We start from the raw sequence: 131,959 nt of genomic DNA, 5'->3' as shown, positions 1-131,959 counted from the left end.
TCCAACCATTGCTTTACAACCATTCATGTTAACTTTATAAAATATTTTAGCTAGAAGACTAGAAGCTTTGATGGAGTGATTCGTCATTAATTCAATACTATGGCTCCTGAAGGGAGCCATAGTATTGAATTAATGGCGAACTTCGGGAGCAACCAGCTTTATAGTTGTCAGATATTAGTTCTGAAAGTAAACACGAGGACCTATTTTGCCGAGGAAACCATAAACTACTATGCCCTATGATGACAACAATACCTGCAAAAAGGAGATTTAATCATCTATTCATCTTAGAAACAACACACAGACCACCCAGAGGATGTCAGAACTTATGCTCACTGGAAAACCACAAATCACTGTATCTCACCTTAATAATTGTATAAATTTATTTATATACATATTCAGATTCGACACAACACATCAAAATTGCATTAAATATTGTTTATTGCGTGATGTTTTAAATTATGCATCAAATATTGCATGATCATTGGAAGGAGAGGCGAGAATGTAGCAGCTATGCAATCCTATAAAGAGCTTATACGGAGTAGAAAAGAGCCTCTATGCGTACATTCCCGAGCTACAACAAAATGATTGAGTATGTCACATAAACAAGAATTGCATGGCTTGAGCTTACATTTTGATGTCTGTATTTTAGGCTTTTTACTTTATGTTAATTTAAAATTTTGGGTTTTATGCTAATTCTGTTTTTATTGTACAATAGCAATGTTAAAGCGGTCCTCAGACACTATCAAACTCATAAAAACAATCTTTTTAACTATGTCTCCATGGGATCCCAAAGAGCTGGTTTCTAGCAGTAAGCAGAGCCTCTGAAAATGAGCTTCAACAATGTTTCACAGCAAAAAGATTTTTTTTCTAGCTGTGAAAATAAGACATTTAGAAAAACAGAAAGAATGGAGCAAACTACATTCTCAAGAATTTTTCTAAATTTTTAAAGCTGAAAACAAAAGAAACACTTTTATAAATTCTACACTCAAAAAAATGACAAAGTTTTTCAAACATCATGGGCTTCCCCAAAAAGTGAGCTAATGTGATCAACCACAGCTGATCTGTTGTGCTATGCCTAGTCAGCATTTGCACATACATGTAGGTAGCTTGCACAATGCTGACAAGAAGCCAATTAAAAGTTGTTAATCTCAAACGGCTTGTGTAAACGGAGCTTCTGAAAGTGATTAAAGGAAAGAGAGAGAGAGAAACAGTGGACCCGAGAGGCCAAGCGGGTAAACTATTACTACCCTGTTACTGCTATTTATCAGAGCTGGCAGGCCAGATAGGTAAATTTATATAACCCTTTTACTGCTATGTACTATGAGAAGATAAGGCCATTTGGTCGAGTGAAACTACTACACTAATATGTTTTTGAGGACAATACTACAAACTATTTGGATGATTTTCTCTTTATTCATTTTATGCCCAAGTGAGGCTTATTAATGCTATTACATATACTGTACAGTAAACTGCCGGTACCCTTTATTCTCCACAAGGCAGTCAACAACACCGAGTGTTAAGTGCCAATGATATATACATGCAGAGAGCATGTGCGTAGTACAACTCTGCCTCAATGGTCGATTCTTCCTCCTTTTATATTTTTATTTAAATAAGGCTCTGCCCCTTTTTTATTGTTTTTACACTGTTCCTTCTCAGTCTGCTTCTCGAGTGCTGTATAGATATGACCAGAAGCAGAGCAGCTCCCTCTAGGTCACAGCATAACTCCTTTCTGCGGAGGTCAGTGTTTTACTGAAGAAGGCTATCACCATAGATATATATACCTAGATTGGCCAATAATAGCTAGTCCCATTGGTGGCCTTGTCAGACTTAAATGCCATGACGCAAGGTAATCATATTGTACCTTACGCTTGACTGACCGCAAGATTCATCATTAGTTTACAATGGCTGAAGCTGAGAAGAGTGTGTCAGCTGCTACTAAGGTGAGTTTTTTTACTACTTTTAATATCAAAGATAGGCTTGGAACTCCTAAATATCAGCTGAACGGCTTTATAGTAAAAACTAGAACAGTTTTCATACCAATAGTGGACATATTTTCCCCATATTTGACACTTTGAAAAAATTATTGAAGACAATCAAATCAGCAGACAACATTGTTTGTCAAGTTACTATCAACTTCAACTTGTTTGATTCATTAACTGATTGACTCTCTCTTGGAAGGTTTCCTTAACTTTGCCCAAGGAGCTGCTTGTGTAATACTGCTACTTTGTGATGCTTGAGTCATTAATTTGGATACCATCTTGCTATAAATCACTAAATCAGAATGGAATTCATATTCATTGCTATTTTGGCAGCGATCTCACCATTATTCATCAAGCTCACAGTCATCTGAGAAGACTAGTAAGAATTGCTGCGTTGATTTTGGATGTTCCAACTATCCAAGAAAATGCCCAGAGAAAAGCTTCCACAGGTAGGACAATATAACAAACATTCACCCTGCTAATCATTGGGAGAATTCATGAACATACTACATGAGCATGGCTTGGAGCATGGTGATCTTTGGCGATAATCAGGCTTAAAAGTTTCCATCATTTGACAAGGTTAATGCTACACTTCTCAAAGGCAAAAAGTCAATAATCCAATGAGCAAAAAACACCACTAATTGTATGTATCTTTTATTACTTGTTAAGTTTTCCTACTGCTGCTGATCGCAAGGACGCCTGGATTAAAGCAGTGAGACGAGAACAGTGGACCCCAAGTAAATCTTCTGTACTTTGTTCAGACTACTTCACTAGTGACAGCTACCAAGTATCACCTGGTATTGGGAAAAAAGCTAGATTGAAGGCCAATACCATACCAACACAGTTTCCAAGCTACCCAGCATATCTTCAGCCTGTAAGTGATCAAGGTTCTAAGTTTCAGGCTAGATCAATCCAGTCTTATCAGCTTACTCCTTTATTCATTGTATTGTATGTCGCTGGACTATGAACAAAAAATGGTTTGTAATGTAGCATCTACAAGCAGAGATATAACATTCTTAGTTACTGTAGTAAAATTTTTATTTATTGTTGCATAATACCTGCTCTCATTACATTATAACTTTGAGTTTCATTGGTGTTGGATTACATGATGGGCAATGGATGAGCCAATGGTGATTTCACCTACACACATGCTTGATGCTAATGAGTTTTATCACTGTGATTTCAGCCTGAAAAGAAGCAGCGTAGACATCGCACAGTATTCAGAGAAAAAGTGAATATTGATGAGGAGATTCAATCTAATTCTATTGATGATGCTACCAACACAATCTCTCCTGTTAAGAAAAGTATGGTGATAATCCAACTTTAGTTTTATCAACTACGCCTATCACACGAGTGACTTAAGCATCAATATACTTACAAGTATAATATATCTAAAAGGGTCCATGATTTGTTGAAATTTAATTTAAAAGCTTGATTGTCCAGCAAGTGCATGTTTTAAAATAATTCTCACATTTCCCATAAACTTGGCTCTAACCACAGATAGATAGCTACGATGACTTAGAATTGATGAGGTCTTGTGAATCTGATCTTGTAGTCGCATGACCTTTGATTGAAATTGAATGTTAATTGGGTTGTGTTCGAAATAAATTCTATTGAGTTGTAGAAGATGAGGAGAGCTTTGTAAGAACTGCTATGATTATTAACTCCATAGATATCTAAACCTATGTATTCCTTTTAGGGAAAAAAGGACGTCCAAAAGTGGACACAGCTAGGAGAATTAGAACATACAAGACCAAAGTGAATACGCTATCAGTAACTGTAACAAGATTGAAAAGGAAGAACAAAGCCCTGGTAAAGACCCTACAGCTATTACAACAAGATGCAGACACTCATAATGCCACCCTCATTGATTCAGGATTAGATGAACTGTTAAAAAATGAAACTCTAAATAGAAACAAGAAACCAAGAAAACATATAGCACCAAGGTAAATATATTCGCATTTACCATGTATTACTACTCGCCAAAAGCATACACCTACCTCCGAACTAAGTTCACATTACCAGCCCCCCCGAACAATAAGAAGATTGCTAGAAAGCATCAACTGTCAGCCTGGATATCTCACTGATGTATTAAATAGCGTAGCAGAGAAGAAAGGGCCGAAGTTTTAGATTTGGGTTGTGGATGGAATGGCTATGAGGAAGAAGATTTATAAAGATAATAACAGCAAGATAAAGGGGTATTGTGATTTTGGGGGTACGATTGGACCTGCAGACAAGAATCTGGTACCAGCGAAGGAAGCACTTGTCTTCTTATTAGTTCCACTCATTGGCAGTGTACGTCATCCTGTAGCATTCTTCTTCATTGACAAGATTGATGCCCAGCTTCAGGCCAGTCTTATAGAGCAGTGCTTACAGATGTGTGCTAAAAGAAGTATCAAGATTGTCAATATTACTTGTGATAGAGCCCCGAGTAACGTATCCATGTTGAACAAGCTCGGCGCTAAACTACCAGATAAGCCATACTTCAAGCATCCATTTGACGACCATAATGTAAGTTAGTACTCCTTTGTGCACAAACAATTCCTCGAATAATTATCCCTTTCTCCCCCATACACTTTCTCTCACAAGACTACTTTAATTCTGCTGGTTACTCATTTGGATTTGAATAAATGGGAAATATTTTGTTTGCAACCATGTATTTATGTTTGTAACTGAGTTTATTTCATACCTGTCAGGTTTATGTGTCACTTGATGCTGCCCATATGCTGAAGCTGTGTCGAAACGCGTTTGGGACCTACAGAGTATTTTATTCAGACCAAAGAAAGATTTCATATCAGTATATTGAGGACATGGTGAAGCTTCAAGATGATATTGGCCTCAAGCTTGGAAACAAGGTGAGGTTATAGATGAGTTAGCCTTAGAACCAGAGGGCAAAATAGCATACTCCAACCTCAATTTAACATAACAACCTTTAACTCAAACCATAGCTCTTAAAACTTAACAGATGACATAAACCATGTTCTTTTGTTGGTCAGATTATGTATGGATGATGCTTCTGTGTTTTGGTCGTTAATGTTGTAGCTGCACAACATTAACACATTGTAATTACACAATCCACTATTTTCAAAGTATAATCTCAAGTTATTTATGATTCAAGTTGTCAAAGAAACATTTGGAATGGAAAGACATGAAGATGAAGGTGAGATTGGCTGCTGAGCTTATGTCAATATCTGTGGCTGATGCGTTGGACTACCTGAAAGGCATTGATGACCGATTCAAGGATGCAGGAGCTACAATAGAATTCATAAGAAATGTTAGTACCAAATTGTAGGGGAAGACAATCTCATGAACATGCTACCTATATGACTGTTTTTATAGCACATAAACATGGACTAAACCCGCACTGCAGTGAGTAAAGATGAGATGGCTCACTATACTAGAAAAAGCAATCTTTTGTGTGGTATCATTTTAGGTTGACAAGATGTTTGATATATTAAACTCACACTCACGCTATGACAGTGTCTTTAAAGCGAGAATCACACGAGATAATGTAACTATCAGCCAATATACCCTGTCTGAGATCTCTATGTATCTCACCTCTCTCAAGATGGCAGACAAACAGACTCCAGTGATAAATTCGAGGAGGAAAACCTTCATTGTAGGTTTCATAACCTGTTCCAACTCCCTTATTCATCTGGCAAATGATATCTTCAAGCTCTACCCAAAAGTAGATTACATTCTAGGCTACAAGTTATCTCAAGACCACATAGAGACTCTATTCTCAAAAATCAGAAGTTGTGGAGGGTTTAATAACAACCCAGATGTGAGACAATTAACGGCTGCAATGAAGCGTCTGATCGTGAAACAAGAAGTGGCTCCATCAAGTAGTGCAAACGCCCTAGATCTAGAAATGGTGGAGGGTAAAGCTGGGCTCATACTATCCAACAAGGCAATAGAGAAGGTCAAGGAGATCAATATGGGTCAGTGGATGGATGGTTGCCTGGAAGACTTCGACTTGAGCAAACCTATTGTGGACATCACTGAATACATAGGTAAGTGGAAACTAGGAAAAAGCTAAAAAATAGGCAGATATTTTGCTAGATTGTCTTGGCACTGCCAGATAAATTGCTATGAAAAGCATAGACTTTCACCAGACAACTGCTGGCTTCATTAAAATCAATTAGGTTTGTGATATTGAGATACAGTATGCAAGATGTCTTAAGTCAAAAAATAGACAGAATGATTATTTTACAGCTGGCTATGTATCTTGGTCACTCAAGCTGAAGTGTAATGATTGTATCACGAGCATCGTGGACGTTACCAGCTATGATGTCAACCAAGCAACGAATTCCTTAATCACAGTTAAAAATCGTGGTGGCTTGACTTTGTCTTCCCCTGTGGTGATTGAAGTTGGCTACCACAGTGAGAAAGCAATGAGAGTGTTGCTTAGCAGTGCTGGATTGGTGACAAACTTTCCCAGGCTAGCACTAATTGCCACCATGGAGAGGTTGCTGAGATTCAACATCATGCTATTGTTTAAGTGTAGTTTTCATGCTAGTAGCCTAGCTCGTGAGATAGCAAAAAGATATATTTCGATTAGGGCGCATTATGAAGCTGAGAAAGCCACTGATTCCACTTCTCTGATCAGATCAAAACTTCACAGGCTCATCATATTTAGTCATGTTTAGTTCAGCATGATATTAGTCTATTTACCTAGCCAGGGTCCAGCTCTTTGAGTGGATGGGCTATTTGCCTCTCCCCCCCTCTCCTTTCCCCCTTCTCTCTTTTCCCCTTCTGACTTCTTCTTTGGAGAAGGGGAAAAAAGATAATGGGGATAGGAGAGGGTGGCAAATAAAGCCCTGATGGCTCATGATTTGTGTACAACAATTCATAGCTTTTATAGTTTTAATCTAAGGTGGTTATCAGATATTATCACATAATTGCTTTAGTTTACTGGACTATGTATACAAGAAAGGTTTAATGGGAAAATAAATGTAATTTTGTCATCTGACACTCATCAGCTCCATTGTTAATGAGAGTGCAGTCAAGCATGAGGTACAATACAATGACGTTACGTCGTGCTATTTACGTCTGACAGGCTTTTTCCCTATTAGCCAATCTAGGTATATATATCTATGGCTATCACGCATTCAGCTCCTCCCTGCACCTGGGATAGCACCGCTCCCACCCCGCAACCACTGGCATCCGTGTCCAGGATGTACAGGAGGCTAAGATCTGAGTATTCCAATACCGGATCTGAGGCGAGGTGCTCCTTTAGCTGGCTAAAGGACGCCTGCTCGTTCTGGCCCTCACACCCACTCCTCTCTCTTGCTCGTAAATCAGTTCAGAGGCCGGGTTATAGTGAAAAAATCGGGTATGTACCGTTTGTAGTCCCCTAGCATTCCCAAAAAGCCCTGTAGCTCTTGGACCTCCTGGTTGTCGGCCATTGACAGACTGTCTGAGTTTTCTCTGGGTGGATAGATACTCTTCCAGGCTCACTATGTGTCGTAGGTACTGAACCTGTGATCGGAGGAGCTCACACTTGGAGGGCTTTAGCTTCAGGCCGGCTCCGTTTAGTCATTGAAACACCTCTAGCCGCTGCAAGTGAATGTCAAAGTCGAGGGTGATGACTATGATATCATTAAGGTAAAGTTGCATTGTTTTCCAGTGTAGCCTATGTACCACCCGCTCCATCAATTTTTGGAAAATGGCTGGTGCTGAGGTGGGTCCAAAAGGCAAGGCTTTTCAATTCCGAAGGCCGGAGTGAGTAGCAAAGACTAACTTTTCTTGCGAGTCTGCATCCAGCGGTACCTGCCAGTAACTGCTAACCAGGTCCAGAGTACTAAAGTACTGGCTGCCAGACAACACATCAACGCTGTCATCGATTCGGGGAAGGAGGTAGGCGTCCTGCTCAGTGATTGAATTCAATCGCCAGTTATCGACGCAGAACCACCACTTTCCGTCCTTCTTTTGGACCATGACCTTCAGGAACCAGGACCAAGGAGCTCCATGCGCCACTAGCCGGTTTGATGAGCCCTCTTTCCAAGAGCTCCTGAACTTGACGCTCAGCATCCGCTTCCTTCCCTGGGCCCAACCGGTCCAGTTGTTGGCAGATAGGATGGGTTCTTTCCTTTGGTAGAATAGAATGCTCGACCTCGAAAGTCCAGCCCATATTCCCATCTCTGGTGCTGAATGTGTCCTGGTAGCGTGTCAATAGTCATGTCAGTCGCTTTGCCAGTCTTGACTTCATTCAGTTAGAGGTTCGAGGCCCCTCTATGTTTAGAGGGGACACCACATAGAGATCCAACAGGTGAGCTGGCACCTCTTCCTTTGACAGGTTTGCACCCGGGGAAGGGGAGTGGGAAAGAGGGTGAGCTTCGCTTCAATGATTTTTCACCCACCTAGTGATCCTTTATTCTCTTTAACATAGCCACTGTACTACCGGCTCAAAGGTGAAGGGACAGGTCCGTTAGGTTGAGACACCGTGCCACAACGCTTCCCTTCGGCCTAGGCCGGTTCAAGCTCATTGCCAGCGGCGGCCCATCTAAACAACCCTCAATCACTCCCAATGAGCAGTAGTTCCAGGTCGTCACTCTGCATGAAGTGGCTATGTCGGTTTTTAATGGCACCTTCAAGTCGCAAGTAACAAGTAGAGTGGGGCCAGCTCAACACTTGTGCCCAAATGAACTCAATGCCACTGCTGCTAAGTTAAGCAAGCCTATCCTCTTCAGGCACACCTGAGGCCGCCAAGGCAGCAATCTGGGATGCCTACGCAGACCACCCGATCTGCATACCGTGGGTTGGTTTTACTGCCTTTAAAGTAGGCTTCTGATGGCGTACTGGACTGTCATCTTTCTATTGCCCCTGAAGCATGACTCGGGTGGCCACACTCCTGCAGCCACTTTGAAGTGCTTTTGAAGTGTTGCATCAGTGGGGTAGACGACAGGATACAGGTTGGTCGTCTGACGCTAAACTGGGCAGTTACTTTCCCACTGATCATCTAGTATGCTCCCAGTCGGGCAGCCTGATGCAGTTCGGCTTGAGCGTGTTGAGCTCAAGTCAAGCCTGTCAAGCGCATGTCAAGCCCATCCTCATGGGATCGGGGGCTCCAGATCCTAGTAATAATTTTGAACAGCCACGTTGGAAGTCTCTTCCATTGCCAGCCTGGCAGGGGAACCTCCTCTTTGTTGGCTTGCTGTCTTGGCACCGGTGCTTTCGGGCTGGAGCCCCCTGGCCAGATTTCTTCAGTTTTGATCTGGTTGAGCCAATCGTTACAACAGGCCTATGACACAGCGTCGACTGGTTTTGTTTTGTTGAGAAAATACAGGTTCGAGGCTTTAGTGCAACCAATAGTCGGTACTAATGTTGCGGCCTGTTGCCGTTTCTCCGGTGTACTGGCTTCTTCAGACAGTACTGGCGCACGTGTTTGAGAGCACTACAGCCCCAGCACTGTAGAGACTTCGGTTCCTTTTTCTTCGAGGTCTGGTTCTTTTCCTGCTGCAGTTGCTGCAGTTGCTGCACTTGTGCCAGTTGCTGCACGAGCGAGGCCAACTGACCGACTGTCTGGTCTTGCACCACAGCTGCCTGCTCCACCGGGGGCATGTTTTACGACTCAGATGTCGGTCAAACCTCTGTTCTTTGGATTAATCTGCAGAAACTCCGAGTCGGCGTGCACAGCCTTCATGAGAATGGCTGCGGGCATCGTCAGGAACTGTCACTGTAAGCTGGCATGGTTGATCGAGCTACCAAACTGCTTTTGGCCATGTTAGTTCTGCAGGAGCCTGGCAGGTCGCCGTATGCTACCATGACCAGCCTGTTTACTTCAGGGTGCTTAGCTTGTTGCGAGCCTGTCTAGGCAAGAGGCCAAACCAGGTGCGAAGCGCGTCGAAAACAGTTTTTACACAGTCGACCTGTCCGCAGTCTTTGGCCTCTTCCTTCTAAGCCTTCCAGAGGTGCAGAAGGCTGGCCTCTTCGGCACAGGCATTTGCTCCGGTTACCTCCTGGAATTGGCTGATGAAGTGCCACACATCACCCATCCTCAAGTACTGAGGCGCCTTAAACTAATAGACCAGCCTGAGCCCAGGGGCCATCGCCAGCCGTTCAAGGACCTCCGCCAGCTGGTCTTCCCTCGGTCCGCATTCTTTGAGTGTTGGCCATGATTAGTTTTTTAATCTGAAAAGTTTGCCGAGCTCTGGGCGGCACTGCTCATACAGTACGGCTTACCAAGCTCCAGAAATTCTTTCTTCTTACTAGAAAAAGCTCGCCAAACTCTGGGGTGTCGTTGCTCTTGCCACACTGTACTGAGTTCAGGGAACTTTTCCAAAACCTAAAAAAGCTTGCCAAACTTCGGGGTGGCGTTGCTCACGCAACACGGCCAACTGAGTTTAGAGAATTTTTTGCCACTACTCACTCAAGCAGTGCTCACCAACCGCCAGGACGGTGATGTTGTCTCCAGGTGATGCTGTCAGGGATGCTCCTGCTTTTTGACTCGGTCTTGTAGAACTCAAATCCTACTGCTGCCACCAGTGTAAAGGGAACTGCCGGTTCTCTTTATTTGCCACAAAGCAGTCAAACAACAACACTAGTTTCAAGTGCCAATGAGATATATATTTGCTAAATAAATATACACTGTATAATGATACATGCATGACAAACAGCCAAGAACATTCATGCTGAGAGTGTGTGCGCAGTATGACTCTGCCTCAACGATCGATCCTTCCTCTTATACTTTTATTTACGTTTAGGCTTCACCCCTTTTACTTTGTTCATTACATGGTTCCTTCTTGGTTCGATACTTTGGTCGTTTTAGTAGTCCAAGTTTTTACCGTTGGACGGGCCTCCCTCAGTATCTCGGTCGTACGACTGTGGTGGAATAGACATCTATCGCTACGACCCTGATCACACTGCTCCACTGTTACAATATATTATATCGAAACTTGAGATAGACCAATCTATTGTTGATACGACAACGACTACGATATTAGAGAATGCACCAAAAATTTGCAAATGATGCCCGAGAGAGGCTATATACTGGCAATAAAAAAGTGGTTAACACTCATTCTACGGAGGAGCAAACATTGGTGCCTAAGCAAGGCAAGACAACTACTGAACTGAGAATTAAGTACATGTATACAAATATTCAGAAAAGATAATTTGTGTCAAAATTACACTCATCTAACAGATCATGCACAAATTTGCAGGATTGAATTTTATAGTTGATTATCATAGAGAACATTTTCTTTGCCTGGCAGGAGGAGCCAGTTTGCCAGTTCAAAAAGTTTATTTGTTACTTGAGAAATTCAGTCAAGAGTGCTATCTTACACAAAATTATATCGAAGTTCTTGAGTATTCATCCACTGTCTGGTCTCCATATTTATCCAAGCACATAGACTCCCTCGAGTCTGTGAACAGAAAAGCTTTTAGGTGGGTGTTTAAACTTAAAACAATGAGAGGATTTCTGGCCTCGTGTCTGAGTGGTCACGGGCCACTCTTGCAGAGCATCGGAGGACGGCCGACCAAAATCTAAAAAACAAAATAATAAGGGAAGAAATTGCAATACCAACCCATTTTTTCTCAAATGCCCACTTATACAATACACGCCACAAAAGCACTTAAGGTGCAATCAACACCAATGTGAAAAAAACACTCCTTTTTTTGTGCAAACCCTTAACAGCTAGCCCCCTTTTTTTCTTTTTCTTTTTTTTGCACAACCCTACTAAGAACCTTCAATATTTATTAAAAGTTCTTGTCCCCGCCTAATCCCCACCCTCTACTTTAATAACAACATTGCCCCAACCAAACTTAAAAACCACAATAAAAAAATAAACATAAAAAAAGTAAGGAGGAAACCCAAACTAAGAGTAATCTACTCATGTTACCTAATTAAGATATCGCTCGAATGCCCCATTATGAGGCGAATGCGATTAATTGATTTGAATTGACTGAACCACGCAAAGACACGATCACATTTTTACAAGTTTCATTTTATTAAATTTTAAAACTAAAATTTGTAATTCGAATAATTCTTGACATAATTTCTATATCATATTATTTTATCCAATTATAATTTATTTTTCTCGTGTGACAGTTGTGTCGGCTTTCAATGATTAGGGCAAAACTGTTTTATTTATCCTATTTTTAGCGTAGTTAAAAATCAGCTTATAAACAGTAAGAGGTAATGTAGTTGTCTGCCATATGCCATTAGCCTGGCGTAAATATGCATTAGCCTGGCTCAAATAAGTCGGTTATCGCGATTGCGAAGTAATGACTGTAAGACTGAACGAAGTAGCCAGGTAAACGCCGATAATTGATGTATACTTTTCAAGTCATCCGAGCGCCCCCGCAATATTAGCGACTCGACTACGTATTATTTTTGTCTTGCGAATTACAAACTGTCTTCTCAATAAAATTGTTGATAAAAGGTCCAAAATATACTTTCTTTCTATAAGTGCGTGAGCATATTCATTAACTCATTGATTTTATTTATTATGTAAAATAATAGCCGAAAACTGAGTATATATAATAATTGAAAATGTTTTTATTGGCTGAAATTTACTTATTCCGTAAAGTTTGGCTCAGGCTTTTGTTAAATGGATGCTGCTATACCACGTTTTACGCGTAGATGTCTAGTAGTGGTTCACCAGTTAAAATTCACCAGTTAAAACGGTGAATTTGTATACGGTATGCCTTACTGTTCAATAGATAATACGGACACTAGATTGAGACGGAAACAACTTCCATCACCTGATGTCAAGATTTGGCATTTGTATACTTATAGCAATTTCCACCAGCTGGCAAAATCTCTAAAATATATGTAAAGCAAAGTAATTAACCCAATTTTAATTTTGTACTTTTTTAACGTTCACTCAACCACGAAAAAAGCATCCGCTTCACTCGCACTATTCCTTTATTTACAATGAAATATATATCTTTATTTTCTGTCATCAGTTAATATCAACACCTTGTTGTTATGCCAGGTAAGAACAGATTTTCTAAACACATCGTACTCACTCTTTGGAGGACTTAAAACTTTTTATCCTGTTTTAATAGCCAAGGCTGTATTATATGTGTATAGAATGTTAATAGTCACTAATAAGCCTGGATGGCTTAGATTAAAAGTAATCAAGAAAGTTATTAAGCAAAGCAACTTTTATTATTTTATCTCCAGCATGTAACTTACTGCGCATGCGTAACAGGACACATAATCTCAAAGTAATTAAAAGCAGTTAATCTCAAAGCAAACACAACATCCCTCCGGGACTATTATAAAAAGTTCGTAATAAAAACGTAAACTAATAAATGTATCGAACAATACAAAATTCCAAACCACGAGTAATCTTCGGTATATGAGTATAATATAATATATTTGAATTGTTAAGACCTAAACTACAGGCCAAGCACCGGAACTCAAAGCGACTCATTAAGACATCACAAACTCTTTGAACTTCGATGGGAGTTTCCGCTCTCGCGAGCTAACTCGAGGGGTGGTAGCTTCAGGGACTAACTCGATGGGAGTTTGGGGAGTATTCGAATCAGTCTTCTTAGCTTGATGCCGCCTGATGGCACGGCCATTAGGACTAGAACAAACCATGTCAGACCCTTGGGCATCGATTACTTGATACGGTTCTGGGCTATAATTAGTATCAAGTTTACCTTTGACCTCACGTCTCATCACTATGGTATCACCTTGGCCAATTGACTGTTCTTTAGAATTTCTATCTGCATATTCTTTCATCTTTACTTTGTACTGCGCATCCCGATCTCTGGCTTCATCGACAGTGCTGGGTGGATCACCAGTTAACATGGGTAGTTTTGTACTCATTTCACGACCAAACATCAACGCAAATGGAGTCATACCAGTAGCGGTGTGTGGTGTGGCTTTATATGCCATTGAAAACTTTACTAGGGCTTTCGTCAAGTCTTTTCCTTCAGCCTTAGCAATTTTGAGAACTTTCAGAATAGTTCGATTTGCTCGCTCGACCTCGCCATTCGCTTGGGGCCAAAGGGGGGTTGTAGAAATCCATTGAATACCACACTGACTGAGATATGACTGGAATTCATGGGACACAAACTGGGGACTGTTATCAGACCTCAACAATTCAGGGTACCCGTATAAAGCGAAGATGCTTTCCAGAAACGAAACAATGGTGTCAGCTTCAGTACTCTTCAGAAACGAAGTTTCAAACAACCGACTAAAATAGTCAATCAACACAACGACAGAACGACCATCTGGAAGCGGGCCAAGAATATCTATGCTGCAAAACTTCCAGGGACCATCGGGCATTTTAGTGGGAGTGATTGGGACAGGGGGACCGTTGGTGCTCACAAGTTGGCAGGGCATACGCTGACGACACAAAATCTCCGCATCTTTATCGATTCCAGGCCACCAGACTTTAAGCCGAAGCTTCTGCTTAGTCTCAACTATCCCCTGGTGTTCCTCATGGGCTAAGCTGAGAACCTGCTGTCGAAGACTACTTGGGACAAAGATCCGATCACCTCTAAGTACAACACCCTCACAACTACTCAATTCTGTTTTTACGGACTTGACAATAGCCGAACACAACCTCCAATCACCTGATTTGATAGCTAAATCTATCGCTTTCGTTTCATCACAGGACTTGGCAGCTTCCTGTATGTCTGGCCAATTCATGGTGCATGGGACAGCCATCTGAGCAACGGAACAGATAAACGAATCATCACTCAGAGGCCCTGAAGCATTACTTTTCGATACACTGAGACAAGAAAGGGAATCAGCAATATTGTGACAACCTGGCTTATATTCCAAAGTAAAATCAAAACTCTGAAGTCGCAAACTTATCCGCTCTAACCTCGGAGTAGGTTTCAACGTAGGCTTTCCAAAGATGCTTACTAACGGCTTATTATCCGTTATTAGCCTGAACTTGGTGCCTAACAGGTACATCTTAAAATGCTTACAGGCAAACATCAAACCAAGAGCTTCCCTCTCTATTTGGGAGTATCAGGATTCAACATCCGATAGACGTCTATGACCATATGCGACAACTCGAGCAACACCACCTTGACTTTGACTCTGATACAGAACACAACCCAAACCCACAGGACTAGCATCCGCAACCACAGTAGTAGGGGCATCCTTATCATAGTATGCTAGTGTATCAGTATTTCCCATTAGGCTTTTGACCTTATCAAACGAATCTTGGTGCACCTTAGACCACTTAAACGAGACAGATTGTTTGGTCAGACCCCACAATGGAGCTGAAACCGTGGCCAAGTCACGAACATATCTCCCAACAAATTGTACTAATCCTAGAAATCCTTTCAGCTCAGCCACTGTCTCAGGCTCTCTAGCTGACACGATTGACTCAACTTTCGCAGGATCAGGAGACACACCAGAGTGAGAAAGAACATGACCAAGAAACTTGATTGATGACAAACCGAAACTGCATTTGGCATCATTCAGAGTGAGATCGCACTCAGACAGGCGCGTCATGACTTGCAGTAAACGTTCTCTATGTTCATCAGCGTCTTTACCGTACACAACAATATCATCTGCCATGTTCAAAACACCATGTAAACCATTGAGAATCTTTTGTATCGTATAATGAAACACTTCGGGGGCGGCTGATACCCCCATACCCAGTCTTTTTATACGGAACAGCCCAACATGGCTAACAAATGTAGTAATATCTCGAGAACCAGGCTCAAGTTCGCACTGGAAAAACCCTGTTTTAGATCCAACTTCGACAACACTTTAGCCCCATTCAACTCTACCAACATCTCTTGTATTGTTGGGACAGGGTATCTTTCCCGAATAATCGCCGTATTAGCCCTCCGCATGTCCACACAGAGTCTAATGTCATCATCAGCCTTAGGAACTACAACTAAGGGCTAACCCATGTGGAGGCAACACCTTGCACTGACTCGATGATGTCTTCCTCTAACAACTTTGTCAACACATCCTCCACCTTACTACGATAGCTGAACGGCAAACGCCTGACAGGTTGGGCCACAGGATCACAATGGGGGTCAATGTGCAACTTAACTTGCACCTTTCTAAGCTTACCAACACCATTGAAACACTCGGGGTACTTGGCCTTTACAAAAGTCTCTAAATTACCACGACCATGTTCAGTCAAACTACAGACGTTATGATTCACATTGATAACACTGAGCTTACTAGCAGTATGAGCACTAATTAGATTACAGGCATTACCGTTGAATACAAAAAATGTAGCATCAGTAGAAAAAGACTTTACAGTAATCCTAGCGCTAAATTGACCTAACAGATCTAAAGGTGTCGATTGACAAAACGCGAACAGCCGTTTACTAGGGGGCTGTAGGTCTACATCGCCACTCATGGTATTGTAAGTGTGTTTATCTATAATGTTATCTACTGCTCCAGAGTCTATAAGAAACGTTATTTTCCTACCGTTGAGTAGAGCACTACACTTAGGAGCTTTAAACTCATGCTCATTGCTTACTGCGAACTCATGGTTAAAACTGTCCAGAGATGAAGTCGACTGAGGCGTGCTATCAGAAACCGCAGGCTTCTCACTGATAGCATTTGCACTAGACTTCTTCGATTTACAGCAGTATCTAGCACCAGAATAATGTCCCCCCCTTATTACAGTCACGGCAGGTTTTCTTGAGAGCAGGGCAGTTTTGATCATTAGCTTTATGCCCTTCCTTAGAGCACCGGAAGCAGACTACTTTGGTACTACTAACAGCCGTACCCTTCGATTTACGATTGGAGCTTCTCTTCGGTTGTGATTGGGTAACTGGAGCAACCACATCAGTTGTGGTGGTACCGGGCCTAAGCAAAGCATTCTCTCTGTTTTCAAGCAGTTGTACTGTTCCGGCAACTCTCATAGCACCAGCTAAGGTTGTAACAGTAGCATCCTCAACAAGCTTGCTTGTGAGAACCTTATGATTTACTCCTGATATAAACTGTTCTAGCAAATTTTCTTCCAATCTACCTGCAAAGTTGCAATATTTAGCTCCTTTCCTGACACGAATTTGAAAGTCACTGATGGTTTCATTGTCAGCTCTAGAGATACTACGAAATTGAGTTCTTTCAAGGCGCTCATTTCTTGGAGTACCAAAGTGAGTGATTAATTGTTGCTGTACATCCTCATATGCAAGTTCTCGAGGTACTGTAGGTGAAACTAGATCCTTTAGAGTCAGATACTGGGTAGCACTGAGTCCCATTAAAAGTATAGGCACTTTATTTGCATCATCAGTAGCTGCTACAGTAAAATAACAATCCAGTCTCTCTAAATAGGACTCTATCTCTGTTCCCTCCTCAAAACTAGGAATTGATAACCCAGCTGCCATTATCCTCGTCGCCAATATTATATGTGTATAGAATGTTAATAGTCACTAATAAGCCTGGATGGCTTAGATTAAAAGTAATCAAGAAAGTTATTAAGCAAAGCAACTTTTATTATTTTATCTCCAGCATGTAACTTACTGTGCATGCGTAACAGGACACATAATCTCAAAGTAATTAAAAGCAGTTAATCTCAAAGCAAACACAACAGGCTGCTAGATGCAACATATTTTTAAAAGCTCCAGTTTTCTATCAATAAAATATGATTAAAATGCAGGCATTTTTACAAGGAGAAACGCCTTAATATTTATTATATATATGAACTATTATGGGTAGAACTAATAAAGCCAATTAGCTTTATTATAAGGCGTTTGTCTTTGTGAAAATGCCTGCATTCAAACCATGTTTTATTTTCATTGACTGCTAGGAATGATATTTGAGATTAAAAATGTTGCTAGCTTTGTGGCAAAAAAGCTCTAGGTCTAAATTAAAATAGAGCAAAAACGATACACTCAGTATACCCTTAATTCCTGAAATAAAACGGATTGCCTTCCTCTGCACATTTTTCAAAAGTGTTATCTGTCTCATCAAATATCGGTCCCATACCTCACTGGCGTATTCCATTATTGGCCTAATCAATGTGAGGTATGCGATCCTTTTCACTTCTCTGGGCCCGCCATACAAAACATGCTTAATCATAACAAGCCTTTGGGACCCCCTGGCAGTTATTGAGTCTATGTGCAGGTCCCAGTTGAAATCATTGGCAATATTTACTCCCAAATATTTAAAATGTGTCACAATATCTAGTCACTTACCGTTAAAGTAATATGTAAAATCGCTGTTACTACATCGCTTGGCAAAGTGAACCACCTGACATTTATTCGTATTAAAAAACATTTTTTCTCTATCAGCCCACTGTTCTAGTAAAACAAGGTCTTGCTGAAAAACTTGTTTATCAGTCTGAGTTTCTACAGGGTAATACACCAATGCATCATCTGCAAAAAGCCTAATAAATGATTTTTTTAGGATTTCTGAAATGTTATCAATATACACAAAAAAAAGGCCGCAGGACAGAACCCTGGGGGACTCCCGATGTAACATTCAAAGAGGTAGACGTAGCCTCCTCCACCATCACTCGCTGACTCCTGTTGAATAAAAAGTTTCTTATCCATTTGAATATGTTAGTGCCAATAGTTGATTCGCGTAATTTTCTTATTAGCAAATTGTGAGGCACTTTGTCAAAAGCCTTGGAGAAGTCAATGACCATGGCATGTACTACAATTTTATTGTCAACCATTTTCATCATGTCATCAGTGGTTGTTAGTAATTGTGTAGGGCAGGAGAAATCTTTCCTAAAGCCATGCTGGTTCGAACTCAAGTCACTATCTAGATGTTGATTAATGCTACTAAGTAGTGTGTGCTCGAGTAGCTTGCAAAAGATACTTGTCAGCGAGCCCAGTCTATAGTTAGTGGGATTTTCTCTTTCTTCCTTCTTAAAAATAGGAACAACATTAACCGTTTTCCAAATATCTGGCAATTCACCGAAGTCTGAAAAATAAGAGCCAGTCTCTGACCAGTTACTACAACATCAAAATTCAAATTCTTCCTTCTCAATTGATCTGGGGCTTTACCAGGCTTGAGGCCAATGAGCAATTTTTTAACTCTTTTACTTGTAATCCGTATTGTTTAGTTAGCACTCTTCCCACATTCTACTGAATCTGAAACGTCCTTTGAAAAACACTGTGAAACTATGAGTTAAAAATTTCTGCTGATTGTATAACAGACATGTTTTTAAAAGTGACTGAATCTTGAAATGCTTTTACCACTCTTTCTATTATAAAATTTGTAAAAACGTTTACTATTCCCACTGCTTAATGTTTCAAATAAAGCTTTGTAAAAATAATCGTGTTCTAATTTGCGAAATAGCTTCTCATTGTTTCGCCTCGCAGTTTTATATATAACCAAATTGGCTTCAAGTATCGATTAGTTTAAATTTGTCATACAGATTTCTCTGTTTCTTCACTTCTTTTCTAGTGTGATTGCTAAACCAGGGAGGCTCATTCAAGTTTTCACTGTTTGCTATGTATCTAGGTACAAACTGATTGACAGCAGATTTAATATCACTCTCAATCAAATTCCAGACTAAATTAATGTTTTGCTTTTCCTCAATCGTCTGTTTTGTTGTTATCAGGGTGCGATTCAGGGCCTCACTGATTGCAGGAAAGTTAGCTTTACCATACATCCTAAAAGAGGTAGTTCTATTTCTCGGATAACTGAACTGCGCTTCCAGTTTAAGTTCTACCATGTAATGGTCACTGAGACCAAGATTTAAAACATTTAGGTAATAGATGAAACTAGGCCTATCAGTTAAAATTAAGTTTAAAGTATTACCAGGGTAATGGGTAGGCTCGGTTACTATTTGACTTATGTTATGGGACAGTATGCAGTTTATAAGTGATCTGTGAGTCGATCTTTTGTTAGAAGATAGTTTAATCCTGTACTCAGACCAACTGATGTCCCGAAAGTTAAAATCCCCAGTAACTATAATAGTTGATTTTGGATAATTAAAAAAAATCAAGTCCAACAGCTCATCGAGTGAATCTACTGCATCTTTAGTTAAACTAGGAGGAATATACACTCACAAAACAACAAAGTCAAAACCATTCATAGAACACTCGATATGAGTACAAACAAATTCAATAGGGAAAAATGACCTATGTAGTTGCACATGTCGGTGTGGTAAACTAGGTGGTAGAGCAATCATAACTCCACTCCATGTCTGTTCCTATCACATCTGTATATAACCTGTTGCGTTGAATTCAGAACCATGTTATTAAAACTGGGGCCAAGATGGGGTTTGGTCACGCATAAGATATCACACTCTGAAGCCAGAATTTGCACTTCATTTAACTTTCCTTTCACAGATCTGGCATTTGTTTACAACAATTTCAGGGATTTATTTTCACTGTCTTTTTCCTATATATCTTGAACTTTTCCATTGGATTTTCCTCTCTTGTTTTCTTCAATGTCTGAAATAACTGAAAATCCTCATCTCTTTTTTCTTTAGTCATATCTAACTTGGCAAACACCCCAGGTCTTTTCAGCCCATTGACTCTTTTAACTATCTCCAATTTTTCTTCTTTTGAGCTGGTGCAGATTTTTAAAGGCCTTATTTTCTGCCCTCCCTGATTGTTTTCATCATTAATTCTGCCTAGTCTGAATATGTTATCTGGATCTAATTGGTAGGATATGTGGCATTCACAGAGTAAACCTTTTACTTTGTCCACTGCGTCAATTTATTTTGGCTTTTTGATTTTTATCTCTGGCTTCTCTGGAATCTTTCTCACTTAGATTAGTGACCTTTTGTGACATTTGTGACTCCATTGTCATAGATAAATCAAGTGTTACAGTTGGTCTATTACAGAAATAACTTATGCACTCAAAGCTGGTGGTGCGTCATATTTAAACTTGGATGATTGCAAGAAAACATTTACTATGGGCATTTCTAGTATTAACTTTATTATTTATTGCTAGATTTTTGGCAACAAACGAACTAAATATTTGCTTGAACACGCCATGATAAATCTCAGAATTAGTTGACTGCAAATGTAGAGGTTTGACTATATTTTGGTTGATTTGGTTGGTTAAGAGCTTGATTTTGATTCTTGAAAGTAGCTACATAAAATTGTTTCCATGTACTATTTAGCTACAATATTAATACCAGTTTTAATTTTTTTGGCTTTAATGACGTTGTTTTGGTAAAATGATTTGTTAGCACATAAAAGAAATGTATATGCTGCATATAAGCAGTTGACTAATGTAAAGAGGTCATTTTGCCGACAAGAAAGTGCATTGAATCAAAAGTGAGCTTTTTTAAACCAAAAGCATTCCTATCATTTCTGCTGAGTCTGTCTTTTGATGGTAGTTTTTAATATATTGTCTAATTAAAAATTTTATGCTCGACTTGTTGCAGATATACTTTAGAAACATGTTAGTTTGTACATCACTATTAAATGTGACACTTTGTTATGTTGCCTTATTCAAAACCACCCTAATAATTCTGGAAGTCTAGTTTTCTTTAGTTCATGGTTGGCAGGGCTGAGTTAAATTTTACGGGACACATTTTTTCAAATCTGTCAGTTTTAAGAATTCATGTAGATACTTATTCAATAGTAAAATACGTTTCGCCATTTTACATGTGAAAGATGGTAATTTTTCTCTTCTATATCACTTTTAGTGTACACAAAAGAAATATAGGCTATCATCTATTGCGATTGCAGTATGTCTGGCTCAAGGAAGGCCCTTAGAGTGTCATTAAGGCAACTTATTAAGAAAACTTATTTCTGTTCAGGCTTGTTCAGTGAGCTCTATCAGTTTATTGAGATCAGCAATAGTAATTTCAGAAGGTTTTTATCTAGCCATCAAATCTCACAGCACTTATCTCAGTAGACTTTCTTTCGGGTGTTTTTTTATAAGACTACATTCTGTTGTATTGATTCTGCTCAGCATGGCAAAAATGCTAAAAATAGCTAAAAATATTTACCATAGTCCTAGTATTGTTTTAGCATGTCATTCACTTGCTTTAACTTGAGTGATTTCAATTGTTTTTGTGATCAAAAAGTGATTAACTAGTTTCACCTATTGCATTCAACTCATCAACTTTGTTGCAATCCTCATTTCTATCAGTGCACATTATCTGAATGTTTTTTTATATAATATTATATATCTATTGTAAGTACAGTAGCTTTATAGATTACAGTAATATTGCTAGCCACTAGGCCTGGTACAAATGCTGTTACAAATGAAATTTTTGCAGACCTTTCAAAACATCAATAGAGTGACCTAATGGTTTACTGAGCATCACTCTCTAATGAAATGAAGACCATTATATGTATGTTATATGACATTGAGATGAATGTAAAGGATTTTTAGTGAGCATGTTATTCACAAAGTTATAATTTCTCTGCTAACAAGGTCTAAAGATTTATTTTCTGTACTTGAATGCGATATCATAGTCGTACAGCTTCTTTATGATTAGAGTAACAATAGTAGTCAAAATTTAATTCTATAGGTTGACAACAAACATTCCTTTCAAAACGTGTCCAACATTATGAAACCCATCTGAACGTTTAAACAAAAACGTCCAGTCTTTAATTACGTGTTCCATGTAATATTTGATTAAAAATATCAATATAATGTAAGTGCAGTTATTTATGAATAAAAAGAAGTAACAAATAACATTTTATAAGACAGCTACATAACAGATCTCACCCAAGTGCCTGCTACTTGATATATGCTACTTAGTGCCCATTTTCAATGTTTCTGAAGTGTCACAGTGGTAGTCTGCCAGTTTCTTAATAACTGCAAAGGTTTCTGTTTCTATAAACACCTACAAAGCTACAAGCTAGAATGCATACAAGGTAGGACCGCTACGTCCTCTAATGACAGAGTGTTATGTCATCATAATTTTAGACTCCTACAGTAGATCATTCAATCTGTCATCAATCACAATCTTAGAGATATTTAGAGTAGGTCTCTCATCGAGCATTACACCACCAATGGTGAGTTTGAAATTTGTTTCACTTTGTACAACAAACAAGGTTTCTATTTTGCCACAAGTATTTTTACATTGTTACATGTGAAGTTAATGCCAGTGGAGCTAATGGCGGAGTACATTGAAACTTGGACAACCTTGATAAGTCATGTATTTCTGGAGAATTACAGATTTGCAATGCTTTCATTAAACTCCTTAGACCTTAACTGTTTTCTTGCGTTTTCTTGTGACTCTGGTATGACTGTGTGGCCTGTTTTTGCTTTGAATGTCATAACCGCCGGCATCTATTTGTTATGCATTGTGTCCAAGGGCTCTTTTTGTATGACGTTTAGCGTATTTTTTATTTTGCTACTTTTTATTACTTTTTGTCCCTGTTTACTTTGTGAATCAATTGTTCGCTTTTTTCACATTTTTATTAGTCCTTGTCAGATGTCAAAGAAATAAATTGGCATTTAGAAGTAAAAGGTTCATGAAGTCGATTAATAATGCAAGAAATTACATATATGATGAAACAAATTATATGACAAAGGTCAGCTGAATAAGGAGAATATATGAATAAAGAAATACTACGATTAATGATGCCTGATAGTACAATAAATTCAAACAAGTAATTTCTTGATGTTAAGCATTCCTAACAAATGCTTAGTTTTTGCAAGTTGTCAAGTATAGCAGCTACTACCTCAAGCTATTTTTTCCCAAATATAGATCTGGCTGATAGTCCAGAATGAAGTTCTTTGATGAAGCTGGCTGAAAAGAAGACTGGAGCTGTCATTATTCTGTGAGTTGAAAATATGGTATTACTTGAGCGATTGATCTTTGCATAAAAGCCAAAATGGTGGAGCCATCAGTTTGATGGTTTATGTGATATAGTGATGTTTAGAAGGTAACAGGAAGGGGTACAGGACAGATATAGACTTGAAAAGTCATAAACCTGGCTGTCATCCCTCTTCGTGTCAGTCACAGAAATTAGAAGATAGAACCGTGATACTCCTAAAAATACTTCTGAAGAACTCCAAAAAGTGAGTCTGGTTCTTTTGGAATTGTCTACTTATGAGTAACTAAGTTTCCATACAGTGACAGCGTAGGGACACATCTCTCATATGGCGCTGCAATGTCATCATGGAAACAGTCGTGTCTCATTTTGTTGTGATTAAATGTCACTGTTTGACAGCGAAACACCCGTGTAATGCGCCATCTTTGAGCCATGGAAGTGGCCTTAACGATCAACGGCTTCGCATTTGCTTAGGCGCACAGGTCTTGCTTTCTGTTGCTTCTTTGGCAGAAATTTTTGTTGCCGAAACACTCTCGATATAAAGCATCGCACAACCGTCACTCTACTACAGCGCTCTTTGGAAACAGGATCTGCTTGTCGACCCAACGTAGTGCTTCGGCACTGACACACTATCGCTGTATGGAAACTTTGTAATTATCTTCTAGTTAGTTTATTAGAAGAGGGTGATGAAGGAAAGTGAATGGCGGTCAGTGGAAGCCTGTGTTGTAAGTAATTTGCATTCTTGTTATCGGAAAATGGTTGGTGTAACACTAGCCGAAGATGTTTACATCTAGTCCTGTTTGCATGTTGCGTAACATGTCAAAGAAGACTGTCAGGCTTAAGAGTACCATAGTTGCAGTTTTAGATTGTAATCCCTTTGATTGCACTTATTGTGTGATCTGACATTAGATAAAAACAGCAATATGCACTTCCATTGATGGTTGTATAAGATACCGAAGTTATTCGTTGTTTGTTTTGTTGTTTTTTATCATTATTTTATATTTGGTAACCCTCATTGCCTTTCTCATGCCATCTTTAATGTCTTTTGACTTGAAAAGCATGATAGCATGAACAAGAAAGTCATTCGCAATACCTTCTCTTCTAAGTTTTCTAATACAAATGTTCAGTATATTGAAACCTATTTTTGGCAGTTTTTGGTCTTTCAAGCTAACTCCTAATGGATGGGACAGAGGTTGTGACGGAGGTGCCCGACCCGCTAAGAAAGCTGCTTAAATTCGTGATGCGAGGTTTCTATACAATAGAAGAGACCCTGATTATAGACATGCTCCTGCGCAACGCTTGTATGAAGGAGGAAGACATTAGCGAGCTTCTCAAGCTTGACAAAAAGCAAATGGGCGTTTCTTTGAAAAGACTTAAAAATGATCAATTTATTAAGACGAGGATGAAGATGGAGTCAGACGCAGATGGAAAGACAACAAAGCACAACTATTACTTCATACACTATACAGGCTTTGTTAATGTTGTCAAGTACAAATTAGATCATGTGAGACGAAAATTAGAAGTACAAGAGAGGGATTCGACAAGCCGAGCCTCGTTCAAAGTTTGTATCATTTTTTATTTCTTTACCTACTGCAAATATCAGGGGAACAGATGTCAGTCATATAGTTGGAGGTTCTATATGTAGCTAGGTTTTTTTTGTCAAGACGGTCTTCACTATAATAACGGTGAAATAGCGGTGTCTATCAGTCTGCCCATCTGTAGCCAGGGGTCAAAGTTAAGATAAAATAATGCATTCAACAAGACTCCAACTCATGACATTCAGCTCGGTAGACAGACACCCTAACACCTACACAAATAGACCACATGTCAGCATTTCAAAACAACTGCCCAGATGCTTATTCTCTGTGTTAGGTTGGCACGCCTGACAATCTCTTACAGCACATTAGACTACCGGGGTTCTAGTGTGAATAGTTACTTGATATGTCAGTGCATTGTGTCAAGGCTAAAATAAAAGCAAATTCTACATTATGTATGAGTTGATAAATAATATACATTGTATATTGAAGTAGTCAAATGCCTGACCGTATTATTATTCTAGTGCACACTCTGTATGAAGACTTATACAGATCTCGAAGCTGATCACCTTTTTGACATGAACACCGGCACCTTCAATTGTATGATGTGTGGAAATGAGATGGAAGAGCAGCAGTCATCTGCTCCTGTTCGAGATGCCAGAGCTCTTGTGGCTAAGTAAGTTACAGCTTTATAAGCACTTTCCCAACTTTTTTGTCCCACCATGGGTCGCTTTCATGTTAAGATGTTTTTTATGTTTTTACTTTTGTCTGTTTCTTTCTAATTTTTACATTTTCTTTTACAATCATGCATACGCAAGCGGGTCCCGTGACCCTCGACTGTCTCAACAACTTTCCATCAAACGTGAAAGCAATTTGAATGGCATGATTCTTTTTGAAATGAGATCATTTCAAAGTTTCAAGCTTGCAAAATAAAAATGAAAAACAGAAATCAAATACATGTATAGTGAATAGGTTGTGTTTCATACTCTCGCAAAAAGATGATGGTTCAAAGGTAACAGAGGAAACTAATAGATCACCTTCATTATCACTGGCAGGTTCCAAGTCTTCTTCAACCTCTGAACACAAATAACTCACAACAATGTATTTAGTGAGGGTATTTTCTGACAATTTTCACCAATTTTGTTATGATGAGCCAAGCCCTCACCCCTCAAGTGTACTTGGTGTTATTATATTAGTACAGAGTACATAGATGTATGGAAGTGAAGGAAGGTAGGTTTTGTTCCACCACTGACGTGAGTGCCAATATCATTTTTCAATAAAGCTTGGTTGTATAGCTACACAGAAATATAGGCCTCATTGCGTACAATCTTATTCAATTGTTATTGAGTGGGTTTTCTTTGTTTGCAGTAGCGGTAGGCTCTCACCTAGAGTGTATGTTTAGATTAGAAGTACCAATCTGGATCACTATCTGAGTCTATTTCTGAGCTTTTATTATCAAAAATTTTGACCAGTGTGTTATTATAAACTAATCTTCTGCCAGCAGCTATTTTCGATTTTTAGGTATGTATTAAAATGCCCTCAGTATTTCCCATGGACTAGCAGTTCAACCCACTTGAAACATAGAGATTACACTGAGAAGGTATCAGGCACATAACGATACAATTCCTCAATCTTATCTAAACTGGAAGTGGGCAGAAGTAGATTTAAACTCACCAGCCAATTTTTCTCAGGCTAAGATCAGACGGGAGAACAACTGTGCTTTTCAATCTTACCTTTAAAGCGGGTGCAATACTACTGGTTACTATAAACACGTTTTGCTTTGTATTCTTCACTGATATACCATCAGTACACAAATTGTCTATGCAAAGATAATGGAAATGATAATAAATACAGATAATGGTAACTATTTGTAGCACAATCTCCCAGTTCTTACCTAACATTCTGTTTCTAGGATTGTAAATTTGTGGGAGTTGTCTGCTATCTGCGAGTTCAAACTGACGACTACTTTGTGGGCATCCTCTATCCCCATAGTTCTCATAGCATATAAAATAGGCAATTACTAAGATCTGTTCTACAGATTCAATGAGCAGATAGAGAAGCTGTTTGACCTGCTGAGGACTTGTGACAAGTTCAAGCTGTCCCACAATGTGCTGGAGCCTGCACCCATTGACATTAGACAGCTTGGACTTGATAAGTATGCACCATTTTCTGAGTCTAATCATACTAGCTCGTGTGTAGCTTGCATCTCGTCATACCATACTTGCCGCCCCATCCTTGGCTTTGCTATGTTCACCTGGTTATTTAAACATGTACAAGTATGACTAGATTATTGCTCTGTGAAGGCATAAATATGACTTTTGTTAAGAAATACCTTTGTTTGTGTGAAGTAGTGGGAAAGTACTAAACCGGGAGGGAGGACTGGGTAAAAGAGAAGGACTGGGGTAGAGAGGGGAGGACTTGAGCCAAGGGAGAGACTATTGTGAAGGGGAGAGAATTGGAGAGAGGGGCCGGGGCAGAAGGAGAGAGATTGTGTCTGAAGGATGAGAGACTAGGGCGGAAAGAGGGTGACTACGGCAGAGAGGGAGGAAGTGGGGTGTATGGTTGGTACCAGGTTGGAGGGGTGAAACTGGAGTGAAGGGAGAAACTGAGGTGGAGAAAGAGAGATGGAGATGAAGGGAGGGGGAGGACTGGAGTGGGGAGAGAGACAGAGGCAGAGAGAAGGACTGGGATGGAGGGATGGTAGTAGTAGAACATGTAGTTTACTTAAAACTTCCATTCAGGAAAAAGGTGCTCTATTGCGTATATGGTTTTGAGTCTCGCATGTTGTGGCATTGTCTCATATTCTACTCTACTGGTGATTCACACCTCCAATTGTAATATTCACTGAAATATTTAGGCAATGGTTTTCCTGCATTATGCTTAGCAATTCTCGGTATTTTCTGTCATTTTTTTACTTTTACTCTATGTGCTTTTGTACTTAAGTCAGTTTTGCATTTATTGCTCATGGCAAAGCTTGCTAAAAGCACTTACGCGCATAATATATGTATCTGATTATCTGATTTGCAGGAAACACACAGCTGCTAAAAATGGTGACAAGACTTCAACGTCTGGACCACGAACTTGGAGTGGAGATGCTACTAAGAATGTAGATTTCAACTTGAACAGTCACAAAATAGGTGAGTTGGTTGTTTAAGAAAATTAAAATCTCTTGTAAATTTTGTGTATTTTACATTAGCGTTTGCAGTCTTTCCTGTCAACATGAGTCTGACAAGTTGAAGCGAGTTGTCATAGTTGTGTGTAGAGGTTTGTTAAAGGTTGACTTGCAACAACATTCACATTACAGTTATTTGGTATCATAAGATTCACCATGTCTTACTCTGTTGTATTGTAGGTGCAAAATCTATGGGAATGTGATTACAAGCTCTTAAAAGCAAAAAACGAACATTTAATCGCAGCCACACGAGACCGCCGTAGTTTGGATTCGCTTTCCAAAACGGCTCAAATGTGACGTAGTTGTTACAGGATGGTTTCTGTTTACACTTTCATGCAACTTTATTCGTCGAAATATTTTCACAAATTTACTTCACGCATTCAATAAAACCATGTCTATTGTTCTTACGTGTCTGTTTTATCGTCATTGTAATGCTGTCACTTTTAGCACTGATTCTTATAACTTACGGTAAAAAATCGTTAAACTTTTTAACCTTAGCTCGAAGGAGTACCATATAATTGTCTGATAATCATGACGAGCTTGTTGGTCACTTGTGATAATCGAACAGTGCTGCAAAAATTATTTGCGAAGTATTGGGTCACATGATCAGATTACGACTTGGCGATTGAATAATGCCGAAACAAAACTGTATAGTAGTGAGCATCTATATTTGATACGGGGTCTTCGGTAAAGCCCGAAGTGTTTGTCATAAACTAGTACTACGATAAGTTTTATATCGAGATTTTTATTGGCCTTTCAATTCACGTGAGAACATCACGTGACAAGACGATAACCAAACTGTAATGAATACGTCAGAGAAATAAAGAGATTCCTATCTACGGCGGCTTTTCGTTTTTGAGCTTTTAAGAGCTTGTAATCACCTTTCCACATATGTGGCACCTACAACACAACAGAGTAAGACATGGTGAACCTTTTGATACCAAATAAGTGTAATGTGAATTTTGTTGCAAGTCAACCTTTAAGATTTCACTACATTTGCTAGTGGTGAATTGGAAGAGTTCCATCAGTTTATTTTATATCGGTGTTTTTATTGCATACGCATTTGGATATTTGCACAGATGTGAAGGTTGGCGATGAAGCTTTGGATAATGCTCCGAAGCAAACAAGAAAAGAGCAACCTTCTTGGTTGACCAAAAGTACAGTAGATGGAGTGGACAACTCCTCGTTTACTTCCTTGCAGGTACAAATTATTTACTAGTTGAATTGCTTATTCAACGCTCTTTATGTTTTAGGCCCCTAATAAAGTATTTGTTACACGAATGCAATTTAAAGCCTTCGAGATGAAAGCTTATCATAGAGATGGCTCTGCATTAATAGAAATGTGCGTTATGCAAAGTTTTTTAAACTTTTTGTTGTGTTTGTGTTGATATAATGTGGATGACCTTTGTGTAGACATACTTGCATTGGGCAGTGGTTTGTCTCTGGATTTAAAATTGTCTAGGATAAAGCAACAATTTGCTGTCTAAAGGTTTGGCCATATCGCGATTAAACCAAGATATTCAGAGGGTCGATAGTTTGCTAGAAGTTGACAGACGAATTTAGGACAAACAAAGTTTCCGGTTAAACACTGATAGTGCCAAAATAAATTGAACATCGTTTTTTGTAATAAATTATCCAGTTATTGTCATAACTATCTTAAGAAAGTAGCATTATTTTTCGTAGTTCCTGTTTAATTTTGATATGGTTAACATTTTCGTGTATAGCAGACTTGAACAGCGCTAGTGAAAGATTAAAAGGACATTCTTAAAAGAAATGTGACATGAGGAACTTTATATGATAATAAGATTTGTATATTTATGCATGTCACAGCCAATGTTAGATAGGTCTCCGTCAGTTTATGTGTTGTGTGTTCAAATGCTGCGTGTGTACTGCTGTCTACGCAATAACTTGTCCAAATGCCTATAGTGAAAAATTTATGCCATTTTCTTATTTCTAAGACAATTAAAAATAGGATTTCTCATGATATTTAAGTTTGCTGAAAACAAAACAAAAATTAAAATGATATAAAGCCTTGCTGGCTTTCGCGCTATTGCTATTTATATAGTATTGATATATATATAATATATTTATTGCTATCAATATATATATATACACAATATATATATTGTATATTTTCTAGATAAATATAGACATATATACAATATATATTGCTATCAATATATATACAATATATATATCACTACTATATAAATAATAAATATATTGTATATATGTATGTTGTATATACATATATACATGTTGTATATATATATATACTAGCTGTACTACCAGGCGTTGCCCGGGTAATAAAAAAGTCTTTGGACATAAAATTGATTTGTATTTAACATATAACAACATTTGCCATTTTAACTTTCAAACTACATAACATGAGAAAAGTGTTTTGAGTAGTTGAAATCAATTAAGAGAGAAAATAAAAACAACTGCAAGCTTTTTAAACTTTGTCAAACAACTGTAAGTCTGTTTTGCTACAATTACAATACAAGTTGATTCAATAATAATACAATTAATACAAACTGAAAAAACAAAATAAAAATCCTGAATATGTTGAATTAATAATAGCAATTCATGCATAGAAGTGTGTGTGTGGATAAAAAAGGTTACTGTTCCAGCAGAAGCTATCCCTCAAAACTTTGAATACGATGATACTGGTACCTTTTGACACTAGTGCAAATGTAAAATTGGTATATCGGACTGTCTTTGTCTGACCGAACGGTGAGAGAATGTGGAGGCCATTCCTACTCGAGCTAATACAATTTTCCTCGTGAAAAGTATTGACCATCACCACAATTTAGCAATGGAACCTTACAAAAAACCGGAAATAGAAGTTCACTAAAATGCAAAAAAGCATCGTGTTTCATAGAGTTAATAGAATTCATAAAGTTTCAAATAATACGTCATTTGCGTGTGCATAAGCTATATGGTATATGATAGTGTCTTTTATCAATATGCCTTGCGTAGCTCAATAGTGGAGCTCGTGGTTAAAAAACTTGGAAACGCAATCTCCGTGAGTTCAAATTCATCAGGACGTGGGATTTTAATTCCAAAGTTTTAATAGCTATTATAGTTAGACATACTGAAGGACAGATGACAGGAAACAAACAACAAACTTTAAGAAATATATATTTATATATATATATATATTCTCAAAGTTAGTCGTATGTGTTGTTGTGAGGATGTGTGCGGATGTGTGCGGATGTGTGATTAAAATCTTGGATTTTAAAATTCTGCGTTCTGATGGATTTGAACTCACGACGAATGCATCTGCATGTTTTTTATTCAGGCGCTTTACCACTGAGATACATAAGGCATCTTGATCAAGGACGTTATCATATTCCGTATACCGTATGCACACGCTAATTATTTTAGCATTGCGCCCACGCATTATGGTGCCCCTGTTAAGAAATATGTTTCGTAAGGTTCACTTACTATATTTGGGGTCAAGGCCATTTCTTCCTATGGGGACAATTATATTATCTATGTAGGAAGAGCCTCGACATTCTCTCTCTGTTTGGTCAGACAAAGACAGTGCGATATCTCATTTTTACATTTGTACCAGTGTCGAAAGGTACCAGTATCATAGTATTCAAAGTTTTGATGTTTAGCTTCTGGTGGAACAGTAACCTTTTTTTATCTACACACACTTCTTTGCACGAATTGTTATTGTTAATTCAACATATTCAGGATTTTTATTTTGTTTTCTCAGTTCGTATTAATTGTATCATTATCGAATCAGCTATTATTGTAATTGTAGCAAAACAGACTTAATTTAGCTATTACTTGCTAATTATTTCACATTTACATTTAAACCCTTTTATAATTGTTTTACTTTTTTTATAGTTTATTTGACCTTCACAAAAATTTTCATCATGATATGAAGTTTGGAAGTTAGTTGATTGACAAAGTTTGAAAACTTTTACAGTTGTTTTTATTTTCTCTCTTAATTTATTTCAACTACACAAAGACTTTTCTCATGATATGTAGTTTGAAAGTTAGAATGGCAAATGTTGTTATATGTTAAATACAAATCAATTTTATGTCCAAAGACTTTTTTATTTTCCTGGCAACGCCTGATAGTACAAATAGTATAGATAAATCTCAAAGTTGGTGTGTCTGTATGTGTGTATGTCCTTCGGTCTGTCCGGCTACAGCTATTAAAATCTTGGATCTAAAAGGTCATTTTTTGATAGATGTGGCCATTGGCTATAGATGTGAACTCTTGAAGATTGCAACCGCAAGTTTTGAACCGGGCACTTAGCTACCATGCAACGCTGTTCTTACGATTCTATCGCTCTTATCACACACCATAATTATACCCTTTTCTGGATTGCACACGCTAAATGACGTACTAATTGAAACTCTATGAAACACAATGTTTTTTGTGTTCTCGTGATATCTATTTCCGGTTTTTCGAAAAGATCAATTGCTAAATCGGTAAAGTCTAATACTTTTCACGCGGACAATTGTATTATCTTGAGTAGCAATAGCCTCTACATTCTCTCTCCTTTCAGTCAGACAAAGACAGTCCGATATCTCATTTTTGGATTTGGACCAGTATCGAGAGGTACCAGTATTGTCGTATTCAAAGTTTCGATGGATAGCTTTTGCTGGAACAGTAACCTTTATTATATACACACCCTTCTACATGTATGCATGAATTGTTATTATTAATTCCACCTATAAAAGATTTTTATTTTGTTTTCTCAGTTCATATTAATCCTATCATTACCGAATCATTTTTTATCATAATTGTAGCGAACCAGACGTAATTTAGCTATTACTTGCTAATTATTTCATATTTACATTTAAACAATTTTATAATTTTATTTTGTTTCTTAAGTTATTTGACCTGCACGAAACATTTTTCTCATGATATGAAATTTGAAAGTTGGAATAGTAACTGTTATTATATGCTGAAAAAAAATAAATTTTTTGTGCAAAAAATTATTACCTGGGCAATGCCCAGGTAATAAGTCCCTAGTAAGCACTTAGTATATATATATTTCTCGAAGTTGGTCGTATGTGTATCTGTTGTGGTTGTGTGTATCCAGCTATAACTATTAATGTCTTGGAATAAAGAATCCATTCCGCAGAAGATTTGATCTCGGACTCTCCGGTTCACTAGTCCGATGCCTTACCAACTCAGCCATACGAGCTTGATAGATTTATTAGGCGATATATGTCGTTATATGGGAACAAATACGCTACTGCTTTCCGTCACCATGCAACGTGGTGGCGTTACATCATGACAAGTGGTAGCTCTTATTAGTAAGCTTACTCAAATTATCCATTGGCAATGTGCCAGGCTAATAGCAAGTGGCATACAACTCTCATTACCTCTCATTGTTTATAAGCAGATTTTAATACCCGGGTAACTCCGGATAGCACAGCTAGTATATCTATATATATACAGTGAAACTCGGATAACTAGCCCTTGGATATCTCGATCACATGGTTAACTTGAACGGATTTGTTCAGTCCGTTCCCACGCAATGATAAATTGCTTTAGATAACTCGACCATAACTTGGTTAACTCGAACAGTTTTTTGCCCAATGGCCACTGAGACGGTTGTTATCGCTTTAGAATATCACTTTATTCCAAGCCATAGAGATAAACAATAACTTTTAGTAGTTCTTAGGCACCATTATTACCACTATCGGCAAAATGTTTTCGTTAACAACTTTTTTATAGGTCTGCAAAAAATCAAATTTTACCAAATATCCGCTTGGGGATAGCCCTCCGCAAGCAAGGAGAAGCGAGGTAACCTTCAGATAAACTTTAAGAAAAATCGGCAAAACTGGTTTTTGTTAAAACGCTCAAAAGAAAAATGTCTTTTTTTCTGAGAGTTTCAACCGCGATCAGGTTTTGCCTATTTTAATCTGAAAACGTCCTGGCAGTCACATCACCTAAAACAAACAAACGAATCTCAAGTAATAAAAGGAAAATGTTTATACTTTCTGATATAAATTGTTAAAACATTACATGAGAGGTCCCTTAACTTGCAACAAGCAATCAATGCTTTTGATTTATATATAATTTGTATATGTACTGATAAATACAATACTACATGCACAAGTGACACTGTTCTCATAAGTTGAACGCTCTGATAACTCGAACACTTTCTCTCGGTCCCGTGAAGGTCGAGTTAGCCGAGTTAGCCGAGCTTCACTATATTTCTCAAAGTCCGTCGGAAATCCGGCTATAAGTCTTAAAATCTTGGAATAAATATTCCGTACCGAAGAAGATTCGATCTCGTACCAAGCCGTTCACCAGTCTTACGCCTAGCCCACTAAACTAAGGAAGTCGAATTTTTAGTCTGCCAATATAAGGCCTTATATCAGGGCAATACCTAACTGCTTTACGTATGACGCGGGTCATAGCATCACGTCAAGAGAAGCTGTGCGCTCACATTATTAAACTGGCTAATAGCAAAACTCTCACTACTTCTCATTGTTTATAAGACAAAAAACTTTTCTCATTATAGGGTATGTAGTTTGAAAGTTAGAATGGCAAATGTTGTAATATGTTAAATACAAATCAATTTTCTGTCCAAATACTCTTCTATTACACGGGCAACGCCGGGTGGCACAGATAGTATTTATATATGTGTGTGTATATGTTGTATATTGATATAATATTGTTTGTATCATCAAACAATGGTAAGCAATAGACTTCCTTGGCACCCGGGATATTAGGCACAATAACAGTACACCCAGAATTATATTGTTCGTAGGATTTGCTTTCCTGGTGAATAGGTATTAGGCTATTTAAACCAAAGTTTTTCAAAACTTGGAACGGAAGAGCATGGCGTAGCAATAGTACGTCTACCACCGATTTGTTAGTTTACTTAGTGGATAGTCGGCTACATAACTATAGCAAGGGTACCTCGCTTTTTTCATTGACCTTTTCTACTCTTCTCGCAGAAGTACACCAAATAAAACTGTACCTTGTTTCATGAGGAAATTACTTCTCACTAAGTTGTCTACTCCGTAAAGGCTTACGCAAAATTGTTAAAGCTCGCCACTGTCACACCTTTGATTATTTAAGTGAGCTCGAGACTCAGTTGCATCTAACTAACCAAAACTAAGTGTGACCAAAGCTATTCAGTTTCAATATTGTTACCTTGGGCTACCCCTTCTCAACCGGTGTTATTATCTCCACAAGGTGAGTCATAACTGTCCGTGGCTTTATTATGTAGGCAGCAGCAAGTGCTGCCGATCAACCGTCTAGCGCCGCTACGGTCAAAGCTGACTCGAGCATCATGAATACCTTACTTATACATGAAAGTAAATCATCGGTGCCTCCGACAGCTGTCGGTGCCGGAAGTGACAAGAGTGATGATAGCGACATGGAGGATGTGAATCCCGGTGCAGGTAGGTGGTCAGCACTGATGGCTTGTAGCACTCTTTGTGTCTGCCTTTTGTTTTCTCCTACCTTTTTATCTTATCATTTTGGTTTGTAAAAGCATTTTTGTTGCTCAGCTACTTCCTGTTGAATCATGTGTAGAAACTAGTTGTTGGATTTGTCAGATTTAATGGAATAAATTGGTTCTTTTGTCAGCGTCTGTTTAATCATAGATGCCGTAAGAGTTTTAAAGTCTTCCTAGTCACTGAACTTTTATTACCACATGCAATTTTATTCCAAATACTTTTAATACTAATACAATGAGTACAATATGTGGTGGCTATCTTCTCGATGTTTGAGGCTGTGGAAGAAAACCTAAGTCACGTAATTAAAGAAATTGATATGACCAACTAAAGTTATCCACTAGAATCTTATGCCACTCTCCTTGTATTTAGGGAAAACATTAGGCTTGTCGAGTTTTCCTTACAACCAAGTTTATGTTAGCTGTCAGCGATTTATTACTGAGAGTGTGAGAGCTCTCTTGGAAAAGAGGGAGAGTGTATGCTCTCTTGGAAAAGAGTGAGGAGAGTGTATGCTCTTGGAAAAGAGTTAGGAGAGTGTATGCTCTCTTGGAAAAGAGTGAGGAGAGTGTATGCTCTCTTGGAAAAGAGTGAGGAGAGTGTATGCTCTCTTGGAAAAGAGTGAGGAGAGTGTATGCTCTCTTGGAAAAGAGTGAGGAGAGTGTATGCTCTCTTGGAAAAGAGTGAGGAGATTCTCTGACTATTCTAGTTTGGTTGTAAATTACAGAATGAGCTTGGCACAACCTGTTTACGAGTGGCACTTACTGTTGCTTAGTAACCGTGAATGCTGAAGATGCTAGTATGTTTGTTACTGTACATAAATAAACTACAAATCCTCTGGGATCATAGCTCTGTAGTTTCACTTTTACAAGATCAAAAACTTGGGCCATGCATCAGGGACTCGCGTGATCACAAGGTTGTGTGTTTGAATAAGCTTTAGTATTACCATGAGCTTAGCGGAATCTTCATTGTGAAAAATGGAAAATCGTATGTTAAAAAATAAATCCAGCTAAAACATCGAGTCACACGCTAGGTATTCTATTTTATTTTTTCGATCAAAATAAACTAATGGAAAATATCTATAATTTGCAATTTTATTGGACAGATTTTACATTAAATGAATTAGTTTTAAAAATGTACTTCCAACGATGTGTTTGTTATTAGAACTGGTCAACTTGGATCTAATCACCTTTGCATGAACTTCATAAAGCGGTTAATTCTGTCCGAGCTTCTGGTGCCGATAAGAAATTATCCAAGAGGAATCTTTGTTATCATCCAATATGTCATAATAATTATTTTTACTGATTTTTCATTATTTCATCAATTATATCAATTATTTATTTTCATTATTGCATCTCATCTTCCCAGGTATTTACATGAAATATTTAGCCCATCTATAAGTAGAACAACATGTCATTCAAATGCCATTCATCTTTCTAACTAGAGGGGCTATCACATTGTACGAGTTTGCCTTTTTTAATACCTTCACTGCTAGAGAAGCCGCTGTCAATAAATGTCTTGGCCCGGAGGCATGAGACTAATGAATGCTACACTATGGATTTGGTTCCTAGATTTAAAACAATTATTGAGTTCCGCCCCCTCAAACCAAGCCTATGCCTTCAACTCCTACCTTCAAGCCATATTTCCCTTTCATTGCGTCAACCTTCAACCCAAATGTTCCACTGAAACTTATTGTCACCCTTAAAAGCAATTAAAACTAGAATGTATGTATTGTAGAGGCAACACGCATGATGGAGTCAGATGATGATGAAGAGATCATGGTGGCAGTTGGTGACAAGGAAGTTGCTTTCCATGAGGCAGCAGAGCTTGTGGATGAGATGACCGATGAACAGAGGGAAGCTTATAATCGGGTGGCGCAGAATGTATATTCCGCTATGTACGACTAGTATTTCCTGGTTGCATGAACATTCCTGCTAGAAGTCTCGCTTTGTGACGGCAAAGCTCCAATTTCAAATACCTGTAGCCTATGAACTTGTGCTAAGAAGTAAACTATCTATAATCTACTTGTGACGAATCTTCATATGTATGGAGTTTTGTCAGTTTGTGGATGTTGCCAGAAATGCCTGTTTAGTATTTTTATAAGAATTGTTTTTACTAAAATAAAACAATGAGGAATAAGACTAAATCTTGTGCAAGACTATCAGCTATCAACAGCAATATACACTTTGAAATTTTGACCTTTTGACCTTTTGATTTTAATTCAGTAATAAATTGATGACATGCGAATTACATTGCAATAACAAAAGTGACAACTGCAGACGAGTACTCCTACACTGGTGATTATAATAACAATGCTAAAGTGTCTAAGAGCTTGCTATATACATATACATAAATTCTGTTAATGTATTTACATACATAACCCTTGCATATCTGCTGAGTTGTTGTATGCCGAGGTAGGAATGTTACCGCAGCAGCCAATTCAGTTTCTCAGAGTTGTGATGTCTGTGGTGTGAACACTGACAGTATTATATGTTGAGATAAACGAAATGGTGGGACGAGTAAAAAGTGTTCACCACCAAACTCAGCGTATCAAGCCAAAGAAATGGCTGTACCGTTCCTCGTCAATGTAACAGAAAAATCCTACAAAACAGTCTGTCCACTCCTTCCTCTCTATCTTGCCATCCCCATTCACATCCATGATAGAGAAAGCACCTGCAATACATTATCAAATTGCCAAAGCTGGTTGGGCAAGAAGGGATGTTAGAAACCGCTAGAGCAAATGAGTTTATCTTCTGTTGCTAATAATTAGCTATAGTTGTGTAACAGGCCGTGCCATGTGTGACTCCATAAACATTTTATAGAGAAAGATCAGGTGACTTTGCCTGTTCTGATGATGCAATATTTAAACGACCCGGCAGTCCTCTCGTGTCCACCATCCTAAGAATAGTCATTAGAACCACTAGGCATGTCCTTAAATCGAACTGCTCTCCTGTGCATTGTGAGCATGTCTGTTCGTAAGGCTCACCGAGAGTAACCCTAACAATGACATGCTCTGCCCAAAAATAGCACTCGTGCCAGCTGGGAGATGAGGTAGGAAAATTTTGCTGTTGCCAAAGTTAGCGGCGATGAGGAGGTCTCATCACCAAGCAACATTGCATCTTGTTGATTGGAATACGCAATGGCCTTATGTGAATACCTAGGCGGAGCATCGCACCCTCTAGCGAGTTAGCTTGTCATAAACGCAGCTCTTTCACTAAAATGTCGCAATAACTCAGGAATAATAAGCTTAATGTCTGATAGATTCTGTAGTAAAGACCATATGTTACCTTTCCAAGTATCAGCATTGCCAAGCATTCTTGTCCAGCTAGCCCACTCCTCAGGTGTAATGAACCTGCGGTGTTAGAAACAAATGTAACCCTGTGATTGTCTGTCACAATAATCACAGTAAAAGATTGTTAACTTTATTCACACAGGTCAATGCCATTTAGAGTAAGTTAGAGCGTGAGACAAAAAGCAAAAAATACTAAAGTAAATTATGTGTATTGAAAAAAAGCTCTGTTTGCATAACACTGTACAATAATGTAAATTGGTAAGGTGTTGGTGTCTGGTATATGGTGTAGTGGTTTTTATGGGAAATAGGAATGTAATAGATGGTCAGACAGATTGAAGATATGATTTGAGTATTTTATACAACAAATATTTAAAAACAAATTTATCTTTTCAGCATTGAAAGCATTTAGAGGCTGGTAGTGACTATCTATATCAGGTATCGCAACTCTAAAATATAATGATATAAAAACCTCAAAATTGACTGTTACTAGTAACAGAAATGTTTTAACCAATTTGCTTGTGCAACTAGAATACTAGAACTTGATGTGGAACAAACTAATCACATAAATGAACTATTTCAATTATTAAACAGATGAATGATTGAAAGATGTACGGCTGCTATAAGAATAATAATGAAAAAACAAAACACAATTTTTTCTAATATTTTAAAAAAGCTTGTATCTTCCTATAACATTGACTTTGAGTATAATCCAACGAACATTTGGCACATGTCTTCAGTTTTTTGTGGTATTTATAAAAACCTTTCTTATAAAAAGATTTAGGTGCCAACAACAAGGTTTAAAAACCTTTAAAGAAAGAGGAGTAAATGTAATAGCCTTTTGAAAAGCAAATGATTTGAACCAGTCGAAGTGTTGCCAATCAACTGCAGCGGTTCAATTTGGAGGACACGCTAACTAACTACTTGATTAAAGTCCTGATCAAAGAGCGAAGTTTTCATGGAATGTTATTACTAAATCTGTTATCATTTCATTATCACAAGTATTATTTGTCCTTGAACCCTGGCTATGATAGATTGATATATACTGAGTGTAGAAGCCAGTACTAGTAAGCAGGCGCATATGATGATTGTTGCCTAACCCTCTCAAAAGTGTATAATGATCTTACCCATCGTGGTCAGTATCTATTAGGTCAAAATGAAAGTTTCCGATATCTATGAGCATCTGTTTAAGAGATTCCCTGCGAGCAATATCAGTAGAGTGGTAGCCCTTTAAACAGAGTTCAATGCACGTGTTCCTGGAAAGCTGCGTGACTGGCTCATTCGTGCAACCACCTGTCATTGCCTGCCACTGTTTCTCAGCAATCTCTGTAGCCTGTAACGCAGTATACAATGTTATACCATAAGAGACAATGATCAAATTTACCACTAGACCCAGCTATTCAGTATGGTATGTACTAGTATGTACTAGTATGTCAAGCACCAGTTATTACACTGACGACGTGTTATGACTCATATCAAGGAAATATGGCATTAGCGGCTGTCACAGATTATGATATGTTGGCATGTAGTCACTTATGCTCGAGACAGAACAGATAGGCTACCACAAAGCTATCATTATCTGCTCTACTGTTTGCATGACGATATGTAACAGCTGACCGAGGTAGCGCTAATATTGGGTGTTAACACAAATGCAACTATGACCAGTGCACTGGATAAAGAATGCCATCTATTCACTAGAAAATGCATAAATACTAGTTGGCAAAAACATGGAGTGACCTGAACTACACGGAATAACAAATAGATTGAATGTTTAATCTGTTTTTGTAATTCGTTATTCATGACCTCGTTTACAATGTTTAAATCATTTTTACCTGATATATTATCTTTCATTGTTGCTAAAGAAGAAATCTTTAACCCTTTAACCTATAGGTTAGAAGTTACATATGATTGGCTACAGGCATGAGTTTTACTCTTGTGTATTTTTTGACTGGCAACTAGTTGGAACACATAGAGGCGAAATGAAATCATAGAAGAAATGTTTCATTGCAAAAATGATGACCTGATTCTCAAAAATCATATTTTCTTTATGAAAAGTATTATTTTGAGTAGAGAATATCGTAGTGTCTGAAAACATAACATGGGTAACTCGGGACAGGGGTATAAGAGCGAGACTACAGCTTTCTTATTCTGGATGTTTGTAAAAGTAATAATATATATAATATATAATGTAACATATATTATATATAATAGTTGAAAACATGCAAGCATTTTTAAGTATGAAATCACAACAAATCTTTTATTCGTTGTAATATTAAAAATATATAGCATTATGTATTCAAGGGATTATTATTGATTTACCAATAAGCTAGTTTGGAAAACATTTCTGTTTGAAATGAAATTATAACCAATAGAATATAAAAGATAACACGGCAGAAATTAAACAAATTTATCTATGGTCTAAAATGTTGATATTTACCAAGAGACCAATCTCTGTCTGTTTATTTTAACGAATTACGTAACCACGCAATCTAAAACGCTTTTACAGTATTTTACAGTTGTGTAAGGAGGTTATTGTTGTAAAAATGTTAAAAGCCACATTTTTGGGGATTTTATAATGTTTATTTACAAACTGTCTCCAATGGAGTCTTTGATGCCCAACACAAGCATCTTATGTTCTGTTATACAGAGACAATGTTATTGTCCATGGTTGCTTGTCACCAGTGTGGAACGGATGCAACTTCTGAGGACACTTTTGTAAACATGTTTCACTAATTTTAAGATGAAGTCTATATACTGTTTTACCAGCAAGTAGATCACAAATACTGCTGACAGCAACAGCTGGTGGCTGCTACTGGATATGGCATTTCACATAATGTCAACTGAAACATGCGTGCTGAGCTAGCATTACGTGAGCAAACTGAGTGCACAATCAGCGGGGCCAGCTGTTAGCCCTCTGGCCTTTACACACTTGAGTTTTCCAAGGTGAAGGGAATACAGACGACTGTCTAACAATAATAGTATTTGTAATAAAACTGAATTAAAACTATAATAACACTAGTTTGTGAGGATTAAAAGATAGCACAAGGGAAGCATGATGATGCAAACTTTGGGTATTTAGTAGAAACTCTGTGATAAGGAACAAATCCGTTTTGTTTGAAACAGGACATCCATGGCGATAATAATGATATCATTATTGCTATAATATCATTATTGTTATAATGATATTATTATTGCTATAATGATACTACAATGAATGCAGTTGACCGATAATAATAACAATATTACAAATAATATTATTATTGTCAGCCAACTGCATTCAGATATTAAAAGTAATTCTAATAATAATATTAATAGTAATAATAATAATAATAATAATAATGTGAGGGTTCAGAGAAAAGTGTTGAACCTTCCAGACTAGTTGTTCTAGCTCAAGGTCTAAAACACTAAACAGACGAACAAAACATCAACTGAGCGAAAGAACAGCAATAATAATAAGAGTAAGAACAGCAATAATAATAAGAGTAAGCGCGAATGAATGCAACAGATGCATTATCTAGAAAGGAACACAGAATCTTGCTTAGAAGAAAAGGCGAGAGAGCTGAAATACATAGACAAGTTGTGAAGTCTATTGTTTACAAATGAACCTTTAGAAATTTTAAAAATATGTCTCCAGCATATAGACAGTCCGTAAAGGAACAGTATAATCATTGGAAAGGAAAGAGACGCGTGTGAAATTAGAAAAGGGAAGAAAAGTTGATACAGGAAATGCTAAAAACACAGCAATGGGCTAGCTCACCTTCTTTCTTTGTTCGTCTTCAAATTGTCTGGTACAGAAGTTAATGTAGTCTTCTTTTTTGACTAGACCAGACCTCCTTACATCTATATGGGTGTCGAATGCTTTACCATATCTCTTGCTGAACAACTGTAAAATAAGTAAATTGGTTAGCTTGGGACATTATTAATGTGGTAAATATAGTATATGTTTAGGTTCAGAAGTCTAGGCAAAGTTAAGTCTATGGGCAGATTCAACAAAGCTAGAACTTAAAAGGTCCAAAAAGATTTTCGAAGTAAACCCGAGAGCTGATTAGGACCAAACAAATAGCAAACAAAAGCAAAATCATTTAGGAAATAAAATTAAACTGTCTGTTGATCTGCAACTAATGATTTCATATTTGCTAGTGAACAATTTGAGAAGATATTGGTATTATGGTTCGAGCAAGATTACCTTTCTGCCAAATTGTCTATCAAAGCAAGAGGCCAGAGCATTTGGATAGTGATGCTCGAAAGCCATTCAAATAGAAAGAAATTTTAGACTTGTTGCTCTAGAGAGTTTAACCTGTTACACAAAAGGTGTAGTTTTTTATCAAATGACCAGATTACATACAGATACGAGTTCTTAGAGGTTCTCCGGGAACATACAACTATACGAATTACTGCAGCATATAGCTTTACACAAACATTGATTTACACTCATTGCGAAAACCTACCTTTATAGCTTGAGTCGCCAAGTGCTCTGTGTCAAATCTCTGTCCACCATTTGTCACTGACATCCTGTCTGTATTTTGTCTAACAATTGTCTTTTGTGAGCAAAGCTCAGTTTGGAAACACACTGACACAGATGTTGCTGCTCAATGTATTGGTAGCTCTCCTCTGTCCAGCATACTACTTCGCTAACACTGCCGGTGGCAAGTTCAACAGGGCCACGACTTTTGATTAGTGTGTGGAGCCAGTCGACGAGCTATCACGCATGGCTGCACCTCCCTAAAGCATTTCGGAGAAGCTTTTTGATAAAGAATGCGTAATGATGATAGTGGGTTCAATTGGTTACGCAGCGGCGAGATGATTTATATTCTTGCAATGTCGGCGTCGCTCATCCGTTGGATACGTGTGCTTCATGCATCGAGCAGTGACCTTAACTTCTAGGAAGGTGTGTGGATGAAACATTTGATTTTATGTAGCCTTAGATGGCAGTGACATACAGAGAAATACAACAATTCTCTAGCAGCTTCCCCGGTCACCAAGAATTTGAGCACCAACCAGTGAAGAACCAGAAACCTTAAGTGGTGGAAAATTAACAGATACAGGTTATGCCAATGACTCAGGTAAATAGATGTGACAGTTATTATTGAAGATATTCTTTCGCACGTTTTTGGAGAATCCCGTAAATGCCAGCAAGAAAGCTGCAAATACTTGGCAGAGTGACATAGAAGCGCACGTACCTTAGCCACACCGCCAACACAACAATTTTGTCAATATTTTAATTTCGTACACATTAAGCACAAATGCAGTTTTAAATATAGTGTAGTGTTCGGCCTTTATATTCTGAGCAAATATAACTGACAGGAAGTAAGAAAATAAAAGTAACTAAGTTCGGTTTATGAAATTCTATTTTAGTACAAGTATTGTCTTCATTCGGAAGTAGTCAAAGATCTCATGAGAATGCACAAAAATCAGGGATCTGAAAATGCCTAAATTTAGCATAGATCAGGAAGGAATACCTACATCGACTGCTTTAGAATTGATATAACAGTTGCAGTTGTCAGCACATGAATTTTTGGCTACACTCCACATGTCAACCAAATACATTCTAAGCTCATTTCCCTAGAAACTTGTTGATACACTGCAACAAGGTTTTTCACAGAGCTTTCTGGAAATTACGTGACCCCAATCAGCAATTCTCAAATGAACTATTGCAGGGCTAATGAATCTAATTTGCGACCGTTTCTGCTTGTTTGACAACAACTGTTGGGGTTTGTTTCAATATGGTGCCATGAGCCTATGGAAACGAGTATACCAGTTTTTTTAGTTCTGATGTCACGATTGACAAAATCCCAGTTATTTTCACAGATAGGAACAGGATCTTGCATAAACGTAATGCAATTCCACTATGCATTTGTGAAGTTTTGGTGCATGCAGCTGTTGCATCAATACTTTTCTTAACAGAGGCATCAATAAATGAGTGAAGAATGATCACATAAATAGCCAGGTCTATATTTAGTTGATGTACAAACAAAGTAATTGATATTAGCGACCTCTAATTGTATATTGATCCTATTAAGAGCTGCTGTGAGAAACACCTCCCAGTTTCTTGTTTCCTATTGAGCACAAGTTCAATAAATTTCATCACTACCCATGATACTGATCGCCCACGAGCATGAGGTTAGGATTTTAGGCTATCTGCAAAGGTATATAACAAGCAAAATAGGTATGTAAGACATCATTTCATTTGTGCCAAACGTACAATTAGAATATACCTATCAGTCAAATAATGGATCGCCGAATTCTTCTCTGTTGCTTTGTGGTGATGGTAAGTGGAGATAATCAGTAAAACTGCTGCTTGATAGTTCTGATGTGTGAATGAATGAATGATATCATAAGCTATGTTTACTATGTTAAAAGTTAAATAACTCGTATTTGCATTTTTATTTTGAAAACATTGAAAAACTGATAACCTTTAAGTGATAATGGAAGACACAATTATTTTTTATTTAATGTGTTAGAAAAATCATATTTGCATTTTCTTCATAATTTGTACGTAACAGAACAAAAAATGTATATTTGGTTGAAAACTCATAAATAAGCAAAAATAAACATAACCTTGGAGGGATACGAGCTTTAGCTCCGTTTTGTGATTCAGTTAATATTATCTATTGACATGTTTTATTTTGCAAAAGCTATTAGCTTGCAATAAAAGTATGAGAACTACTTTGTATTAGAATGATGATATTGGTAAAAAAAGGCTCAGTTATAAATGAACTTGAACTTCAAAGAGATTATTACAATTATTACATATTAAATCACAACAAAGTCTATGGAGAAAAGTATCCTACTTACGACTTTGTAGGCTTTAGTTAAGCTGAGTATTTAGTGTTTAGTGATATAAAATACAGGCTGAGTGATATATAATTTACACAGCTTGGTCAGTTCTCTCTACTAGATAATATGGCTAGGTTAAAACTACCTAAAATATATCTACAGTTTACAAAATTTCTATCGATGTTATTTTGCTTTCAGTAGCTAGTTGAATATAGTTAACTTATAATCTGATATATAACTTAGATCTGCCGTACAACCATACTACTTTGTTTTGACAAATTCCTACTAAAACTTTATCATATTAAAATAATACTTATATTTGGTGTATGAAAGCAAGAAAAAATGTGACGAATAACCCTTAATATGCCTCGAGTTTGTCTTCCTTGATTTCTGATGCTGATTAATTAATTATTAACATTTTAAATAATTGGAAATGAAATGAACTTCGCAAAGTGCTTTGAGCCAAGTAGTTTTAGAATATATAGGGTTATAGGAATCTATCTCCATAACTGTAGAAGTTCAAGAGCAAGCGGACAGAAAAAACTTACACTGTTATATTCAAACATGCGCTCTATGTATAAATATTTAGTTAATATATATGAATAAATAAGTTTAACTCCTTAAAAAAGTGATGAAACTATATTGTAAGATTACCAACTATAACCTTGGACACCAAACCTTGTTCAGGGGCATTGAAGTATTGTAAATGACGAATTAGAGAGTGGAAATGTATGAAAAACCAAGTTTGACTCATATTTGATTTAAAATAGTAAAATTATTGCAGAAGCTTATGAATTTTTAGCCATCGTTGGTTTGCTTTTTGCTAATACGGTATTTGCTTTGAGTTAATATTGTCAGAAGGGTGATGAGGTTAAAATGGTTAAAATGTACTACGAGAGAATATGCTTGAATTGGCACACCATATATACCATAGACAGAATAATCACGACATGCCAACCCTTTTACAGCTCAGCTGCGTGTCAGCCAGAAATGTTGCTTTGTGGAAAGACGTGCAGAGGCAGCTGTCAGGAACTGAAGAAAGAGATCACCAGCCAGGGCAGCGGACATACGAGGAACACAAAAGAGATGAAAATGAAGAGTGCACTGAGGATGGTCAAGGATGTGGGGAGATGAACCAAATAGACCCAGAAAGCGAAACCAACGATAGAAGCTGGCTTAACATGTTTGGTTGGGGGAAAAGAAGTGGTGACTCAGAGATGCAGGTAATAAAAACACAGACTCGACACGGTTTTAGAAAATTTGTAACACTGTTAGATACATCAATAGAACAATAACCATCACTTCATAATCATGTACCTGCTCCGGCAATTTTTAGATTCACAACACTAACACACTCATTAAACGATTCATGCTAAATAGTAACCATCAACATGAACTTACATCCTTGACCTTGCTGAAATTTTAAGAACTAAACCTCAACCAAGTTCTCTGGTGAATTTTGTAGCTTGGATGGGGCAAGAGGGCTTCCAAGTCAGCCACTGCCACCAAAATATTGAGCCTTGAAGAAGAAATGTGTTCAGACTTGGTGAACATCATAAAAGTACACCTTGACCGACTTAATAAGGTATATCATCACCATCCTCTCACTACCTGTATTTAGGAATTGTAGGACAGCTCAAACATGTTAAATACGCGGATAGAAAGGACTTTAGCGAACACCCTAACAAGCAGCAAAATTCTTTTCAGTCAGCAAATCCTTGGGCTATATTTCCATTTTAATATTTAGTTTTCTTAGATTGTGTCAAACCTTATTTGTCGTCGTGATTTCCTCTCAGAATAAAAACACTGCCTCTAAACGATACTTTATACATTGTAGTATACTCAGATGGCAGAGGAGAGACAGTGCATACGCGCTGATGGTCAGCTCTAAAGTTACAAGCTCTAAAGACAAATCTACCGGTTATAATCGAGTCACATTTGATTTTTGTTCCTTATGATGTTATTCAAAATCTCAGTAATTCTCTTGCAAAATATACCAAAGGTCGCAATACAACGGCTCTCAAATAGTCTCATCAGATTTTTAGGTAGTAATTCTTAAAACAAAGACTATATATAGCCGAAAGATATTGAAATCACCATAGTTTTATTGCATGCATAAGTATGACGGCCAGAATAAGCATGAACAATGATAGACACAACAGTATAACTTTAACAAAGTTGCTCAAAAAAACTTGTGCAGTTCCAAGAAACTATCCAAAGGTTAAAATAGATTTCAGGTGCATGGCATGCATGATACAACTATGAAGAAGCGATATTGAATATTAGAACACTAAAACATAAGATGGAAGAACACACCTGTTAGTAAAAATTCAAAAACCGAAACTCACAAAGGACAAGCAAACGATTGAAAGAAGAAAACCGATAGCAGTCAACATGATAAACTAAGCACTCTAATAGGCTAATTAGCAGTCAACATAATAAACCAAGCACTGTGATAGGCTCATTAGCAGTCAACATGATAAACCAAGCACTGTGATAGGCTATTTAGATGGAACCAAATTCATTCATCCAAGCTTCATATTTTTTGAGGTCATCATTGCTCACTGATTTGCTGACTTTCTTTATAGCTAGCAAAAAGTCGTCCATTGTGGCTGGCATATTCAACTCGTCTGCAAAATGACATGATACATGTCAAACGGTATCATACACATGATATATGTCAGATGGTATCTTACACATGACACATGTCGGATGGTATCATAGACAAGATACATGTCAGATGGTATCATACACATGATACATGTCAGATGGTATCATACACATGATACATGTCAGATGGTATCATACACATGATACATGTCAGATGGTATCTTACACATGATACATGTCAAATGGTATCATACACATGATATATGTCAGATGGTATCATACACATGATACATGTCAAATGGTATCATACACATGATACATGTCAGATGGTACCATACACATGATACATGTCAGATGGTATCATACACATGATACATGTCAGATGGTATCATACACATGATACATGTCGGATGGTATCATACACATGATACATGTCAGATGGTATCATACACATGATACATGTCAGATGGTATCATACACATGTTAGGTGGTAGAGAGAACCAGTTACACGAATGATTTGGTGATACGGATATGAGTATGTCACTATGTAATACCTTCAGAGAAGATCACACTCGTGGTGTCTGACAAGGCCATAACTCATGGGACACTTGTTAAAGTACATCAATGAGAGGATGAATTACAGGAGTTCATTCATAGATTATGATGATAAGGTCTCAGTATGAGTCATATGCTTACTAATATGTCTGTTAGCAGCAGGACACAAATCATCGTTAGTCAGTCAATGTGGATTAATATATTTTAGTAAAAAGGCGCAATAAACTGCAAAGAAAAAACTTTTTGCCGAGTTCAGTAAAAAGATAGGCAATAAAATAACTGGCTGTGTTTTTACAGAAAGTATACAGGCATATGAGGTTAAACACCAACAGGAAAGAGCTAGTGTATGCAAAGACTTATATGTGTCAATAATTATTTGTGTCGAAATAAGCATCAATTTCTGACATGCAATGTCCAAACTTTTTTCAAAATATTAGTTTTGTAAAGTAAAGAAAAAAGCTGGTAAAATTTACAAGTGACAAGTAATAGCACTAGAATATAGATATCGAGTTGCACTATAATTGATATTAAATTAGGGTAAGACATTTCTATCACTCACTCTACCATTAAAGCTACTCAATGCCGAGTCTACACTTCTGTTCACGTGTCTCTAAACTGGAGTAGCGATAACAACCTCTTCGTATTGATTATTACTTTATTACTTCAGTTTTTACATATAATCAGACTTGTAAACTTAATTTTTCATATTATTTTAATATAATAAATTTTTTTCAATGATATAAATAATTATATGAAAAATTTATAGTAGTTTATGTGCTATATAACGCATTAAACAAAATACAATGTATTCTTATGAGAATATACACTTTAACATACGATGTGTTTTGACATGCGAAGCAAACGTTGAAATGGATTAACTACGTATGCATGTTAAAGGTTGACTTGCAACAAAATTCACATTACAGTTATTTGATATGAAAAGATTCACCATGTCTTACTCTGTTGTGTTGTAAGTGAAAAATATGTGGAAAGGTGATGACAAGCTCTTAAAAGCTCAAAAACGAACAGAAAATGGCAGCCACACGAGACCGCCGTAGTTTGGATTCTCTTTCCAAAACGGCTCAAATGTGACGTACTTGTGAGAGATGGTTTCTGTTTACACTTTCATGCAACCTTATTCGTCGAAATATTTTCACAAATATACTTCATGCATTCAATAAAACCATGTCTATTGTTCTTTCGCGTCTGTTTTATCGTCATCGTAATGCTGTCACTTTTAACAGTGATATCTTATAACTTACTGTAAAAATTCATTTAATTTTTTAACTTTACCTCGAAGGAGTACATATCATTGTTTGATAATCAAGACGAGCCTGTTGGTCACCTGTGATAATCCAAAAGTGCTGCAAAAATTATTTGCGAAGTATTGGGTCATATGATCAGATTACGACTTGACGATTAGGTCAAGCCGAAACGAAACTGTAGAGTAGCGAGCATCTATATTTGATACGGGGTCTTCGGTAAAACCCGAAGTGTTTGTCATAAACTAGTGCTACGATAAGTTTTATATTGAGCTTTTTATTGGCCTTTCAATTCACGTGAGAACATCACGTGACAAGACAATAACCAAATTTCATGGCTACGTCATCGAAATAAAGAGATTCCAATCTACGGCCGCTTTTCGTTTTTGAGCTTTTAAGAGCTTGTAATCACATTTCCACATATTTTGCACCTACAACACAGCAGAGTAAGACATGGTGAATCTTTTGATACCAAATAACTGTAATGTGAATTTTATTGCAAGTCAAACTTTAAGATTTGACTGTAATTTATATACAGTATGTACATTTATATACAGTAACGGATTTCAAACATATTCTGGAATTGTAATTACGGATAACATGAATGTATCTTATAGCTATTTTCATAAACCTTCAACCTTATTGTAAGTGTGCTACTTGCCTGCTATGAGGATCAATGAGTCTTTTATTAATAACGTAAGGTCGGCTTGAGACAAATTAAAGCAGTGATATAATTAACTGTAATTTACTTGAGCAGAATTCCGCTTTATTGAACTTGACGTACCAAAATCTGAGAAGGGAGTGTAGAAAACGCTGCACCAAAACCTCTGGCAGAGTTTATGAAAAGAAAAAATAAACAAGAAATAAACGCGAGAAACTGGCGAATACCTTTATTCATATTCTTTATCTGCTGAGGAGTCAGGCCTTCGATCTTCCTTCTCATTGACATCATGGCAGCATCGCGACACACATTGGTGATGTCTGCCCCTGAATAGCCATCTATTAGATCAGCTATCTCCTCCAAGTTCACATCAGGACTCAACTCTACCTGTAGAGCCATTGAAAACTTGAGGTCAAAAATAACAAAGACTTCTTGCCTATAAACCATGAATAAATGCTACAGTGAATACTCTTTATTCACAACTCGCTGTGATTAACCAATGGCAGGGTCAACATAAATTACAATAGCTATATATATATACACCGGTAACTATAACTACCCTATATGGTCGCGGATTCTGCTGCATGTATTTGAGACAGCTGTTTGTTTATTATTGTCATGAACCGAATGAATAACCATCAAATGTAATAGTGTAAGGGAAACCGCATCCTTATAACAAAGATAACAATGGTAAGCTGCCCAATGTAGGGAAGTTTTATAAAATGAACATTTTTCCTCTCTTAAAATCATTTTAGCTTTAAAGAATCTATGTGTGTAGCAAACTATTGCAGTCATATCTTAGAATGCTTCAATTCACATGATTCAATTCAATTCACATGATTCAATTCAATTCACAGTCTTATCTTAGAATGCTTCAATTCACGTAATAGCTTTATTGTTGCAAAAAAACGTTGATTTCATCAACAAAATCATGCATAGAAATTGACATCCACCCAACCATCATCATAAGATTGTAGAGGTAAGGTATTTCTGCTACAGAGGCACCTGAAAACTAACTAATACGAGACAATAGGTACAACCATGAATAGTAACTACACCGATATTGTGCAGCGATTTAGCAACTTCAGTTGTGTTTTATAAAGACTGCTGACCATGGAATAATTAGCAATCACCAGGATAGAAGAATGAGTTTTGTAGGTTCTTAAGCTATTGCTAGTTAGTAACTATTTTACAGCTACTCTGTAACATCTGGTGACAGCTGCTACTGATATTAGACTGTCATTAATTGCAAAGAAAGAGCCTCTCTAGGAGTGTTTAACATGGTGCGTTCACAATAGTGATAGAAGCCTAAAGGCATGAATAGTGCAGAAACCTAGCAGAAATAAACAAAGAATCGACAGAGACCTGCAAATGTGGAAATCTTCAAGCTGTTTATCTGATGTTCTAACCAAAGGATTACAATAGAGTATTCGTTCGTACAATAATTTATGAACATTTACAATGAGCAACAAAATGCCAGTCTGACTGCAGTTGAATTTTTTGTTCTTGACTGGCAGCAAATAAGAGTAGACAATTCTTAATTTTGTGGTTTATAATGGGCAGTTGATGATGATAGATACATAGCCTTCCAAAGAATTTGCTACCTAAAATGCTGAAGCACAGCAAATAACTAAAACAAATGTTGTGGATGCGTAATAAATGCATCGCTTGCTAAAAGATTTGTTATTGTCGATACTAAAACTAAATGTATCCATATAAAAGCACACCTAGTTGCATCCAGATAAAAGTATACATGGTTGTATCCAGATAAAAGTATGCCTAGCTGTATCCATATAAAAGTATGCCTAGCTGTATCCAGATAAAAGTATGCCTAGCTGTATCCAGATAAAAGCATACCTAGTTGTATCTAGATAAAAGCATACCTAGTTGTATTCATATAAAAGTATACCTAGTTGTATCTAGATAAAAGTATACCTAGTTGTATCCAGATAAAAGTATGCCTAGCTGTATCCATATAAAAGTATGCCTAGCTGTATCCATATAAAAGTATACCTAGCTGTATCCAGATAAAAGTATACCCAGTTGTATCTAGATGAAAGTATACCTAGCTGTATCCATATAAAAGTACACCTAACTGTATCCATATAAAAGCATACCTAACTGTATCCATATAAGAGTATACCTAGCTGTATCCATATAAAAGCATACCTAGTTGTATCCATATAAAACCAAACTTAACTGTACGCGCTCACATCTCTACTGTTACCAAATGAAATGCATATTTCAGTGTGATGACCTGCCCAATTACAATGCAGGTCTGAACCTCCTTTTTGTGTCAAACTTGTATCTGTATGACTGGGTCTGAGGTCAGCTGACAATTCATAGGATATGTTAGAATATCACAAGGCAAATCATTACATCACTCCTTGGCTATCCTATATTATGAATGACATCATGAAGCGGCGAAACTGACAAATAGCTAATCTATACATTTACACAGTAGCTCACAGGCTATTTCTGCCATAATCTGATCAGCTGAGACCAACAAGCAAACTCTTAAACAAATAGTGATTTTATTTTATTTAATATGGAAGATAAGGCTACAACTCCCTACCTCCTTGAGGTTAATTCGAAGCAACTCGACACGGCCTGTCTTACATGGCAGTGGAATGTAAATCCTTTTTTCCAGTCTCCTCTTAAGTGCTTCATCTATATCCCAAGGAAAGTTAGTTGCAGCGAGGACCATCACCTGTTAATTAGTGATGATAAACTCTCTATGTGCAGTTTTGCTTTTTACTTCTCTTAGTTTTGTGAATCACCTACCATGAATTTCTGCGACCCTTTAACATACTAAGTCAAGGTCATCCCCATATCATAAGAGCATTTACCCCAGGAGAATATAGCCCCAAATCAAGGTCACCAACTTATCATAAGAGCATCGACCCCAGAACAAAACCCCAAATCAAGGTCACGTAATATTATCTAGCCCAGGAGAATATAACCCCAAATCAAGGACACCCACAGATCATAACAGAGAGGAAATGCAGTGCTTTCCTAAAAAAGGTTTTGACCATTCAGTAAAAGCAATATCAGCAAAGGTTTGGAGAACTCGAACTGCATTGAAGCCCTGTAAATGTCTACTGTGGCCTGTAAAAAAGCAACTTTCCCATCTGAAATCTACAAGGTTATCCTTGAAACATGACAGCAATGAGTGCAGATAAGCAAGCATTTAACAGAATGTGCTAACCTAAAGATATTAAGCTTTAAAAACAGCCTCAAGAAGGTAAAGTACGATTCATATCGACTTGCCATGCAAATATCTCCCACAAACTATACTTGATAAGAATACTAACCATTTTGGTCGCATCCTGTCCACAAGCTCCGCCTACTCCATCCATCTGTATGAGAAGTTCCGATTTGACACGTCTGCTGGCCTCATGCTCATTATCGGAGCCTCTTTTAGAGCATATGGAATCAATCTCATCAATGAATATTGTACTCGGGGCATAGAACTGAGCCTATAAATTTGTGAGCTGCGGTTAAGATTAGCAACAGATATCACGTTATAACAGAGAATGAATATTTAATGAAATGGTTTTTAAAAAAAGCCTTTAAATGTGAGTTGTGCTCCCTATTAACCTTGGAAAAAGAATGATTCAAAAACCTCAAATGTGTCTAGTCACTGAAAGTGCTGCAAAATAGCGAAACAAGTTGAACTTCAAATACATACCCAAAACAAAGCAATGGATAAACGTATCGACAGCTGAGCAAACGCAGTCCTTAGCAAAGTACACCTGGCAAAGTTTTTAACTTTTGTATATTCTGGTGTCATGCTTTAACTGTATTTGACAAAAAATGTTTTCAAAAACCTTGGTGAAGCCTTTATTGTATAGCATAATATATAACAAATAGTACGAGACAACCATGCTTGGTAGTCTTGGGTAGCCTGTGCTGACACTATGATAATATCCTGATTTGCTCTAGCCTCAGTTCCAACATTGTAGTGATGACCATGGCTAGCACTGTTACGACCTGACGTGGCATCAACTTGGCTTCAGTGTCATAGTTTGGGGGGTAACTCACCATCTCAAAGAGAAGTCTAACCAACTTTTCACTTTCTCCGTGGTACTTGCTAGTGAGACTCGAAGAGCTCACGTTGAAGAAGGTAGTACCACACTCAGTAGCCACTGCTTTGGCCAACATGGTCTTGCCTGTTCCTGGAGGACCGACCATCATAACGCCCTGTGTCAAGGCCAACAATAGCAACATATAGTAGGAAAGAGAGAGACTGAGCCCCATTTCTACAGTGATTCGGCATAATTGCGCGGAGCCGAACTATTCCATCGATGCTGCCGAACCACTAAAGAATCAGGACTCCGTCACCACCACTCTGATGGGCCGTCTTACCATCTCAAACAGAATCTTGACAAGTTTTTCACTCTCCCCGCGGTACTTGGAGCTGAGAGAGGAGGCGGAGACATTAAAGAAGCAAGTGCCACATTCGGTGGCTACTGCCTTAGCGAGCATGGTTTTTCCTGTGCCAGGTGGGCCTACCATCAGCACTCCCTGGAGAAAAAGAGCAAACTAAGGCTTGCTAGAAATTTTACTGGAATGTATGTGAAATTATAATCAATTTTGAAAATAAAACTACTTTGAGCGACACATATTCGTACGGTTAGAATGGCCATGCGTTGAGATAGCTTTTTCAGTTTCTCACGTGCAAACTACTGTGCATGCATGATTTGATAAACTGAAGATACGGCAAGCATAGCGGGTTGGTCGCGTCTTTGGAGTTTTCGAAGCCCCCGCCACCTCCTGCACCCAGCCACCGAGAGAAAGGTTTGTTAGATGTAAACAGATATTGAAAGAAGGTAAACAAGCGTAAGCCTTATCTATTAGTAAAACCACTGCATGTCACATAAGTAAGCCAACAGTTATTGTTAGAAAAAGAAAACAGCGGATTAAAAAGCATTCCATCAAAACAGCAAATAGAGATACAACGCAAAGGAAAATATATACAAGCTAGCTGCAAACCAACTTGGAGATGTCTACTACATGTTTGTCGCATACATTTCAAACAGACACAAGTGAGCAAAGGCTGTTTTATGGTGAACCATACATTACAAACAGACACGAGTGAGCAAAGGCTGTTTTATGGTGAACCATACATTACAAACAGACACGAGTGAGCAAAGGCTGTTTTATGGTGAACCATACATTACAAACAGACACGAGTGAGCAAAGGCTGTTTTATGGTGAACCATACATTACAAACAGACACGAGTGAGCAAAGGCTGTTTTATGGTGAACCATACATTACAAACAGACACGAGTGAGCAAAGGCTGTTTTATGGTGAACCATACATTACAAACAGACACGAGTGAGCAAAGGCTGTTTTATGGTGAACCATACATTACAAACAGACACGAGTGAGCAAAGGCTGTTTTATGGTGAACCATACATTACAAACAGACACGAGTGAGCAAAGACTGTTTTATGGTGAACCATACATTACAAACAGACACGAGTGAGCTAAGGCTGTTTTATGGTGAACAATACATTACAAATGAATTGAACACTCACCTTCCATGGCCTACGGATGCCCTTGAAGTAGTCTGGCATCCACAATGGGAGAACAACCGCCTCCTCCAACAGTCTCTTTGCCTCAATTAGACCAGCAATATCATCCCTGAGAGAGTAACAGGGTGTACAACAATTAGTGGCAGATACTCTAATAATTTGCGTTTCAACATAACTTAACCGGACTGTGGAGTGAAAAGGAACCTACTAACATAAGATGCAGTGAAAGCAGACCTACCAATGAACACTGGGGTTACGCTGAACTATATCCCTCTCAAGGTGCTCCACGAGATCCTTGTCATGCCCATGAGCCTCAAACTTAGGCTCATCAGCGTCTCCACCATCCCCACCAGCATTTCCCTAACAAAAGTCATTTAAACATGTGAGGTTACAGCTAGCTAAATGGACGTGAGCGCTGATCTTAGAACAACACATTCTAGCAAACACAGATAAACAAAGTACAGATGATTAATGTACATCTAATGCTGCACCATTTACGACTTACTGTAATAATATGACCAACAAAGATATTCTATTCTCACTAAAGCTGCTTTAATGCAAGGTAAATAGAAAGCGAGTATTATTTTGCACATAGGATGTCACTGAGACTGATATCAACTAATGCGACTTGAGAGCAGGGTTGGAAAAAACCACGATTTTTTATGAAAAAACCAGGTTTTTTTTGTTTAAACCGGTTTTTATAATTTTACTAAGGTTTTTGCAATTTCAAGTCTAATTAACATCACTTACTATAACTGTATGATTGAGTATCAAACATACATATGTGGAATCATCCAATAAAGATGGTACTGTGGGAGTTGTTATGGGAAAAAAGAGAGAAAACATGGAAATTTCGGAATGAGTCTTTAATCAAACATGATTGATGAAATACAGAGCAGAAATCTTATCACATAAAGTGAATATTTTACATACAGCTCTTAAGTAGGAATTTGAATCCAAGTGACTAGTCGTGTGGTAGCGTAGAGCAGAGCATAATGCAGATGCATTGCTAGTGTTTGGAGCAGTGGCAGATGACTCGACTTCTATCACCTGAATACTAGTATCACTGTCTAAATTGGTGTTTTCAGTTTGACATTTTGCTACGTGAGCTTTAAGCCTATCTGCGTGACCTCGTGTTACGACAACACACCTATTACATTTTGCCTTAAAACCTTTGCCTTTTGCAGTTCGAGTGAAAAACTGCCAAACGGGATTCTGTTTGCGAGACATGTTGGAAATTTGAGGCACAACTTTAACTTTTCAAAACACAAAAAACTTGATGAACTGAATTCTAACAACCCAACTACATACTTTGGCTTGTGTCCAATAAATAAAATATTAGTTTGCAAACTTGAAGCTTTTGCCTAAAAGGATTTTATTGTTTTATTTTCTAATTATAAGTAATCTTTTCTCACTGGCCAGACTTGAGAAAGTATTCATTGATTATTAGAGATGATGACTGGATTAGTATATTTCACATGGTTTTTATATTTCATCATTAAAGAGATCATCTATATCACTTGATAAAAGCAATTGAAAATCAAATTCACTAATTCATTTGTGCTAGGATTTCATGTAGTTTCAACTTGAACTCTGCCATCAATTTACTACTGTGTCCTAAATAAACTTCCACAGCTGATAATTACATATAATTGCATTTCTACCGCACATGATCCACTAGGAGCTTATAATATTAAGTTTTTCACAAAAAATAATGAACAAACCATTAAAACCGTTTTTTTTGGCTGGTTTAAACCCATTCGGTTTAAACTGAGCCAACCCTGCTTGAGAGAGAGACAGAGACACTAACTATCGCTCTCTGCCATAATAACAAGTAAATTATGTACCTTTTTCCGATCAGAGTTTGGAGGTGCCCGACCTGGAGGTGCCCGACCACCGGGGGCTCCTCGTCCACCAGCCGCAGGCTTGCCCTTCTGCGCTGGAGAATTCCTTGATGGCTGATATCGGCTTGACGGTGCTGCTTTCCTATCCTGCCTGTCTCTACCATGAATATTTGGTGCGGGCCTGTGAATATAACACCTCAATCATAGTGCCAATCAGATAAAAATATACCTACAGTAAACCTACCTCCATACCATGAACACGAATCGTACCTACAACAAGCTCATACCATCACTACAGCAAACTCACACCATAATTACCACTATAGTAAACTTGCGCCATACCTACCGCTACAGTAAACTCACATCATACCTACAGTAAGCCACGACCATGCCAAATGTAATCCATCCTCTTAGAAATACTAAACTGATGTCTATTTAGGTCTGTGCACAAAAGTTTACACGCTCCAGTTGACTTAATAAACCAACAAAAAACTCAAATTCCCTTGAAGGTTCTTGGTCATCGACAAAGAATCGAAGGTGGATCTCAAGCATTAAAACCAACAAAGTCTGTAACCTTCCACTATACGCTATATACTGAAAACATACCGGCGGGAGGCATCAAATGGCCGTACTTACTAAGAAGGTTATAAAAAACTTCATGTGTAACACTCTGCTGCCTCGTCTATTTACGACTATTGAGACTTACTTTCGTTCGAGAGGGGTTGGTGGAGGCCAGACATCCGGATCTCTCGTTGGTTCCTCGTATCTCTGATAGTTGTCTGGTGGCCTCATGTAATCCTCCCTCATACCTCGTGGTGTGCTGCTTGAGTCCACTTTCAGACTGTTTATTGTTGACATAATATCCTTAATTTGTTCATACTCTGAGCAAATCTCGTCTCTCGCCTGGCCATATATAAGATTACTAGATGAAGAATACCAGAAACAGAAATTGAATTATAAAAAGTAGTTTAACTGACGATATTCTACCTTCTGCCAAGCCACACGCTTGGATGGCTCAGAGCTGAGGTCTTTAATATGTCTAGAGATCTGTGTAATGACACTCTGGTAGTAGACTGTGGCTGAGTCATAGTTCCCGAGGAGGGCTGCTTCTCTACCTTGTTTGACATTCTCTACTATTTCTTCCAGTTTCATCTTTGGAACAGCAGCTGAAAAACGATGGACTTTCTACCTAGAATACTACTATAATTCTCAAATAGTTAGCGATTCATTTTTAAATAAAAAGAATGAACATTAAATGTATACAATGAGAAACAATTAGGTCAAGGTCAAGTCAGTCAACAAAACTAAGCAGAATATGATCTACCCACGCAATATAAAGATCATCTGATCATACTATAGCATATAATCAATTGCTTGAAAATTGTTAAGGCTTCAAGTTGCGGCAGAATAGGCGTGTATAACATAATGACAGTGGATGTTCAATCAGGGTATGTTACATCTGACAAATTGAGTATTTAGACTGTTAACAAAAGTATTGTAAAATACTGAACGAATCAATGTCAGCTCATTATGTGCATAACCATGAACCATTTACTGCTAAACTGGATAACTTTCCTCATTATAGTTAGTTAATCATGTTGCTACATTGTTGGACATAAACATATATTTCAGTAACCTGACTATAAAACTGTAGCTGGGTTCTATCATCTACCATGATACTCATTGCATGATATGTTAAAAGAATTAACGAACAGAAAAAAACATACACAATACGAATTGATTGAGTTTTATTAAAAATAACTTCAAAGTAATGACCAAAAACAACAACAACGTTTAACGGTTTATAGTCCGAACCTCGACTGGTTTGAAACTCGACGAGTTTGTATATCGACAACGGTTGGCCCAATCTCGACAGCAGTTTTACTATTTTACCATCTACTATTTTCATAGTAAATAAGCGATTTATATGTAAAAAAAATTATTTGCGCAAAAATATCTTGTGATCCATTTGATGCAGCACTCCCCAGCTTATGTAGGCCTAACAATATTTTACCCAACCTAAATATAGAACGAATGCTAAAACAAGTAACAATCATAAATATGGTTGACTGTTATGCTAGCAAAATGTTTTATTTGAAATCTAAACTTCAGTGAGTAGCTTTGATTTTTATCTTTTGAAGTGAGGATAGATCTGCAAAAAGACATTTATTATTTGTTGAAAATTAAATTATTGTAAAACTGCATCCGCCTTTGTCGATGTTCGGACCAACCTTTGTCTAGATTCGGACCAACCTCTGTCGAGATTGGGACTTGTCTAGGTTCGGACTTGTCGATGTTGGGACTGTTTCCCCGTTTAACACTCTGCCAAACACCCAAAATTAACATGGCAGATATTGCACAAATACTGCTGGAACCACTGAATTGGGAACAACGTTTGTTAAACCATGATAATTTATGTAATTTAATAACAATTTATGATATATACTTTGTTTGATTCATCAATGTCAAATTGTTATTTTCAAACAGTATAATAATTCTTTTCCACTGATGGTTGTGCTATACAACAATATGAATGCATTTTAACAAATTTAAGAGGTTCTTACTGCTGCAGCAAAACTAATATATAAGTGGAGCAGAGCAAATTGAGTGTAACTTTAAAGACAGATAATCGTTGTTGAACCAGCAGGTGCGACCACCGACAGAAATAAATGGAGTCATTAACTTACATTTATAACTGTGTAGTTTCACCTAAGCAATACAGTAATACCTTGACATATGAAAGCCCTAACATACGAGACAATTGAGTTATGAGTAAAATTTCTTCCTTGATATATGAGTAATCTTTGAGATACGAGCCAATTCTTGACGGCCACTATATGGCGAAAGGTTTTGCAGTAGTTTGCGAAAGGCCACTTTTCAGAGCAACATCGCTTGGTCTTTCTTTTCAGATTAGTAGGAAAAAGGTTTTCAAAGGGTTGACTAAAAGTTTTAGAGAATGCGAAGCAAAAAGCGCCAAACCGGAAACAGATAATAAAAAGTTAAGGCGACAAAATTAAAGTACGCTTAGTAAAAGATTAAAACTTCACTTCAAGTGTGTGTTTAGTAAGCTAAACTCATTTAGGTTAATTTCAACGTTTTTATTACGTGGGGTCACAAAGGTTGTGTACCGAACGCATTGCCGTCAAGTCTCTCTCAGACAGCCGTTAGCCACTACATTTGTAGTGGCGTAAAAACAAGTTGACAGTAGGGTACATGTTCATGTTAAATTTTATTCCAGGTTTTAACGACTAAATAGGTATTTGTTACTTTGTTAGCGTAGGTACTGAATTACAACAATTAAAAAACCGTTTTCCACCGTGATATCCTGTTTGATGTGTTTTTTCATAGTATGGTAATGGATTAACTTGTATGCAGTTATTCTATATAGGAAATGGTGCCTTCAGACATGAGTGAGTTGACATACGAGCTCAGTCCCAAAACACATTAAGTTTGTATGTCAAGGTATAACTGTATATTTATCATCTTAGACCTTAGTAAAATCTTTTTAGTGAAATAGCATTTTATTTGAAGCATTTTTTTTCAGTCTATCCATGTTTTTTTGAACATTTCTTTGTCTGAGAATACTACCATTAAGAACTAAATTACCATTTGAACTAAATTAAGTAAAAAAAGGCTACAATGAATGCCTACACAGCATGAATATTCAAACATAGGCAGAATTGAAATAGTGTCATTAGACGTTTGCTTCAATGATGTCAAAGGTCATTATAGGCAGTATCAACACTCAGGTGTTGACAATGCCTTTTTTTCGTTAATCTAAAGCCTAATCGAGTTAGTTGATCACACAATAGCTGAAAAATATCCTAGATTTTTGCCATAAATTGTCAAACAGTGGACATTTTGCTACATTTGTCTGCCATAGCATGATTCTTACTATGCTGTGTACATGCGCAATCACATTAGATTTCTTCACATAAGCATCCCAGAGCGTTTGAATGCTTTCAACTAACAGTTTGTTTCGGAAACCCATAGTCTATCCTACATTAGTTGCTTCACTATACGTTTACAACAACTCTCAGTTATTAGCAATAATATACAGCCCCCAATGTAGGGGCTGTATATCATTGGTTATTAGTTTAACCTAAAATTTGTAAACTTCTTGTCAGTGCAAAGCCTTCTCAATATACTAACGCATTGAATCATAAAAATCTCTACTACGACAACCTAACTTTTTTGATTTCTTCATCAGCTTTTAAAAAGCACTAATAGCTGTTATAAGAAAACAATAATCATAGCATAAAAGTTTTATGTCATTACTAATTTCAACGTCATACAAAATTAACATGTAAGGAATCACTACTTTACATCTAGAAGTTAATTTGTGCACAATCTTCCTGTTTACCGGTTTTTACGTTTATCCTTGAACGCCTAGACAAACGAAAGAGTTTAATTTAAACACACTGAAAGAATTGACTTAATCTAAAGCGTATGGTATATAAAATAACCATAGCATCAACTCATAAACATCAAATTTAAACTTTATAATAACGTTATCAGTCTAGACCCGCATTGAACTTTTATGCTGCAGCCCGCATTTTCTTATTCAAATAGTTATGACAATCAACTAGAGAAAGTTAATGAAAACTGAGAGTCAACATTTACATATGCAGATAAACTACACATTTAAAAACTACTAACATATAACCTTATTATATTCCACTAACGCTATAAAGGAATCCAAAGCTAGTGAACCAATCGATATTTTTCATGAAGCACGATTACGGTTGTTAGTCAACAACTGGCACATGCACTGCATTACCGCAAAAACATTTCCATGGATCGGAGGCTGTTACAATAATAATTTGGTCAACGAGCTCTCTTCACTATGCCAACCGGTTTTCGCCATACACTAGCATACTGTATTTCAACTTGCGCGAGAGCACACTTTATTCGGAGTTGTTTTGTCATGTGAGTTAACGAAAACAAACGGACCACTCTCATGTTTGATTTGGCAACTCTAAAAAATAATTCTCATTCCACTCAATCGCGCAAAGATTAGTAGCCAAACACTTCAATAACGCAGACATCGAACCATGATGGAATTTTGCTTCGGCTGAAATTTTCGGCGGCAACATGGGCCATTTAAACGAGCAGTCCAAAAATACAACTCAAATTGATTTAGATTAGATTTGACAAAGAAAAGCATACAATCTATGCCCCCTCTATGCCAAATGTCAATACAAATATCAATGAAAATATGTTTATCTGAAGCATAAACTATTATTGAAAATGTATACAGATTATAATACTTACTAACAAATTCTGCAACGTATTATGGGCCTTTTATCGATGATGTACAGCACCCACAGCTGGGGAGCTGTATATTATTAGTTTTATGCAAGTTTACCAAATCAACAATGCGCAATAATTGATTTGAGAGTTAACATATCATTAGACAGACAGATATGCATGTATAATGACAGGGACATGTAATAGGTGCAGAGGCTTGTCTTTTTGTCTCTTTCAATAAAGATTACACAGCTTTTATAAATACTGGCTATTACAATCAGAGCAACAATATAGCACAGCCGCACATACCTGCTAGCAGCATTAACATACTGGAATAATGCATATCTCTTAAAAAGATTCGATATTAAGAAATCGGCACACTACCATCAGACGAATTCACTTGGAACAAAAGATTTATATCTACACCAAAATAGAAATCCGACAAAGTCATCGCAAGTCCTATATAACAAGAGCTTCACAGCCACCCTCAACTATGTCAAACGGCCAAAGGATTTGCATGTATAGTGACAGTATTAAGGTGAATCGGGTTCAGAGGCTTGTCTTTCTTGTCTACTGGCTGCTTTTCCAACTCATCCAAAGTTTCCATTCCATCTATAACCCTGCAACATTTCAGTTATCATTTTTTAACTTTGTGTTACAGCGAAGATGAAGTATGGAAAAAGTTAAGTTTTAATAACTTAATTCGAAAAATTAAAAAGCAAAAAGTGCTTTAACAAAGAGAACCTATGAATCAACATAAGTTATTTTATTCTGTTAAAACGCTCATGATCATTCAGTTACATTCTTCAGACGATCAGCAGGCCAGCTGTACAACTAATATAGAGCTAATGACTTGAGGTAAGATAATGTGATATTTGTAAGAATGCAGCGGCTGTAATGTTCAATGTTTTTTATTACAAGTCAGTATTTATACACATCTCCTTAACATCAACTCAAGATATAGAGTATATACACACACCTGCCAAAGACCGTGTACTTCAGGTCTAAACTCGGATGCTTGTCATATGTAATGAAAAACTGGCTAGCGTTAGTGTCAGGACCTGAATTCGCCATTGACACTACACCTCGAGTATTGTGCTGTCAAGGAAATATACAATATAGCTGGCCAATGAGGTGCTTACATAATTCTAAACGGATGGTTGCGACATATAGAGTATGATCAGGTATAATGGTAATCCTCAAAGAACAAATTCTTTCTAGACCTGATAAAGCCTTCATTGTAAATTGAAATTTAACAGTGCAATAAATATAACTAGCTATATTCGGCAGTACCAATGCTAACAGCAACTTAAAGGAAATGCTCTGATTACTGCCACCAGTTCCACAGAATTCCCAACATTACAAACTACAGCAAACCTAATCCTCATCATAATTTACTGTGTGACGGGCTAAAAACTACTTACGGTAATTTAGCATTAGGTGTGGAATCATCACCTTAATAGAGAAGATTCCATGAAAAACAATATTATGCTTTATAACATTTGTACTGGCTGCCGACAAAATAAGACAAACTTCACTATAGCCTTTGTCCGCTTATTTTGTAAGCCTCACCTTTAGAATATCTCGAAGCTCATCGTCAAACTTGCCACCCCAAATACATTCACCTCCAGTTCCAGTTCCTAAATATACAAAATGGACTTTCTATCTGCTGCACCCGAACGCTCACACTTATCAAATAAATATAATCAAGTTTTTTGCTTCCAAGGAAGTTGCCAGGCCCTATTTATTTAGAAGGTCTGACCTGTGCATAACAAGTAGAGGTTATACTCCCAGAAATGGCACTGGTGGTGCCCCTCCGCTAAATCAACAATGCAGATTAGTATCACGATGACAACCTAGAGAGGAGAACTGCTAAAAATACAGTTTCTTTTTGTTTTCAATACAAGCCATATCAAGTGCCACTGCACTCATGTACATAATTCGTTCAGCTTTCTAAAGTAAGGAAACCAGGTTTTCAGATTGCTTGTGTGAAGCAGGCAGACCAGACTAGCTTATCTGAAACTATATATGACAATAATATTTAACTCAATTGCGAAATCTCATTCTGACAACGGTGTGCAATTTTTGTGAACATCCAAAATATGCATTACCCAACAAAATTGTCTTTTTATAACAACCACTTCACGAAGTGTCCTTATGGTATTAGTGTTAGTATAACAACTATTACCTGTTGGGTCACCCCCTTGAACCATGAAGGCTTTTATATTTCTGTGGAAAAGTGTAGAATTGTAGTAGCCACTGGCACAAAGTGCTAGAAAATTTTCACATGTCTTAGGACAGTTTTCACAGAAGAGTTCCAGCTTTAAATCTCCCAAATCGGTATGTAAGGTTACAGCCTGCAAGTACCCAAAGAGGTTGTTTTGCTAAGTCGGTGAAACAATTCACAAGCCAGGATTCAACACCAAGCAACATATTGGCAAAAAGAAAGCATAAAACGGGCACTATCTGTTTCAACAGATATTATCTGTTGCAACGGCATCTGTTGAAACGGGCATTATCTATTGAAAATGACTTTATCTAATGAAATAGACATGATCTGTGGAAACAGATATGATCTGTTGAAACGGGTATGATCTATTGAAACGGGTATTGACTGTTGAAATGAGCATTAACTGTTGAAACATAGATTTAATTGAAATTGAAACAGACTGTATTTGTTGCAAGAGATATTACCATTGACTTAAACAATCGTAGTTGGAAAACAAAGGCCTAACAATCAGCCACCTATCTACCCACAACAATAATCATAGCTTATCAGTTATGTTGTTAAGTTTGTTTGTAATTAGTATTCCATAAGAGTGCTTGCAGTATTGTGAAGTTGATTTATAAAATTAAAAAAAATTAGCAGCTCAAAGAGCAAAAACAACAGACATACATGGCACAAGTAAAAGTTAAAAGGTGCACAAAATATTTACCATAAAACGTCTGCTTGAACGCCATGGCGCTATATTTTTCAATCCTTCCACTATAGTGGCGCTTTATTAAAGGTGACATTCAAATAGAGGGTGACATTGTACTTTTCAAATATCTTGTCAGAACTTCGTCAAGCTAAACTGAACCCTTCTTTGGGCGAAGCGAATGTTCTCTGTATTTTGCACCTTGTTTAAAGTGCAGCGACATTAACTCTTTTGGATGCAATAAATCTTACTATAATTTACCTCCAACTTGTCATAGATATCTAAATAAATGTGTTGGACATCTGAGAAACATCTCCACCAGTTGATATATATTGCTTGCAATGAACCTACGATTTATTAGAGCTTTCAGATTTTTATTTCATAAATTTGAAGGCATATTTTTATTTTATAACTATATTTAACAATGTTGCATACAAGCTCATTGCACACCTTGATATGTTAGCTAGTTTGCAGCCAAAACTAGCTTTTCATGTGTAATAGAAGAGGAGTTATGAGCATCGATCCATTGTAAGCCGAGTTTAGATAATCGCAATTATGCTATCAAATAATATGCCAAAAATCAGCAAATTTATAAGTCTAATAATTAATAACCTATAAAATGCTAAAAATATGTATTCAAGAAAACATGACCTAAACAAACCATATTTATAATACATACAAAAATGAAAATTAACATTTTTGAAACAAAAATGGGTTATTTGCATCGTTTACTTATTTACAGTTGCGTTCTGATTGTTGCTTTACTTTGAAACCATTTCATCTTCTTTTGGCTTTTAAATACCTTCCACAGTGTCTGCGGACCTCAACTCTTCTTCTGCTCTGCTGAACTAGTCGACATTAGTGTCCAAACAATTTTTTAGCATAGCTAAACCTAGAAATTCCACTGTCATACAGCCCACGACCAAAGTGATATTGGAAAAAAGAAAGGGTACTGACGGTTGAGAAATGCAATATTAGCAGTCAAATGGCACTGCAGTGCAATAGGATAACTGCAATGGTAGCTGTAATGTACTGGGTGTGGATGTTATTATATACAACAAACAGCAATAATGAAAGGAAAAGATTATATGTTTATATCTCTCCCCCAGCAATAGGAGATGTGCAATATTGGCCAATATTAAAAGTAAAATGCACTGATATTATTAGAATAACCAATATTATTAATATAGTAGTAGTATAAAACCAATGCACAATTTTGTTTACATTTCAAAACGTCATAGCTAACAATATCAAGAAGTGATATTTATATAGATTTTTAGAAAATCTATTTAAAAAAGTGTTTGGTCATGACAAACAGCAATAATGAAAGGAAAAGATTATATGTTTATATCTTTTCCGCTGCAATAGGAGAAATGCAATATTAGAAGTAAAATGCACTGATATTATTAGAATAACCAATATTATTAATATAATAATACAGTAATAATAGAAAACCAATGAACAATTTTGTTTACATTTAAAAACGTCATAGCTAACAATATCAAGAAGTATCACAAAGAATATCCAAACTTAGTAATAGTAATACAGCAATAATAGAAAACCAATGCACAATTTTGTTTACATTTAAAAACGTCATAGCTAACAATATCAAGAAGTATCAAGAATAAATCCAAACTTATAATTAAATATCGTAATCTCCTAAGAATCGTTAGTAAAAAATATCATCGTCATTTCCTTTACTTACACTGCGTTGGACATCAGTTAGAATACCAAAGTACTCAAATGTTTCTAAAAAGTCAGATACTTTGAAATCAGCAAAAATGAAACGATTTCAGTACTCCTACGTTAATTACAGAAACCTTCGGCAATTCGACAATGCTATAGACTGGTGAAATGTGCACGTTTTTTTTTTCGTGAACTGCGCACGACTTAATCATTCTATTCCCTGTCGCTCGGCGTTTCAATTTCGGGTCTTAACTTTGATAAAAGTGAGGCTTAGCAAATTTTAATAACGATTTTCGGCCAAATGAATCTGTTTATTTGTGTATAATCTGATCAGATGGGTCAGTTTTAAGAGAATTTCAATAATTTACAAAGACTTGGTAACATATTTAAATAGGTTTGTATGTGTTTTGTATCGTTATTATACTTTAACTAATCTACAAAACGATGGTTAAATTTGTTGATGAAATTTTGATACAAGGGTTCGTCTCAATGTGGATGAATAATTTTTGTAAGTTGTGTGAACATGCATTTATCATAAAAACTCTCAAACCTCGCTTCCGCTCGTTTGGTCGTGGGATTACACGTTGCTAATTGGAAAACTTTTCGTGAAAATAATGATGAACTTAGCCGCATGGGCGCTAAGCACAACTTTCAGTCTGAAAATAGTAATACAGATTCTATTGTATCGTAAATTGTTTATCACATATGTTGAAGTATCAAGGCCGTGTTAAACAACGAACTACTATTAGCCTGATACAGTTATTAATTATTTCTAAGGTGTTCCTTTCAAAGTTTTAACAAAAAAATGTAAAGCTATGAAGTTAGAAATTGAACTTTGACACGAACAGCAGCCACAAAAGAATTAATTGTTAACGATATAACCGACTCATTATTACCAACATTTTGTGAACAGTTTTTTACTGATTACTTGCAAGGCAGTCAAATAGAGGTAGTGTTCAATTAAATAATGGCGCTCTATTTTTCAACCCATCACCTATAATGGCGCTCAAATAGAGGTGGCGCTCAAATAGAGGTGGCGCTCAAATAGAGGTGGCGCTCAAATAAAGGTAGCATTCGAATAGAGGTTTTACGGTAACTTCCTTTCTTCTACAATATGCTAGTTTTTTAAGTAAACTTTTAGATTTTGTTACTATTGCAACTTTCCTCTGCTCGGCTCATCAGACAAACTTCTATAAATATGACATATGCTTGAGTGAGTGAGCTGCATCTCTAAGGTAATTATTAGCCATGCTATCAACAACACTACAAAACCTTAGGCATCCTGATACCTTCCATAAGGTATAATAACTGCTGTCATTTCATTCCTCTCAAGAAGTTCTAAAAGCTAATCTTTGCTACAACACCATTTTTCTATGTCTTGTGTCATCACGTGAGTGTTGCAGTCTTATTAATTTAATCTGTAAAACCATCGTTGTTTTACAATACAGTCTTTTACACAACAATGTTCTATGTACACTCATACCAATCTTATAGTTTATGGTTTCAACATAAAAAACATGTATAGCCATATAATAGGCCTTGATTGCATTCCAGATATTTTTCAGTTTTACTTTGGTCCTACTTTTTGATGTTGTTTTTATATTATTTGCATGTTTTATACATTTTAACTTTCAGCAGTGTTGTATCTCAATCTATAATTAAATTTCAAAAAGCCCACATGGTTTTCTGTTACATCCTCATGATTAATGCATTAAACTAAAAACCACATGTAATAGATACAGCGTTACAAAAATTCAACCTATTAAAAAAGCAGTCAAACCTTCATAATGAGCTTGTATCGTCTTTTTGAGGAAATTTTATAGCGTACTGCTTCTTGGGTTTGATCGATTTGTCTTATCTTTTCATACTATGACACTTTTAACTGTCAGCAATAGTCTTTCTTTTGGCACTAGCTTTTGCCTAAAATTACTTGCATTTTCTCATGATTATATGCTTTGCGTAAATGTGAAGCAAAACTGCTTTAGTCCCATTGGTCGACAAAAATGCGCACGAATACACATTTATAAACATCCAAGTTTCGAGTATTTCTAAAATGAACCATCACAAAATGTTTGATCTTTCCTGTACTTGACAATCTATAAACTGTTGTAATCTCATACACCAGAAACAATAAGCACATTTGCTAAGTTTCACACGAACTTTATACTTACCATCGATAAAAATATCGGTTCATATAAAATTTGTGAATACAAAAAATATATTCAACTATCCGTGTGAGTCAAGAATAATATCACAACTCTGAAGCGCGGTTCAAGAATGACCATGAAAAGAACGCAACTATAATAGCCTCTAATAAGATAACTAGGAGTTTGGTCTAACTCGGCTTACCGAGTAATTACATCCTCGTCAAACGTCTCCGCAACGTCGCACAAGCTCCTCGCCACTAATTCCGAGTCAAGTCTGCTCGATACCTAATAAGAAATTGAACTAAATAAATCATTGACACCGCCAATACCCCCGCCAATCGCAAATAGTAAACAATATATGTACTAGCAAATAATCGTTCAAATTTAATACTATCAAAACTTGTCAAAGAAGTAAAACAATGACAACTTGATATCACTAAAAAGAAAGTACAAAAATATGATTTTACACAACGAGTTTAACTCGATTAACTTTTTTGGAATACAATAATATGATGTAAATAATGGCCTCTATTTAATATTCTTTCGTTGAAAAGTAAGGGTTGTGCATCCTTAGACGGACGATACACTACCTGATGGCGAATTTGTACAGCACGTTGGTAGACGATTCATTTGATAGACAAGCTTACACTACACAAAGTAGCGTATACACATACATTTTTACTGGAATCGGTGATGTAGCAAAGTTTTGCGGTTTCTGTCAAATTCATTTACGCGACTTGCTAAGCTTAGAAGGGTGGACAAACGCGTAGCCATACGATCTCCGGAAATATTTTTACGAAGTGTCTACTAGAATACTATGGCCACTTAAACTTACAAGTTGTCTCCCCATAAATAGTTTAACTGGGTGCCATATTGTTTGTTGTTGCAGGTGGTTATCGGTGCTCGTAATTTTCGTTAATATGATCATGGATTAATAAAAAAACCGCATTTGCCTACAATGGCTAAGGACAGCGATGCATTGTAAATACTCTTTCTCACACCATGTCAGGTAGGATGAGATCAACGAGTGGAACTTATAAAGTACGAGAAAACGAGATAATACATACAAAGAATGAACCTCCAGTTCGTGGAGTGAAATGCTCGGTGCATTTTTTGGATGACACTTCTCACATAATTGAAGTTGATCGACGCTCAAAGGCTCAAGTTTTACTTGAACTCGTATACGATCACTTGGATTTGGTGGAGAAAGACTACTTCAGCTTACAGTATGAAGATGATAGCGATGGACCCGCAGAAAAGATGAGATGGGTTGATCCTTTGAAATCATTGAAGAAACAAATTAAAACTGAACCCCCGTACAGTTTATTCTTTCGAGTTAAGTTTTATGTAATTGACCCTAGCAAACTTCAAGAAGAATACACACGGTATCACTTCTTTCTGCAAGTGAAGAAAGACATTGTCGATGGAAAGCTAGTTTGCCCACCCAATGTTTCTACATTGCTTGCAAGCTATGCCGTACAATCTGAACTTGGCGACTACACTCCAGAGGAACACCGTCCAGGTTATCTATCAGATTTTCAATTGGATCCTAACCAAAATGAGCAGTTTGAGGCTGAAGTGCTCCGCTACCATCAGCAACATAAAGGACAGTCACCTGCCGATGCTGAACAAAACTATTTGGAGCGAGTAAAACATCTGGAAATGTATGGAGTTGATCTACATGATGCCAAGGATTCTTCAGGCGTTGATATTCAGCTGGGTGTAACGGGAACAGGTGTAGTGGTCTTCAGGAATCATAGAAAAGTAGACACTTTTACTTGGTCCAAGATTATTAAGATATCATTCAAGCGAAAACAATTCTACATTCAAACTCGCAGTGACAGCGGAGAGGAAGCTGACACAATTATAGGCTTTAACATGTTTACGTACCGCTCATGTAAAATTCTATGGAAATCCTGTGTAGAGTACCATTCCTTTTTTCGTTTACATCACATAAAGCAGTTACCACGCAAGTGGTATCAACTGGGTTCAAAGTTTAGGTACAGTGGACGAACGGAATATGAGACTCAGCAAAGCACCAAAAGGTTAGCGCGGAATGAAAGGCTATTTCAAAGGACAGCTAGTAACACATTGCGTCACACTATCAGTGGTACGGGATTTAGTACCAGAAATGCGCAAGAGCGAAAATCATTCAACAGTCTGTCTACCGGAAATGCTGTAAACAAGTCTCAAGCCCCAAAGTCAGCATTGCGGAATAGTTTTTCAGCAAGGTAAGATAAATTTACTTTCTGAAAAGATTACCATATAAATTTAGTAAAAGGCCAAAAAATTACCTCCTTGATAAAAAACAGTATTAGAACCAGTGTTTATTAATTTAGTTTTGAGCTGATTTATTTTGAGACTCAGATCAGTGCAGTGTCAGCTGGCTTCTTACATAATCTGTTGGAACCTCAATACTGCTGTTGCGCCTCAGGCTCTTCAAGTGTATCTGGACCAATGGGTCTTACTTTCAACTAGTCAATCACTAGCGAATTTGCCAACCTTCAACTGATGCATTTGCTTGGCATCCTTTTTGAAATATGGTAATAGCCTTAAATAGCCATATCGGGTGATGAAAACTTGATATTCACTTCTGCTGCCCGCTCATCCATAAATGGAGTTTTTTCCTATTATTAATTCTGTAATGAAGTTTAAAATAGTCTATTTTTAATGTAAATAATATAAATGTACATTCTGCTTGCTATTAATGGGATAATCCACGCAGTAGTAAAACAGTGGCAAAGCTACTATTCAGAGAAAAGCCATAGTACCTGCATACCAGGCAAACAATGTGTATTATGATATCAATAGAAAAAAATGTTCACATAGGCCTATCGCATTATCGTTTTTTGTTAAAGTGTGCTTAAGACAAAGCTCTAGTCAAAAGTGGTTGAATTGTACAGTCCGTAGCGCTGCATAGGCTTAATTGAATATAGCTACATGGCAGCCAGGCTGTAGTATATAAGTGAGGCTAATTTCTACAAAGTAGGACATAGTACCACATGGCGCTTTAAAATTCGGTTCATGATTGCTTTGCCAAAATTATATTGTCCAAAACACCCATTTGCGGAAAGGTTGTTTTGGTCGAAAATTTAGGTATTAGTCGAAAATTCAAGCTATTTAGTTGAAAATAATAATATTGGACAAAAGTATTATTATAATATTAATAGTAAGCTAATACTTGTTAGCTAAATTTTATTAATGCTAGTTTAACTTTTTAATTTCGATCTAACAACTAAACACGCTATATATTTGTGTACTTTTATGACTATATGTTTTAGGAATTATAGCAAAGTGATAGTGTTATAATACAAATCTTTTCAATAGTCCTCAATAACAAGTAATAGTCTATGAGTTCGACTAATAGCGGTTTCGACCATTATCTTTTCGACTACACCTCCATTTACCAAAAATTCATTGACAGGCTTAGCTGACACTCCGCTAGCGTGGGAAGTTCCTGTGTGCAATTCAATCAATTGCAAATCCTATATTTCATCCTTTATGCAGACTTGATCACACGCCTTAATGCTTCCTAATTTTGATACCATCTGGAGAGGTTTTAATATTCTATACATAGATTAAGATTTATGGCTGCTCCTTGTTGTAGAGGAGCTTAAAAGGTAGTGGTCTATGAAGTTGTAGTTCTCTTGCCTTCAGAACCGCTTAGTGACAGGATGAGTCAACTTCAAATGATAGGAGATATAAAGTCCATGATCTTACACTCATTTAGTCATTGATTTTCCTATCGTATATTATCTGCTACAGAGTAACAAACGCTGAGTCAGATATTTCTAGCGCATGGCCTGTTATGAGTTGACAAGAGCTATCATAGCCAAACGACCAATCCTGTTAGCATTTCCTGTTAACGTTTCAATGATTGCACATTTCTTATTTGTTTGTAAATTCATGTTTGGTCAGTTTTGCTTGTATTTAGTTGATCGTTTATTATGCAAGATAAAATGTCTGTCTGTGAGGCATTTATTCCGTTATTTCTCATTATGAGTTGTTAAAGTCTATTGCCTAAAGCTGATGTTGTAAATGAACAAATTGCATATTACAACTTGCTTGAGAACACTCCAATTTTATGCCAAAATTTGTTACACTTCTAACTCTTTCGCTACTGCGCGCTGCCCTATCGGCAATTGCAGTAATAGCAGTACAGACTGTCGGCCAAAGAATCGGCTAATCAATAGCGTTTCACTTTTACTTTCATTTTGAAGCCTACGCATTAGCTAGGCCAATCAAATTTGGTCTCCAATAAAACAGCGTTGTTGCCAATCACATGCTACCAATCAAAAAACTTTTTGCTAAGTAATTCCATTTTTACTTATTTTTCAAAATGGAAAAACCAGATCGCTACCATCAAATCAAAAATAAATTCACCGCGTTCGTTCAATGCAAAGGAAGCGTCAGAAATTTTGCGAGGGTAGATTCACTAAACAATTTTGTACTTATCTTGTAGAGAATTTTGTTCTGAATAAGATGCATTTTATAGTAAAACAATATCTGCATTGATTCTCGATATATTGCATAAATACTAGCAATATATCGAATTTTCAAAAATAAGTTTTAATTAATTAGGTCAGAATAACAAATTTAGTGCAGTAGTGAAAGAGTTAAAAATTAAGATAAAAAAGGAAATTTCAAATTTCTAAGTATTAACCTTCATATGATAGATTTGCAGCCTGTTTGCTATGTTAGCCGGAAATCTGATGGTACAACCTTTTTGGTAAAGGGAGAGTACCAGAAGATTTTACAAGCTCTAAGAAATAAAAACTTTGATTTTACTTGAAAATTGAAGTTAGCTTTGGCTTTCTTGGCCAACCTATGAGTAGTAGTCTGTTTTACAGGCTTCAGTGGTAATGTAATAGTTCAAATAATAATATATTAATAAAACTAGAGTTATTTTTAGCGCAGCTAAAATTAGACTAGGAACTGGTTTCCATTTTTATGATATTTAAGTAAGCTTGATTAAAAGCTTATAATATGAATTGCACAGTAGGAAACCTTGCTGACTGCTGACTTTAGAAATATTGCAGCATCAATGTAGCATGCAATAAAATAAATAACAGTAAAGAGTATGTAAATTCCTTAGCAATAGCCTTAGTTTCATAACAAAATAGCTATTATCATATTAATAGTTGGGGTTGCCTCTGACTAACATAATCAATCCTAGACAAGGTTCTATGTAAACCTAGGATAAGATACGAGGAATGACAAAACAATATAACACGTTTAAATGTGAAAATGTGTAGATTCAATATCTAGGTCAAAGGTGTCTGAATAGAAAGAGTATATTTACATTAATTTGATACGGTGAAGTTATTCTCAAAGACAGCTGTAGGCTATATTACAGCCTGACAGCTTGTTAACAATTGACTGACTACTACGTTGCACTGATAATAAGCATCTCCTTTTGTCATTGACCGTTGCCACTGTTCATCTCCGCCATTAAAAGTTTTTTTTAGGAAGAAGTTACTCCAAATTAATATAAATTTGTTGTCTTTTCGTTTTTGTAATAATGTAGTTTGTTACTCTCATGCCTTCTTTAAAGCTTCTGACCATAGCAGAGCCTTTTAGGTAGGCAAAGAGTTAGTTCCTCTGCTTAGCTGTTGTCAATGTTTGTTTATATATGTTGCCGGGAGTTATCTACTCACTGGGTATGGTTGTCAGCTGCGCTGCTACTTATCAAGCTATATTGGCAGGCCTTCATAAATAGCTAGGAAAATGTGCTTCCCTTTGCGGAGAGTAGACAAATTAATATTTAATAACTAAACTGTTTATAGATAGATATCCTGCATTTGCTTTCCATTTTATTATTGAGCTTTCTATATAGTTCTGTAATCATCTAATAGCCGCTGTCAGTTGTTTCGACAGCTAGGATAATACTTACAAAGTAATCACGGAATGTTCATCAATTTTTTAGACTTTCCTGTAGAGAAAATTTTATCACTAGCAGTTTTAGTTAAATGTTATAGTGGAGTCTCGCCTTCGATTCATTGCAATAGCTATATGTACATTTAAGCTTGGTTAAAAGTGGCCCATCATACACACAAAACCAACAGGAAGCTGACGCCGGCATGTATGTGAATATTGACTGAAAACAACGTCCTCTTTTCAGCATCGGTTGAGGTTGACCAATATGAATAAAAAAAGACAATTCCAGTGATTGCGGTTGAGTTATGTTGTGTTATATTAAAATGAGTGCTAAACATTACAAATTGTGTCAGCGTTTATATATATTTTAGCGCTTTAATTGTTACTAATATGTCATATAGTTCGCTGATTCTTAGGTGATTATGCGAACAGTATTACTAATAGTAAAAGAGTGCTATTGGCAAATTAGCGTTGAAGTTGCCATCGGCATGAATAAATCTCAACTCTCATAGCTGGCTAAATTGACCAATACTGTTGGCCAATACTGTTATCATATGAAAGCTGTACCCACCATCTACCGCTATATACGTGTAAGTTCTATGAACAAAAAGTGTGAATTCAGAAAAACCGGTCGAGCGATCACTACCACCTACACCATTAAGTCAAGTCTATCATTATATACGGAAACTAGATTAGTGTGCCCGACTGAACATGACCTCCTGAAGAAGTTATGAACAGTGGATAATTGGTGAGGGTGTCAGCATGTGTTCAATATGGAAAAGGCTTAACTTATGGTTACCCCGCTGACAGGACACCAATGTTTCTATGTCATTGCACCTGACAGGGTCCTAGTAGTAAATGTGGTATCATTAGTTCTACTAGAATCGTTAATAAAAAAAAAAGAGCAATTCTGCCTTTTTTGATTATTTAGTCTACACTTGCGATTATCGACAGAGTTTGAACCCATTCGATTCGTTGAACTAATCTCGCACTGGCTGACCACTGACCACTCACAGCAGTCCTTAGTAAACAGTCAGCAGCAATATCTGACAGCTTGCTGATTGCTGAAACGTGTAACAATAATTTACAGCACCTCCTGAGATAGTATGGCTGACCTAGACAGCCTCTAACGCTACTTCTTAGCGAATACTAGTATCGAGTGTATGATGTACGCATGATCACAGCAGCAGCAGATGGGTGTGATGCCTCTGGCGGTAGATAACCCGGTGTTATCGCAAACTTGGATTCAAGTAGTGCATTAGCCCTTGATTTACATATACTTATCATCATCTGCCCTTGATTACTCCATCTTATTCATGTTACGATCGATTCTCTTGACTTACAAACAGCTATTCTGCTAGTCAATCTAAATGTGCGGATGCGTGCGTCAGTGGGTGCTGCGAAAAATCTCATATTTTTAAAATTTCAAATAATCGTTTATGCTTATTCATTTCCAAGATATATATACAATATACAAAGTGGATATACACAGTGGTATAGGTATAGATATACACAGTGGCATCGGTATACACAGTGGATTTGTAAGTCGATTTTTGGATAAATGTAACCAAAGATTCATTTATCGTTAAAATATTTATAAGCACGGCCCGAGAAATACAATATCGCGTGGCATACTTATTGTTTCCCCTGTGTGACTGCGGATTTCTAATGCCAGCTCAAGCAACAGCCGTCGCGCGGTCAGCTTACAACAGCTGGATGTTAAACTTACAGATTAGACTACTATTTCAAATCTAAAATTTTGTGTTTTAAAAGTCACACTAAAAGGCCGCATTTTGGAAGTTGTACCTTTAATATCAACCGGAGGTAATAAATGCTTAGATGGAAATGCTAGTTTTTTAATTAATTCTACAACAATTACATCCTTAACAAATTAACACTTGATTTTAATTTTAAAGAATCTTTTAGAAATGATGAATAGAAAGTGCTTAGTCAAAGATCAACGTTTTGCATTTCATGATGCAGCTTGAAAATTACCATGAAACAGTATGTTAATTTCAGTGATAAATCGTATAGAATTGGTGCCTTACCAATATATGAGATAGAATTTCAAATTTCTCTTTTGTTACGCTACGTTGGAGTCATTGTGACATCATATTTGGATATTTTAATACTTCTTTGTCATAATACATATTATTTCCATGTATAATAGTTCTAACGATATCAAGAAACGAACCCAGACTTGGCAGAACAATTGCTATATAGCAATTTTGCAACATTGAGAAGATAACTTCTCAAAGTTGCAACAGTGATGTTTATATATTCCCATGTAACTTTATCACCCGCTAGCTTCTTTTGAATGGATTTTCAAATAGCCAGGATTTTCATCACTGTATTATCAATACTCAGCACAGAAAACATCAGATTTTAATTATTCTCTTCAGAACTAAGGCTTCTGTTATCTTTTAAAATGATCCATTAAAATAATCTATTAAAATAATCTATTAAAATGATCAATTATAACTACCTATCCATTTATTCTGATACATGAATTACCCATATTAAGGCCTAGTTCACACGAGTCTTCAACAAAACCTAGTAGGCCTGCGATACCTTGTATAACAAGATTCATTTGGACAAAAATGATGGATTCTCTAAGGTTAAGGTTTCGTGGTGATCAAGCAATTCCATATACAGTAGACACTCTTATCCTATAATGTAAATTCCAGATAATGTGAAAAATATTTACAAAGTTTTTTCGTACTACGTAAAAAATTCCATAGAATGTCAAGTGTAAAGTCGTGGCGAGTTCTCAAATTTGATTTAAATGGTAACATATCTTGCCGCACTTGTGAGAGAGAGCATAGCGCTATATCTATTATATATACAACTTTCATGACATTTTAGTCTGTTGTGATTGATCGTCAGATGTGTCGACAAAACCGGGAATAGGGTAGCTGCGCAATTGTTAATAAATACTTAAAGTGATCGATTAGTGCAAGTGTTACAGCATCCGTCTACCAATCTTAAGTTAAGTCTAGTTTGTATTTTATGGCCAAAGGGGCGAGTTTGGAAAGATATTGGAACAGATTAGGCAATTTACATGTATTTTACTGTTCGTATAACGGAAAATCCCTATGACGTAAACGTTCCTAGAACAGATTATTTACGCTGTAGGAGTGCCTACTGTAGTTCCATTAGAGGTTGGCCTAGTTTACATGTATGCGACTCATAGTAGTTTGAAATACCTCCTTGTTTCATTTTCCACACCAATTATTTTTATTTACGTGTATCTTTAGCATTCTCTATTTTGTACTTCCCCTCAAAGTGGTAAAATTACTTCACGTTTTCGCTTGGTATAAATATTGAAGAGTAACAGTTTTTTGACACTCCACACTGAAAGTATCATGGATGCAGGAAATTTCTTTGAATGGTTCAAATTCATTATTCGATTGCTGATGTTCTATCACTCAATTAAGACCGGGTGAATGGCTGCGCTGGTCGAGATTCTTGTATCGGTTTACAGCGCTTAGGCCCCATAGAGCTCCGGTATGCAGCTTTTGTCAACACTGATGATATAACAGGTGCCTTTAGCAATCCGTGTATGTTTACATTGGGACCTTTCCAACTATTCATGAATCGGTATAATACCTACACTGAAGCCTACTACTGCTAACTACCCTGTAGTTGATGCGTATTTCATAGCTGGTGAGAGATTTTACTGCTCATGCTACTGACAGGTTATCTTATCGATAGCTTGTCATGAACAGCCTTTAATTGTCTCTAATGCTGCCTTGTTGCTTCCATCCTCTATCATCTGCGAGATGGAAACACCAAAAATCCTCCAAGTTAAGCAAGTTTTGTTAATAGCAATTTTCTACCAACTGTTCCATTTTGAGCATTTTCAATACTTTAGTCGCTCCTTTTTCAAATTCAGCAGTTCTAAATGCGCCGATATGACCTCTGGCATAAAAACCGTTACATTTTGTAACAAAGGGCTCGTGTTAATCCGTAACATACGAATACCTATTGAAACACTCACTTATCGCGCGATAACTCAATGTGCACACAACTCCAAATCTGCATCATCAGCATGAGTGTGCCTCTGCAGTACTAATGGTATTGGTATTTTGTCAGAAACATTCCTCATTGCAATAAGTACACTGCAAGTGACTGGCGCTATTTTTTATTCTCATCCTGACAATCTAATAGATGGCAATGCATAAATATTAGATGCGCACTTGACCTTCATGTGTGATAGCTCAGCAATCAGGCACTAAGATATGCAGATCAGGGGCGTCAGAAGAGTAAAACTATTTCTGGTTTTCTTCATCCGATGCTTCAGACAGGAAATGATTGTACTAGCTTCAGGTGCCGATTGATTGCGCACTCCCTGATCTGCTTGCAATCTGTTTCACTGCTCCAGATATGAATGGTTCCCTTTGAGTAGATAACTATAGTTAGTGCTATGCAAGTTGTCGTGAGTCATGGTTTCCTCTTGCATCATCCGTTTCTCTCTCTGGCAGCATCAAATCTTCGATGAGGATGAAATTAGGGCAAAATTAGCTGCCTACAGCGACTCAAAGAATGTCACTGAGTGTCAAGGCCATATTGTAGAGCTTAGCAATTTCTATAGATTAAAGACGGATACTAAAGACTTGAATTGTTTTAGTATTTTCTATTTGATGTCATTTTGATGCCCCTATCAGTTAATTAATAAAGATAATACGAATCCATTCGTTGAGCACTGTGATGACACATCACTCACGCAGACTATTGACATACCTAGTAGATGCAAGTGGTTGGATAGGTAGCCACAAGTTTATACAGTGAATATGGTAAAATGCTGGTAAATGCTGACTTAACGAGGAATAAATGAGGAATAAACGAGACTAACGCTGACAGGTTGGACCTACACAGTTGCGTCTAACAGTCCAACCCTATGGCCTAAATACTAGCATAGTTGTGCTTACTCATTATCAGCGCTCAAAAGTATGGTTTATTTTTTCTCAATCGTTTCATTGGATTTGCTGACAGTATTTATACAACTTATGGAATTCCCAACATTTCCAAAATCCTATCTAGTCGGTGCACTGTGAAAGGCTTCTCATCCGAATTCCAATTCAGGTGACAACTTCAGATTTAGTCAAGGCGAATTATTGAAATGCTATTAATAGTCTAAAAGCTTTTTTATATATACGGTGTAAGTTTGGTACGTAATTGGTCAGCCATTGCGCAGCTTGTCTGTAAAATTCTATCCCATAGTTTGCAAGATGTAGTTTAATAGCCGTCTAGAAGAAAATGCTTTAAATTCCAGAAGACGACATTTTATGACTCTTGGCTCCTCGGGGCAAATGCATGGCTATTTGCACTTGACTCTGACCGGGTTAGAATTCTAATAAAATTCATATCTTATAATTCACTAGCCTGTGTTTAGGCCCTAACATTGTAGAGAGAGAGTTGAATAAATCAACTTTTAATAGTTCCACTTAGAATTAGAATAATCAAAAAGGTTGTGACATCGCTATTCGACAACACTTCATTGTTTTTAAAGCTTGGAATTAGTAAAAAACCGATTTTCGGTTTTCTAAATATCATTGTTAGCATTTACTAACTAGGCTTCCAGTTTTCTCAATGTTCACTAGAAAATAAACAAAACCAGTATTTTCATATGTGAGCATTTGAGCAGAGTATGCATTTATACTATGTCAATAGTATATGTCTATGTCAATGGTCAATGCATTTTCACGCTGAGCAAGACCAAAGGTTTGCTTATACTGTTATTACCTGTAATGGAATATTTTGGCTTGGCGTATTTCAGCCATCTGGTCGATAGGTAGGTGGATCATGAATGGCTCACTCTATGCGAGAAAGGCATAATGCTTTAATTGGTTCTAGGACAATTATGTCCCCATGCTATTCTTATTCTTCGTGATTAAAAGTATAACTCTTTCGTTGTTCCTAGTTTATAGCCCCAGAAAACATGTCAAGGCGGGCTAACCGTCAATACACACTGTTTATAAGAATAATGGCTCTATCTTAAAACATAACTTGGTTTGGCTGCCATACAATTAGAGAGTTGCCATCTTAAATATTACTGACTAGTAGCTCAGGCAGAGATCTGGCAGTCTGCTGTTGGTCTCATATCAAAATGATATTATAGCGTATAAAAATACTGTTTACAGCTCTCCATTTTTAATATATTTTTGAGTGTTACCATTTCAAATTTTCAATTTTCAATGCGGATTTGAGGATTTTCATTGTCTTCTCTGACAAAAAGGCTGGTAATTTCTGATGTTCTACACAACAAGTTTGTACATTTTAATGAGTAAGTTTATCAACGATTATTGATTCATTTGTAGAAGATCTTGGCCAACTATTTTATTCTGTCTGAGTCATAGATTTCATCCGAAGGGAATTGCGTTTAGGTTTACCATGACCAGTATAATATTCACAGGGTTCTTACTAATGCCGTTGACACACAACACAAAATAAAATGAAAAATACTGCAAAGTACAAAATCTATTAATATTTCAATTGTGTTTTTCTAGTACGTTCCGTCTTATTTTGCTTACTAGTTAAGAGAATAGGCTTGCACATTTAGCGTGGTTGCACGTCACATCAAACGCAAAAAGCTGTAATGAATTTCGATTTGCTGTAGTATGATCACATTTTTTGAGCTTGTGTGTTTGGGCCTTGAACGGTAAAAAGTTTTTTGGTTTCATCACTGCTTTGGTTTGTCAATATTGTGTATTCAGGTAAGAGTGGTTGTAGCTACAAAGTAGTGAGCGTTAGTTCTCACAATGTAGGTAGTTCTCTTTATCTCATGAGTTCGCTATGAGAAAATTTCAGACTAGAAAAGAGTTGAATTGCTTCATTATTCTTTTGTCCGCTAAAGTTGTATAAGTGAAACTGTACTGGTTACGTGTTAACGACAATACCAAAGCTGCATCGTTATACCACTCAATTGTCCTAGTTACGAAGGCCGGTAGCTCAGGTTTCTGGTTTTCAAACAATCGAGCTAACTTGTTTCCTGTGGTAAGAATTCATTGCCCTCACTAGCAAGACCTTTGTTCACACGCTTCATGAAGCGTGAAATTTGAAGGGTTGAATTTTCAGGCTTTGTTAGAATGGGGGCTGAAACACAATATATGTTTATTGGATGGTTCTGTGATCTCGGAGATACTTTACGTTTGGCAGCTGCTCTTTAAAATGCTAACAGACAGCCAGTTTTGAGTGTAAACAACCATAATATTAGATTGACATCAAAGAGCAGATTGTCTAATAGGAAATGACTTCCATTTTGACCATTAGTTTAGCCTTAGTTCTGCTTTGCTTAGTTGTTGCTTCTGTAACTGTCATACAAAGCACACGAGCATCATAGCCGCGACAGGCTGTTGAAAACTATGGCAGTAATACTTTGATTCATGTCAACTGCTGAGTTGGGAAGTTGGTTTACTGAACTTTTGCTTTGACACTTCTTACAAATTTCATTAATAATAGTTGTTGATTCCTATATCAATAGATGGTATTAGCAAAATCTATGACCTGTTGACCGAACATTCATTTCTAATAATTGTTTGGACAATATTCGGTCATTCATCAGTTAATCATAAGAACGACTGAGATACGATCAGTTGTCTGCTTTTTACTACCAATATGGGCAAGAGAAAGTGATTGTTAACTTTTTCGCCTTTGATGAACAGTTGTTCGAGATATATTTGCAACCAGTTCAGTAACTTACATTAGTTTGCAATCATAAATTCAAAGAACAGGTCATGTTTCTCTAATGGGTGGCTTGTTTGCTGTAATTAGTTCAAAAAAGGGATGAGGTGAGAACCCTACAGACGCAGTAAAATAATTTCTGTTTCATATTTTGATTTACGTTAAAACCAAACTTAGATTTGTCTGTCCTTTATGTAATAATGTGTCCAAATACTGTCTACTATGTATTTTTACTGGTGCTTCCTACACAATATTTCATTTGTATAAAATGAAAGCTAAAGGAATTGATGATTTTCATATTTCTAGAGCTAATGCTTACAAAAGTTTGATAAACAAAATGAAAAACAAAAATTCTAGTAGTATTTAAGTGTGCAGACTCTTTCACTATCATACTAGCAATGTAATGGTAATATTGCACGTATCAGTATAAAGCAGTACGCAATAAACATAAATTTCTTGCTTTACCTAATAACAATCCTGCCATAATTTTATTGGTTTGATTTGATTTCCTGATTAATATTTCTTTATTTTAAACAAAGTTTCACAAAATGTCAGACAAAAAAATTGAGGCGGTAATGCATTGCCCATCGTATTGAATTCTTTAGTATCGTAATTAGATATTTGGCTGCGTAATTATGATACTATGATAGTTCGTGTTTATCATTGATCTCTGACTCGTATGTAAGTGTGCCAAACAATTAGGAGTTCCACAAAGACATTACTCCTAGTTAAATAAGTCTGTTTTACCTGTAATCATCTTCACAATGTACTTTTTTATTGTTACACCATTTAAAAAAATGTCGAAGAAAATTCATCATTGAATGGATACTTCAAGTTTTTTTGTTGCTGTCCATATAAGGTCTGTTTTTTTATTCCCATAATAGTTTCTGTTGAATGTTACAGAATGTCATGTAGCTTATTCAATAAAACCAGCTGTGTTGCTAACCTTTTTGATGATTTGCATACCCTTGGATTAGTTTCCATCGTCAAGTACTGACAACTCCTAAATAATAGCTTGAACTGGGTCGAGTTAGGCTCATAATGTTGTCATGTTTTTAGATTTTGCACGTTAATATAGTCCCTTGTGACTAACCTTGCATTATGACCTTGCATTATGACCTTGCATAATTATGCTAACTATGCAAGGTCATAATTATTTTATTTACAAAGGTTTCAAGAGTAGTTTTTGGATACTACAACATTTATACTAATGTAATGCTGTCATCTATCATCTCTCCCAGTATGAGATTGTAGAGAGATTTAACTCATTCGCAACCGACTAATTTTCAGGCTATTCAAACCAACTACCGCTCATTTCTCAGAAAGTTGCCATAATTCAAATTACTACTACAAGAGACAGACTTGAGATAATTTACTCATTCAAGTTTTACAAGAACGAGCCAAGTCTCCTCTTTCAAATGATATTACAATCATGTAGACAACTTATGTCCCTTTCATGTAGATCTGTGTCTCAAAGAAGGTAGTTTCAGAAAATTTCCGATTTTGAAAAAGTTGTTATTTGCTGAAACAAAGTTAGACATGCACCATAAAAACTGCAAAATATACAAAGTTTGACTAAAATTACTCACTTATTACATGCTTATTATTATACTCATCACATTTATGAGTATTATTTGTACATATACAGTTAGTCATGAACATTAAAGTCGTGAAACTTCAATTTCGAACTTTTCCTCACGAGTATTATCATTCAAACCAGAGCGTAGCAAATCTACATATATAAAAATACCAATATATAACTCATATAAACTGTCATAAACATGTTTCGAATAATAAAAATATATTCAATAACTCTGTTCTTGACTTTTCAGACTTCTTAGGCAGCTCTAAGAATCAATATGATTCTACCGAAATTTAATGATTACTATAGTCTGACTACGACTGACAGCCTAAAAGTGTATTTTTATTCTCGCATAACGATTCAAATTGGCAAAATTAAAAGTTAATAAAAACTTTGAAACATTAAAAATAATGTTTTGATTTGATTTATGCAGTCTTTCACTGTCTTACCACTTCTGAATCTGCATATTTACTTCTGGAGTTGAAAAAAATTGATCGCGAACGATAAAATTTCAAGTCGCCATGATGATTTCCGGCTTAGGTAGATGTCAATATGAGTGTAGAATTTTGGTTATAACATTTTCCATAGATATCATTGAGGCATATTTGTACGTTTGTCTGATTGGCCAGAAATTTTCTTTCTGACCAAGCAAAATTTTTTTCTATAATTTAAAATTAACGATACAAGGAGTAGATAAATTTCAGAGGTGAGATAACTCGTGTTGGATGTCTAGCAAAGTTATAAATACGCGGGTAAAGTTATAAAAACCCGTGTCGGGTGCGAATGAGTTAAGATAAACTTTGTAAATCTAGGACAAATAATAAACATAGAAAATCATGACTTTACGATGAGATTTCTTGTTTTAGTTCAACGGATGTGCCGGTAGTGAGATTAACCAATTTTTGTGACTTAGTAGAACCTAATTTTGAAACATGTTAAGTTAACAGGATTAGTAGCGCAATTGCTTAGGAAATATTGCCGATCTCTATAATCTACTTAATGTCCCTAATCTCTTTTCATTCACCTATCTGTAGCAACAGATATCTATTTATTTACAAGTGGTAGCACTTAATTATGACAAAGCTCAAATGAGGGTGTATTCAACAGGGAAACCATAGCAGTAGGTGTGGTGTTGAAATATTGGAAGTTGTCTGCTTTTGTATTAGTGTCCTAACTTTGCCAGCCACTTGAATGATACACATTCTGATTTCATCTAGGGCGAAATAACCCTTTTATTTAGTCTCCATTTTTTATGAAAACATATAATTATAGATTTATGTTTCACTTTCATGAACAAGTTACAGATCACAAGTAAATAAAACCTCTACTTGCTTGTTATATTTTATTATATGTGGTTAGTTTGTATGGAATATTGTGAGTTGTCTTCCTTTGTTGGGGTCAAACATTTTTGCCAATTTTGTTTTTTTCCATTTATTAATTCATACACTCTTGGTCACTCTTTAATACTATATCAGTTTTTGTATATATTTACACTCTGGTCGTGTTAAGATTACGATAAATTGCCTGGGCTAGTTCTAACTAGCATAGCTTGGATAGGACAACTACTAATTAGAATTCCCATTAATAAAGCCTCTAAGGTTGTCTTAGCAAAACACAGAAACGCTGATAAGTTATACATAGGCCTATTATATGCTCAGACCTGCTTGATTGCAGATGTATAGTCATATATAGTCACAAGTTGTTACCGACGAGAATATATTGCAAACAGAGTGGAAATGAACTGTTATAGATATCAGGAGTAGTGAAGCTTACCAAAGTTAACGTATTTAAATTTTTAAGGTGTGAGGTGTCTGTATAAGACATTCATTGAGGTCTTCAGTATTCGCATTATTCCGTCATTTATTTAATGTTAGCCGAATATGTCAACTCTGTTTCACGCCGCTGTTACTAACCACTAATAAGCGTACAAAAGATATATACAGAACTATTTTATAACGATGCTGAGATGCAAATAAAGATTTAGGCTAATATTATTCTTTAAAGATTCTATAAAAAATTAATTATAAATATATTTTTACATGTTGCCATACCTACATTATCACATGCCATATTGCACAAAGGGCTGGCGATGGGTCTGGTGATTTGTCGAGTTCGTTGTTCAGAAAACCTGACATTTCTTGATGGTAAACATGGTGCGATTAGATAAACTCTAATGAAAGATACAATGAGTGGCAGTAATATACAGTCAAACATGGATAACTCGCCCACGGATAGCTCGAACACATGGTTAATTCGAACGGTTTCTTTGGTCCGTTCCCACGTAATGATAAATTGCTATAGATAACTCGAACTCAACACTGTTAACTCGAACTGTTTTTTGCCCAATGGCTACCGAAACGGTTGTTATCGCTTTAGGAAATCACTTTATTCCAAGCCATAGAGGTAAACCTCAACTTTTCGTAATTCATAAGCGTCGTTATTACCACCATCGGCAAAATATTTTTGTCAACGACTTTTCTAAAGGTTTGGTAAAATTTGATTTATACCAAACATCCGCTTAGCGATCGCCCTTCAGAAGCGAGGTAAACTGAGGTAATCTTTGCATAAACTTCAAGAAAAATCGGCAAAATTTATCGTGGGTAAAACGCTCAAAAGAAAAATATGTCTTTTCTTTTGCGCATTTCAACAACGATCAAGTTTTGCCAATGTCAATCTGAAAAACGTCCTGGCAAACAACGAACCAATCTCAAGTGATAGAAAAATCTCTATACTTTTTGATAAAAACGTTTTAAACTTTACATTAGAAGCATTTAATTTGAAACAAGCCATTTGTGCTTTTGATTTATATTATAGGTTGTATATGTACATGTATCTACTAATAAATAAGTGAATACATGGACTTGTGACAGTGCTCTGATAACTTGGACGCTCTGATAATTCGAACACTTTCGCTCAGTCCCGTGAAGTACGAGTTATCCATGTTTGACTGTACTTCTGTATACAATATCATTAGTCTATGCTTTTCCTGTTTGAAAGAAGCTTTGATAACATCTGTAGGTCGCTTTTTTTGCTCAGAGTCACAGCTGAAAGAACAGTCTTTTAGAAATTGTAAAAATTACGAGATTATTTAGTTCTAATAGGAAACAACTCCAGGCGTACTCACCAGCTATGCTCAAGGTTTATAGCTCTTATATTGTTGTCTTGTTATTTACGAGGCTGTTCGGCTCTTCATATTTATAGTGCATCTAGAAATGAGAGATTTTGCTGTTTTTTGGGAGTTAAATAGTTTAAATAAAAACATAACAAAGATTCACCGTTTTAAAATTTAAAACTTAAAATTCAACAAAATTTGAAAATCCTTACATAACTATAATAATAAACTTTGCTGGTTTTGTTTGAGTAAACTATTAACTAACTAGATATCTATAATAATATGATTTTGAGTTTATCATTGATCTGTGCTATTGGTTGTAAAAAAATTTATATTAGAAAAATTCATAAACTTCACTCCTTTCGAACTTCCTTTAAACGAGCCAATAAAGTGTGGAGTTGGACATACAATTTTGGCATCGCTTAGTCTCATCATCATCATCATCATGTATTTAGAAGTGGTCAGTCAATAAAACAGAAATTGTTTTCTCTTTTCAGAAGTTGTTCACTTTGTATTACATAGTTGTGGCCCTTATGTTGCATTAGTAAGTCCATTTGGATCAGTAAAAATGGAAAGAATGGAATCAACTTTAGCAAACTGGGACAATCTCGGGTTTAACAGCATGCTCTCCAAATGCTGATACACATGGTTGTTTGCTTACATGCGCTTCATGCTTCCCTGTTGAACTACTAGCTAACCCTAGTTAACAAGCTTGTAATGCTGTACTAGCCAGCCATAGATAATAAGCCTGTATCATCATATTGTAAGACAAAAATGTAATATACAAAGTGAATCACTCGCCTATAGCAAAGCAATGAAGCGGTGCTATCTGCTTAGGAATGATAAATATTCTAGAATTCTGATAAAAAAGTGATTAGTACAATCTGTTAGTGATGGAAAGAAGGAATGCATTCACTATGTAATGCATGATACCATAAACCTTTATTCTCATTGTTATCAATACCATTAAAGAGGTGGCTACATGGCCATATCAATTGATTGGATCTAAGTTTTGCTAGCTTTTAAAATGTTTAAACATCTGATAATGGCAAAGCATAGTTTGTTACTAACACAACAGAGCATAATAGCCTTGAGCTAGGTAGCAGTAAGAAATCTTAGGACTTTGGTAAGGGGAGTCGGCTTCGCATTCTAATGATATTATTTTAAACAATGCCTCTGGACTCAGGGGTCAACAAATAGTGGAGGGCTATAATACAGGTAACATCCCAGACATTAAAGGTTTACCTTTAATAAGATGACCTTGTTATGAGCCTTTTTATCTAAAGTTTTCAGTTTATTTATCAGCAGTAGTGATACTCTGAATCTTGGACATGTTTGTCTCCTTTGAGAATCTTTGATGGTAGGTGCTGACAACTCCTCAATTATGATTAATAATTCTATCTGAATGATACCTGCTGTTACATGCAACACTTGAAGGTACTGCATACTAACTCACATATCTATGGTCTGGCCACTAGTTGTGAAAATCTCAAACAGCGCGCGACATTTTTCAAATTAAGAGAAAGTCATTTGTGTGTCGACACTTTTTATATATATTATTTTACATATAATTTGCTTTCTATCACAACTGAGTAACTTTTTTATTTTTATTTATGCGATGCCTGGCAATCTGGTCTTATAACTATGATTGAGAAAAAAATTGTCTTCTAGCGTAAATAGTGAAGGCGCACACCAGTTTTTTCCACCTGAAGTGAGTCCTTCCGCAATTGCCTGTTCAGGCACATAACAAACTTTATTTTTCATATGCAATTTCAGTGGCAGGCTCCAAGTTGGTGCTCTCTAGAGCAGTTCATGTAACAATAGTATGACAGTCCCATATGAACTGTAGTGATTTCTCTGTAGAAACTTGGTGATTTAGTGATAGAAAGTTGATAAACTTATGACTAAAAAGGAGAGGAGCTAAGGCTTTTTATATTAAAATGTTTAAAGTTATGTTTGTGTTTATAATTCACTTTAAAAAATATTTAAAATGAATGTTTTGGGTCCACAACGACAAGTTAGAATAAATATAAGATAGGTTAGGTTTTATTGCCTAGAAATATTTTCTCTCAACCTAAAGATGTCTTTTATATACAAAAATGTTTCTTGTACAATGTATTGTCCAAGAATCGTGTGTTGTAAAAAAGAATAGTTTTCACATATTTTTGGTGTTTATTTCTATGACTACCCAATTTCTTTACAATTAAAGTAAATTCAGTTCTGCGTTTGACTCTCTCAAGTCATCATTTCAACATTTTTTTTTGTGTAACGCTAAAATCACGAAGTTACCGTCTGCCCGTGTATTACATATGAAGATGAGTTTTTGGTGTGGTAACTGTTGTTTATATGATGTTCAATAAGTGTTCTGTCCTTTTGTACTCATGGGATTGTCTTGCCTTAATATTTTTATAATGACCAATCAAAACATTAGGAAAACTAAGTGTTGATGTTCCCATGCTATTTCAGACTTAACGATATGATTGTTAAATTCTTATATCATCATTTATTCAACAGTTTGTGCAGAATTATTTTTTAACATTTAAAATAATTAGAAAAACAATGCAAAAGGAATAAATTAAAAACATGTAATAAGGTAGCAGAATACCTTGTAGTGTAGTGGCTAGATTTCAGTTATCACAAGTGCTCGCTGCAGTTTTGTATATTTTGTACAATCTGAGTATTTTTACTGATCATGATATTTCTTTTCTCAACAGCAAATGCCTCTCAGAATTGCAAAAGTAGAGAAACGCATTTCAAATTGTTGTGTTGATAGGTCTTGTAAAAGAAACTGCAGGTTTCCTCACTGTTACGTCGCTACACGCGTGAGCAAGTGTTAGACGGTACTGGTGAGGTCACTCACTGATTGATTTTCATTGTCAAATCGCTCGCGTGAAATAGAAAAAACTGTTTAATATAAGACAGGAAATTGATATTTATAACGCGCCGTGATAGACGTTGCCATCTACAGCGCATAGCTTTATCCGCGAGCTATTCTCGACTGACGGGCATTTAGCATCTAATTAATTTATAGCTCCCAGAGGATTGCGTATTGGATAAGTCGTTATTTATTACTCCGACTGGTAATTTAACTCACGGCATTCGGCATCGAACTGCTAGTTGGTGAAGAAGCAGCATTACGAGTTCTCATGGAATACAAGATGGCTGCAGTTACAGACCAGCCTTATTACTACAGTTCAAACTTGCTCCAGCCACCGGCATCTGGCTTGGGTATGAATGGTTTAGTATTGGCAAGGTGCTGTCAACCACGCACTAGGATAGTACGTTATCGTCAACCGTCTCGGTAGGTTTCATATTTTTCACGAGTGAGCGAACGTCTAATTGTTATTATTTGCGATAACTATGAAAACGGAATGGTCTTGTTTTGTTAGTTAAACTTTGAGTGTTGCCTAATAAAACGGCATTGAAGAACTACTAAAAACTAGTAATAATAAACTAAATGTAGTTGGTTTGTTGCATAGCTAAAAGATGATACCGGCAGCTAACATAGAATAGGTTTTCATAGGACACGCGTATGAGGTAGCGGCTCATGTGGTAAAGCTGGATTTACTGATTTTACCAACCGCTTACATATGCTTCCTCTCTTCCTCAGGTCTAGGACTTCCTTCACCAGTGACCGAGGCAGTCCTTGGAGCAACACCTTTCATGTGCAGCAGCAAGCTGTCCGGCCTGATGATGATGGCGGATTTCTCAACAACAGCGGCAGTCAGCGAGGAAGTTTCTCCGTTAAACGGGACAGTATGGCCTCTCGCGATCAGATGCAAGGCGGACTTACGAATCATGTGAGCAACAGAGACTTAACAGCGACCCCTTCCTCTGCCGTCACTGCTAACAGCACTGCGAACAGCCTTCCCAGGTCTGCCCATCCGAACATGGACACTCCCTCGTACACTCCTCGCTCATACACTCCAAGAGCTGAGCCTGTCACCAGCCTTCTTCGCAATCATAATAACTCTAGTCTGTCGCGTACACATTCCACAAAACTGGATGGTGCGCCGATGCCCCGCTCCCACAACTCCATGGATGCGTTAGGCAGAGGTCAGGCTGTTGCTGAACACCAAAGCTCTTCCCTGCCAAGGGTCTCTGCGGCTGTCATGATGAATGGAGGAAACGCTGCTCCAGTAATCAGCAGGTCAGTCGGGAACTACTCAATGTTTTTGGGGGCCCTAGCTAGCCGTAGCATAGCACAGTTTTGCATTGCTACACAATGGCATTGATAGTTTCACAGCGCATCACACTGCAGAAGTATTGTATAGTTTTGTTTGCCACGCTATGCCAATATTTGGATCTCAGACAGAGCCCTGGTGGTTGTATATATCGCATAAATCCATACTCAGCGACGTGAAATGGATGATTTTGGAGCTCATTGTCTGTATCTTGCTGAGCAAACGAGCTCACAATATCTCAAGACCTGCTTACCTTCAGACGATGTTGCAATCACAAATCGTCTGCTAATAAAATCTCGTAGGCAGATAAAGGTTATAGCAGTACGTATCTTGCCATTAAGCCTGCTGCATAGCGATCATTTATCATAGTTACTTACACTAGGCAGGAGAACAGTAAAAAAGTAACAATGTTCGTGCTGAGAGTTGCGGAAGGCTGTCTAATCTATAAATATAAGGATATCATTAAAGAGATAAGGGAAAGTTACTCTACTAGCTAAAGGGGGATAATGAATCATCTCTGGATAAAGCCAAGCAATTACTAGAATATCAACATTCTTTGACATATTAACATATTAAAACACATTAGCAAATGGTAACGCATTAACACAAGCTAACACACCAATACATGCTAACAAGTATTAACACATGCTAATACATTAATACACGGTAATAAGTATTAACACATACTAACACATCCATACTTGCTATTAGATATTAACACATGCTAACACATTAATACATGCTAACAGGTACCAACACATGCTAACATACATTAATATCTGGTAGCACATATTAGCACATGCTAACACATATTGTGTAACTTTTTGTTGACAATGATAAGCATCAACGAAATGATGCTTTTCATTACATGCCAGAATAGAAACAATAAAAACGACAAAAATCAAGAAATATTAAGTGAGTTGAACAAACATGTTTTAAGAGTAGGTAATCTAATAGTATTGCGGAACAAGTATCAATACACACTAACGCACATTAATTTATGCTCACATATATTAACACATCCTAACACCTCAATACACGCTAACACATTAATACATGCTCACAAATTTATCCGTGTTAACATATATTTACATATGCTAAAACATTAATATATATATGCTAATAAGTAATAACATCTGTGAACACATTAACACAAGCTAACACTTCTTAACGCGGTAACTCAATCAAGACAACTTAAACCAATGGAATACATAGACTTGAGGATGTGTGTAGCATTGATTATCAAGAATAATTTACGAATGCTGCATAGCAACCAAGAAGTTGTCGCCCTTGTGAGATTTCAATTAGTAGCAATTGAAATTATATTCTTAGAAGCTTTTTCAAAAGACTAATTACTAGTCTATAGATTTCATATGCATCAGTTTCTATTGACCCGCGTCCGCCCTCTAGCAGCAGACCGGGTAGTAAACTGAAAATCTGCTACTTCATTGTTGTGTGGCTTTCAAACTAGCTAAGCTGAAGGTCTACGACCGTTTGCTGAATAGTCTGCTACCCAAGAAACTCGAACCGACTTATTAAAGTTTATAAAATCAATAACTGAACCGAGAGATGGTTGATGAGAGGGTAGTTCTATTTGAAAAAACCGGCGACTAGATGTGCAGTTGAATTGCCATCACCATAATCATGGTGCGACATTGGATAAAGCAACAGTAGATACGGATAGCAAGAACAACGGTAGATACGGATGTTGTGCGTACAGAAGCAACCCTATAACTCTTTATAACTATATTTCACAATATTGCATTAAAGCTCATTGCACTCACTAATATGCTTGCTACAGTTTGCAGCCAAAACTGGCTTTTTTATGCGCAATAGAAGAGGAGTTATGAGTGTCGATCCATTGTAAGCCCAAGTCTATGTAACCGCAATGATCCTATCAAATAATTTGCTATAAACCTGCAAGATTATAAGCTATATACCTAGTAATGCTAGTAAGCTAGTAATAATTTATACATAATCTATCAAATACATACATAATTTATCAAATGATACAAATATATATATTCAAGAACAAGTGACATTAGCAACCCATAATTATAACACATGCAGAAACAAAATCAACATTTTTGAAACTAAAATATTTGCATCGTTTGCTCGTCAGGTTGTATTCGAATTGTTTCTTTCGTATGAAATAATTGTATCATCTTCTAGCTGTTCACTACCTTTCACATTGTCTGCTGACCACAACTCTTTTTCTGCATTGCTGAACTAGTCAATATTAGTTTCTAAACAATGTTTTAGCTGAGCAATACTTTTACGCTTTGCTATTTGAAAAACTTCGCGAAAATAATGATAACCTTTCAGTCCATGCGCACTGCAAAAGTTATAGTCCAATACAACATACGAAAAAATTCGCTTAACGAATGACTATTCGGAACGCATCTCGTTCGTAGATAGGGGAGCATCTGTACTCCGCTATGTAGTGTTCTCATTTTTCTGTTCAATTTTTCTCGAAGGAAGCTCTTTGTTGCCGGGTGCTCGAATTAACTACTAGTCCCGCAACAACTATCATAAACAGAAATTAACAGATCACGCTATCCGCGACAGCAAATTGTCATCGCCGAAACAGTGCGCTTTGTAAAAGCTTTCGTTGGTGCTCGGCGAAATATCCGGAAAGTTTTGACAACTGCAAACTTTCCATTGCTTCGTCGATGCCATCGGTTTACGATGCACATAGTCGACGATAAATGGTGAAAGGACACCTTTGGCATATGTTGTGGAATAAAGTGTGAACCAGCCTTTAGGTGGCTGAGGTTGCCTTTCTTGAAATGTTACATTTGAGTTTTAGCCTGTGGTTTACCCATTGGTTCACCCGATGCCCACCTCCTTTCACTCTTGTCATACATCATATGATTGTCTCGCTCTAGCAACGGCTATAAAGCACCTGCAATCCTTCCATCGCAAGGATCCAAATATGAATACACAGACCTGCCAAACGACAATGGTTTCCTTGACAACCACTCGTTAGTCACCATCCACATGCAGCCAGACGAGCAAGGAAGGTAAGTTGCTGAGTTGACTGCAGGTAGATTTTGTCGGGTTTGTCTATCGGTATCGCAGGCAAGTTTGGCTCACATTGGTAAGAAACTTTGAACTCGCAAACTGACTACCAAATATATCTTCTACTTACGTAGGACACCTGATTGTCATGAGATCACCGATTATCTAGAGATTTTCTGACCGCATTACCATGGCAACCAGAAAATAATCCTAGTTTTCTTAGGGCAGCCACTTGACAAAAGTATATGTACTTTAGAGCAAAAGATGCAGGTGTCATTTCTGTCGTATTCTCTGTGAGGTCTGAGAAAGCACCTGCCATGGTTGTTATAGGTTTGGGTTCAACGTGAAGGGAGGTGTGGACCAGGGGATGCCGATAATAGTAAGTCGAGTGGCACCAGGGATGCCTTCCGACACCTGCATACCAAGGTTAAATGAAGGTGATCAGGTGCTCTACATAAATGGCAGGGATGTGACGCAGCACAAGCACGAGCAGGTAGGCTTATAGTTTTAAATGCATGAATGACCTGAGTAGTTTATATCAAAGGTAGTATTGACTAGGTTACACGTAAATAAAAGTAATTGAAATGGAGCTTTCAGTCTGCATTACCCATCCTGAGTAAATAGATTATTTAAAATGATTTCATTTAGGAAAAGTTATTTTCGGAATAATTTGCTATAATAATTTGATTGCGAAAGCTAAGGCTATATCACCTATAAGGTGCAGGCTTTAGTTGATTTGCTGTATTGTTTAGCGACAGCGTCTTCACAGACCACACACACATTTAAGCAGGCAGGTACTCTGCAGCGGTGCAGACAACTCCATTTTTGAGTAAATAGAAAATTCCATAGAATGGCAGTCACTTTTGAATACATTACACGCCTTGCTGACAATATGTTGACAGTGGCTCGTTGAAACGCAATGAATTTCTTCTGCCTCATCATTCCAAAGGTTCATGAAATGTAATTTATCGCGTAAAATAGAAAATTATGTAGTTTTTGACATTTTTAAAACACAAGTCTTCAAGATATTCATTTAAATTTTCTCTTTTAATAGTCTTTAAAATTATTTTAAGTGTGTGTTTTCTTGGGGCTTTATTTGGGTTGCTTATTACCATGGGCTTTATTTGGGTTGCTTATTACCATGGGCTTTATTTGGGTTGCTTATTACCATGGGCTTTATTTGGGTTGCTTATTACCATGGGCTTTATTTGGGTTGCTTATTACCATGGGCTTTATTTGGGTTGCTTATTACCATGGGCTTTATTTGGGTTGCTTATTACAATGGGCTTTATTTGGGTTGCTTATTACCATGGGCTTTATTTGGGTTGCTTATTACCATGGGCTTTATTTGGGTTGCTTATTACAATGGGCTTTATTTGGGTTGCTTATTACCATGGGCTTTATTTGGGTTGCTTATTACCATGGGCTTTATTTGGGTTGCTTATTACCATGGGCTTTATTTGGGTTGCTTATTACCATGGGCTTTATTTGGGTTGCTTATTACCATGGGCTTTATTTGGGTTGCTTATTACCATGGGCTTTATTTGGGTTGCTTATTACCATGGGCTTTATTTGGGTTGCTTATTATCATGGGCTTTATTTGGGTTGCTTATTACCATGGGCTTTATTTGGGTTGCTTATTACCATGGGCTTTATTTGGGTTGCTTATTACCATGGGCTTTATTTGGGTTGCTTATTACCATGGGCTTTATTTGGGTTGCTTATTACCATGGGCTTTATTTGGGTTGCTTATTACCATGGGCTTTATTTGGGTTGCTTATTACCATGGGCTTTATTTGGGTTGCTTATTACCATGGGCTTTATTTGGGTTGCTTATTACCATGGGCTTTATTTGGGTTGCTTATTACCATGGGCTTTATTTGGGTTGCTTATTACCATGGGCTTTATTTGGGTTGCTTATTACCATGGGCTTTATTTGGGTTGCTTATTACCATGGGCTTTATTTGGGTTGCTTATTACCATGGGCTTTATTTGGGTTGCTTATTACCATGGGCTTTATTTGGGTTGCTTATTACCATGGGCTTTATTTGGGTTGCTTATTACCATGGGCTTTATTTGGGTTGCTTATTACCATGGGCTTTATTTGGGTTGCTTATTACCATGGGCTTTATTTGGGTTGCTTATTACCATGGGCTTTATTTGGGTTGCTTATTACCATGGGCTTTATTTGGGTTGCTTATTACCATGGGCTTTATTTGGGTTGCTTATTACCATGGGCTTTATTTGGGTTGCTTATTACCATGGAGTGAAGTCAAATAATGATTGTTGTTTAAACGCTGAACTAAACAATCAATTAGTAGGGCCTTTTGTAATTGTTACAGTTAGTAACAGTTACAGTTAGTAACAGTAACCGTGAGTAACAGTAACAGTGAGTAACAGTTACAGTTAGTAACAGTTACAGTTAGTAACAGTAACAGTGAGTAACAGTTACATTTAGTAACAGTTACAGTGAGTAACAGTTACAGTTAGTAACAGTAACAGTGAGTAACAGTTACATTTAGTAACAGTTACAGTGAGTAACAGTTACAGTTAGTAACAGTTACAGTGAGTAACAGTTACAGTGAGTAACAGTTACAGTTAGTAACAGTTACAGTGAGTAACAGTTACAGTGAGTAACAGTTACAGTTAGTAACAATTACAGTTAGTAACGGTTACAGTTAGTAACGGTTACAGTTAGTAGCGGTTACAGTTAGTAGCGGTTACAGTTAGTAACGGTTACAGTTAGTAACGGTTACAGTTAGTAACGGTTAGAGTTAGTAACGGTTAGAGTGAGTAACAGAAGTTACAGCTAGTAGTTAGTGCGTTAACTTTTGGCTCACAACTTTATATTATGTAAGGCGAATGCCAAGCATGGAAAATGTTTGTCTGAGAAGTAAATATCGGTATGTTATTGGTATCTGGGTTTTGTGAATTGAAGGCTGTGCAGTTCAGCCTATCAGAATTAAGCGGACAAACACTCTACAGAATTTACTTCATATAGTAGAAGAGTTGTAGTTTCCCCAGTTATCATTGAAAATAGAATTTTTTAATTATTTTGATTTAGATGAACATTTAAATTAAAATGTTATATATGTATCGCTTTTGCTTCATGTGTAGGAAATAATGTTTGTTACCTTGTTTTTTCTAAATACTCTGAAAGTAGGTTTAAAAAATGTCTCAAAATATGATTTTTGCATATAGTTGGAATATATTTACGTGGATACATATGATTTGTTTGGTGGCAATTTAGACAACTATTTTGGTGATGTATTTTGTATCAAAATAGTTCTTGGCAGTTCATTTGTTTAAGATGATACCTTTATCCATTTACACAGAATTCAGTAATCCAATATGCTGTTGGTTCCTCTATGCAAGTTTTTAACATACTTAAGCACCCACCCTTCCTAATCTTTCTTACCTCATTGGCTGCTTTATTATTAATTTACACAAACTAATTTTGGATGGCTCAATCTGGTAGCAACAGTTTCTCTGTTGGCCCACCAACCTGGAAAGGTGCTCAACCTGGAAAGGTAAAACCATGGCAGCGCCGGCAATTGACTATCATAAGCTTATAGATGATTTATCTGAACAGTTGGCAGCGAGCGTATGCGTTTGTTTCAGCTAGCGGAATGTTAATTTACTGGTAGTAACTCTGCTAGCGTTGTCAATCTACTAGCGGTGTTTACGAATTAGCTGCCTCCGTACGTGGCTGAAATCTCTAATCAGCTGACTCCTCTCAATTAGTGTAGGAAGCTGCCTGCCGCAAGTCTACGCTAGGCATTCGAGACCATATTCCTCTGATATGAATTATATCTGAAACATGCATTGCACTTTCGAGCTTTGAACGGGTTTGGAGTTGCTCTTACTCCAATTCATAGAAACGGTAAAATCCGAATGCATTCAATTCCATTTCACTTTGCTAAATTTGTGTGAAGGAGTTTGCTGTGAGTACTTTGACACTATAGAAACACTCATTGCTGATGGATCCGAATCGATACTTGGCTAAGCTCCCCTAGTGGAGGGAAAAATATTTCGGCGCGCAACCGTGCAGGTTTCTACTACAAAAACGTTTTCTGCTACTTACTACTGTTTCTGCCTTTACATTAGCATTTACATGTACATACCACGGATGAGTTGCTCATACAAGGATGACAGAATAAATACTTTTTAGTGCAACTAGCTGATTACGTGTGAAATGAAAAGTAACCGTTTCCTGGAAGCGAGCCTACTTTGATAAGTTTTGTTTTGAAGGATACATGGCAAATCTTGGAAAGATCTATAGTGCAACTTCAAATCATTGAAACGGTAGGGTGCGAGTTCTTCGGCACTGGGCAACTCCGAACCCATTCGAAGCATTGAAACGGTAGGGTGCGAGTTCTTCGGCACTGGGCAACTCCGAACCCATTTGAAGCATGGACACGCAGTGATTGTGTGGCTGTCGGAATACTTATGAACCACTTATCGAAATGAATAGAATGAATAGAAATAAAAGGATTGCCTCTGATACTTGTCTAGTGCTGTCTAGTTCCTACGAATATGAGCAATGTAACGTGGTGAAATTTGAAGGCACTTTGCAATGGAGTAAAATAAAGTGGCACTATTAAATTAGATGTTTGTAAAGGGACTGAAAAAACTAAAAAAAATCCATTAGGATATTTCGTATAATCGGATGACTCCTCACTTGTAACAGCAATCATATATTTGCTCAAATCTTTACTATAATAAGAGCGGCGTGCGTCTGTTCGAAGCCACGCATAGAGGTTAGAGAAAAATAATGTATCATACGGGGATTGAACTTGGATGTTGGATAGGCAGCCAGGCACACTGATAGCTGCAACACTCGACCACCTTGCTGCATTTCAGAATAATTGTACACATAGTTATTACACATGACGATCTCTCACTGTGCACTCTCACTCACACAGCTGCCAGGGTACTAGTTACTATAAAATTATAAAAAAGTTCCTTTCGGGGTCACTCATAGATTTAAACATACCTCATGACTGGCATAGAGCTATTCTTACTATAAATACTAGACATCGTGGATTGGTACACCTTAGCTCGTTTTTATTGCAGCAATGTAGTGCAGCTATTATTACCATTTCTAATGATTTGTTAAACATGAGTGCAAATCTCATAAGAGCATCTTACAACTTAAAGAGTAATGGCATTCGTTGCTCTTTGAGGCTGAAGAGAAGAACCGCTCACTATGATGGCTTATTGATCAGAAATCATCTCCTCACAGTCCCCTCGGTACTTCATGTGATTGCGCCAATAAAAGTTTTTTGAAGAAAGAGCCTCTGTCATTCCGAACTCAAGTTATCTTCTCTTCTCTTGACTACTGCTTTATCTGTCAGACTTTTGACGTTTTTCTTTTGTGGTAGCTAGGTGTCAGCGCAAGGTGCACGAGATATGCTGTTTCTAGGCTTCACATATTTCCATTGATGATCACAGCTGCCAATACATTTTCATAGGTTTCCATGGTAGGTCTAGTTCCTGGCTCAAATCACATTTTATGTAACAGAAATTCTCTTTATCCAGAATGACTCACAGCTCTAGTAGATAGGTGTTGCTAGTAGATAGGTGTTGCTGCCATACCCCGACCTCTTTCTCCCATTTCCACCTTGCCATACTGGTATTTAACTATTCGACTTGTAAACCCGCCTGTTATGGCTGCTCTTGCTTGCTACGAATGCAAAATATGATTACTATTCTCTCAAGGCTTTGCTAGAAATTGGTGATTTGCTTCATAAATAACTGGAAAACCAACAAAGTATGTGAAATGTCGTTCAATACCCAGCAAATGGAGGAATTGACCATAAGTGATTAGTAGTAAGTCTTCACCAACCACATCCCTCTGCAGGAAATGAAGCTTACCTATACTGAGCCAGGCGTTATAGTTAGTTGACCTCGGTTACTCGCCTAGCCAATCTTTTCCAAATGTACATGTAGGTTCAATTGCTGTCATGTTAACAACCTCTACCAAATTAACCAGAGTGTAGTACATTGTACGAATAATATCCGCTACTGACATGGATAGCTGTGAAGCAGACAAACTACCTACTCTGTAACTTTTGTTTGTCCCGAGAAGTACGCGAGACTCTTTGAAAAACGCTTGAAATTTTCGATCAGAGGAGTACTTAAAAATTTTAGTTACAAACAGTTCATAATATTTGCAACTGAAAGAGTGGCCATACGCACTGATGAAATGTATCGTTGGTATAGATGAAGCATTGCCAACGCATCGACATCAGGCTGTTGATGCATGCATTGTGTCACAAATGAATGTGTTTGTCTACGTTGGTAAAGAAAAAATGAATGCATCTGTGAATAGCAAAAAGAGTTGTCTTTCCATGAACGTAAATCTTGAATCCATTTTATTTGTTTCCAGCTCAAACTGGTTTTATGTGTATAGCAACGACTGAGTTTCATGCAAACAGCGATCTATATATGAACAAAGATATTCTCACTTGTAACATATTACATATTGTAACCGATCTATGAAGACCAGATGTATGAAGGTCACCTGGTGTAAATTGAAACTATTCGTAAAACCTTTCAGATAATGTTTGGCGGTTAAATTTGTTGACACCCCAAATTTTTCTCTCGTTTACATCATTCAACGAATGAGAACTATTATTATAGCTAGCCGATTTTGATTGTCAACCTGTAGCAGTTTTCATTGAACAAAAACATTACCAGCGCAAAGAATTGCACAAATGTCAGTACTATTACAATTGTTGCTGACCCATATTAGACAAAATAGGCACAACTCTGGCTAAGTTTTGTTGGTCAATCTACTTGTTGTGTAACGTAGGCATTTGCTTTGTAAAGCCTGGTTTCCATATGACAATGCAAGGCGTGCAACAAGGCACTCTTGCTTGTTGCGCACTTGCAATCGCGCAACAAGGCGCACGACGTCGTGTGTAGGCCAGCTGTGATGTAGAAACGTCAACGCATGACGACCGCGCGACATGCGTACGCTGATCGCAAGGATCCAACAGAATGGATCCTTGCGACGGGTGCGCGCGATGATGTATCCCACAATACACCGCTCGACCGTTTCAACCCATCCCACAATTCAAACGGAGAGCCGTTTTCTGAAGAAATTGGACGAAAGAGTAAGCCTGGTTTTCCTATGACAGCACAAGGTCGCAACAGAGGACTGTTTTCCGAAGAAATCGGTCTCCCATACAAAAAAGTACGAAAATTACCCACCCTGTCCAATGCAAGCATGGCACCTACGCACGCTATGGAAACACTGCGTCGCAGCCCAAGAAATGCACGATCATTGCGCTATCATATGGAAACCAGGATTAACCACAGCAAATGCCTACGTTACATGTTGGCTGTCGTGTTGGCTGTCGGTTCATCGTGTTGGCTGTCGGTTCATCGTTGTATATTAGCTAGGCCTTATACGATTATACTATCGTTGTTGTCATCTCAATACATTAGATATGCATAGTTAATTTCCTTTAGCAGTAATGTAGTGTTCTGTACTATCAAGTTGTCACGCAGCTTTTAATTATAGATATCTATATGATAGTCGCTAATGATCCTAACAGAATGCTCTAATGGGATACAATTTTCACAACAAAAGTATGTATATCGGTGTAGTCTCTTATACTAAAAAGGTAGCAAGTTTGTAACACACTGTTTCCTGTCAAAATTACAATTCAACTTTAGTTGATGGCCTGACAGTTTGTAAGTGGTTGTTTTAATCACAGCTTGTTGATCCACTAGTAATCCTTTAATCCTAGTAATCCTACTGGACAGCCTTCAGCTTGTAAAACCATCTTGGAGGCTGTGCTACGCAAATATCACGCTAATAGATCGACCACATCAACAGAGTATGTGACGAGTAACTTTATGGAAATAGTCATAGGAATGCCTGCACGTGTCTGACAATTCACCTCAAGGATATTCATCATTCCTGTCAGATTTATCTGCACTATCCGACTTGTGGTCGACTTCCCAATACCTACCAGTTAGTCATACCCATTTATGACAGGGCTTGAACATGTCGAAATGTGAGTTATGTCTGTCATACCCATTTATGACAGGGCTTGAACACGTCGAAATGTGAGTGATGTCTTGCGTTGTCAGGAGATGCCTAGTCATGCCTCTAGTTGTTCACCACTCAGCGATAGTCTTCACTCTAGACTATTCCATGTGTCTCAGTATTTATTTTAACAGACACATCATTGCTCTGTGCATTTGCTTGATTTTTCCTAAAGATATCTGTACAGTAATACATGTATACCACAGTGATTTACAGATAATCTTAGGTTAGTTATATTTTTACATCACATTTTTCCTTCTTTTACTATAATTGGAGATGGTTTGTGAGGCCAGCTTTGATTGAAACTGGGTAAACTATAAACAAATTAATATTGAAAAATATGCTTTTAGATTTTTTATATCCATATTGCAAGTGAATAAATTTATGTTTCAGAGTTATTTCACCAAACAATAATTGTCTGCGAATTTTTATTATATTCTTGAAATTTCTGTTGGAGAATAAGTGTTGATGTCAATAACTCCCCAAGTTTGCCTTTCAGAACTATGATCTTATGGTTCACGCGGCAGACAATTCGACTTTCAATGTATTTCAATTATAATTAATCCACAAAGATGAATGTTTTAACCATCTTCAACTCATTTAATGCGTTTTCAAATCTAGGTTTGACAACATAAAGTCATGCATATATCAAGGCTAAATTTCCGATTGGTCATAGTATGATAGCCAAATAACTTTGAAAAGTGAATGGGCCTATGCAGTTTTTTTCTCAAAGTATCAGAGTTCGTGCTTAAAAGACTCAGGAGTGTTGCAAAGAAAAATGTTTTATACAATTACGTTTGTCATATAATCTGTTTCATGCGTACTAGTCAGAATTTATTGTATACATTTAATTAGAATTAAAATGGTTCTGGGGCCCATTTATAGTTGCTGAGATGCAAAAGAGATGTTAATCCGGACATGCTTGTGGTTTGTTCAGCCATTGCATTAAGAACAAGTTTTTATCATTCTCAAAGTTTGCCGATGACATCCTTTCTATAGAACCCTTCACGTAGCTGTAGTTGAGACTTTGATATCATTGCTTGGATAAAAACACAGTTATACTCTTCATTCACTTGAAATCTTCCAGTCTAACTTATTTTTACTAGTAAACCTATATTCTTTATTATAAACAAAGAAATTGGAAATATTATTTTCAAGTTAAAGCACTCATTCCATTTACTATCTATTATGTTATAATAAGAGTTTGGTTTGTTATCTTGAAACCACCATACTGGAGAAATAATATTGTGGTGTTTCACAAAAGAATACTTCATACGTGTCTCGAACTCGTTACTATCTACTCTCGTGTGAGGGAGGAGTCATAAGAGAATCACTACGGCATATTAGATGTGCAAAAGTAGGTACACTTCAAGCAATGCAGGGATCAATTGGGAATCATAGATATTTTGTTTACCATATAAATGTGCTACCATCTATCTGATCAGAAACTGAATCTGTTTTCACATGCATTTAGGACAATTGTCCTCAAATAACCCGTTCATGGATTTTGTGTTGAAAATCAAAGTAATGCCGAGCTTGGGATTACCACTGGTATGTTATAAATTACAAAACGCTTCTGTTGATCGTGATTTTAATGTCGGTGCAGTTAGAGGTAAAAAGTGCCTACCACCCTGTGTTTTCAAGCCTGGTTACGAGTTGTTGCTATCAAGATTAGAGGTTTAGAATGTTCTTACTGCAGCTTCGACGGTGTCCGTGTTAACGATTCTCTGTGATGATTTGTTAGGAACAACCGAAAGGTTTGATTACAACAAGTTCATTCAGAAGAACCTGGCGCTCATCTTAGCAGGTTATAGCTGGTTTGTTTTGTTGTCTGCCGAGGTTTTGTTGTGACATGCAGGTGCCCAGAGGTTCTCAGAGGTGCCCAGAGGGTTAGTGTACAGATTACCGGAATTATGCAATCACCTATCTGACAAGCAGTTTAAAATTTGCAATATGTGAAATTCTTGGCTTCGTTTACCGAAATAAAGGCCTTTTAGCTTGTGTTCTATTGTTACATAGCCAGATGCTTCGATCTCTTTGGTCGACCTCTAGTAATGCTCAACTCCTCTGGTATGTTCTCAGAGTACTGTTATTAAAGCAGTGCATGTTTTTATTGATTGATATTGGCGAGATATTGTATTATTTAAATGTTTTTGAAATGGAGTGGTCTATATCACTAAAAATATTCATTTTTGTTGTTATGGCCATATTCTTTGAAGGCCCCACCAAGTGTCGCATAATTGAGTGTCAATTAAATTTCATTTTTATCGACTTTTTTAGCACAAAACTTTCAAATAACTGTAGTTTCTAAACAAAATCACCTTTAAATAATTTATTTCTTGATGCTGTATAACCGAGATTAGAAGTTATATGCTAATGAAACTTGGTATTTCCTTAACACTCTGAAGCCTGACCTTGTATACACATGCAGGTCCCTGATTCCTGACTGAATTAACCACTTTCAATCGAATCTGCATGCACTCAGGATAACACAACTCCTTGTAAACTAAATATCATATTGAAGCTCCAAGATTGTAGAACTCAATGAAGAAAACAGAAATCAAATATAATGAATAGTTTTTTTCATTTTTCAAAGATGTGATGTTTTCGCAGTAACTGGAGAAACGTAGTGGTTGATGTGCACTGAGCCTGATAGTGTTTATATTTTTATGAATTGAAAGACAAATAGTTTCAGTGTAGGGCTCTTGTTGCTGAGGAGAAACTTTCTAATTTTGTCTACTTTTGATTTTCGTTACTCAGAATTTCAATTAGTATGTCATTAGAAACTAATGTTCTGTCAGCAGCCATTTTCCATTTTTCGGTCAGTTAAAAGTACCTTGAATTTGGCCAATATCTCCAGATCTAATTGTCAAGTCGACTTAACTTTGGTATTATGCTGAAAACGTATATTGTATCAAACGACCACAATTTTGTAATTCTGATGTAAACCAGAAGTACGGACGGCCAAAAGCACAAAAAGAACTAATGTTCTGTCGGCAACCATTTTAATTTCCCAATTGATTAGAAATGCCCTCGGAACTTTAACTATATCGCAAGAACTAATAATCTAATCGATTTGAAACTTTGGGAGGTAACTGTAAACGCATACCACACAGAGTAGCAAAGATTTCGTAATCTTGCGTAAACCGGAAGTACAACAAAACTGAGTAAAACTACGAAGCCGAGTATACTTGGGCGTAGGCTCAGATGAGAAGACAACTCCTGAATTACCTCGGTCACAAGCTTTAAACTGTTAACTCTATTTGTTTGTATAAATAAGAAGATTCTTGTGGAAACACAATATGCTGAAACTTTGATACGCAATCTGTTGTAAATGAAGTTGTCTTGTCTTACCAACTGCTGTCTGTTTTAGGTGGTCATGTTCATTCGAGCTGCAAGAGAAACTCACTCTGGAGAGTTGGTGCTCGTTGTACGACCCAACGGTATGTCTTTCAGCGGTACTCTAGTATGCTGCTAAATAGTATATGTATTATTTGCTGACTAAATGATATTGCATATATTTTGTCCTTAACTCTTTCGCTACAGAACTTCTTTGCTTGTTTTGACGCAATTAGTTTTGCCCATAAATTTTTTTGTCGGACATACACTCACTCTTTTTTCTGTAGAAGTTTAAGAGTTTTTGTCCCAGACCCTCCATCTAAAATTCTGTGAAATCAGGAAAAAAGTTCTTCACAAGGATCAATGCATATGAAGTATAGAAGCCTAGTCTAGTAGTTTTTATAGTTTAGGAAAACCGGCTGCAAAAGAAAAACGCCATCGAAGTTTCAGAGTCATCGGAAGATTGTGTGGAAGAATCCAACTAAACATCTATACATGTATCAGAATAAACGCTTATTGGATATACCTGATGCCTAATCTTGCCGAATTTTAATAGCGTCAGCAGCAGAAATATGTTTAGGTCACTGTGTACAATATTTCTTTTCATACATCTTAAACCGGAAATCAAACTTTTGAGACTATGATACTTTGCGGGAATTTTGAGTATACAGAAACTAATTGCTTCACTTTGTTGTGGCGAAATGATAGCCCAATGTCGTAAATTTATTGTTGCAAATGGAGTGGATTGTTCATTCTATGATCAGTGATGGATGTTTTTTTAAAGGTACATAGGCAGCCGTTGTAAAGACAATTTGTTGCGAAAGCGTTACATGACCATGCTGGACTCGAAGACTTTGGTTCAAAGTCTATGTTATCAATGTGTCCCTCTAAGTCCATATAATTAACCCTCTTTCTGTTGTTGAGTAGGTCATTGGTCATGGTTTGCCCTTTACTACACCTCTGTCAAAAATTTAGGTGCTTATAGTTTAAGTAAATATCATTTTATTTCATTGAATAGCAGAAAATTTGCTGTTTCAATACCTTAAAACCCTGCGTCGTAGCATGTTAATGTATTTAATAGCTCTGTAAAATAATGTCACCGCTAAAATCAAATCGTTCGTCAATAGCAAGGTTGAAAAGTGTTTGATAACTATTGAGAGAAATTGCATTTATACGAAGCATTTCTTACCATTAAGAACCGTAACAGAATGTATTTAAAATTCATTATAAATTGTTAGAAACAGTTTACACACAATTGTGTAAATTACACCTGCCATGGCCAAGCTCAGTTAAGGTTCAGAAACTAATATAACTGACTTTAAATGACTTTTCATAGACTTGAATTGCCTATATCAAAAATACATACTAACGCTGCCATTATAAGAGATTGTTCACAAAAATTCACCCTGCGCAAAATGGAGGATTCTGAACTCACCTCAAAGAACATAATTACAGCTGAACTCTCCAACTGGCACTGCAATCATGAGTTCTTTCTCATTTCTAGAGACATCAGAAGGTATTTTAGTCTCTCAAATCCTACTTTAAATGAAAGGAAATGGACATCCGTTACCTGATGAAACTCTTTCAATTGAGTCCTTAGACTGTTTTAAAAATAAAACCTTGGAAATAATGCTAAATAAATAATAATAATAATAACTATGAGTAGTAGAACTGTCATCAACAGCCATTTGTTTTTCTTGGATCGAAATTGCTAGCAAAATCAATGAATTTCTGATGGAGAAGCAAAGAGACACAATCAACTAGGTTCATGGCTATTCATCCTATTATTATTATTAGTATAAAGAGATTATATTAAAACTGTTTTTGCTGTGAAATTACTAAAAGCCAAAGAGCCATTAAAACTATCGTAACATTAAAAATGCTTTTAGCTTTACATAGCAAACACTAATAATAAATTGAATGGTTCCAAAATATATTTATTAACATTGGTTTTCACATATAACGTATAATATGAATAAATTATAATTATAGCAAGCTTGCAACAAGTATTTTGCATACAATATCCATAAGATAATAAAGCCGATGAATTTTGTGTTAACTTACAGTGTCATTGGTGATATTAGCATAAGTCTATGCAGCACCAAAGAAGTTAAGTTACCTAAGTATCTTCAATATGTACATGTACGTCACTAGCTTATAGGGGCCCTTTATATTTACAGTGTATGTCACTAGCTTATAGGGGCCCTTTATATTTACAGTGTATGTCGGGGAAGACTATAAAGAACCTGAATTCCACTACATACCCGAGACTCGTCGCATTACAGCTGGCCTTGACCTTTTGTCTGAGTCACTGATGCTGTTGAGGGAGGGGGTCGACGGCAACGCTGCTATTCTTCAGTTTGAGCAGCTCTACCGGCGGAAACCGGGCATGACTAACCAATGTATGTAATGAAGAATAGCTGCCATATAGCGTTTTGTTTAGCATTTTGCCTTCTTTGGATTGTGTTCAGCATGGATGCGGTCTTGAATGTCACACATATGTGATCAATCAGTAGGCCTGTTCTCCAATCAGTTAAGTTACTTGTTTACTGGTTGCTAGAGAAACGCTATTGGAAATTAGCATTTCCTGTATGCTATTCATCACCAATTTAATAGTGGTATTTAGCATTCAAGGAGCTCATTGGGGAATTTAAACTGGGCATGCCTGATCTGCACTTCCTTTTCTAGCATTTTTAGATCAACTCGGAAAGCCTTTCAAGCAGTTTGGTTCTTGGTAGTGATAGCAACCTTTTTATTTTGAACACTTTTTGAAACACAAGTATTTATGGAAAAATATAATCTATTGTAATGTTTAAGCAGCTACGATAAAGTCTATAACTTTTTTTTTATAAATTTTTCAGGTTTTTTAATAGTTTTTACATCAATATCATCATCAAAAAAATGCTTTTCGTAATGTGCCATTAGAAACATAATTTAAAGACAAGATTTGTGACAAATTCGGTGTTAGGAAAGGAACTTTTCAAATATTTGGATACCTTCCCTGCTTCCACTACAAGTTAATACTTGTTTTATTACATCTGGCTATTGCAAGTAATGCAGTAATATAGTTCATGGGAGGGTGGAAATAGTGCCGACTAATTAGTATGCATTGAAGCAAGTAGCTAAAATATATATTAAAATAAGTAATTTTATTTCCTACTATAACCTGAATAAATAACTTGATATAGCCTAGTTGAAGTGAAACGGTTAGCAATTGAGCATACACATGTACTATATTTGTTTGCTAAAGATGTTGATACACCTTGTCTGGCTGTTAATTCAAGTTTCATGGAATATAACCCTTGATTATTAGTCATAACTAAACAAATTTGGCTCAGCTCCAGTTATCATTATTAGCAGCGACTAAGAAGGTGTGGAATAAGAAAAACCTCTTGCCCTTTCCGTGTTATTCGTATAATTGGCTGTAACATTTGGCCTTGAAGCCTCATTGATATTTTCACGTCTTGAAGAGTTTTAGGGAAGGGAAGGCCCCGTGTGGTGAGAGTTTATTAACATTTTTTCAAAGTTGCATTAATAAACTAGTTTTTTGAGCTCTAGGAGCTCTATTTAAACGAGGCTAATTATGTAAGTCACAATGATTAGACTGAAATAACCTTGTTACATAGCCCCACCTATGGGCGCAAGCCTGATTGCATAGATCCACTTACCGGGCTATGTGAGCAGAAAACTTTTTTGGAACACGCCTGTGGCGAGTTTAGCTTCATTTGGCTCATGCTCTTTAGTAGGCCATTTCGTGTAAGAAAAGTAGTGTACAGCTTTGTTCTTTAGTATATGAGAAAGTTTTGTTGGCACGACGATGACTTTTTTGTAATCATGTTCAAAAGTTCGAATTTCCAGTAGCCAAAAGATGGAATTTCCAAAATAGTAAAAATACTAACACTATGTTATTGTGATAAGAAAGTAAACTAAGACGTATTATCTGCAATGCCTAATATTTACAGTAATAACAGCCCTATAACATTAACACAACTTGTTCAGTTTATTAGCGGCTCGCAGTTAGTAAAATGTTTGTGCCTCAATCAGGGATCTGCTAGTCGGTCTCCTCTCATGCATTGTAACGACAGTAAAAATCACTCCTTATGTGTAGCACTGGGCATGGCAGCATTACCTATTGTTCTCTTGTGAAAAACATACTGTTGACTGCATTGAGCATTCAATACGCAAAAGATTCTACACGCAAAGTGAACTCAACTGTTTAATGATGTTATCAGTGAGTATTCTGTCAAACCTTCCTATGATGTCTCCACATTAATTGTGTTTAAAGTAAACTAGTTGAAATGATTTGCTTGTAAATAACCAATAATTTTGCTCTCACCAACCACTCCAATTTGAGTCAAAAATGGTGTGGAAGTTGTCCCATCTTTTATATTTTTTATGGAATTTTTTCAATTGTCATTTAGCCTGTCAAATGCGAGCGTGCCAGATTTCACCCACGTCTCTGAAATCTTGCATCATAAAACATTCTTCATAGGTGTTGACATCTTTAAGTTCGATGAAATAGATCCTACAGTTTACCAAGCTTGGTTCCTACTCCTCATATATCATGTATCTCTATATTGCTGCATAATAATCTTTTGTCAGGCGCTAAGGCTGCGGAAAACCTGAGCAAGAACAGGTACCGAGACATATCCCCCTACGACCAGACTCGTGTGCTCTTGCGCAATCTCCCTTCAGGTGACTACATTAATGCTAATTATGTCAACATGGAAATACCTGGCAGTGGAATGGTGAACCGCTACATCGCCGCTCAGGGCCCTCTGCCCAACACGTGCGCTGACTTCTGGGAACTGGTCTGGCAACAGCAGATTACTCTGGTGGTAAGAATTCGGAGTAATGCAATTACCGACGACCAGAGTTCATTGGGCATGCTTAACATACTTCCTGATAATCGGAATTAGCCAAAGTATCTTCACTCTTTGTTCGGAGAAGTGTTTTAGTGCCAACAGTAGGCTTGATCAAACGAAGAATTTTTTTTTCGAAATATCAGACAATGTACTTTTTTAAAACTATAGAACTAACAATGTTTTAACGTAATATAATAACAATATAACACACAAATTTTCATCCCTGTACAAGATCAGCAGCTAAAGATAAACTTATACAAAACTTGAGTAGATTTGATCAGTAAGTATCGATATTTTTCTATCATTCGTGATTGTTTTTGATGTTTGTGGTCATCTGACTGCCAGGATGTTTCAAGACTAACATTGAGAAAACTTGATCTCGGGTAAAACATTCGAAGAAAAAAAAGTGCCAAAATAATGTCATTAGTTGCGATAGTCGATATCGGCTGTTGCGTTTAAGTTACAGCATTACGCGTCTCTATTCTGCCTGTCTATTTGCAACTATAGACGTCATAATCGCATCCTGGCAGTTGGACCACCTCAACAATAAAAAAGGACCGTAAACAATAGAAAAATACCAATAATTTGTTGATAAAATCCACTAAAATTTTGTTTAAGTTCATGTTTAAGACTTAAGTTTAAGACTTCAAAGGCTGGTAATTGGAGTCCATCTGTTACCTGATTTTTATCAGTTTTTGTAGAAGTTTTCTGCTTTTGTTACGAAACTATGACATCAGTTCATATCATTCAGTTGTTTTTTGTTCTCACACTCTTGAACGCCTCTCGCAATCCAGGTAATGCTAACGGCGTTGGTAGAAAGAGGCAGAATAAAGTGCCACCAGTACTGGCCACATCTCTATGAGACAACTGATTTTGGAACCCTCCAGCTTACCTGCCTTAAAGAGAAAGAAACTCGCTCCTTCGCTTTTAGGTGAATATTTGATTTATTTTATTCTCTCTGTCTGCGGCAAAAAGCGCTGCTGGTGGGGTCATAAGTCTACGAGTGGCTCTGCTTACAGGGAGTTCACTCTAGTCAACATGGAGACCAATGAAGAGCGACACATCTACCAGATGCAGTACATCGCATGGCCTGATCACGGCGTCCCTGAGGATAGCTCAGACTTCCTTGACTTTGTCATCAGGGTCAGACAAGTGGGTCACCTTTCTTGATAGTTTTTTCAGTTGTGTCCTTCGGAAGTAAAAGTGAGCAAACTAACACAGTGATTTATTTTTCAAAAGTATGTAGTTACATTCTTCAAAAGCTCATTTACGTCGTTCGAATGTATTTATGAACACTGAACAATATGGTTTACTACAGTAATGTGCAAAAAAATGACATTCATGTGTAGTTGCCGAGTAAAAGTTCAAATACAACAAACCCCATTTTAAAAATGTTTCTGGTAGTTGAAAGTAGATTGAGGTCATTGTTTGCAGGAACTTGATAACGACTTGATAACGACATGATAACGACATGATAACAACATGATAACGACATGATAACGACATGATAACGACATGATAACGACATGATAACGGCTTGATAACGGCTTGATAACGGCTTGATAACGGCTTGATAACGGCTTGATAACGGCTTGATAGCGACTTGATAACGCTTGATAGCGACTTGATAACAAGCTGATTCAGTAAAGCAGACTGAAGTCGAGCTGCAAATAATGGTGTAGATACAGGCTCAGAAAGTTTTTACCACATTTTGTTCCTGTATATGGTTTCTTAACCATATCTACTCTCAGGTGAAATGTTTGCAGAGATCCATCAATGGTTGCTATAAAGAAAACTGAGCGAATGGCTAACATTTGATGTTCTTGTTTGTTCATGTTTGCCGTTGCCAGCAATGTAATTGTTGTAATTTTGTGTCAGGTTTTCATTTTTAATAGATCGGTCTGAACATGGTTATAATGTGAGACTATGAGGAAAATAGTGACTCCGTGTTCAAGCAGCATCAAGACTTCATGGAAAAGATGGTTCTATTGTAAACTGTACTTGTTTAAGACTTCTTTCAAAGTTACACATTTAATTGATTTCTCAAAAGTTGCGAATGAGTTTATCTCCCGTATTTTTTTAATTTCATCGTATGCAAATAGTTTTTATACAGTTGAAAGGAACCTTGCTTATATTTAGGAACTCTTGACTTGGGCGAGTTGGTGCCAACATGAATATTGTTCAAAATGACTCCGCCAAAATATGTAGTTTGGTCTATCAATAGGTGCAAAATTTAGACCTTGAGCTACAGTTCGACACTCATTTGCGAATACCTCGGCAAATCCAATATGATTTTCTATAATATTGTAAAACCACATTCTGTAAAATTTCTTTATGTATGTAATTCTAGTGTTTTTGCCATGCATATTGTTCAACGTTTACAAAAACTCTGGAATTGCGGGTGTAAAAGGGTTTTTAGAAAATGTGATATCTATTATATTATAGGAAATAATATTTGGCTTACAGAGTTCTGAATAATTGTGCTTTTGTTTGCACAGCTCTTTCTACGATAGAAATATTGTTTTAACGATAGAAATAACTTACCGCTTTCCATCCTGTTACACATCTTCTTTTTTGTGACTCAGATTCATCTCGACTCACAACAGTCTTTCACCGGTCATCATTTTATGTTCTAGAAAAGAATAGGCATGGTCGAGCCGACACTGGTGCACTGTAGCGCGGGCATCGGACGCACAGGTGTGCTAATTCTCATGGAGACCGCCATGTGTCTCATAGAGTCCAATCAGCCTGTCTACCCTCTCGATGTCGTCCGACAGATGAGGGACCAAAGGGCAATGCTCATACAGACTAGCGGGCAGTACAAGTTTGTCTGTGAGGCTATTCTACGTGTATATCACGAGGGTTATGTAAAGCCCCTAGATGACTTTAGAAACTGAAGGCTAAAGATGGCGTGAGAGCCTGAGGAAAGTTTGTAGACAGTCAAGATGAGGAAAGCTTTTTGATGCGTTGAGCGAGTAGACAACACTCCGCCCAGAGAAAGATGAACGACTATCTTTCAGGATTAGCTAGGCTGAAAGAGGAGGCAACTGCTACTTAAATCGGTGTTTCTATCTGAGCTATATTATCATCTCTGCACTTGCATACTAATTTATTGGCTAGTCTTTTTTTGTTTATATTCATATATTATACCTACATGACTCTTTCGAACTTCAGTTATTTACTGCATTATGTAAATTTGTACATAAATTCACCAAATTGTAGCTTCTAGTAGTTGATACGCCCATTGATACGCCCGTGCATTCCTCATTCATAAGATACTAGGCTATTCTACTATTTTATGTCTACTGTAATTCGTGCTTCTTTTGCTTGCTGATAGTGCATGAAGGCTAGCTAGTGCATTTGTATATTAGGATGCAATTTCGCTTTCTCTTTACAAACTTATTATTATATCTATTATTATTATTATATCAATGTTTTACATTGAATCAGAATTTGATTATTGTTTACCAAAATAATTATTTCTGTTCCGTTTAATTCGGAAAGGAGTATAACCTCTGCAACAACTTTAATGTAGGAATGTCTAATCCGACTCTTTATACAACAGTGAAAGTACAGTTGTTTCTTCTTGATGAAATATTTCATTCATTAGGATTCTTCCAGTTTTCTCTCCCAGAAACCCACCTTTCCTTTGGAAAAACTCTAGATATAGAAATAAAACACCACTTTACTGCAACAATAAATTGCCATTTAGTTTGTCGATGCTGAATATTAGTTTATATTTAGTTTATTTATTAGTTTATATTTATATTAGTTTCATATTTTATATTGGCTGTACGAGCTAGCAAATGGTTAGTTTGCTCCATTTTGTATTTGCTCTATGTTGTCTGTTGCGCTGGATTGTGTAGGTTTAAGGAAGGCAATTTTAAATCTATATTGCGGTATCTATATACATGTAAGTACATTGTCATTGAGGCAAATATGCGACGAGCGAAGAAATCTTAGTAATTAGTATCTCAAAGAATTAAAATCGTTGATGCCCCTATTTTAACTGCTTTTATACTTCTGCACATGAAATCGAAGCTTTTTTCCCATATCTTAGCCCATTAATTTCACTAATAAAAGTGCAATGGTGCTAAATACACTGATACACAATTATGCTCTCCTATTAAGCAGTACTTGCTTAATAGGAGAGCATAATTTGACTTCAATTGATGAAGTCAAATTTCTTGGAGTGTCAATTGATAAAAATTTGAACTGGTCTTCCCACGCTCGTAAGCTTTTATTAGATTTACGGCCTATATCAGGCATCTTTTACCGCATAAGTGCTTTCATTCCAAAAAAATTGCTGATTATGCTTTATTACACACTTATTCACTCCAAATTATGCTATTCAATAGAAACTTATGGCAATGCATCCAAAATTCATCTTAGCAAAATAATACAGTTTCAAAAGAAAATTGTCAGAATCATTAACCGTAAGCCATTTGGATTTCCAACAAACGATTTATTTAAAACCTCTGATATTTTAACTATTGATAAATTGCATAAATATAAGTTGCTTATTCAAGCCCATAAATTATTTTACTCAAAATGTGATCCAGCACTACCATTTTATAATACTCGTCATCAATTACTTTCTCTTCCCGTACCTAATCATCTAACTTTAGCCGGTCAACGATCCTCAAACTTTGCAACACCTGCGCTGTGGAATCGACTACCTAATTCAATAAGATCAATAAAATGTCTCGGTAAATATAAGGTGGAACTGAGGCACCATCTCCAGTCTGGAGAGTGAGTGTTACGGTCTGGTTTTTGTGCTGCTGACTCGGGCTCGCGTACCACTGGCTTTGCCATTTCGCAATGGGCCCCATCATCATTTCTTACTTATTGTTATTTTTTCACGCATTGGTTAATTATATTTTGTCTCGAGTATTAATTCAATTGTGTAATCTTTAAAGGTGAAATAAAACACACACACACACACACACTTGCTTGGAGTTAAGCTATCACACAGAAAAGAGAAGACGAGTCAGGAAACTTTACACTCCAATCTAGTACATGTACACCATCTGATGTACCATTATGCTATTTCAGTTCTTAATGTTAACGTACACAGGATATATTGTAGTAGGAGCACTGCTGGTCTGGAGTCGATATGTTTATGCATTTATGGGGTCCGTAGTCTTCGCTAAAGGTCTTCCACCATCCTTTTGGTCTTTCATAGGCAAACTTGCAGAGCTCACAAGTGTAATCTATCAATCAAAGAACAGTGCTGCCTTGAAAAATAGGAAAATATTAAAAATTCACTCAACTTGTAATAATGAATTTGCAAAATTATTACAATGAGACAAACTTGAGGATAAAATGTACATCTAGTATTGATCTCACTAGGAAAGTAGTACAATATGTCTAATTGGTTAACTAGTTTAACAGAGTGAAGTTATTGTGTTAAGCATTTGCGTGGAATCACTGAAAAGGTTGTCAAGACTAAGTAGAGTATTTGAAGGTTAGAAAAGAGTTAAAGGTAAAAAGATTTGATAAGGAAAGGAAATAGCCAAGTTGCTTAAGGAGAGGTAGGGATGAGTAGGAAAAAGTAGAGAAGCCTGACCAGTGCAATAGATCCTACTAATGAATAGGTCGCACCACAGCTGAAACAGCAGTTCTCAGGGTGAGGATTTCATTTGAATAGCTTCAGTGAAAGTTTTACATCGTGTGTATAATAATTTTGGTTCACAGACATGTTGGAATACTTTCTGAGAAAAAAACCAGTCACCAGTTTTTACTTTCATGTTTTAGATAAAAAAGCCGATGGCAGTCAAGGATCAAATAAGCTGCGAATAATGAAAAGTAGTTCACCTCCAATGTTAGCATAATGACCTCGAGTATGAGTTAAATAGAACTCATTCCTCCATTGTTGATAGTAGTTGAACGCATCATCATTGTTTGACACGTAGCGTAGGTGCTCTGCCAGTTTTCTAGGAGATGAAAAGTTCCTGACATGTATAAAGCTGTTGAGCGGGGCAACACGAGTGTATTCTTTTATGGTTAGACCTCCTAGTACAATTGGAATCGTAGTTACATTAGCTTCTAGAACTTTCCACAGTTTTTCGCTGATGTAATCCTTGCATAGGTTATTTTCGAATGAGAGATAAAAGGCATAGTCACCAATCTCAGGCTGCCGGTCGCCTCTCACATCTTTTACGAGATCTCCCAGCCGGTACTGGCAGCTCATTCTTGATGTATAAACATCTACTTGAAAATGTTTAGACAACTCGACAGCGTACTCTTCTCTACCACTGGCTAGAGTCATCGTCGTTTCTTTGTTGCAATGTGAGACAAGCCAGAGAGCTCGAGGAATTCGATTAAGCCGCTTTGTAGCAAAATTATTATTTTGTATGGAAAAAAGTTTTAATATTTTAGATCTAAAGACAAACATATTGCCATCGGTGTCAGAGTCAAATGTGACAGAGTAGTTAAAAACTCCATTCCACAAATGCTCAGGCGCGGATAGCTTCATCTGTGGCTCCTTCGCTACAAATGCCCAAAGAGAATTTATATCTTTCCAGGGAGGGCTGTTGAAATGGTTAACATCTATATCATGAAAGATGACCATGTCAGCTCCACTTGTGTTAGTAGCTCCTGATTCCTCTTGGCATTTATATTTGCCACAATTAATCTCACGAAGCAGTGGTTTAACTCTATAGAAATTCATACGTTTCATCAAAGGGATCCCTTTTTCAAAGTTGCTATGTATACGTTTACATCGTAAATATCCTGCAAGAGAAATTGGAGCTGACTTGGTTGGTTTATTACATAGTACCGAGTCTAATGTATAGTATTAACAATTCTTTGAATATTGCCCCTTATTATGTATGTCATTTATGCATATCATATATATATTTGCACACTCATTTACATACTTATATATGCTGTCAGTACTCGAAACATACTAAATACTTTTGCAAATAAAAATTCATGGAGTTTACCTTAAACTCTTGTCAATAACATTAAAACAACCAATGTGTTTGCCTGTGTTTTAAAAAAATGCTAACTTTACAATTGTAATGCTATACGACTCGATATGGTTGCAAATATCAGTATTACGATTTCTGTGGTACTTTGTGGAAAATATATTGTAAAATATGACTATTACTTGTCACAATAAATAGGTCTATTGCTCATATACATAAGGTGAGTATATTTGCAACAGCCTTCTAAAAACATAAATCTAAAGTTTTGCTCAAACGGTTTCGGGCGCAGTGTTCAATCTTGTTATTTTATATTGATTATAACAGTTAGCAATACTTGTGAACAACTAGTCCTTATTCATACGTATTTAAGATAAACTACCACTTGTTAGCTTATTCCATAGATATAGTAAAGATATAGGTTTATTATATCTATGGCTTATTCACTGAAAACTACCACTTGTTAGCTTATTCCATAGATGTAGTAAAGATATAGGTTTATTATATCTATGGCTTATTCACTGAAAACTACCAGCTTGTTAGCTTATTCCATAGATGTAGTAAAGATATAGGTTTATTATATCTATGGCTTATTCACTGAAAACTACCAGCTTGTTAGCTTATTTCATAGATGTAGTAAATATATAGGTTTATTATATCTATGGCTTATTCACTGAAAACTACCAGCTGGCTTTGTTAAACTGTAAAGATTATTTTAGGTGCTATACTAAGGGCTTCTTAACCACTTGACATGTTTGAGGTAATCATTGCAGTTGTGGGCAAGTCTCCCTGGGTTCCAGTTGAAAAAATAAAAACTTCAGCTGTGACAAACCTTCAAAGTCCTTACAAAAAGTTGCTTTAGTGTTAAGATTTACATGCACAGTATATGTCACAACTCTACTAATTTTCTAGCTCCTACATGTACTTTCCACTGCTAGTTGCTCTACTCCGCTGTGAGTTACTCTACTCTACTCTACTGTTAGTAACTCTACTCCACTGTTAGTAACTCTACTGTTAGTAACTCTACTCCACTGTTAGTAACTCCACTCCACTGTTAATTACTCTACTCCTCTGTTAGTTACTCTACTCCACTTGTCAGTTACTCTACTCCACTTGTTAATTACTTTACTCCATTGTTAACTACTCTACTCCTCTGTTAGTTACTCTACTCTACTGTTAGTTACTGTACTCTACTGTTAGTTACCCTACTCCACTTGTCAGTTACTCTACTCCACTTGTTAATTACTTTACTCCACTGTTAATTACTCTACTCCTCTGTTAGTTACTGTAATCTACTGTTAGTTACTCTACTCCACTGTTAGTTACTCTACTCTACTGCTAGTTTTTTTGCTCTACTGTTAGTAACTCTACTCCACTGCTAGTTACTCTACTCCACTGTTAGTCACTCTACTCCACTGTTAGTTACTCTACTCCACTGTTAGTTACTCTACTCCACTTGTCAGTTACTCTACTCCACTTGTTAATTACTTTACTCCACTGTTAATTACTCTACTCCTCTGTTAGTTACTATACTCTACTCCACTGTTAGTTACTGTACTCTACTGTTAGTTACCCTACTCCACTGTTAGTTACTCTACTCCACTGTTAGTTGCTCTACATCACTGTTAGTTACTCTACTCCACTATTAGTTACTGTACTCTACTGTTAGTTTTTCTACTCCACTGTTAGTTACTCTACTCCACCGTTAGGTACTCTACTCCACTGATAATTACTAACAACTTTCCCCTGCTAGTTACTACTTTATAGTTGCTACATCTCTGCTGCTTCTTTATTGGCTGACCGATTGCTACCGGATAAAATCTATTTTTAGTTTTCATTGTACATTGCAGTAATTCGAAATCATTAGCAACCATGACCCACTCCCCCAACTGGTAAAACTGGCCACAAACCTTCTCAGGAGATTTGGTGTAATCATGAAGTACCCCAATGCTGCTGAACACACTGTAAGTGTTATCAAAGATGGCTGAGGCTTTTCTTGAAATACAAAAATGCTCGTTCAATAATTCATTTTATAATTACTTCATCTTATTATTTTAATAAAAACACCGGATATTTTAATACAACCCAGACAAAAAATCACCAATATCTTGTGTATAGCATTCCTTGTTATGTCATGTCTTACTTACCATTAGTATAGTAGACCAGGATATTACCAGCTAACAATAAACTTGTTAACAATGTTAACAACGCTATTTTCAGAATAGCTTTTGATCTGGAATTTCTCTGTCGCATTTCAAAAGGTCTATATATACATACAGTGTAGTACTAACAAGCTCTAACTAAGCTGTGAAATTCCAACAAGCTTATTCTGCATGTTCAAGCTATAAACAGCATCTGTCGCATCCATCTAACACCAAGTCGCACCTTAGATGGTATTATCATCTGCAATTCATTGATCTTATTGCGAGCAGAAGCACTCTGTTGAGAGTTTCCTCAAGTCTATGAACTGAGGGCTCCCTTCTAATTTTCAGGCTCATCGTATTTCTCTTCAGGGGTTCACAGAAATTTTAAACAGAGCTGCAGAATTATATGATATATAACATTTATGTATAACTCTTCAGACAGTAGTTAAAACTACTAACCAAGTACTGTTACAGTAGTACTGCCTACTAATATGATGACAGTCATATGGTAATATAAGGGTAAAGTAATGCTTTCATCATATAAATAAAACAAGGAAAAACATACGTAATTATCAATCATCTGACAATCTAGTTAGTAATGCGGTCACATGATGCAGTCACATGATGCTAGCCTGTCCGAGTGTCAACAGCTATTATACAAACAACCAGAATAGTGAAAAGAGACTTTAACGATTTTAGATTTTTAATTAACCAGATCAGCGTGTTCAATAGACCTAGTGCCATAGTGCTGTAACCAGATCAGTGTATTCAATAGACCTAGTGCCATAGTGCTGTAACCAGATCAGTGTATTCAATAGACCTAGTGCCATAGTGCTGTAACCAGATCAGCGTATTCAATAGACCTAGTGCCATAGTGCTGTAACCAGATCAGCGTATTCAATAGATCTAGTGCCATAGTGCTGTAACCAGATCAGCGTATTCAATAGACCTAGTGCCATAGTGCTGTAACCAGATCAGCGTATTCAATAGACCTAGTGCCATAGTGCTGTAACCAGATCAGTGTATTCAATAGACCTAGTGCCATAGTGCTGTAACCAGATCAGCGTATTCAATAGATCTAGTGCCATAGTGCTGTAACCAGATCAGCGTATTCAATAGATCTAGTGCCATAGTGCTGTAACCAGATCAGTGTATTCAATAGATCTAGTGCCATAGTGCTGTAACCAGATCAGTGTATTCAATAGACCTAGTGCCATAGTGCTGCAACCAGATCAGCGTATTCAATAGACCTAGTGCCATAGTGCTGTAACCAGATCAGTGTATTCAATAGACCTAGTGCCATAGTGCTGCAACCAGATCAGTGTATTCAATAGACCTAGTGCCATAGTGCTGTAACCAGATCAGCGTATTCAATAGATCTAGTGCCATAGTGCTGCAACCAGATCAGCGTATTCAATAGACCTAGTGCCATAGTGCTGTAACCAGATCAGTGTATTCAATAGACCTAGTGCCATAGTGCTGCAACCAGATCAGTGTATTCAATAGACCTAGTGCCATAGTGCTGTAACCAGATCAGCGTATTCAATAGATCTAGTGCCATAGTGCTGTAACCAGATCAGTGTATTCAATAGACCTAGTGCCATAGTGCTGCAACCAGATCAGTGTATTCAATAGACCTAGTGCCATAGTGCTGTAACCAGATCAGCGTATTCAATAGATCTAGTGCCATAGTGCTGTAACCAGATCAGCGTATTCAATAGACCTAGTGCCATAGTGCTGTAACCAGATCAGCGTATTCAATAGACCTAGTGCCATAGTGCTGTAACCAGATCAGCGTATTCAATAGATCTAGTGCCATAGTGCTGTAACCAGATCAGCGTATTCAATAGATCTAGTGCCATAGTGCTGTAACCAGATCAGCGTATTCAATAGATCTAGTGCCATAGTGCTGTAACCAGATCAGTGTATTCAATAGATCTAGTGCCACAGTGCTGCAACCAGATCAGCGTATTCAATAGACCTAGTGCCATAGTGCTGTAACCAGATCAGTGTATTCAATAGACCTAGTGCCATAGTGCTGTAACCAGATCAGTGTATTCAATAGATCTAGTGCCATAGTGCTGCAACCAGATCAGCGTATTCAATAGACCTAGTGCCATAGTGCTGTAACCAGATCAGCGTATTCAATAGACCTAGTGCCATAGTGCTGTAACCAGATCAGCGTATTCAATAGATCTAGTGCCATAGTGCTGTAACCAGATCAGCGTATTCAATAGACCTAGTGCCATAGTGCTGCAACCAGATCAGTGTATTCAATAGACCTAGTGCCATAGTGCTGTAACCAGATCAGCGTATTCAATAGATCTAGTGCCATAGTGCTGTAACCAGATCAGCGTATTCAATAGACCTAGTGCCATAGTGCTGTAACCAGATCAGCGTATTCAATAGACCTAGTGCCATAGTGCTGCAACCAGATCAGCGTATTCAATAGACCTAGTGCCATAGTGCTGTAACCAGATCAGCGTATTCAATAGACCTAGTGCCATAGTGCTGTAACCAGATCAGCGTATTCAATAGATCTAGTGCCATAGTGCTGTAACCAGATCAGCGTATTCAATAGACCTAGTGCCATAGTGCTGCAACCAGATCAGCGTATTCAATAGACCTAGTGCCATAGTGCTGCAACCAGATCAGTGTATTCAATAGATCTAGTGCCATAGTGCTGTAACCAGATCAGCGTATTCAATAGACCTAGTGCCATAGTGCTGTAACCAGATCAGCGTATTCAATAGATCTAGTGCCATAGTGCTGTAACCAGATCAGTGTATTCAATAGACCTAGTGCCATAGTGCTGTAACCAGATCAGCATATTCAATAGACCTAGTGCCATAGTGCTGTAACCAGATCAGTGTATTCAATAGACCTAGTGCCATAGTGCTGTAACCAGATCAGCGTATTCAATAGACCTAGTGCCATAGTGCTGCAACCAGATCAGTGTATTCAATAGATCTAGTGCCATAGTGCTGCAACCAGATCAGCGTATTCAATAGATCTAGTGCCATAGTGCTGCAACCAGATCAGCGTATTCAATAGACCTAGTGCCATAGTGCTGTAACCAGATCAGCGTATTCAATAGACCTAGTGCCATAGTGCTGCAACCAGATCAGCGTATTCAATAGATCTAGTGCCATAGTGCTGTAACCAGATCAGTGTATTCAATAGATCTAGTGCCATAGTGCTGTAACCAGATCAGTGTATTCAATAGACCTAGTGCCATAGTGCTGTAACCAGATCAGCGTATTCAATAGACCTAGTGCCATAGTGCTGTAACCAGATCAGTGTATTCAATAGACCTAGTGCCATAGTGCTGTAACCAGATCAGCGTATTCAATAGACCTAGTGCCATAGTGCTGTAACCAGATCAGTGTATTCAATAGACCTAGTGCCATAGTGCTGTAACCAGATCAGCGTATTCAATAGATCTAGTGCCATAGTGCTGTAACCAGATCAGTGTATTCAATAGACCTAGTGCCATAGTGCTGTAACCAGATCAGCGTATTCAATAGACCTAGTGCCATAGTGCTGTAACCAGATCAGTGTATTCAATAGATCTAGTGCCATAGTGCTGTAACCAGATCAGTGTATTCAATAGACCTAGTGCCATAGTGCTGTAACCAGATCAGCGTATTCAATAGACCTAGTGCCATAGTGCTGCAACCAGATCAGCGTATTCAATAGACCTAGTGCCATAGTGCTGCAACCAGATCAGTGTATTCAATAGACCTAGTGCCATAGTGCTGTAACCAGATCAGCGTATTCAATAGATCTAGTGCCATAGTGCTGTAACCAGATCAGTGTATTCAATAGATCTAGTGCCATAGTGCTGTAACCAGATCAGCGTATTCAATAGACCTAGTGCCATAGTGCTGTAACCAGATCAGTGTATTCAATAGACCTAGTGCCATAGTGCTGTAACCAGATCAGCGTATTCAATAGATCTAGTGCCATAGTGCTGTAACCAGATCAGTGTATTCAATAGATCTAGTGCCATAGTGCTGTAACCAGATCAGCGTATTCAATAGATCTAGTGCCATAGTGCTGCAACCAGATCAGTGTATTCAATAGACCTAGTGCCATAGTGCTGCAACCAGATCAGCGTATTCAATAGACCTAGTGCCATAATGCTGTAACCAGATCAGTGTATTCAATAGACCTAGTGCCATAGTGCTGTAACCAGATCAGCGTATTCAATAGATCTAGTGCCATAGTGCTGCAACCAGATCAGTGTATTCAATAGACCTAGTGCCATAGTGCTGCAACCAGATCAGCGTATTCAATAGATCTAGTGCCATAGTGCTGTAACCAGATCAGCGTATTCAATAGACCTAGTGCCATAGTGCTGTAACCAGATCAGCGTATTCAATAGACCTAGTGCCATAGTGCTGCAACCAGATCAGCGTATTCAATAGACCTAGTGCCATAGTGCTGTAACCAGATCAGTGTATTCAATAGACCTAGTGCCATAGTGCTGTAACCAGATCAGGGTATTCAATAGATCTAGTGCCATAGTGCTGTAACCAGATCAGCGTATTCAATAGATCTAGTGCCATAGTGCTGTAACCAGATCAGCGTATTCAATAGACCTAGTGCCATAGTGCTGCAACCAGATCAGCGTGTTCAATAGACCTAGTGCCATAGTGCTGTAACCAGATCAGCGTATTCAATAGACCTAGTGCCATAGTGCTGTAACCAGATCAGTGTATTCAATAGATCTAGTGCCATAGTGCTGCAACCAGATCAGCGTGTTCAATAGATCTAGTGCCATAGTGCTGTAACCAGATCAGCGTATTCAATAGACCTAGTGCCATAGTGCTGCAACCAGATCAGTGTATTCAATAGATCTAGTGCCATAGTGCTGTAACCAGATCAGCGTATTCAATAGATCTAGTGCCATAGTGCTGCAACCAGATCAGCGTATTCAATAGACCTAGTGCCATAGTGCTGCAACCAGATCAGCGTATTCAATAGATCTAGTGCCATAGTGCTGTAACCAGATCAGTGTATTCAATAGACCTAGTGCCATAGTGCTGCAACCAGATCAGTGTATTCAATAGACCTAGTGCCATAGTGCTGTAACCAGATCAGTGTATTCAATAGACCTAGTGCCATAGTGCTGCAACCAGATCAGTGTATTCAATAGATCTAGTGCCATAGTGCTGCAACCAGATCAGGGTATTCAATAGACCTAGTGCCATAGTGCTGTAACCAGATCAGTGTATTCAATAGATCTAGTGCCATAGTGCTGCAACCAGATCAGGGTATTCAATAGACCTAGTGCCATAGTGCTGCAACCAGATCAGCGTATTCAATAGATCTAGTGCCATAGTGCTGCAACCAGATCAGTGTATTCAATAGATCTAGTGCCATAGTGCTGCAACCAGATCAGGGTATTCAATAGACCTAGTGCCATAGTGCTGTAACCAGATCAGCGTATTCAATAGACCTAGTGCCATAGTGCTGTAACCAGATCAGCGTATTCAATAGACCTAGTGCCATAGTGCTGCAACCAGATCAGTGTATTCAATAGACCTAGTGCCATAGTGCTGTAACCAGATCAGCGTATTCAATAGATCTAGTGCCATAGTGCTGTAACCAGATCAGCGTATTCAATAGACCTAGTGCCATAGTGCTGTAACCAGATCAGTGTATTCAATAGATCTAGTGCCATAGTGCTGCAACCAGATCAGGGTATTCAATAGACCTAGTGCCATAGTGCTGTAACCAGATCAGCGTATTCAATAGACCTAGTGCCATAGTGCTGTAACCAGATCAGCGTATTCAATAGACCTAGTGCCATAGTGCTGCAACCAGATCAGTGTATTCAATAGACCTAGTGCCATAGTGCTGTAACCAGATCAGCGTATTCAATAGATCTAGTGCCATAGTGCTGTAACCAGATCAGCGTATTCAATAGACCTAGTGCCATAGTGCTGCAACCAGATCAGTGTATTCAATAGACCTAGTGCCATAGTGCTGTAACCAGATCAGCGTATTCAATAGATCTAGTGCCATAGTGCTGTAACCAGATCAGCGTATTCAATAGACCTAGTGCCATAGTGCTGTAACCAGATCAGCGTATTCAATAGACCTAGTGCCATAGTGCTGCAACCAGATCAGTGTATTCAATAGACCTAGTGCCATAGTGCTGCAACCAGATCAGCGTATTCAATAGACCTAGTGCCATAATGCTGTAACCAGATCAGCGTATTCAATAGACCTAGTGCCATAGTGCTGTAACCAGATCAGCGTATTCAATAGACCTAGTGCCATAGTGCTGCAACCAGATCAGTGTATTCAATAGATCTAGTGCCATAGTGCTGTAACCAGATCAGCGTATTCAATAGATCTAGTGCCATAGTGCTGTAACCAGATCAGCGTATTCAATAGATCTAGTGCCATAGTGCTGTAACCAGATCAGCGTATTCAATAGACCTAGTGCCATAGTGCTGTAACCAGATCAGTGTATTCAATAGACCTAGTGCCATAGTGCTGTAACCAGATCAGCGTATTCAATAGATCTAGTGCCATAGTGCTGTAACCAGATCAGTGTATTCAATAGACCTAGTGCCATAGTGCTGTAACCAGATCAGCGTATTCAATAGACCTAGTGCCATAGTGCTGTAACCAGATCAGTGTATTCAATAGACCTAGTGCCATAGTGCTGTAACCAGATCAGCGTATTCAATAGACCTAGTGCCATAGTGCTGCAACCAGATCAGTGTATTCAATAGATCTAGTGCCATAGTGCTGCAACCAGATCAGCGTATTCAATAGATCTAGTGCCATAGTGCTGCAACCAGATCAGCGTATTCAATAGACCTAGTGCCATAGTGCTGTAACCAGATCAGCGTATTCAATAGACCTAGTGCCATAGTGCTGCAACCAGATCAGCGTATTCAATAGATCTAGTGCCATAGTGCTGTAACCAGATCAGCGTATTCAATCGACCTAGTGCCATAGTGCTGCAACCAGATCAGCGTATTCAATAGATCTAGTGCCATAGTGCTGCAACCAGATCAGCGTATTCAATAGATCTAGTGCCATAGTGCTGCAACCAGATCAGCGTATTCAATAGACCTAGTGCCATAGTGCTGTAACCAGATCAGCGTATTCAATAGACCTAGTGCCATAGTGCTGCAACCAGATCAGCGTATTCAATAGATCTAGTGCCATAGTGCTGTAACCAGATCAGCGTATTCAATAGATCTAGTGCCATAGTGCTGTAACCAGATCAGCGTATTCAATCGACCTAGTGCCATAGTGCTGTAACCAGATCAGCGTATTCAATAGACCTAGTGCCATAGTGCTGTAACCAGATCAGTGTATTCAATAGACCTAGTGCCATAGTGCTGTAACCAGATCAGCGTATTCAATAGACCTAGTGCCATAGTGCTGCAACCAGATCAGCGTATTCAATAGACCTAGTGCCATAGTGCTGTAACCAGATCAGCGTATTCAATAGATCTAGTGCCATAGTGCTGTAACCAGATCAGCGTATTCAATAGATCTAGTGCCATAGTGCTGTAACCAGATCAGCGTATTCAATCGACCTAGTGCCATAGTGCTGTAACCAGATCAGCGTATTCAATAGACCTAGTGCCATAGTGCTGTAACCAGATCAGTGTATTCAATAGACCTAGTGCCATAGTGCTGTAACCAGATCAGCGTATTCAATAGACCTAGTGCCATAGTGCTGCAACCAGATCAGCGTATTCAATAGACCTAGTGCCATAGTGCTGCAACCAGATCAGTGTATTCAATAGACCTAGTGCCATAGTGCTGTAACCAGATCAGCGTATTCAATAGATCTAGTGCCATAGTGCTGTAACCAGATCAGCGTATTCAATAGACCTAGTGCCATAGTGCTGCAACCAGATCAGCGTATTCAATAGACCTAGTGCCATAGTGCTGCAACCAGATCAGTGTATTCAATAGACCTAGTGCCATAGTGCTGTAACCAGATCAGCGTATTCAATAGACCTAGTGCCATAGTGCTGTAACCAGATCAGCGTATTCAATAGACCTAGTGCCATAGTGCTGTAACCAGATCAGCGTATTCAATAGATCTAGTGCCATAGTGCTGTAACCAGATCAGCGTATTCAATAGACCTAGTGCCATAGTGCTGTAACCAGATCAGCGTATTCAATAGATCTAGTGCCATAGTGCTGTAACCAGATCAGCGTATTCAATAGACCTAGTGCCATAGTGCTGTAACCAGATCAGCGTATTCAATAGATCTAGTGCCATAGTGCTGTAACCAGATCAGTGTATTCAATAGACCTAGTGCCATAGTGCTGTAACCAGATCAGCGTATTCAATAGATCTAGTGCCATAGTGCTGTAACCAGATCAGCGTATTCAATAGACCTAGTGCCATAGTGCTGTAACCAGATCAGTGTATTCAATAGACCTAGTGCCATAGTGCTGTAACCAGATCAGCGTATTCAATAGATCTAGTGCCATAGTGCTGTAACCAGATCAGTGTATTCAATAGATCTAGTGCCATAGTGCTGCAACCAGATCAGCGTATTCAATAGACCTAGTGCCATAGTGCTGTAACCAGATCAGCGTATTCAATAGACCTAGTGCCATAATGCTGTAACCAGATCAGTGTATTCAATAGACCTAGTGCCATAGTGCTGTAACCAGATCAGCGTATTCAATAGATCTAGTGCCATAGTGCTGCAACCAGATCAGTGTATTCAATAGACCTAGTGCCATAGTGCTGTAACCAGATCAGGGTATTCAATAGATCTAGTGCCATAGTGCTGCAACCAGATCAGCGTGTTCAATAGACCTAGTGCCATAGTGCTGTAACCAGATCAGCGTATTCAATAGACCTAGTGCCATAGTGCTGTAACCAGATCAGTGTATTCAATAGATCTAGTGCCATAGTGCTGTAACCAGATCAGCGTATTCAATAGATCTAGTGCCATAGTGCTGCAACCAGATCAGGGTATTCAATAGATCTAGTGCCATAGTGCTGTAACCAGATCAGCGTATTCAATAGACCTAGTGCCATAGTGCTGTAACCAGATCAGCGTATTCAATAGATCTAGTGCCATAGTGCTGCAACCAGATCAGCGTATTCAATAGACCTAGTGCCATAGTGCTGTAACCAGATCAGCGTATTCAATAGACCTAGTGCCATAGTGCTGCAACCAGATCAGCGTATTCAATAGATCTAGTGCCATAGTGCTGTAACCAGATCAGCGTATTCAATAGATCTAGTGCCATAGTGCTGCAACCAGATCAGCGTATTCAATAGACCTAGTGCCATAGTGCTGTAACCAGATCAGTGTATTCAATAGATCTAGTGCCATAGTGCTGTAACCAGATCAGCGTATTCAATAGACCTAGTGCCATAGTGCTGCAACCAGATCAGCGTATTCAATAGATCTAGTGCCATAGTGCTGTAACCAGATCAGCGTATTCAATAGATCTAGTGCCATAGTGCTGCAACCAGATCAGCGTATTCAATAGACCTAGTGCCATAGTGCTGCAACCAGATCAGCGTATTCAATAGATCTAGTGCCATAGTGCTGTAACCAGATCAGCGTATTCAATAGACCTAGTGCCATAGTGCTGTAACCAGATCAGCGTATTCAATAGACCTAGTGCCATAGTGCTGCAACCAGATCAGCGTATTCAATAGATCTAGTGCCATAGTGCTGCAACCAGATCAGCGTATTCAATAGACCTAGTGCCATAGTGCTGTAACCAGATCAGCGTATTCAATAGACCTAGTGCCATAGTGCTGTAACCAGATCAGTGTATTCAATAGACCTAGTGCCATAGTGCTGTAACCAGATCAGCGTATTCAATAGACCTAGTGCCATAGTGCTGTAACCAGATCAGCGTATTCAATAGACCTAGTGCCATAGTGCTGCAACCAGATCAGTGTATTCAATAGACCTAGTGCCATAGTGCTGTAACCAGATCAGTGTATTCAATAGACCTAGTGCCATAGTGCTGTAACCAGATCAGCGTATTCAATAGACCTAGTGCCATAGTGCTGTAACCAGATCAGCGTATTCAATAGATCTAGTGCCATAGTGCTGTAACCAGATCAGTGTATTCAATAGACCTAGTGCCATAGTGCTGCAACCAGATCAGTGTATTCAATAGACCTAGTGCCATAGTGCTGTAACCAGATCAGCGTATTCAATAGATCTAGTGCCATAGTGCTGTAACCAGATCAGTGTATTCAATAGACCTAGTGCCATAGTGCTGTAACCAGATCAGTGTATTCAATAGATCTAGTGCCATAGTGCTGTAACCAGATCAGTGTATTCAATAGACCTAGTGCCATAGTGCTGCAACCAGATCAGCGTATTCAATAGACCTAGTGCCATAGTGCTGCAACCAGATCAGCGTATTCAATAGATCTAGTGCCATAGTGCTGCAACCAGATCAGCGTATTCAATAGACCTAGTGCCATAGTGCTGCAACCAGATCAGCGTATTCAATAGATCTAGTGCCATAGTGCTGTAACCAGATCAGTGTATTCAATAGACCTAGTGCCATAGTGCTGTAACCAGATCAGCGTATTCAATAGACCTAGTGCCATAGTGCTGCAACCAGATCAGCGTATTCAATAGATCTAGTGCCATAGTGCTGCAACCAGATCAGCGTATTCAATAGACCTAGTGCCATAGTGCTGTAACCAGATCAGCGTATTCAATAGACCTAGTGCCATAGTGCTGTAACCAGATCAGTGTATTCAATAGACCTAGTGCCATAGTGCTGTAACCAGATCAGCGTATTCAATAGACCTAGTGCCATAGTGCTGCAACCAGATCAGCGTATTCAATAGACCTAGTGCCATAGTGCTGTAACCAGATCAGTGTATTCAATAGACCTAGTGCCATAGTGC

General features: G+C 37.3%; 6 protein-coding genes across 14 annotated transcripts; 2 read left to right on the top strand and 4 right to left on the bottom strand.

Annotated features, from left to right (window-relative positions):
• The first annotated feature begins 23,504 nt into the window (after nucleotides 1–23,504).
• On the top strand, nucleotides 23,505–37,884 carry LOC137403696 (general transcription factor IIE subunit 1-like). 4 transcript variants are annotated; one of them, XM_068089702.1, is made up of 9 exons: nucleotides 23,505–23,579; nucleotides 23,682–23,820; nucleotides 24,725–25,134; nucleotides 25,633–25,784; nucleotides 27,147–27,263; nucleotides 28,136–28,245; nucleotides 29,360–29,481; nucleotides 35,498–35,672; nucleotides 37,461–37,884. In XM_068089702.1, exons 3-9 carry the CDS (start codon nucleotides 24,751–24,753, stop codon nucleotides 37,628–37,630), a joined length of 1,230 nt encoding a protein of 409 aa, XP_067945803.1. In that variant the 5' UTR covers nucleotides 23,505–23,579; nucleotides 23,682–23,820; nucleotides 24,725–24,750; the 3' UTR covers nucleotides 37,631–37,884. The 4 variants fall into 4 exon arrangements, with proteins under 4 accessions (XP_067945803.1, XP_067945802.1, XP_067945805.1 ...); XM_068089701.1 differs by having other exon boundaries at nucleotides 24,741–25,134; nucleotides 37,461–37,883; XM_068089704.1 differs by lacking the exon at nucleotides 23,682–23,820 and having other exon boundaries at nucleotides 24,741–25,134.
• Nucleotides 37,885–37,926: 42 nt separating this feature from the next.
• Nucleotides 37,927–43,705, bottom strand: LOC137403698 (uncharacterized). The gene is made up of 5 exons (XM_068089705.1): nucleotides 43,461–43,705; nucleotides 42,770–42,895; nucleotides 40,140–40,345; nucleotides 39,011–39,075; nucleotides 37,927–38,396 (listed from the first exon to the last, which is right to left on the bottom strand). Exons 1-5 carry the CDS (start codon nucleotides 43,521–43,523, stop codon nucleotides 38,266–38,268), a joined length of 591 nt encoding a protein of 196 aa, XP_067945806.1. The 5' UTR covers nucleotides 43,524–43,705; the 3' UTR covers nucleotides 37,927–38,265.
• A 4,171-nt stretch (nucleotides 43,706–47,876) lies between these two features.
• Nucleotides 47,877–63,053, bottom strand: LOC137405473 (katanin p60 ATPase-containing subunit A-like 1). Of its 4 annotated transcripts, none has more exons than XM_068091750.1 (11): nucleotides 63,044–63,053; nucleotides 59,251–59,429; nucleotides 58,970–59,166; nucleotides 58,267–58,444; nucleotides 56,658–56,779; nucleotides 56,423–56,528; nucleotides 54,922–55,080; nucleotides 54,192–54,356; nucleotides 53,453–53,587; nucleotides 51,105–51,264; nucleotides 47,877–48,419 (listed from the first exon to the last, which is right to left on the bottom strand). In XM_068091750.1, the coding sequence occupies exons 2-11, from the start codon at nucleotides 59,413–59,415 to the stop codon at nucleotides 48,295–48,297; spliced, it is 1,512 nt and encodes a 503-aa protein (XP_067947851.1). In that variant the 5' UTR covers nucleotides 59,416–59,429; nucleotides 63,044–63,053; the 3' UTR covers nucleotides 47,877–48,294. The 4 variants fall into 4 exon arrangements, with proteins under 4 accessions (XP_067947851.1, XP_067947852.1, XP_067947853.1 ...); XM_068091751.1 differs by lacking the exon at nucleotides 63,044–63,053 and adding an exon at nucleotides 62,949–62,963; XM_068091752.1 differs by lacking the exons at nucleotides 54,922–55,080; nucleotides 63,044–63,053 and adding exons at nucleotides 55,246–55,404; nucleotides 62,930–62,950.
• A 431-nt stretch (nucleotides 63,054–63,484) lies between these two features.
• Nucleotides 63,485–70,430, bottom strand: LOC137404611 (peptidyl-prolyl cis-trans isomerase-like 3). Of its 2 annotated transcripts, none has more exons than XM_068090837.1 (5): nucleotides 70,289–70,430; nucleotides 65,702–65,870; nucleotides 65,086–65,153; nucleotides 64,493–64,611; nucleotides 63,485–64,133 (listed from the first exon to the last, which is right to left on the bottom strand). In XM_068090837.1, exons 1-5 carry the CDS (start codon nucleotides 70,289–70,291, stop codon nucleotides 64,010–64,012), a joined length of 483 nt encoding a protein of 160 aa, XP_067946938.1. In that variant the 5' UTR covers nucleotides 70,292–70,430; the 3' UTR covers nucleotides 63,485–64,009. The 2 variants fall into 2 exon arrangements, with proteins under 2 accessions (XP_067946938.1, XP_067946937.1); XM_068090836.1 differs by lacking the exon at nucleotides 70,289–70,430 and adding an exon at nucleotides 69,898–70,034.
• A 731-nt stretch (nucleotides 70,431–71,161) lies between these two features.
• Nucleotides 71,162–115,666, top strand: LOC137404610 (tyrosine-protein phosphatase non-receptor type 4-like). 2 transcript variants are annotated; one of them, XM_068090834.1, is made up of 10 exons: nucleotides 71,162–72,495; nucleotides 92,129–92,668; nucleotides 95,591–95,725; nucleotides 96,054–96,216; nucleotides 107,159–107,228; nucleotides 109,344–109,526; nucleotides 111,727–111,962; nucleotides 112,784–112,920; nucleotides 113,009–113,141; nucleotides 114,626–115,666. In XM_068090834.1, the coding sequence occupies exons 1-10, from the start codon at nucleotides 71,267–71,269 to the stop codon at nucleotides 114,884–114,886; spliced, it is 3,087 nt and encodes a 1,028-aa protein (XP_067946935.1). In that variant the 5' UTR covers nucleotides 71,162–71,266; the 3' UTR covers nucleotides 114,887–115,666. The 2 variants fall into 2 exon arrangements, with proteins under 2 accessions (XP_067946935.1, XP_067946936.1); XM_068090835.1 differs by lacking the exon at nucleotides 71,162–72,495 and adding an exon at nucleotides 91,573–91,819.
• A 2,099-nt stretch (nucleotides 115,667–117,765) lies between these two features.
• LOC137405259 (glycoprotein 3-alpha-L-fucosyltransferase A-like) lies at nucleotides 117,766–118,662 on the bottom strand. Its single transcript, XM_068091485.1, has one exon. The coding sequence runs from the start codon at nucleotides 118,660–118,662 to the stop codon at nucleotides 117,766–117,768; it is 897 nt and encodes a 298-aa protein (XP_067947586.1).
• Nucleotides 118,663–131,959: the final 13,297 nt, after the last annotated feature.

The sequence above is a fragment of the Watersipora subatra genome, chromosome 9 (assembly GCF_963576615.1).
Source record: "Watersipora subatra chromosome 9, tzWatSuba1.1, whole genome shotgun sequence".
Lineage (NCBI taxonomy): Eukaryota > Metazoa > Bryozoa > Gymnolaemata > Cheilostomatida > Watersiporidae > Watersipora > Watersipora subatra.
Note: the sequence above shows the minus strand (reverse complement) of the source record. Positions and strands in the feature narration are given on the sequence as shown.

Excerpts from the sequence above, each read along its gene's own strand:
- LOC137405473 (XM_068091750.1), bottom strand. The coding sequence starts at position 59,415 with ATGAAACTGGAAGAAATAGTAGAGAATGTCAAACAAGGTAGAGAAGCA. Across the intron at positions 58,445-58,969 it reads CCAACCCCTCTCGAACGAAA|GCCCGCACCAAATATTCATG; the intron begins GTAAGTCTCAAT and ends TTATATTCACAG. Across the intron at positions 55,081-56,422 it reads GCATCCGTAGGCCATGGAAG|GGCGTTATGATGGTCGGTCC; the intron begins GTGAGTGTTCAA and ends GCCTTGACACAG.
- LOC137405259 (XM_068091485.1), bottom strand. The coding sequence starts at position 118,662 with ATGAATTTCTATAGAGTTAAACCACTGCTTCGTGAGATTAATTGTGGC.
- LOC137404611 (XM_068090836.1), bottom strand. Across the intron at positions 65,154-65,701 it reads TCAAGGGGGTGACCCAACAG|GAACTGGAACTGGAGGTGAA; the intron begins GTAATAGTTGTT and ends TTGTATATTTAG. Across the intron at positions 64,612-65,085 it reads AGCTTCGAGATATTCTAAAG|CACAATACTCGAGGTGTAGT; the intron begins GTGAGGCTTACA and ends TTTCCTTGACAG.
- LOC137403696 (XM_068089704.1), top strand. The coding sequence starts at position 24,751 with ATGGATGGGACAGAGGTTGTGACGGAGGTGCCCGACCCGCTAAGAAAG. Across the intron at positions 25,135-25,632 it reads CAAGCCGAGCCTCGTTCAAA|TGCACACTCTGTATGAAGAC; the intron begins GTTTGTATCATT and ends TTATTATTCTAG. Across the intron at positions 35,673-37,460 it reads GGATGTGAATCCCGGTGCAG|AGGCAACACGCATGATGGAG; the intron begins GTAGGTGGTCAG and ends TATGTATTGTAG.
- LOC137403698 (XM_068089705.1), bottom strand. The coding sequence starts at position 43,523 with ATGTCAGTGACAAATGGTGGACAGAGATTTGACACAGAGCACTTGGCG. Across the intron at positions 42,896-43,460 it reads TGGCGACTCAAGCTATAAAG|TTGTTCAGCAAGAGATATGG; the intron begins GTAGGTTTTCGC and ends CTTATTTTACAG. Across the intron at positions 39,076-40,139 it reads ATAGATACTGACCACGATGG|GTTCATTACACCTGAGGAGT; the intron begins GTAAGATCATTA and ends CTAACACCGCAG.
- LOC137404610 (XM_068090834.1), top strand. The coding sequence starts at position 71,267 with ATGTCAGGTAGGATGAGATCAACGAGTGGAACTTATAAAGTACGAGAA. Across the intron at positions 92,669-95,590 it reads GCTGCTCCAGTAATCAGCAG|CAACGGCTATAAAGCACCTG; the intron begins GTCAGTCGGGAA and ends GTCTCGCTCTAG. Across the intron at positions 113,142-114,625 it reads TTGTCATCAGGGTCAGACAA|AAAAGAATAGGCATGGTCGA; the intron begins GTGGGTCACCTT and ends TTTATGTTCTAG.